Below are 144,043 nucleotides of genomic sequence, written 5' to 3'. Positions count from 1 at the left end.
CATTTGGGTTTCTTGATCTTTTAAAAGTATTGGAAAGTAGATCATTATTATTAGTTTTATTTAGGTTAAGTAAACTACTTAATAGCCGATGGGAATTTGACATTTTTAGCAAATTAAAGTTCCATTCAATTTAATTCAGTTCAGTTTGAATTAGAATGTTCCACATCAAGTACTTGCACACAGGTTTGTGTGCATAAGTCATGTAGTTGACAATCATATCTTCACAAAGTGCACTGCGAGTACGCTCAGAAACGTTCAGAAAACTGCCGTGCACCTCGTTCAGTTGTGGCTCAATCATCAAGTGAGGAGAGATTACAAATACAACACTGAAAAGTAGGTTGATATTGTTAGGAATTTACAATTAAAAAAGGGAAATCATGGTGATATTATGGTAGTGAAGGGCGTCCATCACATCCAGTTATGAGCGCAGGAACGCTTGTACATTGGGACAGAAGTACTGTAGTATTCAGGGTTTCAGTGTACTCACAAAATATTCCATTGGGAACGTAACCAAAGTCAGTCAGTCGGATAAAGTCACTATAAGATGGAGGAGCATAGCTGTGGGCAGGAATGGTCTCCTGTACGAATCTGTATTGTAGCAAACCCGATTACGTCTTGACTGAAAATAACCAGTTGTTTCACAACAATGTTGTAGGAAATAGCAGTAGGGCTTACTTTTCCATTTCTGAGGTACAGGGACTGTAGCATCATGTGAACAAATGGCTGGATAATTATACTCTGAGCTGGTCATGTGACTTCATAGTAACCCACAAACATGAGCAGCTCATTGAATAAACTTTCAGATCCAGGTGACCCCATACAAATACAAAAGATTTTGTTATATCAAAAGTTTTAAGGTAGCAATCGCTCTTATATATCTAAATATATGCAACAAAGCATCAATCAATAATATGTCCCCTTTATGTTGTGTATATAGATAGGTCTGTTTATCTTTTATTTTATAATTTAATAGTTTCTGACAGCTCATTTTTATTTGTTTATTTGTGTTCTTAAACAATCAAACTTTTTTAAGACCTTTTTGGTATTCACCAGAATATATTAAAAGTTACTGTGTAAATTGATGTGTTTACGAACAAAGAATAAAATACCAAATATTTGCTCAGGAACTGTGGGAGATTAAATAAAGGTGTTATGAAAACTACAACAGTTCAAAAGCATGAATCATATTTTACTCGTCCCCGCTGCCACATTTCTTTTGGGCAAAATCTTCAAAATGTGATTCAGGTGCACTTAATGAGTATTATGGATCAATTGAGATAACAGACGGGGTTTAACCACGCCAGTTGGAACGGCCAATGTTGCCCCAATATACTAAAGTGCCAAAACGGCACACAATGGGCTGACAAAGGGGAAGCTGACGTAGAGTGCCAACATTTCAGAAGTGCTCTCAAGGGTGTCCCACAGATCCACGTCATAAAATGGATAAAGACACAATTTTACAGCTAAATGTTATTAGGAATTATTCTCTCTTTCAATCATTTATTTTCTAGTTCATAAACTCATCATGTCTATATAAACTTTTAATAAAGTTAAATTGCTGGAAGCCATAAAAAAATAAAATAATAGTAAAATATTTCAGCCTCAGTAAATTTACCGTAGTTAGTAGTTCAAATCCATTACTCACTTCAGGTTTGGTGAACTACAGCTGTATAAATATTTTTTATTTTTTTCACCACAACATGAAACGGATCCAACACTGGAGAGTTAGATTTGGAAAGACTTTTAATGGATGTTTAACAAACCAAGTTTAACTGGTATTTTCTATTTGATCAAACTGAATATTAATACAGTTACTTTCCAGATCCAAAATTGGCTTTTCTTCAAAGCTAAGATAAGATCTATTCCAAGGAATGCGCTTTCATTTTCATTTCATAGTGTCTTTGAACAAAATTATTTTCAGTTTATGTGGGGAAAAAAAGTTGATACAATATGGATAAAAGTATGATTAAGTGAGTCAGCAGCAACACTAAATTGAGAGGGAAGTAATAACCAACAAGTCTGAAGTAATGGAGATGTCTACTTTGTATTTGCTGCCAATTAATCGTTCTTGCATTTATGAGATCCTGAGATTAATCTTCAGAGGTGAGATTGATTGCTTTTTTCCCGCATGGCTCTTTTAAGATTTTGCCCAAAAGTAATTGCAAGCATTTGTCTATCAGTTTTAACTCTGTGAACAATGTTTAAGATATCCAGCAGACAGGCTACATACAGCACAACTCTGCCTCATATTAATCCCCATCACTGCTCGGAGAATGGAAAAGACTCTTTATAACCTGCACAACCAGGGAGACTTTGTTATGCAGGGTTTCAATTATTACTGCAGCGAAGACAAAGACTTTTCTCATTTTTCAGAGTTTGTGATCTTTCCATTACATTAAGCAGAGCATTGATGCAGTTCTTTCTTTCTTTACTCACACTTCTATTCCAAAAAGCCCAACATGCATTCAATTATCTAAGGAGCCAACATAGTACTCCCTAATTTGCAGGCTCCAATGTGCTACAGCAGTCAGGTTAAAAAGATTTTTATTTAAGTTTTAAAGTAGATCCCTAGAGCAATGGGTGATAGATTTTTTGGGAGCCATAGCAGACCAATTTGTCAGCACTTCGGTGACTTGTTGCCACATTTCAGGCATATTTTCCAGGTATACTGTTTTCAGATTTTCAGATGAAAGCCTCTCCCACCACGTGTTTTCAGTGAGTGATGATCCTCCCTCTGCCCCAATATATTTTTATTGGCTGCAGGTTGTAGCGCCACTTGACCTTAAAAAGGAGGAAAGATATTTAATGCTAAGTATAACGAGAAAAATGATCCTGCTCTGAGACATAAGATAATCTGTAATGTATTTATGCGAGGGTTTTTTGCTTTAGAAAATACCTAGAGGGGGGAAAAGTAAGAAATGTTAAAAAACAATGACAGGGCGACAAAAACACTTCATAAATACATGTACAGTGAAGGCTGCCACATCTGCTACAGATGTTAGATGGGATAAAATCACATTGTGCATGTGTGTCCCAGTCAGAGAGGATGGCTGCTGTCTAGGGGAATTAACAAAATAGGAAAACCATAACCAATACAATGGAACAACGCCGAGCGACAAGCACGAAAACAAAACTCCTTCCCAAGTTTTCAACCCAGCATTAACGCTTTCCCCAAGGCACTAAACACTGGAAGAGCCTGAAAGACAGACTTCTGAGTGATTTGAGCCTAAAGAGCAAAACTGATCCATTCTAACAGGGTTTTTATCATAATGAAAAAAGAATCAATGCATCCAACATGAACTGCAGCCTCATCAGTCTGAAAGCAACACAGCTGAGAACTCCAGAGTTTCAGAGGGGTTTTAGTGACACAAAATGTTTGGAGTAACGTGATTTGATATAAATCAAGTTCACCACAACTAAATCAAAGTGCCAGAAAGACATCGTTTCATATCTGCCTTTGAATTTTCTTCCATCAGCTACATCAGCTGATCAAGCAACCACCAGATGTTGGTCCAACAGATATCTGATTCACTGACAAATGAATGTTCAGTTCACACTGCCATTATTCACTAAATGAATAAGTCTTGGCATGTCAGTGACCTTAACTTGAAGAAATGCATCAACTGTTGTGCCTTATGTGTCAACTGTGACTGCTGGAACCGACAGGGGTCGGTGATTCATACCTGGTATTTCAAAATCAGGAAGTTATGTAACCAATACAACAGTATTGGGTGAGTACATTGTTGAAGCTGATACCTAATTTAGGGGGCTCTATTAGCATAAATGCAATAAAGAAATTACAGTAGAAACTCACGGAAAAAAGAAACTAACAAACACAACCAGTCCAGGGATATCTGTTGCAACAGAAGAAAATGAGAAACACAAAGTTAACAACTGTAATCAGAGCAAATACATGCATGAAGAATAAAGACACCAAATGAGAAAAAGCGCCAAGAGCATCATGGGAGGTTCCCAAACAATCAATGCAGCATGGCTAATGTCAGTAAGTAGAGCAAAAACATTTAAATTCAATTCAGCTTTATTTATATGTGGTCAAATCATGAACAATTTCAGATCAAGGCATTTCAATGAATACAGTTCAACTTGTTCCAAAGTATTCCACTTAGTACAAAGCAATAAAATAAAATAATTATTCACTAAAGAAACCAACAGAGAGCATCAAAACCTCTCTTACATACAATACAATCCTGGGCAAGCACCGGGCGACTGTGAAAAGAAAAACTCCCCTGTGACATGACAACATTTAAACAGCATTTAAACTGGTTTCTGCATCCCAAACACGAACTGGGAGCTGGCTCCACAAGAATAACTGAGAAACTCTCAGTGTGCCATGTACAACAGTTCTTTTAACTCTGCTGTTTATTTTTTATGTCTCTACAATGACTCAGTATGAACCCATTGAGCACTGACTCTGCAGAGGGCTGTTTGCATTTTTCTCATGCGAAGAAGCCGCCATCATCTCTCCTACCTACTTTGAGTGGCCAATTCTGACAGCTAATCGGCACAGAGAAACATCAGTTTTACACATTCTTTCTCTTTTTATTGAGAGTTTATTTCCCCACTCTTTCGCAGCAGAATTTAGATTCAAACTGGATTGCAATGTGTCATATTTGCTTTAATCAAGGCATGTGCATGTATATATATACACACATATATATACTGTATATCCTCTCCCTTCTCCCAGCCAACGTACCACTACAACGGCGATTCCTGGTGACAGGGCACTGAACGATTATGTGTCAGCTTTTTTCCAGTGTTTGTCACATCATCTGTAATCGTTTTCAGTCAAGGTCTGTGCAAAGCTTACTGCTGATTCTTGCATATAAAAAAGAAAAAAAAAAAAGAAAGAAAAGCCAAAAGGCCATGCTTGCTTGATTGAGACCAGGCCCAGCTGACTTTCCACATAGTGCTCTAAGTTATAAATTCAGCTACTTCCTAAACTGACCTCCCAATGCCAGACAACTCTCTACTGGCAGCATTTTCATGATTAAGAGAAAAAAAAATTAACTACATTTGAATATACTAAAAGACTAAATTGCTTGATTACAGGAACACCAAAATCTTGAGGGGGAAACAAATAAGTTAGTGTGGTTTTGAAAGAATCCAGGTCTTCTCACTGCATGTTTTCCACATGCACCTTTTTTTTCTGTTCGATAGAAATGGGTCACACACTATTTGAGCTGGAAAAGCTTAGACTTCATTCTGAAGGGCTGAAATCATCACGATAATCAGTTAAAGGTTGAAGACAGAAAAGCACAGAGACCACGAAAAGGTTCAGAAATAGAGACTCAAAAACTTTACAAGCAATTGGGTATATTTTATGTGAGTGCTAAAACTGTTAGCTCAGAAAAGCTTCACAGTCAGTAAAACTGCATTTTATTTCTGATGTTGATCAGTCAGCTCAATCAATTACCCCCTATGATGCAATAAAAGATTTGTGTAAAAGACAAAACAGTGTTATTTACAACTTTATTAGTTTTGATTGCATTAGAAAGGTTCAAACTGCACTCACAACTGAGTCAGCAGCTGCTTTGTGTAAATGTTGTGCACCTCTTATATGGTCCTTTTCTAACTCTTTGATTGATGGCCATCAATGCCAAAAAGTGAATCAGAGGAAAACTGTTTGAATTCATGACACAAAAGACTAAAAACTGTTCTCCACTGACTCCAGAGAGAAACATCTTTACCTGATAAACGCTCCACTCTTCTCAGTAGCTGGTTTAATGTTGTGCTGAGCAAGTAGCATCTGGAGAGTTTATCAAACTTTTTTGTTGTTGTTGTTTAAAAAAACACACAAAAAAAACCCAGGCGTCTGCTCCTGTGAGGCTTAATAAGACACACTCCATTGCTCAACTATCAGGCACATGTGAATCATTAACTGGCTGTAAATGAATCGGGGTTAATAAGAACTATTATTCTGTTGCAGATTTTTCTTTGTTTTAAAAGTTCTGCACATCCATGTGAATGTTTGGGGAACAGTATATCTCGTTCTGTTTTGTAGTATAGGAAATGTTGAACATTTTCAGTTCCAGCTGTTCGAAGAAGTCTGAAGCACGCCGTGCAAAAGAAAAGCTCACAACTGGTTATGTCACTTATGAACAAATTGTATTGATTTTACTTTAACTTATGAAAGCAGCTTAAGGTTGTCAGTAAAGAAATGAAAACCTGAGGATAGATAGAGAGAAATGAATATACATACAGTACAGGATCATGGACACTACAACAAGCAATCAAACCTTCAACTAAAAACATGTACAGTATAAACGATGCGATATGGAGGCAGCAGTGGAAAATGTGAGACTAAAGGATTTGTTCTGTGATTTTATATCAATAATATACCAATATACCATCAGTTATTTTTTATTTGACATAAATGCAAGGTTTGTTAATGTTTATGATATAATATCAAACTGTATTTCAGGCTCTTAGATTGATCACAAGATCTGTACCTGTTGAATGTTTGCCATCATACAAAGTGACAGTTCCCCTGCAGCACAAGCCAGGTCCACTCAGAAAAGCACGTATGCTCACGATCACTGCTACCATCAACTTGGGATCCCCAGTCAACTTAACATACCGTACATGTTTTTGAGCTGTGGTAGAAAGGCGGAGCACCGAGAGTAAAGGCCTCCTCTCTGTCTGTTTTTAAATCCCTTCTCAAAACCCATCTTTTCTCCTTGGCTTTTAACACCTAGCAAGACAGTTGAGTTTATTTTATCCTTTTATTCTTTATTTTTTTCTTTTATCTTCTATTCTATCTTATTTTATTCACTTAACTTATCATGAATGTTTTATTTATGTGTCTTGTGTTTTACAGTGTTTTGTCTTTGTTTTCCATTTGCCTGTCCAGCACTTTGGACCACTGGTGTTTTCAAAGTGCTTTATAAATAAAGTTGACTTGACTTGACTTGACTAAACCAACACAGGTGTCATGCTGAGTGTCAGGCTGTGTTTAATCGTTTTATTGTTTTGGAATTTTAGTGTAACATTTTATTTGCATGCATGTTTTGTTGCTTTGTTTAGTTATTATTGTTTGAAATGTAACTTCTTCTGTTTTTGAGTTGGCATGCAATTACCTTTTGTTTGAGTTGATTAGACACAGCTGAACACAATCAACTGAATCCTGACAGACAGCTGCAGTGGCCAATAAACCACTGCAGGCTGGCCCCCCTAGACCAATGGTGAACGAGGGGAGGGTTTCCTTCCCCTTATATATTCAAGGCAGACATTCAAGCTGGGAGATTGAACGGACGGACAGAGGCCCAACAGGGACGAGAGTGGAGGAACAAGAGTGGATGGACTGTGGTGGCTGGACTGTGGTGGCTGGACGGAGAATGGGCAGAGCTGAGGAGATTGAACGGACGGACAGAGGCCCATGAGGGCCCAGGTGGTTGGGGAGCCCCCGGCGGACTCGGACCGGGGATCCCTGTTGGCGTGGGCCAACAGGGAGGGGACACTGAGAGGGCACTGGAGGACAGTGAGCCCAGAATGACTGAGACTGTTCATCTTTAACCTTTTTTAACCTTTTATGGATTGGCCATTTTAGAAACAGTTCTATTTTTAGTGACTCCCCCACCCCTGATTTTAGAACCGTCTTGGAGCAATAAATGTCTGTTCCTACACCCCTGCTTTTTGTTGTGGGTTACTAAGCGCTGCTCACCCTCGAAAGTATTTAATTGGGGACTTGAACCACCCCTGTGACATTTGGCGTTGTTGGCAGGATTCGAGTTCGTGAGCAGTGCTGGGTACCCACAAAGTTTTAAAATGATAATTTATCCTGGTGCCCGTTTTTTGTTGGGCCTTAAAGAAGGCCCTCTGCCCCAAGCCCTGAGGATGTTTTGCCCGTCGTAACAGTGATGCGACCTTTGCCCATATGCAGCAAGAGAGACCACCGGAGGCTACTGGTGGGGCTGATGGATGCTGCTGAGAGCTGGCTGCAGCACGAGACCATCGGAGGCTACTGGTGGGGCTGATGGATGCTGCTGAGAGCTGGCTGCAGCAAGAGACCACCGGAGGCTACTGGTGGGGCTTTTGGATGCTGCTGAGAGCTGGCTGTGGCACGAGACCACCAGAGGCTACTGGTGGGGCTGATGGATGCTACTGAGAGCTGGCTGCAGCACGAGACCACCGGCGGCTACTGGTGGGGCTGATGGATGCTGCTGAGAGCTAGCTGCAGCACGAGACCACCGGAGGCTACTGGTGGGGCTGCTGGACGCTGCGGAGAGCTGGCTGCAGCACGAGACCACCGGAGGCTACTGGTGGGGCTGCTGGACGCTGCGGAGAGCTGGCTGCAGCTGCTGGGCTAAAGAACCGCTGGAGGCTACTGTTGGTGGACATGGGGATTGTTGACAGGGACTGCCAACGGTAAACTGTGGGGGGATGTCATGCTGAGTGTCAGGCTGTGTTTAATCGTTTTATTGTTTTGGAATTTTAGTGTAACATTTTATTTGCATGCATGTTTTGTTGCTTTGTTTAGTTATTATTGTTTGAAATGTAACTTCTTCTGTTTTTGAGTTGGCATGCAATTACCTTTTGTTTGAGTTGATTAGACACAGCTGAACACAATCAACTGAATCCTGACAGACAGCTGCAGTGGCCAATAAACCACTGCAGGCTGGCCCCCCTAGACCAATGGTGAACGAGGGGAGGGTTTCCTTCCCCTTATATATTCAAGGCAGACATTCAAGCTTGGAGATTGAACGGACGGACAGAGGCCCAACAGGGACGAGAGTGGAGGAACAAGAGTGGATGGACTGTGGTGGCTGGACGGAGAATGGGCAGAGCTGAGGAGATTGAACGGACGGACAGAGGCCCATGAGGGCCCAGGTGGTTGGGGAGCCCCCGGCGGACTCGGACCGGGGATCCCTGTTGGCGTGGGCCAACAGGGAGGGGACACTGAGAGGGCACTGGAGGACAGTGAGCCCAGAATGACTGAGACTGTTCATCTTTAACCTTTTTTAACCTTTTATGGATTGGCCATTTTAGAAACAGTTCTATTTTTAGTGACTCCCCCACCCCTGATTTTAGAACCGTCTTGGAGCAATAAATGTCTGTTCCTACACCCCTGCTTTTTGTTGTGGGTTACTAAGCGCTGCTCACCCTCGAAAGTATTTAATTGGGGACTTGAACCACCCCTGTGACACAGGAACATAAGTAGAGCAAAAGTATTCAGACTTTTCTGAACCAAAATTATTATAAATAAGTAAGAAAATAAAATGACGCAGTCAAAACTGCCCCTGTGACTCCTGCACTAAGGAGGCCACCCCTTGGGAGCATTAAGCCAGCTGACTAATGTTTTATTTTCTTATTTACTGGTCTACGGTCTCGTCTCTCACAAGCCTTTTGATGTTGGAAGCTGGAGACATCCCACCTCTTCCCCAGCTTCTTCTTGTAGGATCTGATTCTTGGATTGGGGATTAAAGGAGACCTATTATGGCATTTAATGTATATTTTAAACAGGCCTTGAATGTCTTAAAAACAATCTAAAGCTTGTTTTTTCTACATAAATCAGAAATCCAGCCTGTGGGCCCTGCCACTAGTTTTACCGCTTCTAACCTCTTTTTCTGTGCTTCATTCTAAGGGAAGGGGGGGGTATGATAATGAGGCTCTGTGCTGATTGGCTCCCTGAATGACGTGTAGCAGGGGAGGAGCATAAACCTCGCTCCGCCAGAGCAGCCCGAGCCTGTAAATAAATCACAACACTGAATTTTCACAAATGGCAACTTTATTGTTAAAAAAATAAAATATGAGTTGTATATAAATAACATTTATGCACTATTTCAACCGGACGCTGGCCCCGGAGCCACGCCGGGCGCCCAGCATGGCTCCGGGGCGCATCGCGCATCACCGCGGCTTTAACCGGGAAATCTGACCGGTTCCGACCGGCCGGGACCGCAGGAACCCGTCTGGACTGGTAGCATGGACTCCCGAGGACCGACCAGCGGAATTTCAGCCGGATCTGCCCGGCGGATGCTGCGCGACGGGCGCCGCAACCCCACGGCGGGCGCATGGCACACGGATCGGCTCCGGAGCGCATCGCCCGTTACCGGTGATCAAACCGACAGATTTGGCTGAAAATCTCGGAGGGTGAAGCTAGTCCAGCCTGGGACAGACCCCCGAGGACCCAGCTCCCAAACCACCCGGGAACCTGGATGATTTAACCCGGATCCGCGGCGCCCGGATCCGTAGAGAGCTGGTTGTGGCCGTGGTTTCAGCAGGAAATGGAAATGAGCGCCTATGGTGACGTCACCATAGGCGCAGATTCAGAATGGCTCAAAAAAAGATCACGTGACACTGGAAGACTCAGTCAGGGGGGGGGAGCAGACCCTGCAGAATTCCATGGTATTTTGTCTCCCCTGTGCTGGCAGGGTGAGGGGAGACCACTTTATATATGTTAAAACAAGAAAAAACGTGTTTTTAATAATAGGTCCCCTTTAAGATATGTTCATCAATCCCAACATCTGAGTATTCCTAATAATTGGGGACTGATTAAAACAGAGCCTAGACGCCAAAACCCAAGTGTTTTATCTTTAAAAAGCATTGGAAGTCTGCATTGTGCGAACTGACTGACTGAATTCCATTTAATGTATATCATTAATTACCTTTCAATTCATTTTAGTTCAGTCCAATTCAGTTTAAGAGGAGAAGCTCTTAAGGGAAAGAAATTAGTTATGCCCAGGAGAGGACTCCGTTTGAGTTCTTCTCCTCCTGTGGACGGAACCTTATCTCAGTAAATTCTAGTTAGTGTTCAGTTTGATGCTTGGTGCTCCCTCCCTTCAGTCACCACTGCTCCACAGGAGATTTGGAGAGACAGTCCAGTTATAACACTTTGACATCCACGATATTTTTCCCATGAGTTAGTAACCTTCATGTCAAAGCAGCTTACCATAGCAGACTTCTGGAAGGTATTCAAATGGCAACTGACAGTCTGGAAAAATGTAGCAGCAATTTTTTAAAGAGTGACAATTTATACAGAACATTTACTGGACAATTTTAAAATTGCTGTTTTAATCATTATGAAACTTTTTTTCCTAGATTGTGCAAATTCTGATGGACAAGCGTACAGTCTGTATGTGAAAACGCAGCGCGTGAGGAACAGAAGCCATACTGCTGAAGACAAACTTCATGAATATGTATCATATTTCCTTGGTGGATCAGTGGAAACGACAGGACCAGACCGCACAAAAAGGAGTTATAAACAGAGAAACAGAGAATCTCTCCCACCTCTCCAAACAACTTCTTCATCCAAAAAAGAATACTGAAACTAAAGATGTGGGATATTCAGCTGCTCAGAGACATAATATTTACCAAACACTAAGATTACATAATATTCAGGCTGCAACGACAGAGTCCCGGTTGTTTTGCTCTCAGCTCACTGTTCTTCCAATTAGGCTTGGATAAAGGCTGAGGCCCTTTTTATTCACTCATATGAGCTCATTGTGAAAGTCAGTTATGAGCTCAGCCTCCAGTGCCCTGCAATTATTTCAAACTGTTGGCACAGCGAAGGGTCACACATGTTAACCCGAGAAAGCTCTCTGCAGGAGGGAAGTGCAAGGTCAGAATGAGCAAATCAAACTTTTTCTTTTTTTTTTTGTAGTCAGACTGTCGTTACCTCTGTTTAATGACTTGTGTTTCACAGAAATCGTTAAAATACTGCTTTATGAATTTGGGATGAAAAAGACTAACACATCATGGGGACAGGGAACTGCAGAGATGAAATAGCCCAGAAGCCTGCTAACAGTGATTTGACCTGCTTTTAAAAAGTCAACACAGGTATTTCAAACATAAATACCTGTTGTTTCATGCCTCACACACGTACCGCAACCTAGAGCAGTAAAATAAAGAAAGAGTTTTTGAGCAAACTAATATCCAGATAATCGGGTCAGGCCGACAGCAAGTCCACATCCCGTTTCTGTCAACATCTAAATTCATTTTATTACATGGATGTCCAAAATTACTTACCAGTATGGAAACAGAGCTGGAAAAACAGGAGTTATTTCAAACATCATTCCCTCTAGGAGAGCTGAATATTTTCTTGCCATTAAGGGACTGACGGGGATCGCTGCTGACTTTCTTCTCTGACTGTGTGTGAGGTCCCACGTACATTGATCAGTTTTCCCAGAAAGTGTAATATAAACAGGCTAAGAATTACACTGATGTGGTTCTCAAGTGTATGCGAGTGTGTACACAGCACCCTTCAGTTATAGCAAATCCTCTCGAATCCAGGAGCTTCCAGATAATTGTGTCATTAATTAGCTCATAAATGACAGAAGAAAATAAATTAATAAATAATAGGATCAGGATTATGAGCAATCATTCTCTTGGCTTTGGCTTTTCAGCTAACTTCTTCATTATGATTTCCCTATTTTACATGTTGTTATCAAATACGGTACAATAGATCTGACACAGAGGCATCAAAAGGGTGAGAAGGAAGCTCCTGAAAACCAGTATGGAGAGGTTACTCATCTGCTGTAATCTCCATAATGACTTCAGCATCTTTAAAACCCAGTTCTTCCTCAGTAGAATGAACCTATTTTTTTTTTTCTTCACAAAATTTACCCGACATCCCGGCAGTTAATGTGGGTGATTTTTCTTTGATCGGATGATGAGAGATTAAAGGTCTTAATAAAAAAAGAAAAGAAACCAGAAACAGGAAAAAGACTTTCAGCAAAGATAAAGTTTTTGTTCCCCTTAACTGGTTCAGACATAAACATTAATGTCAAAACCAATGACACCTAAAGCTTTTTATGAGACCATAATGAAAGTTGTATCCATTCTTCCCATCGTTGGAAGCAATACAAAGGTCTGACAAGACAGTAAGCGAGCATTTAGAAGATGGGTTTAAAGTAAATTACAGCCTAATCAAACTTTTGTGGTCTCTGCAGAGACCCCAATCAGCCATTGTTTTGAAGACCAATTTTCTGATGAAATCCATGAAATTATTTTGTGAAAGTTTTGCTCTGCATTCAATACGCCTTAACCATGAAATCCTGCTAAATCTGTCAGTAGATCTGCACATAAAGCACCTCCTTACTAAAGAAAAACACCTGTTCCAGATTCACAAATGCTGCGTAAAACTTATTGATATACACAGTGTGCACTTTGTTCTACACTCTACAGGATATTATGTACATCCTTCTGATGTATATTATGGGTTATATTGTGTGGCAGGGTGGAGGAGCAGCCACTCAGCCGATTGGGCACACCTGTGCCCAATCAACCTCTCCACCCTGCCTGGCTACATAAGAAGAGGCTGCACAGCAGCAAGAGGTCTGCTGGGAGAAGGTTCTGCTGGTGCACGTGTGGTGGTGTGATTGAATAATGGAGTTCCTGCACTAAACCCTGTGTCCTCTGTCCTGTCGGTCCGCCCCAGTGGCAACGAGCTTGCTACACTGGCACCCAACGTGGGGCCGGACAGGATGGAGGAGGGATGCAGGGAGCTGACCCTGGAGGCGCTTGCACAGGTGCTGGCAGCCCTGTTGCAGGGCCAGTGGGAGCAGCAGAATGCAGTGCTGGAGGCGCTGGTGGCGCAGCAGCCGAAAGGCTGGGAAGCAGAGGCTGCAGGGCGCCAGGCGACGGCTCCTGAGGCGGCCCCAGCGACGGCGTGACCCGCAGCGCAACCCACCCCGGCGCCACGCCAGAGGTTCGCCGCGGCAGCGCTGGTGGCGGTGGTGGCTAGGCCGGATGGTCCCCGGCCTGAGTTGGGCGTTGGGGGTGTGTGGCAGGGTGGAGGAGCAGCCACTCAGCCGATTGGGCACACCTGTGCCCAATCACCTCTCCACCCTGCCTGGCTACATAAGAAGTGGCTGCACACCAGCAAGAGGTCTGTTGGGAGAAGGTTCTGCTGGTGCACGTGTGGCGGTGTGATTGAATAAAGGAGTTCCTGCTCTAAACCCTGTGTCCTCTGTCCTGTCGGTCCGCCCCAGTGGCAACGAGCTTGCTACATGTTATTTATTGAGGCAGACAGGTCATTTATTGCTTTTAACTCACACTGTAAAAAAATATGAGTTGGAAATGTATGCTGAACAATCTGAAGCTTTAATATGCTAAATTATTCTAATATATGATATTTAAGATGTTTTCTCATGTTTAAAACACATGCTTTAAAGGACTTTGCACATACTTTTATTTGCAAGCACCTTTACATGTGTGAAAAAAACAGTACATTTAAAACATAAAGTTTGTATTTATGTGCGCTCCATATTTACACCAGCTCTGCGTGTGATTGCAGCCAGAAGTACATCTTGTTTGGGCCAACTGAAAGTTTGGAGCCTCATGAATGCTAAAACCCATGTAAGTTTAATTTAGCGAACAGTTTAATTTCTGCTCACGTTTCATGAATGAAGCCCGGTGACATGTATTTTGCCAGTTTATTCACTTCCTAATGAAGATACATAATGCTTTACCACTAATTAGATGCATGAGTGCGTCGGTGCTGATACAAATGAGAGAAAAACTAAGAATGCAAGCCCTCCAGGTTATTAGGACAACTCAAGTAGAAACACAGCCGATAACAAATTAGCAGTAGGAATATAAATGCACAAGGACATTTTAGTGGAAGCATCGATGCAAATCTGCTCCAACATCCTTGTAACGTGCCTGCTACTCCTTTAAGGTAATTCAGTTGTTTTTGTCAAGTAAGAGGTTGTTGTTGGCGTAATGTTGTACAACAGTTCACCTCTTTGAAGTTGTGATGTAATGTTATTGATTTTCTGTCTCTAAGACAGTGCAGTATCCAGTAATACAGAGCTGAAGTGATCTTGACATGTCCTGAACTCCGCTCAACATTGTAAAACAAGATTCACAAGGTTAAAAACTGTGTTTTGCCTTTTGGCATAAGGAGTTCGATATTTCTGTGTTTAACAAGTAATATAAAAACATTTTTTTCAATTTTTTTCTAGTCTTTATTAGAAACAAGAAAATAAAAACCACCTACAAGAGCCTTTTGCAGTTTGATAAATTAAATATTTATATTTGTTTACTCAAACTGTACAAAACCCCATACTATTAAAAAAAAACAACAAAAAACACATTACCATATACAGACACTAGTGTCAATCTTCTCATCTTGCTTTTTGCAACTGTTTGGTTTATTTCTCTCTATATACATAATGTCAGTTAACGAGAGACAAAATTAATATTTAGTAAGTTCTGGGCAACTCTGGTATTATTGCAACTTCCCCTGAAGAGTCTGAAATTAGTGAGTGCCATGCATTGAATGTATGTATCCAGCATCACTGCATATAACTATCTTATACTGAACTCATATGGCAATGTTTTCCAGATTTTGGGCATTGAAGGCTCATAAAATCATCTAAACCACCACCGCCCCATGCCAAGTTTCTCAAATTTTCTATTACTTCATTATTATGTTCGACTTCTGCAGCAGATACAAATACATCATCGGAAAATCCATGCCAGTGGAAGCCAGTGCCAGAAACTTCCTTGATAATCAAAACACAAACTTGGCAGGAGCATCTTACATGTGACAGCTTTATTGTTTCAGAATCATTTCTCTCCATGTTAACTTTCCGATATGGTGGCCATTATTGCTGAGTTCAAATATGTCATAATCGGTCATGTTAGTAAACGCGTCCAGTATGACTTATCTCTCCAAAACAGACTAAAAATGGGCCGTTACAGTCAGCTGCAAAAAAGAAACATCCATATGCAGGACAGAATACACTGTTGTTGATCCTTTATTTAATTTGTGGTTTCAGATTGTCAGCAGGGGTTCACATTTAGACACTTACCTTTGGCTTTTCTCTCTCAAAGTTAAACTAAAAACGTTTTTTCCTTTTCTTCCCCATCTAACAGAAGTTGTATTAGGGTACAAGTGGATATAGATTTGAAAAAAATCAAAAGCTTGTTTTTAAGACATTCAAGGCCTGTTTAAAATAGGTATTAGATGCCATAATAGGTCCCCTTTAACCTTGTTCGACAGCCGGATTTTTTACATCATCATCTACATCTGGATGATTTGTAGTATGAACTACGTCCTTTACTTTAACTGTAAAGAATAATGCTTCACCTCAGTGTGTACACAGCATTCCACATTCATCATAATTTGTGTTTATCTGTGAATATTTCTGGCTCAAAACTGCTACTTGAGGGTAAAGCTTTTGGTGGTTTTGTTGGGATGTTGCATCAAACATTGTGCACACAGGAAGACAGAATAAAGTTACCATAATTACTTAAATTGTGAACACACTACAAAATAGAATATATCTGGCGGGTACTTGATATAAAGCAGACGTGCTTCAGTACGAAGCTGTTGGGGTTCATTATTTCCTTCTCTCCGCTCATTTATGGACCTGAGAAGATGTGGCTTATACTGTGTTGCTCTTTGTGTTAGATTTGTTGAATATGTGCGTGACCCGCTTGGAATTCATCTCCACATGAGTCTGCGTTATTGAAGAGCGCCTCTCTGCAGCTGTGATCCTGCAGAGCCGGTCAAGCTTGGCCGACTCATTTCCGCAAATACTGAATAATTGCAAATAATTACCGGTATTACTGTTAGTTTAAAACTGTTGGAGCGCCACACAGGTAAGAGTGTAGGGCTACACCTGTAGGGCTACACCTGGGCAACACTCGCTCATGACTCATTTGATGTTGTTCAGGTCAAACAAAACTCACTACTTAATAAAAACCAAATGTGAAGAAATATTTGGAAGAGGTTGGACCTGTGGACCTCTATTTGTACATGAGATTTGTTCATATGTCTCTGATTCTCAGTTTGGTGTTTTAAACATGATGCCCTTGTGTCAGAGACAAAGAGGAAACACAGAAAGCAGAGTGTACAGTTACTGGTTTTGAGCAAAGGAACATAACCTGTCTGATGTTACTCATCAGTTACTTATGCGTTAACTACCTTCGGGAAGCACTTCATGCACAAAATGAGCAACATTTACAGCTGTGAAGTAAAGAGAAACACAACTGTGTACGCTCTCCACATACCTGCAAAAAGAGCATTTAAAAAAGAACGTAAACACAAAAATGCACAGAAAAGCAGTCATAAATCACTGCCGTCTGATGTCAAACAGAGCTACATCTTGGGACTGAGAATACACATCACTCTCCTCTTTTGGCATGTGCACAATACCATTAAATCCCAATACTTTTAAAAAGACATCATCTCATCTTGAAAACCAATTTCACAGCAAAGAGAAGTCTACATGGAAAGTGTTCAATGCTTGCTTCCTCTTGAGGCCTCCAAAGGCAGTACTCTACTTTGTGTCTTATTAATCACTGCATTAAAAAACATCCTGAACTGCAGAGCCAGGACATGTTGTGAAAGAGTAGGACAGGTCCTTCTCAGCGTGATTGGCCACAGTATTGGATGGAAAAGTCGGAAGCAGCCTGCCCTGGCTGGCTGAGGCGAGACAGGGGCCAACAAACAGGAGCACATGGGACACAACAAAGCATCTTTATGGTCTTTATGAATGGTTTGTGTATAGCTTCACATAGACCAGACACCACCAAAGTACGCAATAACTCAAGCAGAGGCAACAATGTGTGAGTCCCAGCTTATTTAAAGCTTTCAGTAGTCAGTAGAGCCCATAGCTGTTATGTAATAATATTACTTTCATCTTAACATTTACATTAACCTTATCAAACAGCACCAGAATAAATAGATAAATAAATAAATGGATAAATATCTGATAAAAAATCAAACCAAAACACAAAACAGCTGGGCGGTTGGAGATCTGAAACAACCGGTGAAAAGTCCCAGACTAAATCAAAATGATTTATTTCACCGTGTTACATCACTTTGTTAGGATGCATGGCATCAGACTGTTTACCACATTGTTTTTTCTTTCTCTCTTTTTTTGACATTTGGGGTTAACGTTGAGAAATTTTGTATTTTGAACAAAACCAGTGCTTTTTTTTCCTAAAACTTAACCAAAGTCTTTTGATACTTAACCATAATCAAACAGAGAATAAGGGCAAAACCTAAACTTCTAAAAGACATCTGGTTTCTAAGGACTCCTTTTATTCCCTGTATAGAAGGAAAAAAATATAGGACTACACTGTTTAGACTCCTGATCAAAAGTCACATGACTTGTTTCACCAAGAGCAGGCTTGGTGAAAATAGTGGAGCATTTAGAGTACATCAGAGCTAAGAAAAGATTTTACAATAGGCATGAATGAATGATGTTACATGAGAAATAATCTTAAGTGAATTAGCCTATTGGCCACGTCTACCTGCTCTGTAGTTTATAGTTTTATTTGGATCCCCATTAGCTACAGCAAAACTGCAGCTATTCTTCCTGGGGTCCGACACATAATAAACTATAAACCTATGGGAGCAGCGTTGTGGTCTGGTTGCTTCATTCAGTCAGGTCTCGGCCCAAAACCTGAAAACAGCTAACTATCTAAATGGATTGAAAGGTTTGTTCCATCGATAGATATTCTATTGCCTTATGCAACAGGCATATTTCAAAATAACAATGCTTGTATTCAAGGTGTTCAGACTGTGAAAGAGTGGGTGTCAGACATGGATAGGATACAAAACCACTGAGAGTCTTTTGGATGTGCTGGAGAAGACTTTAGTCAGTAGTCTAACTCTTCTATCATCAACGCGAGAAGAGGTTCTTGATCTTGTTTGGGAAATAGAATCCGATGGATCATTACAGTCGAACATGACATTGACAATTTGTCTGGGTGTCTATATGGGCCATATGCGTGACACGTTTGCCCGAGTGTGTGTGCATGAGTGGATCACAACCCCTGCATGGTACTGAGGCCTTTCAAGGTGGTCCTGCAGCAGATGTGGGAGGATGAGGTCACTTATGTGCTGCCTAAAAGACTCAAACTGATGCTGAATCACCTCGCATGCCTAGAGAATGGAGGTGGTAGTGAAAGAACCAGAAACTGAGGGAATTAGATGCTGGTGTAAAATACTTCACTGGATTTATAGGAAACAACATGCAAGAAATAGCTCTCTCAGTGGGCGAGTGTTTCGTACTTAGATGTCTCGGTGGAAGACGCTTCGGCGATTAATAAAGAAAGTTTGAAAGAATGAGAACGGAAACAGTGGTGGCCATGAGAAGGAGAAGCGGAGATGTGTGGATTAAATGAAGGCGCAACAGTGAGAAAATGGTTGAGTGTGAAATTAGTTGAGACGGTGAGAAGAATGCTTTTGAGGGCCTCCGTCTCTACGGGATTTCTACCAGACTGCGGCTCTGACTGCCAATAATGCATCTGTTTCTGAATACAGCAGAGACTATGGAAAATCCCCTGGCAGGAAGAGTCTCCATCACAAACACACACACACACACACACACACACACACACACACACACACACACACACACACACACACACACACACACACACACACACACACACACACACACACACACACACACGTACGTGAACAGAGGCATGCACATTCAGCCCGTGGCTCTAGATTCTCTGTATCTATCATTGGGCCTTTCATAGAAAAGTCTATACCTTTGACTTTTGCCTCTACGTTTCCCTCTTCGTGTCGCATGAAGTTGGCTAGGCTTCATCTTCTCTGGCTTCACATTTTCTTCCGTCTTTACCGGGGCTTACACTGACCCACGCACACAGGCTGGTTCTTGTTACGGAGCTGCAGTCCAAACTTCATAAGTCATTTTGTGCCATTTAGTCACCATCTCAAACAGAACTCTACATGACATATGAAGTAGCTTTCACCTAAAAGTTATTTTTCTTCTTCTCTTTTTAAAATACCTTCTGTTTTGACATCATCATACTTTCCATGCTGCTTTTCTCCGCCCACTTTTCCATATGGAGATGTATTTTAACAGACAATGAAATATAACAGAGCAGAATGACGAGTGGATTCTGATGTATTATTGCAAAAAATAGAATAAAATAAAACTAAATAAAAGACAGGCAATCCCCTCTTCTGTCTAATATGATTTCAATGCATATGACATGTAAAGTCAGGGAGGACCAGATTGCTTTGATCTTTGAATTCCACGTTACTTGAGGGTTTTAAATACTGAATTTATGTTCTTATATTTATTGAATATCAAAAGAAAATATATTTCAACTCTTGCTGCTGGTCCAGATTGTCAGATTCCAGTTCTTTTCAGAGGGGCATCCTTCAAATGAACCTCGCCGCTGTGAAATGAATGAGTTAAAAGGCAATTGCTTACAATTGACAACACTGGGAGGCAAGCCCTGAAGACTTGGACCCTATTTTTCCATCTTGCGTGGTATTTTGTCCATGATGACTTTTGACTGATACGTGGTGATTTACCAGAGTTGGTCCAGTATTGAATAAGATTTGGCAGCAACTATTAAAAGGCTGAAAGATAATTCAAAGGTTTTAGTGTTGAAGTGAAAGCGCTTGTTTTTTTTCTACCATAAGGTCCCGGTAGTCCTTGATGAAAACATTATAAATAGGAAGTAACATCTCAATGTTGCTTAAAAAGACCAGATTGTGAAGTACTGAGAGTACTCCCTCTGACCTATACCCTCCACAACAATGTAAAGGGATTTATCAAGATATGGCAGCCCGTTCTGGACAAAGTGGACCCCCTTGGAGTGAACTTTGGTTTACCTAGCTAACATGATGTGAAATAACTACAGCATGCCCTAGCAATTCAGACATCATTATGCCAGCCTGATGGTGTGTGTTTTGTTTTGTCTAGTTTTTATTATTTCCGTATTTGTCTTACTCTGCCCCACTACTACTTTTTGTTTTGTTTTGTGTGTTTTTTTGTCTTTTTTGTCTTTTTTTTTTTCCTTACTGGGGTATTATGTCTGGTCAGTGTGTCCTGCTGAGTTGTGTTCTCCCATTAAAATGTTCAATTTTGGGGAGGAAAAAAAAAAAAAGTGGTTCTATAGAAGTGCTGAACAGATATACTTGTAATGCTGTCAGAACCTCAATAAAGAGAAGTTTAAAAAAAAAAAAAGAAAAAAAGACCAGATTGTGACAACAAAATGATGCATAAACCTTTCAAAAGCACCCACACACTTATACACCATGGGGGATTTAAAATGTTATTTCCAATGCCTTAAAAATAGTCTGACAGATGACTGTTTGAAATAAGATAATTATTTTTGCTTTCACCTTCTTATTAGCATTAAATTGACACTTTTTTCGAACTTCAACCTAACTTTTCTGATTTATGATTGTAGGAAACCTGAAATTATAGTAGTTAATAAGCACATAGGCACCATAAGGTTCGTTCGGCCACACTCTTGGTCAGTGGTGGGCTCGCCTCTTATTTCACCTGTATGAATATGATTGGCCTGTCTCTCAGCCAGTAAGGAAACTCTCCTTCACTCTTCTTTCTACAGGCGGCTAACTTTCCACAGTACATTAGAAAAGGTTAAAGAGGAGGGGGAAAAAATGCACACACAGCTCAGTCTATGAGCATGAATGGAATAAATTTTACCACATGTCGATGAGAAAACCGAAAGCCTCCTGTCAGGTTCAAAGCTGTCCGTTTGATCACAAGTACTGAGTTCACTCGTGTGCCATGGTGAAATAAAAAACAGCTTCTTTTTGTTGTTCCAGGTTAATTAGAACAAGATCTCTCATTTCAGCAGATGGGCTCTAAACAGCGTGTGTGTTTTCACATAAAATGTTAAAAGTTTACAATAAACGTCAGAGATATGATCATATATTCATCAATCAACCATTTTTAAAACAGGTGACAGCAGCAGAACTATATAATCTTTCATTTGTTTCAAACGGAGTTTGACAAAATTTGACAAAACTAAGTGGAAACTTGAATCATCTTTGAAATCCAAGCCTCTTCTCACATAAGGGCCCTCTGCGATCCAGGACAAATAGTCTTTGACCAACCACTTGGGCCGCCTAGAGAGTTGAATTCAAGCACACAAAGTCGTTTTTCAATATTAAAAATTCACCTGCCAACCACTCTCCATGTAATTATACACACACACACACAAAGTCACTCTTTCAGTCGGCAACTTCTTTAATCTCGACCAAAAACTCCAAAAAGAGAACATTTCAGATTAAGAAGCTATTTGATACCAACATTGTGTCAAAGTTGTTTATAAATATCCCACAGATGGACACAAAGATGTGGCCCATCAGGTAAGGTGTCCCTCATCTTTCATAAAGTGTGTCCATTGTTTTACTCCAATCTTTAAGGTCACCTTTTTTTCCTAAATATCCCAAAAGTGCCCTTCACTCTTGATCTGAAGGCTTATTTACGGTTCTGACAATCTCCTAGTTTGGGTTTGGGAGACAGAAAACTTCTCCACTTTTAAAATGAAACTTAAACTTTCAGCTCTGATCAAACTTACATGGTTTTAAGGGGATGGCTTGCTGAGCTGTGGCTCCTTAAAGTGCTCTGAGATTACTTTATTGTGAATTGAACTGAACTGATGAAATCGACTGAAAATGTTGGCTCCACGTAGAGGTGAATGGCAGTTTCAAGATGTCGCTAGTCAGCATTGTCAGTTGTAGGAAATGATCATTTTCTGCGTCTATTGAATCTTTTCTAAAACATTTTTGTCGTAAGAGACCACCTGGAGGCATATATATCATTGTAAGTATGACCACTTGAGGCCAGGCACACCTCCATTCAAGGAGGTCTAGAGGTCAGGTCTACTCCTCATGAAGGCGCATTATTTTATCACGATACTCCAGCGTTTGGGCATCGTCCAGTTTCCCTTTGCTTCTTTATCATCTCTTTTCCTCTAACATCCTGAGCAGGCGGCCAGAAGGGATCTGCTGAGTGCTGACTCTCAGCAAAGCTGGGGAGAAGAGAGCCAGATTTTGACAGAAAAACTCTCCACTCTCATGATTAAACCCCTGGGAATTCTGATGTCAAATGGGCTTAATTGCCAATATGAATAGTACAGAAATAAAGGGAGCAGCTTCAGATGAGCATGGAGAGATAAAATACGTGCAAATCCACCCAAAGCAACATTTAACAGGATGTCAATGTTTTTATGAAGCTTTTTCTCTTTAAAACTTCAAAGAAGACTCTTTGAGAATCATTGATTCATAAGCCTCTAAAATCAACCATAAAGCGATTAAATTATTGTTCATGTTACAGATACAAGACTCCTGGGAGAACAGTTTGTCTCCCTGTATGAGCTACTTTTGGAAAGTTCTTCTTTTTTTTTTTAATGAAAAAAAAAGAAAGTTAGCGACTTCCATGTGGATTTGTTAAACCCAAATCTATCCAACATAAACCCAAATGACCCCAGGCCTGTAGTGATTTATCGTACTTTACTGCCTGAATGATGTCCACAAGCCTTTAGACTCACTGGAGCAAACTGTGACTGTTACATAAGTGCAAAAAATTCAGCAGACCCCGTCACACCCTCGGTGCTAAAGCACTCTTTTCCTCTCTTTTAACACCGACTTTCTCAAAGAGAGATTTTCAGAACGGAGCTTTGGAAATTAACTGTTTACACCTTCCACTTTACTGTAGCTGCTGGGGACGTGCTTCTGTCCATCTGATCTTTTCAGCAGCTGTGTGGCTCAGTTACCAACGGGCTGGGGTGTAAAGTCCTGCCGCACCAGCTCCACCAAAGTATCTGAATCCTGGCATTCACCACATGGTGGAGAACTCAGATTCAGGCTCAAACCCAAACGGGGGCCATGAATTTAGCTCCGTCATCTTCTTTGCCAGGAACAGCAGACGACAAACCCTGGAAAGTTTTACTTCTTTTATGCTGACACTTCCCTTTTCCAGTCCAAATGGGACAATGACAGTTTGTGTAGGGCAACAATATTGGGCAGTTTTGCTGAACTGTGCTAACAAAGCCGAAGATATTAGGAATAGAAAGATGTCACTAAAAAAATCCAACTCAGTATAAGACGTCACACAAGTATGCATATTCACACACCGAAAATTTCAAGCAGGGTTTTAAAAACAAGGGAGAAAAAGATTCAAGTGTCTTATCATTGAGGGGTTTATGAATGTATCTCTTAGGAACCAACATTTAAGCTGAAAACAAGATAAATGGGATAAAAATCAATACATACGCATATATTTTTGCACGTCCTAGAAATATTACCTTAATGATGAAAAATAAAGAGGCAAAATTGATTGCACACCCATGTTTGTGTGTGTTTGAGGAACAAAAATCCGGAGACATACAGGAATAGAGTGGGACAGATTCTGAAAGGACATAAATTTAGTCACTATTTTCCAGTTTTTCATTCCAGAAGTAAAAAAAAAAAAAATCCATCCTGTGCAAGACCATCTTTTTTTACGAGTTTCAGAAGGGGGAAATACTTTTTGGCGCACCCAAACTTTTACGGCCCAAAAGTAGGCCACATTTAGACAAGCCCCCATCTTATAAATTGTGAGGCTCCTGTTTTTAAAGGCTGGCAGTGTCTCAGATGTGAAACTGCTCAGGTTTGGGCTTCTGCATTTATTGCATTTGATGCAGTTCTGTCTCTCTCAGTCCAAAGTCATAAATACTGTGTTTGATCATGATAAATCTAAACAGGTCTTGAGGTCAGATTTAAGGAAATAGCAATCGAATTCACAAATATAGCTCCACCAAGCTCGAAAACAACTTCGGCTCGACTCCCATATTTATAATGTCAAAAAGGCTTGCTCACCTCCACAAAGACAAGACAAAGATAAATAATCTGCTTTTACTGTCAAAGCGATAAATCCTAATCATAGACGGAAATACAGGAGACACTTTGAGGACATGCAATTAACCAGGAGGAAGCGGTTTGTCTTATGTTGAAGGTGACCCTTAGTAAAATTCACAAGTAAATTACAGCTACTCACCTGCATTTCCAGGTTAATAACTGGTTGTTGAACTAATTTTTACAGTCCTAACATGAACTGGTGCCATATATTTATTTATTTTAAGTTAAACACATCTATGTTTCTCAGAACAAAACCATAACCTCAGAAAAAAAAAAAAGAAATCTTAGGGAACACTGCCCTCTTTTGGCACAATGGCATAAAAAGTAGAGCAGCAAGTCAAGTATTCATGTCTTCCACATATGAGCGCATAACTCATAAAGTTTTGTTGACTTTAAGAGCTAAGCTGTGGTTTCTCAATGAATGCTATTTTTCCGCTGATATGCTAATATTTTCATTGGGCTTAGGCCATCGTGGCCATGCTTTGGAAAAGAAAACCTACAAAGAAAGGATTAAAAAAAAAAGGTCTTCATGTCGTACAAAAGGAGATAAAGGGACACATTTAGGATCAATTTAGTTGCTTGTGTTTTAAACTGGTAAATGATAAAGAGGAATCTTCCATGTTTCTCTTGAACTTCACCCCCTAAACATCTCTGATCTCCTGGTCCATCATGAACCAACCAGAACCCTCAGGTCGTCAGGGTCACGCCTACTGTCTGTACCCAGAGTTAGAACCGAACACAGGTGAGGCAGCTTTCAGCTTTTATGCTCCTCACCTGTGGAACAAACTCCCAGAATGCACCAGAGCTACTGAAAGTCTCAGTTGCTTTAAAGGTTGAAAACCTTTTTAATTACTGCTGCATTTCACTAATCCCCCATGATGCGCCGCAACCTTTATTTACCTTTACCTTATTTTATCTTACATGTTAATTATTGTAAGTGATGTCTGTTTTACTTTAATTATTGCTCTTTAACTTTTCTACACTGAAAGTTTTAATTTGAGTTTCAAAATGTAATACATACTGTAAATTGTTTTTTTTTATTTATCTTATTGTTTAAAATTCAAATCATGCTTTTTATGTATGTTTTAATGTTTTTGTAAAGCACCGTGAAACACTGTTGTGAATTGTGCTATATAAATAAATGTACCTTGCCTAAAACCTCTGAGATCTGATGACTTATCACTTATTGTTGACAGTGGAAGTAAAATAATACTGTACACCTTATTATAATTTGATCTTCTGATGAGAACCCTCAGGTCCTGGCATTGAAATGATCACATCCCTGTTTCAGCTGTAAAATGCACCTTTGCCAAACCTTAAAACATGATAATGAATAGCTAGAGGAACCTGAAAGAGCAAATAACACTGTAGATGTGACGGTTTAAAATTATTATATACATAGACATATAAATATATATATAAATATATCTATGTATACCCGTAAAACTCAGAATCCAATTCTAAATGTTATTGCTTGTATATAAAGCCCAAAACAGCTTAGCTCCGCAATATTTGCAAGACATGATAGTACCGTATGTTCCTTTCTTTTTTTTTTTTTTAACCGTATGTTCCTAACAGAGCTCTGCGTTCTCAGAGTGCAGGTTTACTTGTAGTTCCAGAGTATCCAAATGTAGATTTGGAGGACGGGCGTTCTGCTATCAGGCACCATTACTATGGAACCAACTTCCAATCTGGGTTACGGAGGCTGACACCACCTCCACCTTTAAAACCAAACTTAAAACCTTTCTGTTTACTAAAGCCTATAGTTAGTGTTTACCTAACCCCCACTAACCTCTAGTTAATGTTAGTAAACCTCTAGTTAGTGTAAACACTAGTGTGTTAGAGTCAGTAGTCATAGCTGCAGCTATAGAACAAGACTATAATAGTTAGTCTCAAACATCTTCGTGGTAGATATGCTGCTATAGACCTACGCTGCAGAACGGCACCGATATGATCCACTGAGCGGTGCCCATCACCCCTCCTTCTCTTCTCCTGTTCCATTTGTTATTAATTATAAGTATCTCATAACCATCATTGTTGTCCATCGTTCTTGTAGTTTGTTGTGCTGGTCTACACAACAAACATGTTTGCAGGCCAGAGCTGCGGGAGCTGCGTGCTGACCTGCAGTCCCCCCCTCCGATCGTCCCACTGGTTGCTTCAACCTGTCTGTGTAGATGCCCCCCCCCCTTCTGGTTCTCTGGAAAGCACCTAGAGACAACTTCTGTTATAATAGACGCTATATAAATAAAATTAAATTGAAATATACACATATACAAACAATAAAATTCTCATCATCGCTCTATAATATAACTGTAAAACTTACTTGGACTATCTTACTAAGAAAAAATGAAGACTGAAGATTGTATAATTAAAATTATATAACTTTATTACATCCAAAACATCAACTGCAATACCAATGTCTGATTTTGGTATAATCCAACAACGGACAAAAACACAGCTCACTGAATGTGCACTCCTACTACGGCACCCGTTAGTTGGGTGTGATCAACAAAAGCCGGCTTTGATATTCAAGTGGCACGTTAATTTTTTTTGTGCGCTTTCAAAATGAGGGTAACAGTTGGAACGGGACCCAAGACAGGTTGCTTCAACCTGTGAACATCGTCCATGAAGACAACATCGTCAACGTCAGAAATGACTGTGTTCAAGACGGTTTATTTTGCTTTCAATCCACCAAATATATGAACATTTAAGCTTCAAGTCTGATTAAACATAAAATTATTTGCAACCACTATTTGATCCAGGTTACGGAGAAAAGTGCTGGAGGGGAGGTTGAGGTATAGAAGTCTACTTTTTGGCTGTCTGAAGACGCTCGCTCACGTTCTCCCAGTTGATTACATTCCACATAGCCTTCACATAGTCAGGCCGCACATTCTTGTACTGAAGATAGTAAGCATGCTCCCATACGTCAATGCCAAGAAGCGGGATCAGACCTGAGTGGGATAAACAGAAGAGTAAATTAAATAATAAATAGATAAAAATAGAGAGAGATGGAATGCCATTTAAAAAAATAAAAAGTAAGACAGTTCGGCCCCATCTTTTCCCTCAAGGCCTTTTGTCAACTAACCTGTCGTCCCCTGCAGTGGATCCTGATTAGCACAAGCAGCTATGCGAAGTCTTCCACTCTCCTTTTCGTAACCTAGCCAACCCCAGCCTGATCCCTGCACTGCCACCGTGGCAGCAGACATCTTCTCTTTCATCTTCTGGAAGGTGCCAAAGTCTCGCTTGATGGCCTCCATCAGCTCCCCTACGACATGTCAAACAGATTGCTGTGACTTAAGCGCAACAATCATCATTCACAGCAAGCAGTCTCTGTGAGAGTAACTTGCACAGTCTAAATGCATTTAACATGTCTAAAAGAAAGACTCCTTGACAGCCAAATGAACTAAATAAATAAATACACGTCTTATGCTATCCACATCATAATTGTTAGAGCCAATTTATATTGTTGTGCTTCCCATTGAATAACAGGGGTATGTGAATTGTAGTGCCATTTTTGCACTGTAGGTGGTGTATGGAGCCAGGGAATAGGTTTAATAAAAGGTGAGGCTGATCACGGGCAGGTGTGCTGGTTGCCAGTGAGCACAGTTTTTTGACCGTTTCACTTTGGCTTCACATGGTTACAGTTTTTTTTGGTATTGCAGTTTTACTGATCTCATGCAAGTTATGCAATATAAGTGCATGTAGTTCGTTAGTGAGAAAGGAGCTTGCGTGTACCAATCAATACCCCTTTTTGAGCATCACAAAGGATGTTTATGGACACTCATTCACACAACTGACATGCAGCCCAAGGAGACGCGTCATCTGTTTAAGGTCAATCAGCGCCTCAGTAACTTGTAGGTTTTTGTTTGGGTCAAATCAATTCAAGTCACAACAATAATGGTTTCACCATGTAGTGACGTATGGCAGCAGTAGACTGGTCTTCTACCGCTATGAAGCATGGACACATAACTTCTGAAATAACACCAGCTTTCCAAGTTGTTACAGCAAATATTCAAAAATTAAGTCCCTGTAACATTGGTTAACTTGGGAGTAGCATATGAATCGTATGGGTTGGAGAGCGAAGAACTACAAGATTGTGGGAGTGAGGATTCAAGTTGCACCTTGTGGTTCACCTCCACCGTTTGGCGAGAGGTTTGTCCAGAAAATGGTGTGGTTAATGTGGCCTCCCCCATTAAACTTCAGAGCACCCTGGAGAGAAACCTGTGCAGTCACATCTCCTAGAAGACAAGTAAAATCAACCCACACATTGATTACAGACAAACTTATAGGATTATACATTCAGAGCAATATCAACATGAACAACTCGTTAATGTTTATGAATTACAGTTAGCATGTACTGACTACTTGATGTTACTTTGCATTTGTACCTTTAGCAAGAGCCTCTTGGTATTTCTCTTCTGTAACATTGAGGTTGTTGACATATGTGGCATGATGCTTGCTGTGGTGCAGCTGCATTATCTCTGCACAGATGTGGGGCTCCAGGGCGCCATAGTCGTAGGTCAGGTCGGGAAGCGTGTGCTTCTGCCTGGATGCAGCAACCTGGCTGATGGTTTGACCGAGACTGGAGGCGCAGCTGAAAGTAGTCAGAAAAATAAACAGAAGCATACCTGTCAAGTCTCCCGTTTTGGCCGGTAAACTGCCGTATTTCACCCCTCTTTCCTGCCGTCCTCCCGTATTAGTATTTTCCCGTAAATTTCCCGTTTTATAATAAAATTAATTTTGAAACTGCAAACTGAATTGTCACTCATCTCGCGATAACTGCCCCTTGCTGCAGCCTGGGTGGCAGTTCTCGCGAGGGTAGCGGCAACTACGGGAACAAACTCGGAACAAAAAACAAATCAGAGAGATGGACGGGTGTAATGCATGGTGTAATGAGAAGGCATTTCTGCCCCAAAAAAGCAAAGACTTCGTGTAAATATCTCTAAAAATGGGAAACCAAATTTGTTTTCCTAAAGAGGAGCAGAACGGGGCTCATTTACCCGTTCTGAAAGACGTGTAACTGCGTTTTTAGTGTCTCTCACGGGGGAAGGACCGATGAATACCAGAGAGCCACATGAGTGAAAATGACAAATTAAAAGAAAATGTAAATGTCTCACTTGAAGACAATCAATGTGTATATAAACTGAAAATATTTAAAATAAATAAATGTGCTTTAATTCACTTTTTGTGTTTTTATTTAGGCTCTATTATAGGAATTACTTACATTGGAATGTCCTCAGCATTTCAGTGTCAACAAAAGGTAGAACTATCAGATTCTGAGCACATAATTGTAGTTTGTAAATGGTTGAAAGGTAGTTATTTTACATTTCTCTTAAATCTGTCTTATAATGTAAGATATTGGACCTCGGTTGGCGGAAAATGTCCCGTATTTTTAAATCAAAAACTTGACAGGTATGAACAGAAGTCAGTCAACAATGTCAACAACAGTTGCATGCAGTTATTTAATATCCATCCATTATCTCTATTCTGAACTCAAGCACCGAAGACAGAAGTGTTGAGCCCCCACAGCAGCTTGAAACGTGCATGTTTATCTGATTCAAACAAACAGCTTGAACTGACCTCAACGCCTGGTGTTGGTCCAAGATCTAACTAGCTGCTGAGACTATATGCACAGATATTAGCTCATTGAAACACTTGAGAACTCCCTTTTCCTTCCAAAATTATACCAATATTTTGTACACACATTCTAACAGCGGTCTGTAGTCAAACGAGCAAATACAATTCAACAAAACCATGTCTTTGGTGCGGCGTTAGCTCGCCCTAGCCCGCTGCTGGCCCACTGTTAGCTCTCAGTAATACACACATGTGTGTAAAGTTCAGGCTTTAAGTGCTGCCGGCAGGAGTTGCGTATTTTAGTAACTCCGACCAAAGAAAGTGCACGTAGTGGTAAGATGACAGCCGTCTTACCTGCGAATGTGTGCAACTCTGCAAAGCATGTTTGTGGTAAATGTTCAACCTGCAGTCGTGCACGCTGCTGCCCGACTAACCTTGAGAGGAAATGCTCAAGCTGATTTATGGTTCCGCGTTACACCAACGCAGAGCCTACGGCGTAGGGTACGCGGAGACGCGTACCCTACGCCGTAGGGCTCTGCGTCGATTTAACGCAGAACCATAAATCAGCCTTCAGTTTTAAGTTGACAGAAGGCGACTGTACCATAGACATATAAACGTAGACGCCCCATCGAGCTTGAGTCGTACGTCAACGTCGCCGCCATATTGGATGTGGCAAGACTGCGCTGTAAACTAATACAAGTAAATTGACTTATTTTCATAAAGCGCCTTTCTACAAAGAAATTTACGTTTTACGTCTCATTTATTCATTCACACACGCACTAATATACTTGGGAATCAGTTAGGCACCAAATATAATGTATCCCCCCCTCATAAAAATAAGAAAAATAGAGAAACATATTTTCTCATCAACAAAGCATATTTTACATAAACATATTTTACATTTTTCAAGTAAAAAAATAACATTTGAACCATTTTTCAGATTTTTTCGGTTATTTTATTGCCTGAAAAATGGTGCAAATATGTTATTTTGTTATTTGAAAATGTTTAAATATGTTTTGTTGATGAGAAAATATGTTTCTCTATTTTTCTTATGTTTGTGAGGGGATATATACATTGTTTTTCGGCACTACCTTGTTCTCTATAGCTGATATAACATTAATTACTCCTATGTGGGATCAATAAAGTTCTTATTTTTGCCATATGAGAAATTTAAATATATTATATTTGGTGCCTAACTTTTTCCCAAGTATATTAGTGCGTGTGTGAATGAATAAATGAGACGTAAAACGTACATTTCTTTGTAGAAAGGCGCTTTATGAAAATAAGTCTATTTACTTGTTTGCAGCGCAGTCTTGCCACATCCAACATGGCGGCGGCGTTGACGTATCGCAGCAGCGGGCAAAACCGCTCGATGCGGCGTCTACGTACATATATCTATGGACAGTACCGTTATCAACAAAGAGGGGCGATCGCGAGGGGGAGGCAGGGCTTACGTAATTATCAGTGGCAACATATGAAACGACTTCGTGAAACAATGAGACATTCAGGTTATAAAATAATCAATGTGACATGTTTGTATGCGACATGATCCCATTCCCTTCAGGTTTCTCCTGCTCAACTTTCTCGCCACTTTCCGAAATGCAGGCGATCACATGAGCGCAGATCAGTATTCTGTGTAAATCATTTCTTAACCTTTAAAAATGCCAATTCATTACGTTACAGTTTATCTTTGACAAACGCAATTTTGAACTAAAATACATAGGCCTACGTAAGGTAAGGATGTATCGGAGCTTTATTCAGGATTGTCAATAATCTTTTCAAGTAAGATATAATTTTCTCAAATTTAGAAGCTCTGTGTCACGTGGACGTTTTCTTTACCTCAAAACAGGCAAAGATCGTTTATGCGACATCACGAATCACTCTCAAATAACCAAAAGGGTAGTTGATGCGTTACTACACTAAGGGGAAGGTTTGACCTCGGCGTAGTCCCAAAAAATATTTATGAGTATATAGCATTGTTTATATAATGTAAAAAGCAATAACTTTTTTTTTTTAATTGAATAGTGGTTTGTCAGGGCCAGAGAATATGCCTTCAAACGTCCTACTTTAGTCGGCCAGTGGCTGCTCACTTGCTGCAGACAGGGAATATTATGTCTAAAATGAATTGTGCGTATAAAATATTAAGTTTATTTATTTGTTTGTTTCTAAACCACAGAATTTGTAAGGAGAACATGCATGTTTTTGATACTTTACATTTCTCCCATGCTGATGTTTTCTGATGCTTGTGTTTTATTTTATGATGTGTTATATCTAATCACTTTTATCACTGATGCTGATCTTTTTCTGATACTTATGTTTTTATACATTATTTTATGATGTGTTATATCTAATCACTTTTATCACTGATGCTGATCTTTTTCTGATACTTATGTTTTTATACATTATTTTATGATGTGTTATATCTAATCACTTTTATCTCTGTTTTTTGTGTTGTGAAGCGTTATGAGATGACCTTTGTTATGGTTTGATGCTATATAAATAAATAAATTGAATTGAATTGAATTAAAAATAAACGAGGTAGAGAAATAAAAAGTCCTACTTTAGTCGGCCAGTGGCCCTAAACGAATATGATTCACTTGCTGCTGACAGGGAATATATGCCTAAAATGAATTGTGCATATAAAATATTAAGTGTAATTATTCGTTTCGTTGTTGACCACAGTGAATTATTGTCAGCAAATTGTCTTGGATCTAAATCACAGAATTTGTAAGGAGAACATGCATGTTTTTGATATGTTACATTTCTCTGATGCTTGTGTTTTATTTTATGATGTGTGATATCTGAGCACTTTTATCCCCGATGCTCATTTTTTCTGATGCTTATGTTTTTATACATTATTTTATGATGTGTTATATCTAATCACTTTTATCTCTGTTTTTCGTGTTGTGAAGCGTTATGAGATGACCTTTATTATGATTTGACGCTGTACAAATAAATTGAATTGAATTAAATTAAAAATAAACGAGGTAGAGAAATTAAAAAGTCCTACTTCAGTCGGCCAGTGGCCCTAACAAATATGATTCACTTGCTGCTGACAGGGAATATATGCCTGCCTTTTTTCTGATGCTTATGTTTTTATACATTATGTCATGATGTTAGTTAGTTAGTTAGTTAATATTTATTTTGGTCAATCACAAGCATAAAAATCAACAAACAAGATAACAAACATCCACAGGTTTTTCACTGGTCAACATTGTGATTATTTTGACCGAAAAGGTCTGGGCTTGAAGCATAAAGCTTATCTTGCCCACATTTTAACACAATAGAATATACAAAAAGAACAAATGAAGTAATGTGTTAAGTGATGTGTTATATCTAATCACTTGTATCTCTGTTTTTTGTGTTGTGACGCGTCATGGGTTGACCTTTATTATGATTTGACGCTGTACAAATAATTTGAATTGAATTAAAAATAAATGAGGTAGAGAAATAAAAAGAAAAATGGATTTGTAATTCTAATCCGTACATTGATCGCTATTCGACAGAGGTGTCAAGTAACGAAGTACAAATACTTCGTTACCTTACTTAAGTAGAAATTTTGGTTATCTATACTTCACTGGAGTAATTATTTTTCAGACAACATTTTACTTTTACTCCTAACATTTTCACGCAATTATCTGTACTTTTTACTCCTTACATTTTAAAAACAGCCTCGTTACTCTATTTCATTTTGGCCTTTAAAAAAAAACTATCCAGTTAAATTGCTCCATCCGGATAGAGTGAATTTGGTTGTGGTTGTTTCAGATGTTCTTGTCCAGTTTTGTTCTTACATCCGTTCCCTCAGATTCCTGCAACTAAACTTGGATGTACATTCCAATAAAGGTTAGGATAAATGATAACATGCCTCTGAAGTTTGACTTTTTGCACCATTACAATACTTATAGGCAACTAGTCATCATATCTCCTGCTCTCTGAAACACATGTTAATGCTCAATAGTACACACATATATGGTTCTTTAATATATTTGCATTATACTAAGATGCATTCATTTTCAATGGCTTTTGTCCTTTTTTAGCTACTTTTATTATGGTGATTGTTTTTGTTTTTTTTCATTGACTTTTTTTTCTTCTCTACTGATGCCTTTCGTTTTAGCTACTTCTATTATTGACTCACTTGTCTTTTAATTACATTTATATTGACATACTTTTATATGTCAAGAAGAAGGGTATACAGTGTATATATGTATTATTGTTGTTATTATTATTATTATTATTATTGTTATTGCTATTATTATTCTTTTATATATCGGATACTCTTATATAAGGGGCCGGACTAGATAAGCATTTGCTTCTTCCTGTCCCTTCTTGAACAAAACTGGTTGTGCTTTATTATTGTTGTTAATGTATGGTGTGTTTTTTTTATTGTTTTGTTCAAGATGAATAAAGATCAAATCAAATCAAATCAAATCAAATGTCTTTTTTTTCCCCTTACATTACTTTTACTTTTATACTTTAAGTAGTTTTGAAACCAGTACTTTTATACTTTTACTTGAGTAAAAAACTTGAGTTGATACTTCGAGTATTTTTAAACTCTAGTATCTATACTTCTACCTGAGTAATAAATGTGAATACTCTTGACACCTCTGATATCTAATCACTTGTATCTCTGTTTTTCGTGTTGTGACGCGTCATGAGATGACCTTTATTATGATTTGACGCTGTACAAATAATTTGAATTTAATTAAAAATAAACAAGGTAGAGAAATAAAAAAGAAAAATGGATTTGTAATTCTGATCCATCCGTACATTGATCGCTATTCGATAATTCTCCATCCGCAGTTTAGTATCCCGAAAACAGTGTGAAGTGAGACCCCGTGTTCGGGTGTCGCATCTTGGGCGTTAGTCCGCAGCGCGGCGAGTGCAGCGCAGAAGCTCTTCTGTTCTGCTCTCGGCGGAGAAGATGATGGTGACTCTGCTGAAACGAGACCGCGACTCATAAATCCACAACAAATCGTGTCGTGCCTGTGATATTCCGCGCCACCGAGAATCCGTAAACCCGAAGAGACTCCCCAACAGATCGAGAGAAAGGGGCCCGGTGAGTGTTTTGAAAGTCACACCCAGAACCAGGAGCCCGCTTGGTTTCAGGAAAAGGAGCGTAAGGGAGGCATTTCCTTCACCGCCATTTTGTTAAAACAAGGAGCCGAAACAGAGCCAAGAAACACACGCTGCCTGGGCGAAAATAAGAAATAAACAGTACCTCCAAACTGCAGGCGGATGCACTTTAATAATATATTTGTATATCATTTTCTCTACTGAAATGCTGAATATTATTAGCAGTCAGGAGTTAACCTTGGCCAGCTTCTTTAATTGTCCTGCAGCCGCACAATCCAGCATCAGGTTCAGCTCCCGTTCATTATCAACTCCTGCAACTTAAACCAGCTCCTTTACCCCTGGACGTCATACTCTTTTCTAAATTTTCTCATGTGTAGTAATTAAGCATGTCTGTGATACATGGCATATATATATATATATATATATATATATATATATATATATATATACACACACACACACACAGGACTGTCTCAGAAAATTGTGATAAAGTTCTTTATTTTCTGTAATGCAATTAAAAAAAGAAAAATGTCATACATTCTGGATTCATTACAAGTCAACTGAAATATTGCAAGCCTTTTATTATTTTAATATTGCTTATTATGGCTTAAAGTTCAAGATTAAGATTCCCAGAATATTCTAATTTTTTTGGATATTTATATATTATATATATATATTTAGGATATTTGAGTTTTCTTAAGCTGTAAGCCATGATCAGCAATATTACAATAATAAAAGGCTTGCAATATTTCAGTTGATTTGTAATGAATCCAGAATGTATGACATTTTTGTTTTTGTAATTGCATAAATAAAACCACAATATTCAAATTTTCTGACAGTCCAGTGTATGTGTATGTATATATATATATATATATGTGTGTATATATATATATATATATATATATATATATATATATATATGCGGACAGCCATCACACTGCAAAGATGATGCTTCAACACACACTGATGGGTTTTCTTTCGTATATCTACTTCTAGAGTTCACAATGACCAACGAGGAACCTTTGCCCAAGAAGGTTGGTGTCTGCTCCTCTTTACAGATTTGAACGATCACGTTTCGTTAACCCCTTCGTGTCTAAACATGATAGCAGGATTCGTCATCTGACCAGTTGTTGTTGTTCTTCTTCTTCCTCCCCAACAGGTTCGCCTCAGTGAATCTGACATGAAGACCTTGACCAGAGAAGAGTTGTGTACAAGGTAGATACTTGCTCTGATGTTTGGTGTTGAGAGTGTGTGTCTACTTGGGCTGTTTTTTAAAAAGAAATGACTTCACTCTTCTCAGGTGGAAGCAGCACGATGCATACGTCCAGGTCCTGGAGGCTAAATATGCAGAGCTGTGTTGTAAGTACATATGTTACATTCACTTGTTATCAAGTACCACATGGTTTGGATAAATGTTATTTTAGCAGCATCTCAGATGAAAATGATTCCTGTATTTAGCACATGAAATCACTATATATGACTGTCATATGATTAAAAGATGTTCTTGTAACACAAGCCTTTCTTCCTGTTATCACCGTCTTAGCCAATGATGTGCCAGGACTGAAGGAGTCGGAGGAAAAGCTCAAGCAGCAGCAGCAGGAGTCTGCACGCCGGGAGAACATTTTGGTCATGCGACTTGCCACCAAGGAGCAGGAAATGCAAGAGTGCACGGTATGTATCTATTTGTTTTTTTTTTTTTTTTATGTGTGTGTTTGACGTATATATAGAGCTTTATTTGTCTTAATGCAAGTCTTTGAAGTGGTCCTCAAATTAATGTTGAGAGGGCTTTGGTTGCCAAGGAACCAGCTGGAACGTATTTGAGTTTTTATTATTTTTAACCCTTCATCAATAATCATGTTGATGTTGATGCAATCTTGAGACATTATTCCATTTCATTGGGTCTACATGTTGGTTTGATAAAATTGTATAATCTGATGCATTTTTCCAGCTAATAATAGTACTTGGTCACTATTTTTAGACTGGATAGATGGATTGTTGTAATTTTGGTAAAGCTAACCAATGTTCAACATTCATCAGGTCCAACTAAAACAAAATCTGCTCAGTTCCATTCGGGATATCATTAAGGAAGTAAACGACTTAAGTACAATGCTGCATAAAATATCCTGCCCTGCCGACTACTGTTGGTGGTGTAATTGTAGAGCACCACAAACACAACAACTCATAACTATTATTATTTATACCTACTCCATGTGGTTGTGACTTAGAAAAAGTTGATTAAAGTTTTCATTTTTATTTTTTTGTGTGTGTGTTTATTTTTTTGGGGTTGCAGACAAAGTGAATCTGCATTATACCTTGTGGTCATTCAGGATCCTGAGAAGTGGGTGAAAGGGGATTCGTGTCAGTGCGTGCATCCTTTGATCTTATCAGACTGACAGCTCAGTAGATCATCCACTGGATTAATGGCAGCACATGCCGTTGTTAAAGAGTAACGGAGCTCAGGATGCATATCAGAGTGGAGATCTAGTTGTTTTTAAGCCACATTAGTTGGGCCTTTTGGTGTCGCTTGTAAATGTGCTCAAATTAAGATTGATTTGAAACAAATCTTTGACTGATGGGATTTGTTTGTTTAGGATATTTCTAAGAAGTAGAACACCTAATAATTCAGTCTATTTATTGTCTGAATTTTAAAGCAACATCAAATAACTTGCTTTTTTAATCTCAGAGGGCATGTGGTTCAAGTTGCTTTCAAAACATTGTCAGATATTTTCTCACATTGAGTCTTTTGCTTTATTGCTTGTGTGTTTTATCATATTCACCTCTTCTGTTTTTTCTTTTCATTGAGTCCTTTGGTCACCTCTACCATGATGTATTCTGTGAGCTAAATTTATTTTACAGCCACTGTTGACTATTGTTGATGTATGACACCGTGCTGTAAAGCAATACACAGTTGACACAAGAAACCACATTTACTTTAGGTGGTTTTACATATAGAAGGAACAATAGTTGGCAAGAGCTTGGCAGCAACTCCTAAAGATAACAAGATTCCTTCAGAAATAAAATTGAAATTGATATTTAAAAAAAAAAAAAAAAAAAAGTCTTTGGCGTCATTGTTAAATATATGTACTGATGAAAACTGACCCATATAATCTGAAACTGCAAATTTGGTGGCCTGTTAAAGTTTCTCTTTTTTTTAAAGAGAAAATAATATTGTTTTTTTAAAGAGAAAATAATAATATTGTAATTTTTATGTGACTAAAGATGATTTGACTACAGTGGGAGTGATAACAATCCCAAAACACTTTTTTTTTTTAATTTAAATCTTTGCCCATGGCTAACACTTGTTTGTTTCTTCCTGCAGACTCAGATTCAGTACCTCAAGCAAGTCCAGCAGCCGAGTGCGGCCCAACTGCGGTCATCCATGGTGGACCCATCCATCAACTTGTTTTTCCTCAAAATGAAGGCTGAACTGGAACAGACTAAAGACAAACTGGAGCAGGCCCAAAATGAACTGAGTGCCTGGAAATTTACACCTGATAGGTAAAGACAACAAAAATAACTCCCCCCTCAAAAAAGTCAAGACTTCCTCACGTCCCCCAACCTCACTCTCACTGCAGGCATGCAGGAACAATGGTGGGGGGGAGGCTGACAAATGCTGTGCTCGCCACGAGGCTCAGACTTTACAGAAAGCCAGTCACTGCAAAACAAAACTGCTTTTGTACTCTTGTACTGTGCCAGCTACATATCACATAACCTAAAGAGAAAAGACAGTTGTCAGGTGACACTTGTGTTTCAGCTCTCTCCCCTCGTTACCCCCTCAACGTCCAAGGGCCTGAAGGAGTCCGGACTGTTCTGAAGAGGTGGTCACTCACTTCCCAACATGGATATGCTTTCTCCGCCCCCTCAGCTAAAACCAGACAGTTCACGTATTAAATAGGGGGCATCCCTAGCCTAAAGGGTTTTTAAAACATTTTAAAGAGAAGTCCAAACTTGTTTTATAAAGACATTTAACTGTGGATCACACCACACAATACCTGCTAAGACTTTTTGGACAATTAGGAACATTCTATTAACATGAGGAGATTTTCTAGGATTTAAAAGTAAGACATCTGGGGGAAGAAACATTAGAAATGACATTAAGACTGTGAGCGGCGCCAGATCCCCGGTCCACAGAGGGACTATGCTTCAGGCATGAGGGTCCATTTGCCTGTGTCTTTGAAACATGGGCCTGCACACGGTAGAGTGTATTTATGTCTTTATTTTGTAACTTGTTGCTGCTTTTACTGCCATCTAATCTGATATCTCTCTTGTTTCTCCAAAACACTGTGTGTGCGTGTGTGTGTGTACGTGCGTGTGTGTGTGTGAGAGAACCCTCGTCATTTACTTGTCTGCGAATGTTTGCATTCACACACAAGTTTGTGATTTTCCAAAAAACAATGTTTTTGATTTTTGTTATCAGATGCTGGAACACACTGCCGTATGTGAACTGAATCCACTTACAAAGTTGTGAATGCAGATGTCCTTAGCAAGTCATGTTATGAATTGAAGAGGATGTATTTACTGCAATCTTGTGTATTTTTGTCATTGACCTATCAACTTCTTCCACAGCTTAATATCTCCGCCAATTACACTTTTTAATCCCACCTATGTGGCAAAGATATTTAACTGTTGATGCAATGAACCACTTGAGGAACTGGTTTTGTTTTCCCAGTCTTTAAAAGCTAATTTATAATCACATATAGAGTTAGATGAAACAAGATTTAAGGAGGTATTTTGTCTATGAGGGCTTGACGATTTCCTTTACAGAATGAGGAGTCGAGTCCTCTAATGCTTCACTTAAAATGACTGATGTAATTGAGGAAGTCCTGTAAAACAATTGATATAAGCACAGAATAACTTTTTAATGACCATGATTAGTTAATGTCTTTTGAGCATCACATTGATCACTTCCATGGGTTTTACTGGCTGCATTTACTGGTATAATGTGTAAATCTTGTCATCTGCAAAGATGACTTTGTAGGTATCTATACACCAAATGGATGGCAGTTAAACATGGTTTTGAAAGAATGATTGTTTTAAGTTTTGGCTTCTGGATCAGGAATTTTTAAAAGCATGGCCACAGAAACTGCTAATGTGCCAAACGTTTGCATGACCTGTTGTAAAGTTGAACAAGCAGCAACTTGAGCTGTTTGTTCTGTTGAAACGTATGCACTTTATTTATTCAGAGAGGACTACACAAACCTTTGTTTAGGCCTCCAGTGTGCGTTTCCTGATTCCTACTTAGTAAGAGAAGGTTAAGGTTTCTTTTTTCTTCTTCTTTTTGGTGTTTTATCAGAATTTTACTCTCCTTCAAAATTTTAAACTCAGCTTTTTTTCACGCCCAGTCGTGGCAAGAGAAATTCAGTTTGAAACAAAATCTCAAATTTATTTCTTTTTTAAATGTTCATGTTTCCTACTTGTGTAACACGGTAAGTTAAATTAGAGTGAATCTAAGAGTTAATTAATTTCATAGAAATGTTTGTTGAAAATGTGGAAGTTAAGGCCAGAATGAGGACAGCAGGGCTTTTTTTTCACTTTTAATTTATGTAAAGGAAAAAAAAATTGTACTCAAAATAATTTACAAGGCATGATTTACTTGTATTTGTATGAAACAGGTTGTCAGCGGGTTATTATTTCACATTACCTGCAAGTCTGTCAGATGGAGTGAAACTGGATTTTGATTAATCAGTATTGAACAGGTCAAGTAATTTCTGTTGACCCCTTGAGAAGTTGGGAAGTTGGTCGGGCAACGGGAACAGGTCAACAGTATCTTTCTGCCTTTTGCGATTGCCTCCTGGTTCACTGTGTGATGTGAGACTTGTTTCCCTTACAGCCAAACAGGGAAGAAACTGATGGCCAAATGTCGAATGCTGATTCAGGAAAACCAGGAGTTGGGACGGCAGCTGTCCCAGGGACGCATCGCCCAACTGGAAGCTGAGCTGGCCCTGCAAAAAAAGTACAGTGAAGAGCTCAAGAGCAGCCAGGACGGTGAGAGCACGAAAAGCCTCTACACCTATATGTAATGTCTACATGTTCGATATTTTGGCATTTCAAATGAATTTATGCCTGTTCTGTTTGTTCCTGGATTTCCGTCCCCAGAACTGAATGACTTTATCATCCAGCTCGATGAGGAGGTGGAAGGAATGCAGAGCACCATCCTTGTCCTGCAGCAGCAGCTGAAAGAGTCGCGCCAGCAGCTCTCTCAGTCCCAGGGGGCCTCGGCCGGAGCAGGACCCAGTAGGACTTCCCCAACGAACTCATCTGGTGAACCATCCACTCAAGCAGAGCAGGCCGGCGCTCCCTCCGAACCAATGGGCAAAGACTACGGGAGGGTGTCCAACGGTCCAAGCAACGGCAATTCGTCCCAGAGGAGCGAGACCACCACGCCCAGCCTGTACCGGGAGGTAAGCAGCACCGAGGAAGACTTCCCAATGTCCCCCGTGGTCTCCAGCCCCGGTGAAACTGAGACCAAACTCTCCAACCACTCAGAGGAGGTGCCAGGGAGTCGGACTGCTTCCAGGAGAGCTGGAGGACCCGTGGGTTTCGGGAGCCAGCTGAGTGCAGGGTATGAGAGTGTGGACTCTCCGACAGGCAGCGAGACATCATTGACTCAGCACTCGAATGACACGGACTCCACCACCGATCCCCACGAGGACAAGGCTGCCCTGGTGACCAAGGGCGGTAGGACTGCAGGGTCACGGCACGCTCACAATGGCCTGGACTCCAGCACAAGCGATGGTGCAGTCTTGTAATGTACTTTACCATGTACTGTCATTTATTTTTTTTTTATTTTTATTTTTTTTTAATATACAATATACAAAACAAGGCAACAAATTAGTAGTCTGTAACAGCACTGCTGTCCAAGAAGTTTTTTCACATCGTCCCCTTGAGTATCGTGATGGCTTTGTCACATTTGTGTTGCTTAACAGGAATATAACAGGAAAGGATTAATGTTAGACAAGAAATGCGTTGATGTATGATTTAACACTAGTATGTTTCACTGATGTTCATTTGAGCAAGTCTATAATGTTTGTTTGAGCTCTTGACACTGAAATCAGGCATCTGGTGTTGTAACCCATTGTAAGGTTGTTTGGATTACAGTAGACTCACTTCAAGGTCATTTTTAGATGTTCACCTGTGGGTTTTTTTTCTTTTAAATACAATTTTTATTTTTAATTTGGCAAAGATTTCTGTTTGAAACATTCTGCTGAAATGTGAGTTTTTCTTTTGAAATGTTCATATTCTGATTTCAGCCCTTTTCATGTACTGACCAAATATCAATAAAAATTTCTAATACCACAGAGTGAAAGCCATTATTACTAGCCATCAACAACTTAGTTTTGATTTTATTCATTATGCAAGCATAATCTAGTGGTTTAGCGAAAGGAAACTGCCTGTAAATTTATCATAGTTCGATTCATGAGGGAAACAAATGCATCTAAAACTTAAGCGAACAAGTAATGTAACTTAAATATCAGGAGGGAAGGTAAGCAATATAAGCTCATGAACATGAAAAATATATGTACGCAGAGCAACATAAGTATAAATATTACAACTGAAACTGCATAAAAATGGTGTAGTAAAACTTGACAATGTGGAAACGATGCAAAATTTGGAAAACTTAATATGTACCAATCTTAAATTAAACAAATGTTCATTAAATAATAAATTGTAGTGCCAAAAGGAAAATGCTGTGCTCATACTAAAACATTTGTATAAAACAAGTTTAAACGGAATTAGCTGGAACAGTTTGGAGCAGGAAATGAAACAAAGTAATAACATAAATCTGTTTAAAAAGAAATACAAAAAATTATTTATAAACAGGTATATGGAAGAGGAAATGGGTTGACGGGGAGTGTGATAAAAAAGTAATAGGGTGGGGGAAAATGGTATATTATACTTGCTTAAGATATGTTTAGATATTTATGTAGTATATATTATCTGTTGAGAGGGATAGTTAAAATTATGTAATGTATGTTATATATTTATTGGGTATGTAGCACATATATATTTATAGTTTATATAGTGTATATTTATATAGATGTATATAATAGTTGTATTTTCTAGGTATTGATATTTATGTAATATTTATATTGTCTATATACTTATATGGATAATTATGTAATAATAGGCATGTTTACAGAGTATTTATATAGATTATATTTATATGGATATTGTGTAGATATAATACTGTAATCGCAATAATGTAAATCCATAGTGTTATAAAGGGGTAGGAACTAGGAAAAAGTGTACACTTCTTCCTACCCCTTTTTTTCGAACATATGTTTATATGAAGATGTAAATGTTTATCTTTTTATTATTTTTACTTTCATTTTATATACATGTTCGAAATAAAAATGCATTCATTCATTCAAGCTGTTTTTAAGAAGTTAAATTATACATACTCCCAACCACAGAGTGGCGCTGTGGGTGAAACCAGTGGTGCACATTTATCAACACATGACTGAAGTCTCCATTCAGTGTCAACAGTAGACTGGTTCAGCAGCAGCAGCTGGTGCAGAGCTCCACATAGACACATATACGAGCTCCAACCCTCCTGTGGAAATGAACGCCGATCCAGTGGTCATCGTTTCTGCCGCACGGACTCCTATTGGTAAATATCCCTAAAAATACCATTGATTAAAAAGGTTTTCTGGCATCACCAATGCACTTTTCATGCGTTGTTACTTGCTGCAGCGACCACTATGCAACTATAAAAAACACTGAAGCTGTTATGTTTTTCTTTTGTTCATATGTATATATAAAGGCAGGCACTTTAATTGATTACTTTGTCGTTTTTAATTTGGCAAAACGGTGTTGTCCTTCATTTAAACACGTGCATTAGTCTCAGAGCTGTGATTGGTCCGCTCGGGTGTCCGTGTCTTTCTGCGGCCGCTCATTGGCTGGCGGTCATAGTGCCAGGACCACGAGCGCGCCGCGATTGGCTGCCTTTAATTAGTCATATGTGACTAGATGTAATTGGGCGTGCTTATGAACCTTGGCATGTGAAAGTGTTAGTCAGATATGTTTCTCCTCTAAAAAGAGCAATAACAACCGTGATATACGTGCCTTATTTCAAAGAGAAGTAGTCTCTTACTGGAATAACTTCACTTCAGATCTGAACTGGAAGAAAATATGGTGTTTGGCCTCTAAATATCTGATTATAAATATGGTTAAAGAAGGGACTCTGAAAATGATTCATCGTTTTTATCCTTGCAAGGTATTTCTACAAAGATACAAAAAGGACATTGATGTGGACTGCTCATTTTCTAAACTGTCTGCAGAAGACTTATGTCATTTATTTTGGTCTTGTCCCATCTCATGTATTTTTTGGCAAGATATCTGTTCACTAATTTCACAACATATTGAGTCTGATTTCTCCCTTTCATATGAAACTTGCAAATTTTCATATTCACAAATCTAAATTCTCTAATCACATACCATCTTTCCCGGCCTTTAAAAATGAATTCAAACAATACATTGCAACAATCCAATATTCTTAAAATAGAAAAGCCATCCAAACCACTAAGTTATGTACTATGTATAACATTTTTTTGAACTGATCTATAATTTCTGTCTGTGACTAATCCACTGGCATCAACTGTTTCTATATATGTTTTGTTTGTTTTATAATGTATTGTTGACAATTTGAAATAAAGAATTGAGAAAAAAAAACAAAAAAAAACCTTGGCATGTGAATTAAATAATTAGCAAATACGCAATTTCCCACACATAAAGGTAGTTATATATTAACAAATTCGTATGTAACAGTTTCGTAAAGAAACTTGTATTTGACAGAAATATCAAGAGTCGTTATTAACATTAAAATCATCAGAATATTTACCTCTGAGACATCCCAGGTCCAAACACGGTCAGAAAAAGGCTCTCTTTAGTGTCTGGGTTTAATTGTAATTCTTTTTTTTTTTATATATATAAATATATGTTAAATAGAAAGATCTGTCTTGTTCCCATATTTTTTGGTACTATTTGATATCTTTCAACATTTCACAAATGATTTTGGTTTTGGTTGGAGTATAATTTAACTAAGGAGCAACAATTTCAGTAAACAAATTTAACCTTTAATTCCCTGTCTTGTTTGACCTGCCTTGGCCAAATAAACATGATTCTGATTCTGATTGATGCTGAGGGTGATGCATCATGGGTTATTTTATTGCAACAAAATAGAACAGGCAGTATGATGCACTTCACTATTTTGCTACAGTATCAAAACTGATGGATTTTTAAGTAGTCAAACTATGAATGAACAGTAACAAAATGATATTTTCCAGGAACATTTTAACTGATACAGCTTGATACTCTCAAGTGAAGTATGCTGGACTAAAAAAAAACAACTAAAATCTGTATACTGTATATAGAAGTTTCAGATGGCCGTGACTCCAGGAATTACTAGGTAATTGTCAGGTTCAAACAACCTAGAACATCCAAAGCATAATAAAAAAGAGAGAAAGACAAGAGGTTAAATGTTTTACTTGCAAGGAGAACGGACAGAGATGCGTTCCGTTATATCTCTTTTTTTCTCCTTAGGGTGGTCCCTAGTTACAATACGATTTGCAGCTCTAAGGGAGAGGGAAAACACACCTGCAACTCTTCACGTTTACACAACTCATTATTTTCAACTTGATATATGTTGCTCCTCTTTGACCTTGAAGCAGCATGGTATATCTTCAACCGGGGGAGCAGTCCTGGTTTTGCACAGATAGCTCTTTGATGACTTAATCCGCAGTCATCCTATCTGCATAACAAACTGCAAATTTGAGTTGTACATACACACCAAACAAGCTTAGTTTATATGTAAAGGCAATTGGAGTAAATATGAGATTACTCTATGTTCAATTATTCTAACCTGACCTTCAATTTTTACCCAGGGACCTTGAACGGTGCTCTGTCCACGGTAGCTCTGAGTGATCTGTGCTCGGCAGTGATCAAGGATGTTCTGAAGCGGGCTGGTGTAAAGCCAGAAGAGGTTTCTGAGGTGATCATGGGACATGTCCTAACAGCAGGTAAAAGCTAAGAAAGTGTGTTACATTAATGGCCTGATTTGACCGTTGAGGGTATTTCTTATCACAGATAAGACATAAATGAGATTTCCTCTTTCTCTCAGGGCAAGGACAAAACCCAGCCCGACAGGCCAGTGTCGGGGCAGGTATCCCCTTCCCCGTGCCTGCGTGGAGCTGCCAGATGGTGTGCGGCTCTGGCCTGAAAGCTGTGTCTCTAGGAGCTCAGTCCATCCAGACCGGAGAGTCCACTGTGGTTGTGGCAGGGGGCATGGAGAGTATGAGTAGGGTAAGTACTAAAAGGAGTGTTTGCAAGGATATGACTTCGAAAACAATATTAATGCCCTGTTCTTTGTGAACTCAGGCTCCTCACATTGTGCAAATGAGAGCAGGAGTGAAAATGGGCGACGCCTCCTTGCAGGACTCCATGGTGGCTGACGGCCTAACGGATGCCTTCCATAGCTACCACATGGGAATCACAGGTATGACGCTATGCAATAATTCAACAACACAGCCAGAGCTCTGTATTGCAGTGTATGAACTTGTGTCTCTTGTTGTGGTCATAACAGAGGATAACAGACTTAAATTTGATTTCAAACATACTTTTGCAAGGCTAAACATAAAACAAATGTGTATTTCTGTTACAGGTGTAAAATTATGGCATAGACAAAGCAAGGAACTGAAAAGTTGCACAAGTTTGTGTCAGCTTAAGAAAATATTTAAAAAAGAAAAGATAAGTGCCTACAAAAAAGAAGAAGGAGAAAGAGAAAAAAAATAGATAAAAGAGTGGTATTTTTGTTTGTTTTCTTGTTTATATATGTATAGATAGATTGGTGTTCAGCAAGTCAATGTAATTGTATTAACAGAGAGGGGCAGGTATCATAAGTTTTCTTCTTCCTGCTCCTTTTCTTTCATGGTGATAATGTGTACTTCTTGGAATTTTGTACAAGATTGTTAAGAAGATATACCATGAATGGAATAAATGAAATGAAATGAAATTAAATGAAATCTTTATCAGCTGAGAACGTGGCAAAGCAGTGGGGCATCAGTCGAGCGCAGCAGGACCAGTTCGCTGTCCAGTCTCAGAACAGAACAGAGGCCGCACAGAAAGCAGGACATTTCAATGAAGAGATTGTCCCCATCATGGTGCCATCCAGAAAAGGTAAGGGCCTCTTATGGGGTTCAGTAACTAGTTTGCAACTTCTTCAGCTTGTAAGTGGTTTCACAGGTTTCTCTCGCTCTCAGGGCCAGTAGAAGTGAAGGTGGATGAGTTTCCTCGACATGGGAGCAGCATGGAGACCATGTCCAAACTCAAACCGTGCTTCATCAAGGATGGCAGTGGGACAGTCACCGCTGGAAATGCTTCAGGTTGCAGTTTCTTATCAACCATGAAGGTGCTGGTTGTCCCCAGCTGACGGACCAGGTGTTTAAAGATGCTTTTTTTTCCTTGGTTACAGGCATAAATGATGGAGCAGCAGCTACGGTCTTAATGAGCCAATCAGAAGCTACGAAGCGAGGTTTAAAACCCATGGCCAAGCTCGTGTCATGGGCTCAAGCCGGCCTGGATCCTTCTATCATGGGAACTGGGCCAATACCAGCCATTAGGAAAGCGGTGAGATGTCGCAGCTGGTTTATATGTATCACATTAAAATTGCTTTTCATTTCTTTTTTTCTCTAATTTCTGTTACTGTCTTTTAGGTTGAAAAAGCAGGCTGGCAGCTGAACCAGGTGGATTTATTTGAGATCAATGAAGCATTTGCTGCACAATCAGTAGCTGTAGTGAAAGAGCTTGGCTTGTGTGAAGACAAGGTAATTCCTCAACTGTTTCAACTTCACATATATACAGTATATGATAAATGCAAACTGTATCAGGAGGTTAACTGGGAAGAAAGCAATCTTCAAACTAACAAATTCATGAATTATCTTGAGTGGATGCATATGGCTTAATTTTTCATCATTTGGTCCTCTTCATTTAGGTAAATGTGAGCGGTGGTGCCATTTCTTTAGGGCATCCCATCGGCATGTCTGGCTGCAGAGTGCTGGTGACCCTGCTGCACGCTCTGCAGAGGACCGGAGGGAAGAAGGGAGTGGCATCCCTCTGTATCGGAGGAGGGATGGGTGTCGCCATGTGTGTGGAGAGGGTTTGAGATGAATACCCAATGCTGTCCAATAATTTGCACTTAATCTCCTGGTTGGAAATGAAAAAGGGATATGAATGTTGTTTACATTGAATAGTCATATGTGAAGATGCAGTTTATCCAGCTTCTTCCAGTTTCTGTACTTTAAGCCTAAAGTGGTTGCGTTGTGATCTTTATCCAGCAGCTTAGCATCCTCGGTGTGAACTTTAATTCCTCAGGTTTAGCTGGAGAATGCATGAAAGCTCAGTCCAAATGTATCAACAGCTGACGCCTAAATTAAAATTCTAAAGCGGTACGATACTGCAAACTATTTTTTGTTTTAAACCAGCTGCTTTTCACTTAAACTTAAAGGCAAACACTAAAGCTGAAGAAACTAGTGGATGTGCTCACAGGTTTCCAAGGAAATGCTTTTAGACCCTTTTTCAGCCTACGTCACAATGTTGCACGCACCTTGTCAACATAAGTGTTGTTCTCCAGCAGTTGACTGAAAGACGAGGTAGCAGCTGGTTAGCAGGGATTTACAAACTATTCCCAGCATCAACATGTCTGGTTGTTGCATATATAGTTGTACGAATCGCTATGCCACCATTTTAAAGGATTTTGACAGGATCACAACCATTTCAAAGCAACCGGTGGCATCTGTGGCTGCAGGCAATTAAACGTACATCATTTTAACTTGTAACTTTACTAATATTGTAAGCATTCGATAAACTTGTACTGATTTAACATTCCAGTGACATCATGGAATAAATTCTTAAAGAAGATTGAGACAGACTTGAGTCACATCCAAGTGCCATAAGTGTGTGCCAACTAACCTTGTGCTTCCTGTAACCCAATGATTTGAAATGTTATTAAAAGACAAAAGCCAATGAGTGAATATTTTTGCAATTTCCAATTAACACAATCACAGTTAGTTTAAATGAATTAATCAATCATTTGAAGCCATTGGAGCTTTATTTGTCCAAAAACAGGGAAAAAAAAACAAATACAGTTCCTTTGGAAGCAAGAACCCCTATCAGGAGGGAGTGGGAGAGCAGTAAACAGGCAAAGTGCACGGCCTACACTAGCGCAACAGCCACAAAGACCTTGTTATAAATACAAATGTTGGACCTATTGGGACAAATGAGCATTTTAACCATGCAGAGATCCAGACTCCACAGCATCCTTGTAGGAATGCCCGCCCTCTTTCGGCTCTGGGAACAGTTTGATGAGGTCATCGATACGAAGGATGGTGATTGCAGCCTCTGTCGCAAACTTGAGGCTTTTTGTCTTGACCATGGTGGGTTCGTACACACCAGCCTGACGGTTGTCTCTGGGTTTGCCATTCACCAAGTCCAGACCAATCCTACAAGGACAAAAAGTGGTCAAAGTCAAATCTGAACTAAAGAAAATAAGTATAGTTCATTATAATGGTTCCTTGAACAATTGTAACAAATTGAATAAAAAGGTCACATTACAAAGATGTACTTTTAAAAGGGGACAGCTTCTTAATCTCCTTGTTCAATGCACTATTCTACAGTCTACAGAGAAATTTGAATTGTAGAAAAACGTTTTCATTACTAAAACAAATCTCACCACTTGAGATTCTTGCGTTCGGGGTTGACCTGAGCCTCGTTGTGGAACGCCCGAAGCTTGGCCACCAGGTCCGTGGAGTCCTGCGCTGCATTCACAGAGAGGGTCTTGGGGATGACGAGAAGTGACCGAGCAAACTCAGCAATGGCCAGCTGCTCCCTGGAACCCTAGAAACAGGAAAATGTTGAGTAATATTCAGCTTTGAGGGTTTCCCCTCCAAACGGAGAACCAGCAGGTGCAAGCCTGACTGTTTTCTACATGTAAAACTTACCATGCTGGTAGCATAGTTCTCCAGGTAAATAGACAGCGCCGCCTCCACGGCGCCTCCTCCAGGTACTACAGACTTGGACTCAAGCACCCTCTTGACCACACACAGCGCATCATGCAGCGAGCGTTCCATCTCGTCGCACATGAAGTCATTAGCGCCACGCAGCACGATGGAGGCCGATGTACGTGCTTTGGTACTGAAGGGATGCAAAGTTGGAGAATAAAGCAGCAGTTCACTTGACAGCCTACTAAAGCATTATATGTAAGACATAAACACTTTAAATGAAATTTAGAGCAGCTGAATGATTGTCCACCCCACAAAGATTGTTTGTAAAAAAGCCTGATACCATAGCAACAGTGATACTTGTCCAGTTTGAAAGTTACAGACTTAAAACAGAAGCTGTTTTCGCAAAGTGCTAACAACTAGTCAGCAGTTTTATTATAAATGTAAAAGATGCACACAAAACATTTGAAAACTAGCAGTACTTACTTCTTGATAAGGATGAGCTCGTCATCACAGACCTGCTCCTGCACAACCTCCTCGGCCTGGCCGAGCATGGTGGCCTCAAATGTTTCTTCTCCTTCCAGATTGGACAGTGAAGGGCAGAGGGTCGCTGAGAATGAATACCAGACAGCACGTCAAATTCAGATACACTTTAGCTAAACTCAATACTGAAGTTTAACCATGACATGTAAAACATATCCAATGATGTGAAATACAAAAGGTTTCCATCACAAACTACAGTGTTCAACATTTGAAGTGGATCAAAAATAAACTTGATTATGGCAGAATTTTTAACAATATCCATTTTTGTCTTTAGACAACTTAAATTAAATGTTCTGATCCACTAAAAATGTCCACTACTGTATAACATGCTTCCTCCTTACCTCCTGTTGCCTTGGCGATGCGTTTGAGGTCCTTCTTGAGAACCCTTCTGACTGCCATTGCTCCGCTATCAAGAAAGTACTTAAGACACATGTCATCGATGCCACCAGTGGTCAGTATGACATTTGCTCCTGCTGCCAAAATCTTCTGGATCCTCTCCTTGGTGATATCAGATTCCCTGAACCAACAAAACAAAATCTATGTCTCCATTTGTCTCTGATGTGCACGAAGAACATTTAATTAGTTGAGAACACTCAAAGGTAAACAGTGTCCAGCTCACAACAGTCGTCCAACAGCTCAAGAAGAAGCTGTTGGCTTGACTAGTGGCCGCTTGTTTTCCCCCACGCGTATCACTGTGAGCACTACTGATTCAGCACCACAGCAAATTAAAATGGGATGATACTTAAAAAAAGGTGTGCATGAGACTGAACTTAAATGAAAACAATAACTTCATAATTCACCTTTGTCTGATCTGGTCAAGCTTCTCTGGGTCATTGATGATGACTTGGACTCCCATCTTCATCTTGGTCTTCTGTAGGCTGAAGTCCAGGCAAGCAATCTTAGCATTTAGGAGACGCTTCACCATTGCTTTAGAAGAAGACAAAAAAAAAAATGCAATAAACAGCAAAGAAAACTAAGAGGCAATAAAACCAGTGTAACAAATAAACCACCATGTCTAAAAATAAATGCTTTACTGTCTGGCCTAAAGAAGTGCCACAATTTACAAAATACTGTGACAACACTCTTAAAGACCAGTTTACTGTCCCCCACGCGTATCACTGCTTACATCACCCATCAAGACATAGCAGCAAATTTAAATGGGAGTTAAATCGACAAAGATATTTAGGCGCACATTGCAAAATGTGATGCAATGTGTGGTGTAATTTCACAGATCTATGTTCTATATTTTAGAATGAAAGGCTGTCGATAACAAACTAACCCTGTGAGCCAACTGTGCAGTTCAGTGCATAGCCGTTGACCAAGAAACTCTCCTTCTGGCTGCGTCCGTGAGCTTTGAGCACATTCACAGAGTTGATGGGATATTTGGCTACTCCCTTGCTATCTACAAACTTCACAGCCATGGCAGCGTCCACGACCATGTTTGCAAAGAACTCTGCATCACTGGAGGTTGGGGTCAAGGCAGATAAACGTAAGAGGACAATGTTCGACACAAACAAAACATTTCAGAAAAAACTTGTCCTAGTATTGCTGCCTAGTCAGACACATTTTCAGGATACCAGCCAATGATTTTGGAAGACATGGAGGTCTTTGCTGCATTGATTAAGCACTCTCTCCCCAGGTCATCTGTTCCAATTGTTAGATTCTCATTAATGTAGCGCACTGCTTCTCTGTGCAAAGAAAGAAAACTCATCAGTCATAACATTTAAAAAAATACTGTCATCCACTTTCAATGAGGCATTTATCTTTGTTAGTCTCATCTTACTTGCAAGCCAGACGATATCCACTGATGACTGATGTGGGATGAATCTTCTGCTTCACCAGCTCATCAGCACTCTTCAGGAACTCTGCAGCAAGAATTACCTTGAGAGAGGAAACACCCAAAACATGAAATGGAGCTAAATACAGTGACCAACCTGATCCTACAAACACAAACTCCAGATTGAGTCTGGTGCTCTGTACCGCCGCTTCATTAGGAGTGGCATAAAAATAAGGATGCCGAACTCCTTCAGATCACGAAGGACAGTTTCTCTATCCTGTTAGCATAGCCACACATCCGTAATAAAGGCAAATGTGTGGTACTAGAACAGGACAAATGTCAAATAAAACAGTAAATTTTCTCTTGATGGCTGGTGAAAGGCAAGGCAAGTTTATTGGTATAGCACAATTCAACACAAGGTAATTCAAAGTGCTTTACAACAACATTAAAAGCAGCAAGACACAATTAAACAGTAAATAACAAATACAATGAAATACAATGATAAGAAAAGAGGTACAATAATAAAAAGCACAAGTTGTTAAAAAGTAAGGGCAGTAGAGTAGGCCTACAGCAGGTAAGTATTTATTTAGTGAAATGCTCCTCGCAGCTGCTACTTACCACAGACGTGGTCCCATCTCCGACCTCCTTGTCCTGCAGATCGGCTAGTTCACACAGGACCTTGGCAGCAGGATGCTCAACCTCCAGCAGCTTCAGGATGGTTGCTCCATCGTTGGTGATGGTCACGTCCTTTCAAATCAACCAGAAAAAAAAAAGAGCAATCATGGTATTGAAAGGGAAATGAACTTAGTAGTGTTGCCCCGATCGATCGGGCCCGATCACGACATTTTCAAAACATCGGTATTGGCCAAAAAAGTATCGGGACATACCTAGTTATTAATGTTTTTAATATATATTAAATCGTTTTATATATCGTTGCATTTAATTTCCACAAAGTTATTGTCGGCCGGAAGTGACAATAAAACAATAAAGTTCCATAAGTTCCACAATAAAGTTGCCATTTGTGGAATCGGAGTAAATAACTGTGGTGTACCTGTTTAGAATTCAATTCAATCTTCCTGTGTGAATTAGTGTGAAGACGAGGTGACCCGGTCAGGTAACTAAAGGCTGATTTATGGTTCCGCGTTACACCAAGAACTTATACATCATTTGCTTAACGTATAACATTATATTAGTAAGATACATGTTCTGTCAATTTATTGAGTGGGGCGCACGAACAATCTGCAACCACACCTTCAGACCATGACAGTGTTTCTCTGCCCCATTTGCATAGCCGCCCATTCATTGTGATGCGAATGGAAGGTACTAAAATGGGGTAACGCAACCGTAATTAAAAAAAAAAAAAAGAAGTTTTAGTCCTCTTTCTTTTTTTAATTAATTGCCAAAATGTATCTGATCAGAAAAAAGTATTGGAAATGTATCGGGAGCCAAAAAAAGTGATCGGATCGGGAAAAATCAGGATCGGCAGATACTCAAACTCAAGTGATCGGGAGCTAAAAAAAATCCTGATCGGGACAACCCTAGAACTTAGGCAAACTATGCATACATTTATTCCCACTGTATACACAGCAAAGGTGTCAAGTAACAAAGTACAAATACTTCATTACCTTACTTAAGTAGAAATGTTGGTTATCTATACTTCACTGGAGTCATTATTTTTCAGACAATTTTTTACCACTTACATTTTCACGTAATTATCTGTACTTTTTACTCCTTACATTTTAAAAACAGCCTTGTTACTCTATTTCATTTCGGCCTTTAAAAAAAAAAAACAATCCAGTTAAATTGCTCCATCCGGATAGAGTGAATTTAGCTGTGGTTGTGGCACAGATGTTCTTTTCCAGTTTTGTTCTTACATCCGTTCCCTCAGATTCCTGCAACTAAACTTGGATGTACATTCCAATAAAGGTTAGAATAAATGATAACATGCCTCGGAAGTTTGACTTTTTGCACCATTACAATAATTACAGGCAACTAGTCATCATATCTCCTGCTCTCTGAAACACATGTTAATGCTCAATAGTACACATATATGGTTCTTTAATATATTTGCATTATACTAAGATGCATTCATTTTCAATGGCTTTTGTCCTTAATGGCTTTTTTACCCCTTACATTACTTTTACACTTTAAGTAGTTTTGAAACCAGTACTTTCATACTTTTACTTGAGTTGATACTTCAACAGGAGTATTTTTAAACTCTAGTATTTATACTTCTACCCGAGTAATGAATGTGAATACTTCTGACAGCTCTGATACAGTGTGTAGATGGTACTGGGTGTGGTACTGACCCCGATGTCGTCCACCAGCATCTTGTCCAGACCGACCGGTCCCAGCGAGCTCTTGACGATGTTCGCGATGGAAGCTGCGGCCATGACTGCACAAACAATCAGGAAGTGATTGTCTATTTTTTTTCAAGAACTTATACATCATTTGCTTAACGTATAACATTATATTAGTAAGATACATGTTCTGTCAATTTATTGAGTGGGGCGCACGAACAATCTGCAACCACACCTTCAGACCATGACAGTGTTTCTCTGCCCCATTTGCATAGCCGCCCATTCATTGTGATGCGAATGGACGGTACTAAAATGGGATAACGCAACCGTAATTTCAAAATCCGTTATCAAACAGATATTGTGTTAATAATGCATAGTGTGATTTGCAAAAGACGCGGCACGTTTAACAGTGAAGTTAGCTCACATGAACGGGAGAACACGTGTGCTACAGAAGCTCCAGCGGAGTTAATGTCCGTATCGCTCGTTACACGTGAGCATGAGGTTTAAAAGTTGGGTTTTAAAAGATGCACGACGTTACACCGAAAAACAACTCACCATTTTGTGTGCGAACAGACTCGCCAGTGGTTCTCTGGCCGAGCACGTTTAGCGGACCATCTAGGAGCGACATTTTGGAATACAGCACCGAGAAGAAAGGAAGCGCCGCGGTGCACCCTGGGTAAACCGGTTAAGAAGGTTCCAGAAGAAAAATGATCAAAAATACCAGGTTTTAAAGTAGGGGATATTTAACTTATGCAACAGATATCAAATAAACAATTTGACAATTTGACGTCAAGAAGTAACGTTCTCAAATTAGAAAAGAACGTTTGGTCCGGTTAATATTTATAAACTTCATTTCCCAGCATGCATCAAACGTTAGGCAGTCATTCTTCTTCGTGGTTTTTTCACTTTTATGTAAGGCCAGTTTAGTTGCGCCCTCTGTCGCGGACTCCTGTTACGAAGTGTAACAAGGAGACACCTGCTGGCGATATCTGTCATTTATTTTTGTTTTTCCTCTAGATCGGGATGCGCATTTTTTGTCAGTTTTTCTCACTTGATATTGGCTTTTCATCTATCTTACAATGATAGTTGTGGTCTTTAGTCTTTTACATACTAGTATTTCTTATTTTTTTTTTTATTCTCCTTCTTCTTATTATTATTATTGTACTGTTTATAGTGTTTTATTATTACTGTGTGATATTGATGCCTCTTGTTTTTTGCACTATCCCCTTTGCTGCTGTAATCTACAAATGTCCCCTCTGTGGGACTATTAAAGGATTTCTTATCTTATCTTATCTTAGTATTTTATAGGAATATCAACAGCTATTTTTTTTTTTTTCCTTGTTTGTCTGATGAAGCTATTGCTAAATTTAGGGAGGTCATTGCAGATCATACCACAGTGGAACATAATGAAGCAGTTAAGGCCAGTGAAATAAGTTAGACCTTTGTAGATGTTGATAACCTTGTTAGTAACACTGCATATTTTCTGCACTCGGCTTTAGATGCAGTTGCTCCTTTGAGGAAGAGGGTCTCTAACCATAGGAGTTTAACTTCCTAATATAATTCACCTGCATGTTGAAACAAAAAGTGCGTAAAATGGAAAGGAAGTGGTACTCTTGTAAGTCTGTAGACTTTTATCTTGGAAAGATAGTCGAATAGTATATAAAAAAAGCCATTTGCAAAGCTAGAACAGTTTATTATTCAGCTAGACGATAATAAAAGTAAACCACATTTTCTGTTCAGCACTGTAGCCAGGCTGACAAAGAGTCACAACTCTGTTAAGCCGTGCACGCAGCTCTCAGTAGTGAAGACTTTACTAGTTTTTTTAACAGTAAAATTGGAGAAGAAATCAACCAGGCCCAACCGGTAGAGGCTGTGGGCATTTCTTCAGCTTTAGCGACTTCCTTAGGCTCTGTCAATAGAGCTAAATCATCCACGTTTCTGTTAGACCCCATCCCGACTCGACTACTCAAAAAGGTTTTTTCTCTTATTGGCATGACAATACTGGACCAGAACAACTTATCCCTAAATTTAGGATATGTAAATGGTAAATGGTAAATGGCTTACACTTATATAGCGCTTTCCAGCTGTACTCCTACAGCCCCAAAGCGCTTTACACACTAGACATTCCACCACACACGCACACATTCACACACGTATGTACCACAGGTTTTTAAAGTTGCAGTAATTAAACCTTTACTTAAAAAAACTTCTCTTGACCCAGACATTTTAGCTAATTATAGACCAACCTTCCATCTAAAATTCTGGAAAAGGCAGTTGAAAGCCAGTTATATGACCGTTTGTATAGAAATCATCCATTTGAAGTTTTTCAGTCAAGGTTCAAAATGCATCATAGCACAGAGACAGCACTGGTTCGAGTCATGAATGACCTTCTTATGGCCTCAGATAAGGAATTAGTGTCCATACTGGTTCTACTGGACCTCAGCACTGCTTTTGACACTGTCGGTCAGCATTTTACTGCACAGATTAGAGCATGTTATTGGAAGTAAAGGGACAGCTCTAGGTTGGTTTCAATCATATCTATCTGACGGATTCCAGTTTGTTCATGTACGTGAGGTTTCTTCAGAACAGACGAGGGTCTGCTATGGTGTCCTGCAGGGTTCACTGCTAGGACCAATCTTGTACATGCAGCCCTTTGAAAGTATAATCCAGAATCACGGCATACATTTTCATTGCTATGCTGATGATGCGCAGCTCTATTTGTCTATTAGGCCAGGTGAAACAGAACCGTTAGCTAAACTTCAGGCATGTCTTAGGGATATCAAGGACTGGATGTCCGGAAATGTTTTGCTTCCAAATTCCGATAAAATCAAGGTTATTATTTTTGGTCCCAAGCATTTTAGGAAGCGATTAGATGGTGTTGCGATGGCTTCCAGTACAACTGTGAGAAGCCTTGGTGTTATTTTCAATCAGGATTTGTCGTTTACACCGTACATTAATCAGATTTGTAAAACAGTGTTTTTCCATCTTTGTAATATTGCAAAGAGTTATGTGAGATGCGGAAAAACAAATTCACGCATTTGTATCTTCTAGGCTAGATTACTGTAGTGTATTATTAGCAGATGTCCAAGTAATTTGCTGAATAGGCTCCAGCTGATCCAAAATGTTTTGTTTTTTTTTTAATTTATGTTATTTTTGAATTTATTTCTTGGAAAAAGGGGCAGATTAGATAAGATTCTTCCTCTTTCTGCTCCCTTTTCATTCACAATTTATGAACATTTGTATTTGTATTTGTATTGAATTGTTTGTTTCATTTTTTGAATGAAATAAAGAATAAAATGAAAATGAAAATGAAATGCAGCAGCGTGAGTGCTGACAGGGATCAACAAGAGAGACCACATCTCTTCAGTGTTAGCTTCCCTCCATTTGCTCCCCATGAAACTTAGAATCCAATTCAAAATTTTATGACTGGCGTATAAAGCCCAAAACAGCCTAGGTCTGCGATATTTGCAAGATCTAATAGTGCCTTATGTTCCTGGCAGAGCTCTCCGTTCTCAGAGTGCAGGTTTACTCGTAGTTCCAGAGTATCCAAATGTAGATTTGGAGGGCGGGTGTTCTGCTATCAGGCACCATTACTAAGGAACCAACTTCCAATCTGGGTTACGGAGGCTGACACCACCTCCACCTTTAAAACCAAACTTAAAACGTTTCTGTTTAGTAAAGCCTATAGTCAGTGTTTAGTAAACCTCTAGTTAGTGTAAACTCTAGTGTGTTAGGGCCAGTAGTCATAGCTGCAGCTACAGGACTAGATCAGAGCAGCTGGTCTGAAACATGGCTTCATCATAGATATGGTGCTATGGAGCTACACTGTAGGGGGGCACCAACATGATCCACTGAGCGGTGCCCATCACCTTCTCTTTCCTTTCTCAGTTATTAATTATAAGTGTCTCATAAACATCATTGTTTCCATTGTTTTTATAGTTTGTTGTGCTGGTCTGCCCCCTCCTTTTCTCTTTTGTGTATGTTTTGTGTATGCGTGCTGACCTGCAGTCCCACCATCTGATTGTCCCACTGCTTGTTTCCACCTGTCTGTGTGGATGTCTGGATGCCTGCTGACATCCTGACGTGCTGCCCCCCCCCCCCCCCTTTTCCAACCACCTCAGTGGCTGCTGTCCACACAGTCATCCTTGTAGTGCACCAGTTACCCATTGTGTCCGTCTCTACTATCTCTGTTCTTCATTCTCTCTGTCTGTTTTCTCTTTTCCTGCTCTGCCAAGCTGGCCTCCGGCAGGTGAGTCCCCCCTTATGATCCAGGTCCTGCTCAAGGTTTTTTCCCTCCTTAAGGGGACTTTTTCCTCCTTCCACTTTGGCTTAAGGTTTTTCTCCCACTAGGGGAGTTCTTTTTACCTGCCACTGTTTACGTTATGTTTATGTATTAATTGCTTGTGGCTCATGTTCTGGGTCTCTGGAAAGCACCTGGAGACAGCTATATAAATAAAATTGAATTGCATTGAATTATTTTACACGTTGTCATTTTTGCATATTGCCATTTGACGTCATATTTCAAATAAAACTAGGTCACCACACCATACCTAACTTGAAGGTTAATTAGACTGAACGTGTTTTAAAAACATTGAGATAGCGGTTTTATAATGTGTGCATATCTTTTCATCTTAATGACCAAATTCCAATGCTTAAGAAATAAATCGAGAGGCTGAAATAGTGCAAGCCACATCATGTACATTTAAATAATCAAATGATGACTTTGGTCCGTCCCATAACGTAGTGGGCTACCAAGCACTGTGAATAGCAACAGGTGTATTTCTGCATCTCACCTGAGACAGCTGGTAGAGGACCCTGAACTGGAATAAGTACAGTGGGGCAAAAAAGTATTTAGTCAGCCACCAATTGTGCAAGTTTTCCCACTTAAAAAGATGAGATTTATTTATTTATATTTTTATCCCAGATTTTTTCCCATTTTTACAACCCCGTGCTCCTACCTAAGTCAGTCCTGGGCATTGCCATCCTTTACTAACCCCAGGAGGGGGTCAGGTCTCTGAGCTCAGGTCTCCTCCTTAACTTGAGGAGTGAGCAAGCCGCTTCTTTTCACCAGACAGGGTGGGGTTTCTCTGGCTGGACGTAGCGCGTGGAAGGATCACGTTATTCTGGCCCGATCCTCCCCACCCCATCTGGCGCCCCGGCTGGCCAGAAAGGGCAGTATAGCCCAGGAGTGTTGCATGTTTTTGTGAGGGTAGCAACATTAGCTACCCAAGGGAACACAGGGAAAACATGCAAACTTCACACAGAAAGGCCCTTTGAAGTCACGGGGGAACTTAACACACACTTCAGCGCCCACAGCGACCCCGGCGGGAAGTGAACCCAGGACCTTCTTGCTGTGAGACGGCTGCACTACCAGCCACGCCACCGTAAAAAAAAAAAAAACTTCTTAAAAAGATGAGATATACGGTACCTGTAATTTTCATCACAGGAATATCTCAACTATGAGAGACAAAATGAAAAAAAAAATCCAGAAAATGTACTTATATACCCTTTGTTGGCAATGACAGAGGTCAAACGTTTTCTGTAAGTCTTCACAAGGTTTCCACACACTGTTGCTGGTATTTTGGCCCATTCCTCCGTGCAGATCTCCTTTAGAGCAGTGATGTTTTGGGGCTGTCGCTGGGCAACACAGACTTTCAACTCCCTCCAAAGATTTTCTATGGGGTTGAGATCTGGAGACTGGCTAGGCCACTCCAGGACCTTGAAAGGTTTCTTACGAAGCCACTCCTTCGTTGCCCGGGCGATGTGTTTGGGATCAATACTGAAAGACCCAGCCACGTTTCATCTTCAATGCCCTTGCTGATGGAAGGAGGTTTTCCCTCAAAATCTCATGATGGCCCTATTCATTCTGTCCCTTACACGGATCAGTCGTCCTGGTCCTTTTACAGAAAAACATCCCCAAAGCATGATGTTTCCACCCCCGTGCTTCACAGTAGGTTTGGTGTTCTTTGGATGCAACTCAGCTTTCTTTCTCCTCCAAACATGACAAGTTGTGTTTCTACCAAAAAGTTCTATTTTGGTTTCATTTGACCATATAACGTTCTCCCAATCCTCTTCTGCATCATCCAAATACTCTAGCAAACTTCAGACCTGGACATGTACTGGTTTAAGCAGGGGGAAACGTCGGGCCCTGGCCCGGCGTAGTGTGTTACTGTTGGTACCTTTGTTACTTTGGTCCCAGATCTCTGCAGGTCAGTCACTAGGTCCCCCGTGTGGTTCTGGGATGTTTACTCATCGTTCTTGTGATCATTTTTACCCCACGGGGTGAGATCTTGCGTGGAGCCCCAGATGGAGGGAGATTATCAGTGGTCTTGTATGTCTTGCATTTTCTAATAATTGCTCCCACAGTGGATTTCTTCACATCAAGCTGCTTATCTACTGCAGATTCAGTCTTCCCAGCCTGGTGCAGGTCTACAATGTTGTTTCTCACGTCCTTTGACAGCTCTTTGGTCTTGGCCATAGTGGAGTTTGGAGTGTGACTGTTTGAGGTTGTGGACAGGTGTCTTTTATACTGATAACGAGTTAAAACAGGTGCCATTAAAGGTAATGAGTGGAGGACAGAGGATCCTCTTAAAGAAGAAGTTACCGGTCTGTGAAAGCCAGAAATCTTGCTTGTGTGTAGGTGACCAAATACTTATTTTACCCAGGAATTTACCAATTCATTCAGTAAAAATCCTACAATGTGATTTCCTGGATTCTTTCTCCCCATTCTGTCTCTCATAGTTGAAGTTACCTATGATGAAAATTACAGGACCCTCTCATCTTTTTAAGTGGGAGAACTTGCACAATTGGTGGCTGACTAAATACTTTTTTGCCCCATTGTAGGTATAGATAATGAATGGATGGATATCCCAGCAGCATAGAACAAGACCACTGTAGTGGCTCTTGATGGCGTTATTGTGACATCATTACCATTACCCTGGGATCCAGTATTTCTGTTTGAAATCCTGGATTTTTTTCATCCTGGTAGAAGCAGCTTATGTTCAAGAAGCAGATATTCTCCACCATAAAAGAAAGTTTAATTAGAATCTTTAGGAGTGGAAGTATATTTATTTGAGCCAGACTAAAGTGACTCTGCACTAACTCTTAACAGTTATATACTCCGTTTTTCTGTTGTATGCATGTGTCTTTCCTGTTATCAACCCCCAGCCAGGATCATGTCCTTGTTGGCATCGCTGTTTTGTCCTTTGTCGGCAGTTTTCTACAGCCCAACAACTGTTCATCAACTATTTCATAAATGTACCATTTCATTTAAATGAATTTTATTGTAATTTTTATGCAACTGAACTTGAATTTAGCACATTTACTTTCTTGGTAAATACTGGTTTGCAAAAATAACAGATGCTTAGAGGGAGGGTTCATCTTACGTCTCTATACCTTTTAGATCTTAAATATTATATATATATATATATATATATATATATATATATATATATATATATATATATATATATATATATATATATATATATATATATATGCTGCAATTTTAACTCACTGATACGCTCACAAACACAAATAAGAGATGAACTTGAATTTATTACTTTCAATACATCGTTTTCTTGAGCAATGATGGCTAGCCAGTTAAAAAAATACAGTACACTTAACTTAAATGTCAAAGCATTTTAAAGCATATCTATGGCATACAAGAATAACTCTCCTAAAATGTACATCTTTACAAAGTGTTTACAAATGAAATGCAAAAAAAAAGAAAGAAAAGTGCAAAAAAAGAGTCAATGAAGACTGACAAATCATCCCCACCTGTGAAACAAAAATGTACAAGATAAAAAAAAAAACCTGAAACATACTTCATATTTCTAACTTGGGTCGGTTGCAGTTTTCTTGATACAACCAGAACGTGGTGCTTTCCTCGTGGACGTTTGAGAGTAATCATTGAAGCGACGGACAGTGCGTGACAGAAAAAACAGCCTTTTCTGATCAGATTCACAGTATTTTACTCCGATTTTGTGTGAGACTTTAAATTATAATGGAGCCACCTTTGAACAAATATACTTTACTTTAATTTACAACCAGTTTGTGGCTCGCTGCAATAGTGACAGGGGAATGTGTTCAAATAAATATGACAGATCAAGTGATTTATAAAAAAAAAAAAATTATTCAAACAAGTGTGTGCTGAATCTTGGGTTTACTTCAACAGAAGAGAAAAACTAACGTGAACCCTGAAGTGTGAGCTATTTCAGTGACTTTTTGTGACAGTGAGGATGTAATATCAGTAGTGTGACAGTGTCCCCTGACATAAACAACCGATCATCAATGATGAATAAAGGAAAAGAAAGAAATGTACACCAAATACAGTACTGTAGTTGTAATGGTCTCCTTTGTGGTCCCCTTGAAAACAACAAATGAAATGAGCACAAAAAAAAGATCATCCCTTGAGATGAGTATTTTGCCCACAGACTACTGTATGTAAAACATTTCTGATTTGAAATAAATAAGAACTATCATTTCTTAAAGATTACCTAAAATGTCAGCGTCTCCTCTTGACTTTTAAAGCAACACCCTAGTGGTGACGCCGGGAACAGGATGTGACCCCCGATAGACTTGCAAGCCTAAGTCTAGTTATACTTAACCTACCGGATGTGGGAAAAGGCCATAATATTCTTTTAATAGCTGCGTCTTGTCTGTTAGAAGCTCCTAAAGTTGACCAGCTAGCCCGAGCAGCACAGGTGAAGTCTGCAGGATTGTACATTTAAAGCTGCTTTGTTCTCAACTGTTGGACAGTTTAAGCACATTTTTAAAAACACAAGCGAAGCCCGTGCTCCGCTTCTCCTATCAAGGTTAAGATTAACTAGTGATGGAAACAACCTTAAGAAGAAAACTAAAAGAAAAGAGGCGCTACTGACGTAAAGAGCCAATTCTGCTGAAGATCTAGCGTCAGGTGTTGGTGTGAGATGCCAAGCGCGGGGAGGGTTTAAGAGATTAATAAGTGACGGATATCCTGAACCACTTCCTCTGTACAACAGATTTACCTCACATGAATCCCATTATCTCTACAAGGCTGTAAAGCAACAGAAGAGTGGAAACATCCCGTGAATACTAAAGTCTGTTCAGTCACACTGAATACCAACTTTGACTAAATCTTGCACATTCTCTCACTGGATGTGTAGAAGTGCTACGGAAGCTCACATGCGGGTTTTCATGCGGCATTTTGACCATTTCGTTTTTTACTTTGAAGCCCTGTAACATAAACTTCAGTCAAATGTCACTACAAATATGGCTGCAATCGAACTGCTTAGAAGAATGCGTAATATTTATTTTTGTAGTTTCAACAGTCAAGGCTGCGGTGCAGTGTCCCGTTGTGAACATGTATTTGGTTTCTTCAGGCGAAGCTGCTGGAGCTCAGACACTGAAACTTCTCCCTCAGAGACTGGACGATGTTTGGCTGGTTCTGCTGCGGCTCGCTCCACAGGTACTTCTCCAGCTGTTCGCGGTCCAGAGACCTCAGCGGGGCGCAGGAGTGGATCGGGGTGCAGGGAAGACTTTGCGACTGGACGGGCCCTCGGTTCTGACTGGGAGGCGCTGCTGAGCTGGTGTTACCGTGGGAGAACCTGTCCCGCTCCGCCTCGCTCTCGTCCTCTGAGCGGATCTCCACATAGTCGTCGTCGTCCTCTCCGTTGTCCTTGAAGTTGGCCAGGTAGTTCTGGGTGGCGGTGAGTATGCTCAGAGCGGAGGCCCGGTTCAGGACCACCACCTGCTGTCCGTCGTGTAGAGTGAGGTCCGAGTGTCCCAGCGTGGAGCGCTCTGGCAGGCTGCTCTGACGGCCGGTACGGCTCAGGCTGGGGCCGCGGAGTCTGTCTGGGACTCCCTCCACAGTGCATTTCAACTCCGACTGGTGGTTCTCGTGCTGCTGGCCGCCCGCAGCGCTGGCGGGCTGACAGTGACTCGACGGGGAAGATGGCGCGTTAAAGGACGGGTTTCTGTTAATGGAACTGTACACGTGCTCTTCCTTCTCCGTCGGCGGCGGCGACACGCACGAGCTCCATCTCTGCGACGCCGGAGCGGTTGGAGAGGGAGGGATGGTTTGGAGAGAAGGGATGGAACGGGAGGAGGTAAACTTGCGCTGGGCATCCACCCCCTCGCTGGACAGGGTCATGAAGCTGGTTAGCTCCCCGTTGCTGTAGGTGGAGTGGAGCCAGTCCTCCTCCAGGGAGGTCTCGGGCATGGACGGAGAGGACGGCAGTCCCGGGTGGCTGTGATGTGGGGCGGCTGAGGATTGTCCGGGAGGGTCCTTAAACATCACCTGGTCGTAGAGCTGGGAGTACTCGGCTATCCTCGCACCTGAGGACGGAAGACAGACAAAGCTGAAATAGAAAAATGCTGCATTTACTGTGTTCTTGTGTGCACATCACTAGGAATGGGCGATATTTTACCGTTCACGATAAACCGTCAAAAAAATTCCTCACGGTAAGAATTTATCATATCGCGGTAAAAACGATAAATTCCCGTTGATGACGTTTTTGTGTAAAGCTGATTTATGGTTCTGCGTTAAATCCACGCACAACGTACGTGAAGGAAGGAAGAAAGAAAGAAAGAAAGAAAGAAAGAAAGAAAGAAAGAAAGAAAGAAAGAAACAAACAAACAAAGAAAAAAAGAAAGAAAGAAAGGAGATGAAGAAAGAAAGAAAGAAATGAGCCTGAAAGAAAGAAACAAAGAAAGAAACAGAAAGAAAGAAGAAGAAAAAGGAAAGAAAGAAAGAAAGAAAGAGAAAGAAAGAAAGAGAAAGAAAGGAAGAAAGAAAGAGATGAAGAAAGAAAGAAAGAGATGAAGAAAGAAAGAAAGAAATGAGCCTGAAAGAAAGAAACAAAGAAAGAAACAAAGAAAGAAACAGAAAGAAAGAAGAAGAAGAAAAAGGAAAGAAAGACAGAAGGAGAAAAAAGAAAGAAAGAAAGAGATGAAGAAAGAAAGAAAGAGATGAAGAAAGAAAGAAAGAAATGAGCCTGAAAGAAAGAAACAAAGAAAGAAACAAAGAAAGAAACAGAAAGAAAGAAGAAGAAGAAAAAGGAAAGAAAGAAAGAAGGAGAAAAAAGAAAGAAAGAAAGAAAGAAAGAGATGAAGAAAGAAAGAGATGAAGAAAGAAAGAAAGAAATGAGCCTGAAAGAAAGAAACAAAGAAAGAAACAAAGAAAGAAACAGAAAGAAAGAAGAAGAAGAAAAAGGAAAGAAAGAAAGGAGAAAAAAGAAAGAAAGAAAGAAAGAAAGAGATGAAGAAAGAAAGAAAGAAATGAGCCTGAAAGAAAGAAACAAAGAAAGAAACAGAAAGAAAGAAGAAGAAGAAAAAGGAAAGAAAGAAAGAAGGAGAAAAAAGAAAGAAAGAAAGAAAGAAAGAGATGAAGAAAGAAAGAGATGAAGAAAGAAAGAAAGAAATGAGCCTGAAAGAAAGAAACAAAGAAAGAAACAAAGAAAGAAACAGAAACAAAGAAGAAGAAGAAAAAGGAAAGAAAGAAAGGAGAAAAAAGAAAGAAAGAAAGAAAGAAAGAAAGAGAGAAAGAAAGAAAGAAAGAAAGAAAGAAAGAAAGAAAGAAAAACTCCCATTGGTGTAGTTTAGTAGTATTTAGTATCTTTTACAGCAGTGTTTGGGGGCTCCAAAGACTGAATGTGGTGATAGATTTATAGTTACAAAGGTGGAGTTGAATTGGTATTTTTTTTATCGTCATTTTAATCGTTATCGGGATAAATTCCAGAAATTATCGTGATTCATTTTTTAGTCCATACCGCTGATGAAGCGTTTCAACACCGCCCATCCCTACACATCACGCAGAAACTCATGCACAGGCCCAAGAATGATGAAGAATCGTCGATTTGCTGGATTAACTACGTGGATGGCTGCGTCTGGTGAAGTGCACGCCTACAAACCAAAACAACGGCCTGTAAGATCTCCAAACTACGAAATGATCTGCAGCAGAGGAGATTTCTGTCACGTTATCTTTAGATGGAAACATGCTGGAGTTAATGTGCAGAGTCCAATTAATTAGCAGGAGATAAATCTGCAGCTATTCCTATAACTGCGTACGTCTTTAATCACTCAGAAATGTGACAGTAATAAAATAGTCATTAGGTGAAACCATCCTCTTCTTCTCGGGGAGTACTGACACAGATTCTGACCTCATTAAGTGTGTTTGAGCATAAGACACATGAGGCCTAACCCGGTTCCTTTAATATACCGTATTTTCTGGACTATAAGCCGCTACTTTTTTCATAGGTTTTCAACCGTGCGGCTTATACAAAGGTGCGGCTATTCTGTGGATTTTTCTTCCACAGCTCGGGGCGCTCTAACCGGAATTAGAATCAAAACTAAGACAAAATAAATGCAAAGAAGAATACCCTACTTCTTCTTAAGCAGATAGAAGTAGGTAGAAGCAGATTTCAAACAGATAAATAGATAAATAAATACCGGTTATTTTCTCTTGGTTCTGTCCCGTTTTAATCAGCAAAGTTGCTGCCGTGTTAAAAGACACTGTTAGGAAAGGATCTATTTACGTACATACATGTACATCATTTACAGTTCAAAATCCTTCTGTACATGTAGTAAATATCTAATCTAACAACATAAATATCTGCGGCTTGCATATCTTTTTTTTTTAAATAGAGCAGATGCGGCTTATATGCAGGTGCGGCTTATAGTCCAGAAAATACGGTACTTGTAAAATCTTAAAAAGGACTGCTTTTCCCTCCTGTTTCAAGATGTGGCCATGAGTAAAATGTGCTTAAAATCTGTCAGCCTTGCGCAGTTACGGATGCACATACATCAGAGGTGATGTAAGGAGGAGATATTGTTGTGTCTGCTGTCAGTATGAGGAGGAGAGACATGTTTTATGTTACCTATAGCGGCGCCGCCTTGTTTCTTCTCCTCTAAGATGGCGGCGAGGTCTTTCTGCTTCTTCTCAGTTCTGGCTCGACTACACGAGTCTCCGGGGTCCATGCTCCTCATACGCAGCAGCTGGTTGGCTTTCTTGATCTTCTGGCTATACTGCCTCGCCATCAGGAAGACTCGGCTCTTGTTTTTGTCCGTTAGCTCCAAGGGGAAGTCCACAGACTCCCCCAGCAGGAGAGACGAGGACGCCAGGGGTGAGTCCAGACCTGCCAGCTCCCCTGGGAAAAAACTGTGGGGGTCTTTGAGGGGGCCCTCTCTTGGAGGGGCCATCCGCTGCGGCAGCTCCACCAGATCGTCGTCCTCCAGGCGAAAGCTGCCGCTGCTAAGGCGAGCGAGTCTGTTCCGGATGTTTTTGACGGTGCCGGCAGGCGGCTCTGGGGTGACGGGGAGAGGGCGCGCTGCAGGACCGGCCATGTGGTTTTCTTCTTCAGTGGGGCCTTCACTTTGGAGGTCAAGAAGGTTGATAGTTGGGATGGTTAATGGTGGGGTGCAGGTGAGGGATGGGGGTCTGGGCTGATGCGCTGGGGGACTCTTGGTTGCAGGGCTGGCAGTCTGAGGCATCGCCGCGGGGAGACTCTTTGCAGGGCTGTTTTTGACTGACGACACCTTCTTGGGCGACTCGCTGCCGCTCACGGGAAACGCAGCAGGAAGTCGGTCAGCTTTCTTTTCATTGTTCTTGATGTAGTTTTCCAAGTCGTTCCAGATCTCATCGACCCGCACCGTCATCCCGCCCCCTTTCTGTGATCGCTGGGACGAGCTCTCAGGAGCAGAGGAGGAGGAATAATCTGGCTCCGAGGAGCTGGGGACAGCTCCTCCATCCTCTCTGAGAAGGAGGCTCTCCTCTGAAACAAACCCCCCAACACTTCCAGTCAGGTCTGGTTCTGAAGCCAACACACTGTCCCTCTCTGGTTTGGGTTTCCCTTCATTAGTCCCCTTCAGATCCGTCGACGGTGGCGCCTTGAAACAGATGGTGTCATAAATATTCTCCTCCACTATCTTCAGCTCACACTGCTCGTACGGCTTCACCTCCTGTAACGAGGAGCGATTGCTCTCTGATGAACTGTCCGGGTCGATAAACGACTCGGTGAACCCCGGAGCACTTTGTGCTCTTGTGGGGTGTCCCTGTGCGTTTGTAGGGGTCTCTTTCCGAGACTGACTTTCATCAGGGTCTCTTCTGATGAGCCCCATACTCCTCAGGTCCTCGTAGCTGATGTTATCATAAACATTTTCAATATCGTCTATGGTCAGCTGCTCCGCTGAGGAGGATCCAGATATGTCGTTACTAGATGATTCAGTGTTGATCACTTCCAGATTGCTGTGTCCGACCTGCTCGTCTGCCTCTGTAGCCTTCTCTCCTGCGCTGCTGGCCCTCCGCAGGACTCTGCTGCCGTCAGGTGGAGGGTCCACCTGCACCGTGGGCACCTGTTCCACGTGCCAGCTGCAGGGCCGAGCCGTCCTGGGGGACGACGGAGCTTCTGAGCTCTCGGTGGACGCCTCAGGCTCCGCTGGACTTGGCTCAGTGGGGACAAACATCTGGTAAATGTCCTCGTCCTCGTCGTCAGGCTGCATTGTCCTCTGGCGGGTGGGGAACATGGCCCTGCGAGCCCGATGATCCGCCCAAATGTTCCGCACTGAATGGTCACTTTCTGTGACTATTACGGAGGGAACCGGGGAGTCCGGAGGTTCCTCCGTCACGTGAGGCGTCCTGAGGAGTGGCGGGTGGTGACTTCCTTCTCTCACCAGGGACTCTCTGGCTTTCTGAGATGAAGGAAAGCAGAGAAAGATGTTTTTTAGGTGTTTTTTTCCCCCATGTGGGTAAAAAAAAATCCAAAAGAACAGTAATATGACACAAACTCCCAGCATTTCTTAATCCCAACATCTACAGGACTATCTCAGAAAATGAGAATATTGTGATAAAGTTCTTTATTTTCTGTAATGCAAAAATGTCATACATTCTGGACTCATTACAAATCAACTGAAATATTGCAAGCCTTTTATTATTTTGATATTGCTGATCATGGCTTACAGCTTAAGAAAACTCAAATATCCTATCTCAAAAAATTAGAATATTCTGGGAATCTTAATCTTAAACTGTAAGCCAGGGATATTCAATTGGCGGCCCGCCAGGAGCTTTTATGTGGCCCCTGGTCATAATTCAAAAAAGGGGGTGTTTGTTGAAAATTATTATTTTTTTTTTTATAAAATTTTTATAACTGGCTACTATGGACTAAAATGGTTGTGCTCAATGCTTAATGTAATATTCAAATAAGGAAATCTTGGTGGAAAGTGGTGCTTTGTCATTATGGCGTGTTTTATTAAAAGTAGGTCAATATCAATTTCATTAAGTTTGCACAATGCATGGTTTCAAAATGAACTTGCATTCAAAATAATATTTCTTTATCTGAATATTATATTTAACATTCACAATTACTAAATCTGGAGACAATTAATACATAATTCATATGTAAACTAGATATATTCAAATGTATAATACAAATGTATTATATTTACATAAGTCTTCGTCTTTGAGTGCAAAATACATTTTGAAAACCCCCACATTTTCAAATTATGCGGCCCTCTCCATACAGTCCTTTTGCAGATGTGGCCGCCGGCCGAATCTAGTTGAATACCCCTGCTGTAAGCCATAATCAGCAATATTAAAATAATAAAAGGCTTGCAATATTTCAGTTGATTTGTAATTAACCCAGAATGTATGATATTTTAGTTTTTTTAATTGCATTACAGAAAATATTCTAATTTTCTGAGAGAGTCCTGTATGAGTAAAACCAGTACCTGCAGGTCTGAGGGACTCATGTTGAAAGATTTCCATTGTTCTATGCTGTCCACAGATGCTTGAGGGTTCAGCCTCTTTCTGCTGCCTTTGCCTGGAACTCGCAGCCTCTTTCCACCTCCCTGATATCAGAGTTTGAAGGATTAACACCTTATAATTTGCAAACATTTATTCCAGTGTGTATTTCAAGACACCAAAACGCACCAGCCCACTGTCATCTTCATCATCAGCATCCCGCTGGTGCGCCTCCTCGCCCTCCTCCCTGTCACTGTGGTCGTAGTGATCTCCGGGATCCAGGGACTCCTGCGACTGGTTGATGAGGCTACGGCTGCGACCGATCGTGCCCAGAGCCAGCTGGGACACGGGAGAGAGCAGGGTGGCACCCAGACTCGTTCGCTGGGGAGGAGAAAAGCAGCGGCGATTTTCGGGGTCAGTGAAATGCGTGTTTGTGATAAAACAGCTCATCGACCATCGTTGTGACTCACTTTTTCACCGTCAGTGTTAGCTGCATTCTGCTTTGCATTCTTCAGTAATTTGGAGAGGGGCTCTGGGAAGATGGAAAAAGGAAATTAAAGGATTTTATCACCAACATCTGGACTCAAATAGTTTTAAAATTCACCAGATTGTTCTGCTTAAATTCTGTGCCTCTCACCTTTCCTGCGTCCTCTACGAGGAGTGGGACCGTCCTTGGTTTGAGGTGAGTCTTTCTTATCACCGTCAGCGCTGAAGTGAAACCCGGGATGATCTGGAAAGTCCGCAGAATTAACACAATTTGCCAAGACAAGTTTATATCCAAAGCACAAAAACACGAGATCTAAATATATAAAATAGGATAATTGAATGAAGTACAGCCATTAAGTGGATGAAAATGTCATAGAAATCCGTACTTACGTATTGCATCCATCTCCAAAATGGCTTGTTTGGCCTGGAATTGAGTAAGAATTTTTTTTTAGATTTCAGATAAACCTACATTTTGACACTAGGTGGTGCTATGATACAGACTTTACAGCAGGTTTAAGGTACTTGGGCTGAACTCGGATGTGCAGTTGGTAGCACCAGTTAGCACTAACTTCTCCAGAAAAAGAAATCTGTGATTTACAACCACTTTTGCCCTCTGAGTTGTTCAGAGCCTCTGCAAGTCAAGATTCCTCTGTCTAAACTTTATAATTTCAATTTATTAGGCATTCAAGTAAGTTCCCAGATAGCAAAAGATGTTAAATCAATGTTAAATTATGGTCAAAAAAGGTTGACTTTTGGTTAAGGTTGACGATTGATGGTGGATCAACCATCAATCAATCAATCATCCAATTCTAATGCCAATGTGTAATCAATGTTGAATCAATATATTCTGTTTGTCGTGGACATGACTTCAACATGGATTCAATGTTTCTGCCTAACCATATTTCAATGTTGATTTATTCATATTTTTTCTATCAGGGTTAATATTTTTTGAAAACCCAAAGCTTGAAAAAACCAAAAAAAAACCCTGAAAACTGAATTTCAGAAATGTCTTCTGTCCTGTCCCGTAACTCATCTCATGACCCCTCAGAGTCATGATAGAGTAAATAAGACAGATCAGGTACATGTCCCCTATTGCTGCTTTAGCTGATGGATCTTAGTCCTCCCTTCATCAAACAGCAGCACAAAAATGTTTTTCGTTGACAAAGCCTCCACTTCCACTTGAACGTGGCCAAAGGTAAAAAAAAAAACAACAGAGAAGTGATTGTTGAAGATTAACAATGGATGAGAGCTTGAAATCAAAGACGGTAAAGAAGTAAAAAAGAAAAGTGGGACAGAGAAAGGAGGCATCAAAGGAGAACGACATTTCCAGCACTTCCCACTCAAACCCTACGATGAGCTCTTGTTACCTTGGCAGGGATTTTTGCAGGATGGTTTTCAAGTATGAGTCTTTTGAGGTGCAAGATCCACATGCGCTTGTCTTGCTGTGATTTGGCCTGGGGGGTGGGGGTGGGGGTGGGAGGGGTCAGAGCACAAAATATAGGAGGATTACATCATGTGTGCAATTTAAATGCAGCTCAAAAGGATTGGGATAAATCCTTTAAAATATGGCTTTTGTACATCCCAGATATTACTCTCTTTTCTTTAGTGCTTGCCCAAAACATGGCGGTTAGGTAACAACAATGACTGCCTTTGCCCTTTAAACACACAACAAGTCTGAGCAGCTCAGTGAGATGAGCCTGGACGCTCTCGGAAAACAATGAGACACCTGCGAATAATCATCACAGCTTCTGACTCTTGCGCAACGCTGCTGGTAGCTGCAGAACATTTTCAAACATGTAATCACATTCAAAAAGTGTTTGAAGTTTGTTGTGACGTGTTGCCACTATATGCAGCGTTGTTATACCTGGACTGTGTGCTGTAGTTTGGGATTCTTGTAGTGAAACACACTGAAACTCAGTGGTTCTTTTGGTATAACTTCCACCAGCATCAGATTGCAGCACTGCAGAGACGTTAAAGCACGATAAAAAAAATGTTGATTAAAAGCAGAATTGTTTTTATACTTTTTAGGGAATGTGGTGCCTTAAAGGTGCCTGACTGACCAGGATGTGAGCCTTGTATGTGTAGGTTTCTTCTCGTTTCTTGGTGATCAGCAGCAGCTTGTCAAACAAGAAGAGGGTTCTTTCATTTTTGGCTCGCTGCAGACGAAAGGTTCCTTCAAGGACCAACTCGCCGTAGCCGATCAGGTCAGGGCCCTTCCAGTTGGTCAGGAGGCTCTGGATTTCCTGCAGCGGGAATGCATTTACAAAATTGTGAGCAGAGTTCGATAACTTTGGTTATTTCAAGACAGGACAGGGAATGCAATTATGCAAACTAAATTAAAAGAGGAGATTTCTAGACTATCAGAAAAACACCATTTCAACTTGCAGCAAGGAATATGAGATCTATTTTGATCAGGAAAAAAAAAGGAAATAAATGTGTGCAAAACAGCTCGTGTCAGTCAAAATTCCTGCATTCATCCAAGCATCCTGTCTCCCAGCAGATAAAAGGAACAAGCTACCCTTTAATGCGACTTCTTTATGCAAGGCCATCATTAGCTTGGTGGAAAATCCACCAACTTGCATAAGATGTGGGAAAGATCAGAACCTCAGCTGAGCCAAACACTGGAGAGACTTCACATCAGTTTTACACAACAGTCAGAGAACTGGCTCCTTCAAACTAAAACATCGGTTTCAGCTAACAACATGGATGAAGGGTGTGAGAGTGCTTATACCTGCAGCCTGACAGAGTGCTCGTGCTTCCTCTTCATGTCGTTGATATGCCTGGCCACGCTCTGCATGGTGTCTATAGCTTCCTGCACAACCTCATGGCTCTCTGTGTCCTTCTCCATGTGGTTGGCGATCTCCTGGATCAATAACACACACGAGCATTAGAACAGTGTATGCACTCGCAGTCGTGTTTGTGGCCTCACATGCTTGTGATTGTACTCATGCCGGCATGTGGACATACACTGGAACATGCACACTGAGTAGCATATGTCTGAACATTTGGCTCCTCCAACAGCGCAGAGTTGGAAGCAGAGTCAGGCCAGGACACACGCGTGTACGCCAACTAGGGCTGGGCGATTTTGGACAAAAATAAAATCCCGATTTTTTTCTCTGAAAACCCGATTTTCGATATCGATTTTTTTGGTAAAACTACAAAAGACAATGGAATAAATTGTTTCAAATATTTTATCTTTATTTTTAAAGAAACATAGCAAACAAATTTCCCTATTGGGAATGAAGTGCAATTGAAAGATACTGTAAATCCTCCTTGAGTTTAGTAAAGTGACAACATTTACAATTTTCTTGACCAAACAAAGATGATTAGACGAGCTCTGTCTGTAATGCAGACAGCTCTCTTCTTCTTTTCCAGCTATAAGAAAAAGAGAGAGGAAAATCGATTTTCCTTTTTTTAAACATCGTCTTGATTAATAAATCCGATTTAGATTTAAAATCGATTAATCGCACAGCCCTAACGCCAACAGAGATAAAATCATTAGTGAGCACCGACACGCATGTGCCTGCACTTCCTCTCCTCTGAGTGAAGGGTAATTGTTCCTACATACAGTGTGACAGCCTGAGTTTGTGTTTGCGAGGCAGCCAGCAGACAGACGTACGTGCAACAGGAGGTGGTACTTGAGGATCCGCTGCACTGGCTTCAGCAAGTAGGAGCCCAGGGGCAAGGAGTGTCTGAGAGATTCCTGGCGCTCGCGGAAAAACTTGGCCAACGCCTTGTTCCTCATGCATTCTGTGAGCACAGCCACGGACCTGTGGGGGCAAAACGCAGCCAATGAAACATCACTGATGGGAAGTACACTGTTATTTAACAGCAATACTCCGATTTCAATTTCATAAAGAAGAAAGAAGAAAAGACAAGAAAAAAAAAAGGTTAAAATTGGTTGCACAAATAGAAAAAAAGTGGACAAAAAGAAATATCTATCCATGTGATTTCCACATTAAATTATTATTACATTGGCAATTAATGTTTAAATTAGTTAGTAAAATACACTAAAAGATTAAAAAATAATAATGTATATGATGTCCTTTCATATATAGATGTTATTCTCAAAGCTTTAGCACCTATTTACACATGCTAAATACATAATAATAATACATATATTTTATATAGCACTTTTCTAGGTACCCAAGGATGCTTCACAATGGTCATATTATTCATTTCGTCCATTCAGCTCAGACTTGTTCCTCTGTTGTGCATCATGAAATAACCCACAGATGTGCTGTTAACTCGACAAACAGAAGTTTGTCAAAACAGTTCCAGTGATGGTTGACAGTGACTGATCCTCAACTCTGACTTCAGCCTCCACTGCTCCTCTAACTGCATAGATGCTTAATGTTCTGGTTTTTACACGAGACAACAAGACTAAACAGATTCGACTAAAAAAGCAGTACTTTACAACCTTGTCAGAACCATATTTACTGAACTACGTGGTGCTTATTTGCTGTGCGACCCACTAAAGAATAAAGAGGTTCTTCAGTAACTATGGAGGCTGTGTGTGTGTGTGTGTGTGTGTGTGTGTGTGTGTGTGTGTGTGTGTGTGTGTGCGTGCATGCAGAGTGGAACAAGACAGAAAAAGACACTTGTGAACTTGTGTTTCATTCTTCTGTGTCTTGTGTGTGTGTGTGTGTGTGTGTGTGTGTGTGTGTGTGTGTGTGTGTGTGTGTGTGTGTGTGTGTGTGTGTGTGTGTGTGCATGTCTGCATGTCTAAATTCCACTGTGGCTCCACACAAGACTCACATTGTTCTGGAGGAAACCCGACCTTCGAGTTCAGTGTGTCCACGATACATCTAGAGCCTCTGTGAGTGTGCGTTTTATGTGCAAGTGTCTCCTTGTGTGTGTCGTGTGTGACCTTGGTAGGGGTCACCAGCTGTGGTGTGGATGTGGGAGAAGGCCTATTGTAAACAGCTAACAACCCTTCCAATCAGCTTTCAATTAGACATGATTAAATTTCAATTATATGCAAGTTGATGAAACAACAGCCCGAAGAAAAGCTGCGCATGTAAAACAGGTGTTTGTACAGAATAATCTCAGATTTCGGTCCGATTTAAGGCCAACAATGCAAACACACAAATACCCACCATTATCACACACAGGTGTCCCACAGCACCACAGCGCACACAAAGCAGATAAAACATTAACAGCATTAGGTATGATAAGGTGACAGCTTTAATACCCCGTCTGTCAGCGTGTTAGCTGGAGGGATGGAAGAATGGAGGGAGAAAAAAATGGGAGCACAAAGCAGGAAGGGAGGTAGAGAGACCCTGAGGCACAACCGACAGCAGACACTTAGACTCCTGCTGAGGAGGAACCGTCACAGCGCGACAGTTCGTCAAGGTGGGTAAAAAAGGCGATGCATTGAACAGCATACACAATAGAGCCATGTGAGACGCTGGGAAGACGTGATGTGGAGGTGAGATCATGAGGGAATGACAACTGTACAGTAGAAGGAGAGAGATGAGCCTCGGCTTAGACTTTAAAAGCTCACAGAGGGGAGTTTCTTACCGTGGGTAGTTGGTGCAGTACTGCGTATAAATGTGAAACTCTTCACTCTGAAAAAGCACAGCGAGAACAAATCAGTTAAAAAGTTAAGCAACAGAAAACAGGACTGCAAACGCTGAGAAGTGATGGAGAGCTAATGTTGTATGCTAATCATTAATGATGACAACAACAGTGTTGTTCAGCTGAGAGTAGGGGTGTGCAAACAAGGGTACCTCACGATTCGATTTCGATTATTGGAGCTTCGATTCTTCGATTATAACGATTGTCGATTCGATTCGATTATTGGTGCCACGATTCTTCGATTATTGTGATTTTTAATGCTTTTTTCCATAAAAGATTGATTTTGTCTTCATCTGTGGCTACATTTGTAAATAAATAGCCAATCAATTAACTCAGTTCCTGTAACAACACTCATTAAGTAAATAAGGTTTTTTGAACATTTGACATGTATTTTTCAAAAGACACAAAATAATTTATTTTATGACTATGTAAACATTCGCTCTTTGACTTACTTAACTTTGACCAGGGAAAGCTGCACTTGCATGAGAGCGCCCTCTATTGGCGGAAAACACTGAAAACGGTCAAGCCCTGGATTTAATGAGTTCATTAATTCAAGTAAACCAGAAAAGGACTTCCATCAAATTTATTTTGTATAAACATATCTGCCATATTTCAAGTGAATAATAAGAAATGTGCATTCTTGAAAATGAAATGATTCAGCAGCTTATTCAGTCTGGAATCTGGATAGAACTTAATTTTTTTTTTTTTATTACTGGACCATAATCGATTACAAATCGTCACGTGACGCATCGCGATGCATCGACACATCGATGAATTGCACCCACCTCTAGCTGAGAGTGTTCGTCCAAAACAATCTCTTTGTTTCAGCTAACCAAAAGTCGCTTAAAGTATTTACATACTAGTCATGTTCTTAAAGATTTCTGAGTCATAACTACCCATAAGTGCGTCACCAGTGAACAGGTTTCCTCCTGCATGATGTTGTTCAGGCCCACATTGCTGCTTTAATTCTGTTGCAACAGACGAAACGTGGTTCGGTCAAAGAGCAGGAGTCTGCCTCACTGCTACATTTGAAATATCATCTGAAATATTCCTCCAATTTGTTTGCAAATATCCTAAAGTGAAGATACAAGGCACCAACTTTATCATTTAGTCTTAAAGATTTCTTGATCCAACAGTATTTCTTGATGACCAAATGTAATGTGAAACACTTTCCCACATGGCAGCAAACACTCATTTGAATGTTTCGCCAGTGGCGGTAATGCTTTCTGATTATTTGATGGGGTTAAGGTCTCTGGAGTTTACTGCCAATGATGAAATGCCCATAAAAGTCTCATTGCATGTTTTAGGTGTCACAGCAATTTCGGTGAACATGAGGTCAGCGTTAATCTTCATCAGTGTCGTAAAGTTTAATTGAATACTGATTCAGAGGTCGACTGCATTTTCCGCGCATCAATTATGTTTTCTCGGATAAACTTTATGACCGATTTGATGCTGGAATACACAACAGAGAGTCTGATGATAACTTTTCATCCTAGAAAGAAAATGTGATAGATGTGGAGTTGTAAAAAGAAGATTTAGATTTGGTTAATGATTTGCTTTGTCAAAAACCCTAAAAGTGCTGGTTCTGTACCCTCTGAAGATCAAGATGTGTCTGCAGCATTTTTGCCCCGTATATTGCTGGTTTTACTGGATCTTCGGTGGCTCGTGTCAGCTTTGATGACTGCCTGGTTATTTCATGTTTACTGCCCTGCGCAGTCCGGACCCAGAGACAAGGCATCCACTCTCCTCCGTTCACTGATCCTAATTGAACCTCCTCCCCACAGCTTATGATTATCTGAGCCCCCGGCCTTTAATCCTCTGTTTATCCCAACAGCCCAGAGCGCTCAGATTAAATATCCCCTCATACCTCATCGCTGCCCCTTTAACCGAGATGTTCTCCCACCTTGCATACTTCTCTGAACATCAAACACATCAAAAGCCAGCGTGACTTATCAAAGCCCTCTGGTCTCATCCTCTCAGCATCCACCATCTCTTCTAAATCTGCATGACTTTTTCCTGTATCCTTTTTATCTTTATTGATAATTTATGGACATGTTCCTTTGGCCAACCCATGTCTCGCTCCCTTCAGGCCTCTAAGCTTTCTTCTGCATCCTCATGTGGAGGCCGAAAGATGAACCCTTTGCTGTTGCATAACGTGAGGGTCTAATTGAACTCTTGTGTCCATAAACAGTGGAAAAAGAGGGAGAGGGCTCTCGCAGGATGCAGATAGCTTTCAGGAAGCAGCATCATAAACACATAGTACAAATGAGAGAAGTTTGTACACATGTGAGCGTATATAGAAAGAAAGAAAGCTTCCAGGCACTTCTGATCCAGAGTGAAATATAAAAATGTAATGTCCAATGAGTCTAAAGCAATATGCTTACAAACATCATGTCCCATCAAAATGTATGAACATAAGAACACACAAGCACGCATGCAGAGACTCTCATGAACCGTTCGCCCGAGGTGCTCCATGGGAACCCTGCTAAATTGAAGACCAAAGTTCTTCTCCACCTCCTCACAGTCTCCACCAGTCTGCTGCCGCAGACCAGGCCTAAACACAACCAGATGTGCCACCATCGATTTCTAATGACACACACTTCTAATACACACTCTTGATATTCCGCTACACACACAGACACAAAAAGAATCAAGACCACAAAGCACATAAATGGTTTGATGGAATACAGATTTTGCAAAGCATGCATGAAACGCAAACAACAACGGCGGCACACACTCTCCGAGCCAGAACAGGAAGCCAGCAGAGCTCTAAATAACTATCATCTATAATGCACTTCCCTTTTAAATATACATGCAGGCAACATTCAATCATATAATCATATTCCAATTCTGAACGTGAGCCACTCCGATACATGTGGAAATGAAACGTCTTTGTTTTTATATTAGGGGTAAGAAGACACATAAAAGACGTCGACTTCTTGGCATGGACAACGTTTCATCAACATCGCTTAATCACTTTAATTGCAAGGGATAGTGTGTTTTTGTCCCACTTTGGTTTTTTTGTCTTTAGGTCAAGACCAGACTGGTCACAGTGAGTCAGCAGGCAATCGATGAAAGAAAGTTTTAGCTCTGAGTGTGATTGTGCACACCGCGCCTCGGTCAGCATGTAGCAACCCATAAAACACTTGAAAGATTTGCTCAATGTGCAGCACAGTGAGAATATAATCACACACAGAAGAACACTAGAATGAAAAGCCAATTATCGAGGAGAAATCGAGATTTACAGCTACATCCGTCTCTTCTGCAAATACTGGGCTAGGTTGGGATTCTTAGCTGCTGAAACTAGAAGAGATGTACGCATGTGTGTGTATGCGAGTGCTTTTCACAGAGATAATATGGGAGAAGTTTTGTGGTTTTCTGGATCTCAGCAACTGTGACCAATGGTAATACTAAGAACTCTGATTACTAAACAGCAGCTCTACTTGTGCTCCAACTGTGATGTATTCATGTGAAGTTATTGTGACGGTCAGTGGTGAAATAGAAAAAAACAACAAATATGTTTCTAGGTTCTTATGTGTCTCCAGACCAAACAACTTGCTGATAAAATCCGTGCAAGTCTTCAGATGAGGTCTTTTGATTCAGATGTTCCTAAAATAGAGTTGAGGGTTGATGTAAATTACATTACATATTCTAATCTAATATTTTGCTTTACCCACAGACTTCTGTAAAAGATAAAAAATAAAAAAATAGACGGCTTTCGGGTCTGAAAAATTAAGCCAATGAGAAAGGGGTTTAAACTTGCTCATCTTCTGACCACTAGGGGGTCAGTAGACTAGTGTCAACTAGTGTGGTTGTAAACTTTCAATACATAGAAGTCTAAATTTCTAAGTAAACATTTTATTTTTTACATTTTATAGACCACAAACAATACAAACAATCCTGACAATAAAAACCATTCTGCAACGGGCATAAATAACATCTGTAAATATCCATCTGTTTTTCTTTTTTGTATACTAGAATTTTTTTTTTTTTTATTTATTACTATTTTTATTCTCCTTCTTATTCTTATTATTATTATTATTGTATATACTGTTTATAGTGTTATAGTGTTTATTATTATTATTATTGTTGTGTGATATTGTGTGATATTGATGCCTCTTGTTTTGCACTATCCCCTTTGCTGCTGTAACCTGGAAATTTCCCCTCTGGGGGACTATTAAAGGATTTCTTATCTTATCTTATTTGTGGCTCACATCTCAATTTGAATATGGATTTTTTTTTTTAAGTAGCCTGAAGTAAAAACAGACAGTAATCTGTTATGCTTAAAGATGGGGCTACCTTGTATTTGCAAATTGCTACGCTATTAATGTGCAAAGTCTCTGTGGCCCCCGACCACTGCTCCCTCGTAACATTTTATGTAAACCAAATGTTGATCCCATGTTGCATCAATAATTTCATCTTTTTTTTTCTTTGAATATTTTGTAGCGCTAGTGTCTTTATTGACAAAGTAGGTGGACAGGAAACGGGTACAGAGAGAGGGGGAAGACGTGGAGCAAAAAGTGACAGGCTGGGACTCGAACCTGCGCTGCCTGCGTGAGGGCAATGGCACCCACTCAACCCACTGAGCTACTCAGGGCCCATAAGTGAATCATTTTAAAAGGATTTAAACAGCGTTATGTCCATGTTTGCACAAGGCTCTTGAACAGAACTGAAAAAACAAGGTGCTTTATTAATCTCCAAAAGAAATCTATACTATTACAATATAAATATGAGAAAAAACAAATGGGGGGGGGGGTGAAGTACGAATAGTCATTAAAGAGGGCCATTATGTTACAAATGATCTGCTTGTAAATCAGCCGACACCGAAGCATTTCACAGGAACTGATTTTATGTGAAATAAGTACCGGTAACTTGTTATTCTAGTTAAAAACAGGAATATTTCTTATTAAATGGACATCAACAGTATGAGTAAGGTCTCACAAAGGAGAGGCTATTGTGCTGAAACATAAAGACGGGAGCATCTTAAAATGTCCCGATGTGTGAAGTCCTTAACCCCCATCAGAAAAGCAACATGATCTGGATGAAAAAGGGCATCTGTTCTCCTGTCAGGAGTTAACCACTGCTGTGACCGGAACGGTCTGCAGCAAATCTATCTGATCTGAGGATTGAGACAGCCATCAAACAAGTTCACTCAAACGCAACAGAAGAAACACCCATTTGATTTTGCGCTCGTCCAGACTGAGGTTTTCAAATTGGTGGACACGATTTGCTGTCAGCTGGCTCCCACCCGATGGGATCCCCGAGCAGAAACACATGCGTTCCCACACGCACGCTTTGTTGTTTTTAAATCACCAATACTGCAATGGTCCACCAAACTACAAAGCATGCAGGCGAGCTCCAGTAGCTGGAACCTAAGTTCCTCTGAAACCTCTTTTTCATCCTATTTAACAGACATTCTTAATTTCAGAGATCCTGTGTCATCAATCCGCTGCACACAAAATGTCAGGTCACATATTACTGTTAATTATGCAGTAGTGAAGCGGGCTGTCATAAAACGAGACCGTCTAAACAACAACTGAGTCCCTGACACTGCTTGAGACTTTTTTATTTTAGCACATGGTCAGACAGTTGCTCTGCGGTATTGGGCGTAATTGCTATATGGCAGGGAGGGAATGTGAAGTGTTTTGGAGGAAGAGCTGGAATGCATGAGCGCAGTGATGATGTGTTGAGCAATCACATCATCGTAGGACATGAATATGCAATTATTTTCTGGAGAAGTATGGACAAATGAAGAGGTGAAACACAAACGCATATGGAGCAGTGATATTTATTAGAGATATTTATTGAGAATGACTTTACTGAGGATGTTCCCATCCTTGAATAAAGTTTCAGTGCCCTCATCTGATCTAGGGAAGAATATAACAACCCGTTTCTCATTTTCTGTCCAATTTATTTATCTGAGTAAGTGTCGAAAAGGGTTTCAACAATCAGAGGAGAGGACTTGATGTAAACACAGAACCAGGCCGTGCACAGTAGCTGAAGTATATTCCCTGTATGCATGTATTTGACAACTGAAATGGATGTGAATATGATGTTAAGAGTGTGACTATGGTTACCTTGGATACAAAGCACTCTGCAATGGCCACTGGGTCTGAATTGCACTTCTCAAGATCATGAAGAAGGTTCCTGAAATCAGAAAATGTAGTCATTTGATGTAACATGTGTGCACATATCCCCATATACAAGTATATGCAGCATTTTGACCCTGTCATGTTCCCAGGCTGCATGAACATGAATCATTTCTCCAAACAATTGCAATGAATTTCGGAGACAGGAGTCACCCTCAGCACAAAAATGAGGTCTTAGGGCACCTGACACTGAACAAATGGGAAACTTCCACGAATTCAAACGGGCAGCTCCCATGTGTGGCTGGGTATGCGTGTTAAGCACACACTGTCGAAAACGGCCGCTGCTGAAGATATTGTTCCATGACTGAAGCATGAGGTCATTGTTGCTGCTTTGAAATGGTTTCATGCTTCCTTTTACTGGCCAGTTTGCCGGCGTGCAGCAGCTGAAAAATGAATACAGGAGGTGGGAGAGAATGCGGCTCCCGACTGCCTTGAATTATGCTCGAGTAGCCACCTTGTCTGGATCAAGAACTTTGGCACCGGCCCATCCCAGGGATGAACAGGTGGCTCAGCGGAGAGACAGACGGTCAGAGACTCTCGTCTCAGTCTAAGTCAGTTTCCTAAGTCTTAGATCACAGAGGATTTTACACAAAATAAAAAGTTTTTAAAGCTAAGTGGGGAAAAAAATGAATAAAACATCATGCATCAGTCTCTGCCTTACTGGTTTGATTTTTACCAAAAATATGAACCTCTTTGCTTTGAGTGTCACAAGAAAAACACCTACATTGCGTCCAGTCATGACACGTCAAGACAAATCTTTCAACAATTTCTGTCACAGCTAAATTTAGGACTTTGTCCTTCGTGTTTATCTTGTACCTGTTAAATTGGTAGATGTCTTGGATGTTGCCAAACAGTGAACTTTTATCCTCAGGGCTTAAGGCCAGTCTTGACTGGTTACTGATACACTCCAAGTAGTCCTGCAGACACAAAGATAGAGAAAAGGTAATAATAGGTTAGAAGGAATATAAACAGAAGGGCCGATATTATCCCCAGCACACATTCAAAAGGCAATTCACTTGTACTTTTACATCCGCATCTCTTAAACTCTGCTTTACATTGATTTGTAATGAACCGCAGTGAAGTACTAAATCTATGCAAGTATTTACAGCAAACAACTTGTGTGACATTTCACCAAAAACGACACATTTGAAAATAATTGTTACTACTCCCCATTCCAAGACTGAACCCTCTGGACTTTTATTACCAAATAACACATTAATAGTACAGCTAATTCCTCATTTTTGATTTAAGCACAGATGTCTTATCAATAAACAATTTACTTATCAAGCTGCAATACTCCAGTAGCTTTCAGATGAGTCGCATTGCCACAAAAACCTTACCCTAGAGAAATACGAAGTGTTTAAAAATGCCTGTCTCATCACCCCTCACTATCTTCTTCCAGAAACACCAACTTATTGCTATACGATTTCAGTTAACGCTTGATTTAACTGCACATTATAAACTTAAAGCTTGAAAGAAACTTCTTTTATTTTTTTCCCCAACTCAAAAGCCTGATCTCAGCACCAGTGTTTTGAGTAAACAGCCTGGCGAGGAGACAACACAAGGCCGTTATGTTTCTTGTCCTTGTAAATCAGTCTTACTAGAGTCAGACGGTTGCTTGGTAATACAGGTTTAATGTTAGTCCGTGTTGAAAAACAGGTATACATCTGCTCAGGAGGATTTAACTGTGGGGGTCTTATCACTGCCTCCATCAGTTCCGTTAGTGATGAGTGCTGATAGAGTTGTGATTAAAAGCAGCTCCAGGTGAAGAGAGAAAAGCAGAACAGCAGCTGGAGGAAACAAACAATGTGGGTTATATTTCTTCTGGGTAAGCAGTTTTTGGACTTTTCCTGCTTATTATTCTGCAGTTTTGTTTTGTTTTTAACTAACCATTTTACTTCAATGCAAACATCTCTTAAGTGAAATTGTGTGGCCATCTATCCATTCTTGCAGTTACTTTGAATATTAGCATTGGCCGTGTTCATATTTTCGAGGCCAAGTGGAGCTGGAGCTGCTAAATGTGAAACTCATGGCTCCATAGCAACAGTACAAGTGGCATCAAAATGTGCACCAGATGCACACGCACAGTCATCCATTAAGTGTTCCTGCTTGTCTGTCTCTTTCAAAGATGAGTTAAGCTCCGACCGTATCTGTACCTGTAGGCGATTAAAAGCATGCCAACCAGAGTCAATCCTTAAAAAGTCAGAAAAACACTAAAGACTACATAAACACACGCAATCTAACATTTTGGAGCCATGCACACATATGGGATAGCTGTCTGGGAGTAGAAAGTGTTGTGGTGGCAGCTAAATACGTTTCAACCCAGACCGCATCATGAAATCGGGCAGTAAAGATGTTACAACACTGAGAAAAGCAGCAGGCTGCCGTTGGCATGTACAAACACACCCAGTGATCATTTATGACAAAAAACATTAAATTAAAAAAAATACTGCAAGACACACTGGTTGAGCCCAAGCAGCAGTCTTATTGTTTCTTGTTTTAAACACAAAGGGAATCTAAAGGAAAACTCGGATTGTCACTGCTTCACCAAAACCAGTGCACATGTGCTGCCTTTTCCCTTTTAGACAAGGTGATCGACTCTTTATCTCCTGCCAGACACTGTTACCCTTAGTAAGCCGGTCCCATAAGTCCATTTACTGCTCGACTGCACAACACAGTACACCACTACAACAGAAATAGATTACATTTAACGATCCTAAAGGCTGTGGTGGACCACAATTCCCAAGCAACGCAGTGGGAATGCAAGTGTGAGCTGCAAGCTGCTGTTCATACTGAGAAAATGGGTCTGTTGTGGTTCCTCCGCGTAAGACGCTGAAGTCAGTAAATATGTGGTTTTAAAACTAGTTTCAATGCTGCTTTCACTCATGCAGCCAACAAGACAGCTGACTGATCCCAGACTGAGTGCCGTTGAAGACAAAGGCTTTATTTTTTTCCTCCAGCAACACAGAGGATTAAGAGACAAAAAAATGACATGTATTGAGACTGGCTGGCATTTTTGGTTTGAGGGTTTGAGTTACAGAAAGAAACAATGGGCACCCTCCTTACGGGAGGCTGGTTGTTAAGTTGGGAGTCACATCCCGGGGTCATGTTTAGAATTTGTTGACTATTGGCAGTAATATGTAAGGTGATGCTTTATTAGCCACGGGGTCAGAGATCTGACCCGGCCTGACCTGCTCACTCATCACACTCGGCCTCGGAGAGCCCAACAATGAGCAGCATTCAGATCAGCACTCTCACACACCTGAACCTTCACTCCCTCCTCAGCATCAAACATAACATGTACAAACTTGAAACTTTCATATGTTAACCATTAACCTCCTCGAGCAGTCTTTTCCCACACACCAAACGTAACCCCAACTCTGCCCTGCAGTCGGAAGCTATGACTCCAGACAATGCTGAGTGTAAACAACCAGATCTCCGGGTTGGAGGATTTCCACAGGCCAAGTGATGTTCCTAGATTATTTCCAAATTCCTGGTCAACTTCAAACGGCCTGATCATGCGTCCCAGGTCTGCAAGTGGAAAAATAGGAGAGGGGAAAGCAAGATCAGAGCCTTCTTTTTAATTCTGTTTGTGGATGATGGATTGGGATGATTACACACACACTGGTTGAGGCAAGAAAGGGTGATCATGCAGAGGCAGCAAAAAACAAATACACAGAAATATAAGATGGCCACAAGAGCTTCAACTACTGAAGGTTGAGGAAAATGCATGCAAATTGACAAAAGCCAAATAAACTTGTTTAGTGCAGCAATTAGAAGAAAAAAAAAGTCCTGCAAAGCCAGAAGAGCCAACAACAGTGCTGCTGACAGATGAAACGCAGGTGAACCTAAGGAAGTCTGGGTAAATATTTGTGTTGAGGCCGTCACACCCTCTTCCCTTGCAAGGAAGCAGCCTAAGCAGAGGGATTAATGAGACGGGCTTGCAGGACAGGCCAAAGAAGACAGTGCTGATAACGAATGGCTGATGTGCTAAAGTTTTCTTTCCACAAGAGGTTAAATGTCAAGTTAAAAGCCCAATTAATGGAAACAAGCACAATCAATGCGATCTATCCTCAATGTACTAACTGAAACTGCCATTAAAGAGTGAGGAATGGCTAAATGCACGTGAATTTGGCTGTCCAGGGCCTGGGTGGTCTAATCCACTACTGGAAATAGGTGGTCTGCAGAGCAGAGGCAGCAACGGGTTATTAAGTGCAGATCCTGAGCGCTGTTCAGTGTTTCGCATTGCCTACTTTGGACATCGTTATCTCGGGACTAAATCCCTCTTCCTACTTCTCTCTCTTTACCCACTTTCCTGACCTCTGTGTCCTGACAGTGGGAGGCAAAGATGAAGGAAAGAGAGAGGGTAGGACATCAATCAAGGGTGGCTACCCAAAGTAACATAACAAGAACCTCACTTTTTCTACTCATCTTACCTCTAAATCTGAATTCCCTACATTTTTCAAATGCTAGTTTTTAAATCATATTTTCAAAGGATAAAAATATGCAAATAAACATGCAAATTGTCACATGAGTTGCATGTCCAGAGATGAGACAGATGTGTGGTTAAACATGGTAAAGTAGGGAAAGAAGGGCAAAGCTCCAAAGAGATGACAAATCCCACAGTTCTCACTCAGATGCTTTGTGGCCTGAGCTGCGTCGGTCAAACATGCAGCACAAGACCATCACATCTCAGGACAATTCACTTTAAATTTCCCACAGATGAAGCAAAAGAGCTGAACAAAGACACAAAGGAGAAAGAAAGCAGAGCAAGGTTTGATGTAAACCACTACATCCAGTTTTTGTCACAAAGCCACTCAAGCTCTAACTGGAGGCAATGTGTATCCCTGCGGTTCAAAGCCAACATCACAAAACAAGCACATTTGCTCGGCTGTGTATGTATACAGCTTGTGTTTGCCTGTGCAGTCAGCACAAAGGCGCTGGTGTCGTGTAACTCAACCAAACCCCGCCTGCAAAGCACAGGTGACCTTATTGTATGAAAGGTTCCCAGCGGGCAACAGGCAGTTTGTGTCACGTGAAGGGAGGAAAAACCACACAAATCCCAACGGTCGTATGTTATCTGATGAGTTAGAGCTCCGTTTTCCGCCTGAAAAACACTGAGGTCAGGCATTCGTCAGGCCGACACCCCTATAAAGATGATCTGGGGTCAGCTGAGAAACGTTTCACTCCAATTTTCCCCCCTTTCCCTTTGAAAAATGAGATCTTTGAAATGGGAAACTATACAATCCTATGCAAGTTTCCTCCTCTCTTTATTGCATAAAAAGCAGTGGTTCCCAGCCACTGTTTAGTCATTAGACTACTGACTGAATTGCACAATCTACATTTTAATCCCAGCTATGTTAAGCGTAGATATGTGCACCCCTGTGTGCACAAAACGGTATGCAAGGGCATCCTGGAGTCTTTCGTATCATTCCAACTCTGCATCTTCTCTGACATAGTACATGCTGGTACATATGAACAAACTGGGTGGTTGAGTCTGAAGAGGTTTCTCTATTCAGCATCTCTAATACAAATATGTTACTGAAAAACAAAAAGAAGGCTCACACACAGTTCTGGAGTTATAATTGGACAATTTGTCAAATTCTACAGAAAACTGGGGAAAAACAATGCACATAACATCTTCAGTTCCTATTCTGATACAGACGATTGCACCTTAATGACATGCCTGAATTTAAATGGAGGTGTAATTTTCAGACGTTCATATACTGAAATCCACTGCCAAATAATAAACACATCCTTCCCAGCCTTTTTTGGACAACAATGTGTGATCAATTTCTGTCATAATGTCTCCAACAAGAGGAAATGCATTTTGCAGATGATGCAGTCTTCAAAGTCTCACCCTGTATTTGATGTTCTGCCAAATGTGTCCACATATCCCTTCCTAATTTTTTACACGTGTTGTGCTTCATCATAAAGTACTAATGTTTGGGGTTAATGTTCTCATACCTCGACAATGCTGCGCATGTCCTGCACGTAGGTTCTCTCCGTGTCCAATATCTCCTGCACCACCCGGTCCACGTACGTCCTGGGCCCCTGGACCGGGCCCGTCCTCTCTCCTCCTTGTGGACTCAGCTCCGGCTCCGAGTGTTCAGTTGGAGTCTGTTTGCTGCCCTGTCTGCCCCCGCCGTCATTTTTGTCATCTTCTTCGCAGCATGCCAGCTGCCTGGCAGGGACCAGCTCCAGGCGGATGGCCCCGGAGTCGCGGTCCGAGGTGACGGGGTTACAGTGGGGGGCAGCGACGAGAGTGGAGCGACTGCCCAGGGAGCAGTGACTGTCCCGGGAGGAGGCAGAGGAGGAGGTGGAGCTGTAGCTGATCGGCCTTTCGGCGCTGTCTGGAGAGGAGTCCATGCTGATGGCGGAGCAGTAGCGCGAGGAGGCGTGGCGGAAGGCCGGGTTGCGGAGGCACCGCGCAGGGATGTCAACGGAGCTCAGGGCTGAGCCGGAGTCCGGGACTTCGGGAAGAGGAGGCAAGGCATCCTGCAGGTAGCTGTAGTCGTCTGGAAGCAATATAAGAGAGGAAGAGATGCACATTAAGGCATTTTATTTCAAAGTTAATAATCCTCAATTGTACATATATCTTCTTTCAACTAGTTGCTAACTTTTAAGGCCAACGTGACATGAACAACATTCAACCACAAGCTTTCTCATTCATCACAATAAAGCCAATGGGCTCCATGAAGTCTATCAAAAAACTATTCATGGCAAAGATTTCGCTACAGCACATATGGCCAAAACAGTGTGGGGAAATGGTAAATTGCCTCATAGAAATTATTTTGGAGCACTGAGCTGACTTACTGCTTTCTTTGGAAGCCCTGAGATGACAGGGATAATTATTCCTTTTTGTCAAGAGAAACTTCCGAAGTTGAACAGTCTGAGCAGACGTTACATAAAGTCCTACATCTTGGTCTCTTGTCCAGGTGGTTACAATGGCCCAGAACCAAAGGCAACACAACAATAATGGACAAAGCCACTGTGATGTCCTACACGACAGCTTTACGAGGGAGGGATGGATCTGACTAGGAACCAGAGGAATCAGGCAGCAGCCTTAAAGAGTATCATCATTCAACATCCATCTTACTCTAAATGGCCCAATAATGTAGAATGCTTTTCATTGCAATTAATTGATTGGTGTGTGCTATAAAATAAAAAGTTAAATCTGGAACTAAATCTAGAAATCATCATATCAGGTCATGTTGTCAACCTCAGTTAAAATTTGCTACTAAGAACTTCAAAATCTCTATTACATAAAACATCATCTTTACCTGAAAGCTAGATTAAAGAAAATACCACAAATGGGTTTATATCATTCTGTAATGTTAAAAGCTTCATGAGGTCTTAAACTATCAAAATACTATTTTAACGATGTAGTGACACAAAACAGTCAAAAGCAGCGACGTTAAAATTCAGATTAATGCCACATCTAAGAGTCACAGAGCACGAGCACGAGCACTAAAAAAAGCCCTGTATGTAACTGCAAACACGTACAGTAACACTTTCATACTCTTACAGTCTCCGTCTGTTTAGCATCGCAATTCCTGACATTCCTGCTGACCACAGTCCGACTGACCACCCGCTGTACAGCGGCCACTAGTTCTCCGAGACTTGTCCCCAGTTCCACCCACGGTGTTTTCCTCACAAAAAGCAGATGGCCATCACTACCTCCCGTGAGAAAACATACCTGAAAAAACAGAACCCTCGGAATCCTGCTTTATTTGTGCCAATGATGAACATGTGCATGTGTGTCCGTGTGGACAGTTGTGCATTGATACAGACAAAGAGACTGAGTTTAATGACAAGATTAACAGTGTAATGCTGAGAGCAATCCAGCAGGAGCAATGAATGAAAGCCTTATTTCCACGGAAGACAGACACGTTTGTGTGCACCTACTGGGGTCCCTCTGGCATTCAGCCCGTGCCAAACTGGCTCACAACCTTGTCTATGTGTGGAAATCCGTTAAGATATGATTACCAGCCTGCACGGCCCCACAGTCAGGCCGGCCCAAGTAAAAACCCACACATGCAGCGTAACAGAAAGAAGGCGTCCAAGTTCCCCTCAACATTTTCCAAGGTCTGCTTCACAGAAAGGCTTTGATGGGAACAACAGAGGGCAAATAGTCAGAGTGATGAAGCAAAGGAAGAACAACATGAGAGAGCCTCATACCAGCTCAGTGGGAGTTTGACACCAGTCTTTATCATCAAAGCTCGACGCACCGACAAACCAGCAGCTGCCATGTTGTGGCAACACTGATCTTCAGTGCTCTATAGAAAAGTGGGACTCGAGCCGCCAGCAGCACTGGCTCACCCAAAACCTGTCTCACTTCAAAGAAGCACTGATCACAGGTTCAGGTTTAAAAACCCGAAACCAGAAACTGAGAACAAGCTCAAATAAACCACGGTCGTACCACCTTGAATGAGTCTTTACTGTGGCAGTGCCTCTTTTTAAAGCTGCCACACTCGTTAGACTGGTCTGTGATAAAAGCATCACAGATCAGATACTGGCAATTACTACTACACGAGCACAAAAAGACAAAGCAGAGCCTGTGTGTCACTTTTCCAAGTCAAAGAGGTGTTTTTCTCATCCATCTGAAGTACACAATCTAAGCACAATATCTACTCATTCAAATCCAACTCTTTCCCTCCATCTGTTAGGCTTATATCAAACTCAATGTGGTTAAACTGATTTACCAATCATCATATTTTACTTTTATTTGCATTTTACACAGTATCCAAACCATTTTGGACACAGGCCTGTAGAGTTTTAGCCATCAGGTTTTCTTCACCAACTCCTCGATACCTTTTTCTTTCTACTGTGTGGTGTTTGCGACACACGCTCGAGAGCAAGAGAAAAACAGCTGTTTTTTGAGTTTGGAAACAGGATTGATGACAGAGAAGAATGCAGGTCAACATTTGGCTGAGAGACGTAGGAAAGAGACCTCAGAGGTCTGTCGAACTAAACGAAGCACAAAGTGGGGTGATGATGCCTTGTGCTATCTGAAACTACTTTTACATTACAGTTACCTCATCAACCGTTTATATGCTTTATGTCCTCAAACCCGCTAAAATATTTCTTGTTCATCCCTCCTCCTTTAATGTTTATTGAAAGAATAGAAATTGGAGAAAACTCCCTATTTGCACTGCACCCCTGAAGAAAAAGTCAAGTGAATTAAAATCCACAGAAAACAAAAAGAAAACAACGAAGGAAGAATGTGGAGCACTGCATCACATCTTTCTCTAGTTTCATTTTTTTCACAACCGATGCCAAGAAAAGCAGGAAGGAACTGATGCGTCCAAAAACTGAAGTGGCATGGAACTGGATTTTCCTCAGACAAATTTGGAACAGATTCCCCATGCGTGAGTGTGTCTTGTGTGTGTCTTCACCCAAGTGTTTGCACTCCCAGGCCTGACCCACTTTTAACAATTAAAGTTCAGAAAGGAGAAAGAATCTAATGAGCAAAACCCTCACACACATACAAAACAACTATCAGGGTAGCTAGACCATTTTACTCAGAAAACAGGCCCAGTATCAGACCTCCAACAAACTCACATGTTTTAACAACAGATAGGAATCCATTTTTTTAATTTGTAATGTAAAACAACAAAGTTGATATATACGGTCTGGGTCTGTGGATGATGCATCCTGTGCAGCTGTATGTACAGTATACATATTGCACAGGTAGAAACTCACATGTACCCCAATAAATCCATAATCAATGTTCTACTAGAAACATGCATCAGGACAGATTTGGGGATGGAGACCAGAGAGCGCCCTATAATTTGCTGCTGCTGCTCATCCTTTAAAAGGTGATGCAACTTTGAGATGCCTGCAATATCATCTGTCATTTAAAGTCAGGGTGGACATCCGGATTGACATCCATGTGGCCGTGATCGTACTAAAAATGACCAATCACCAAGTCTAACAGGTCCAAAGTCGGATTCATTTGAGAGAGCAAACTTTGAGAGCAGAAATACCAAAGAAGGTGCAGAAGCAACTCCAACTGATGAATTTGTCAGAGGAATTAGCATTTTTTTGATTGTCTTTCACTCGATATCAGACATAAATGTGATGTTATACACGATTGCAAAACCTCAGCTTTGAGAAGGAGTTCATGTTGACTGTGGTACTTTCAAAACTGCTGCAGACCCGTCAGGTAAGCTGAGCAATGCACTGTGTCAGAATAAGAAACACTGTGATAGCTTTTACAAAAATAGGTGTTTTTTACTGTATATTTATTTCACAATGAACAAAATTATTGAATTAAATCCTCACTCTTTGTAAAATGTCATGTACATAAGTGGACGTGTAAGTTTGTTAAACTCCCAAATTCAGGTGAGAGAGGAAGCTCAATGTGACTTGATCTGACTACATTTCTCTCAATAAGCTGATATTCCAATAAAATATTGGATAGATGGATCAATATTACCCCATGTTTACCTCTGTCTAAGCTTTTTATTGTTTGCCTCTTGGTCAACAAGGAAAGAGAGCGAAAAAGAACAAGGTGAAAAGGTGGACAAATACTCAGGCCTTTTAATCTTTTAGAAAAGCCTCAATTAGCAGCTGCAGCTGTGATTTAATGTGCTGAGATGAGTACAAATGCGATTGAGGTGCGTTATAGTGCAAGACGGGTGCCTTTTTGTTTATTATTGTAGAATGACGAAGAATGCATTTGAGCAATCATTTAATGATTTGGCTCTTCTTTTGTATGTTTTTTTTCCCCACACATCCAGAGTATCATTTTTACTCAAATAATTTTAACGATGTTCAAATGTGCAAATATATGTCTTTCCCCCAGATTAGGATCGAGATCCCAGCCGGCAGACCCGCTTCTCCATGTGCAACACACTGCTTTCATGTCCACAATGCACAATGGGCTCAATTACATTAAAGCCATGATATTAATAGGTAACTGATGGGTTTTCTTTGCCCTTTGATGAATCTTATCATCACATTAGTTAACAGTGTATGTGTGTGTGTGTGTTTCACACAAAGTGCATTATTCTTATCACTCCAAAGATAAGGCTAACCAAGCTAATTACTTAATAGTTCTCACACTAGTTTTGGCAGCTAGATGCGGGTGGGCAAAGCGCGCACACACATGCAGTCTACACACACGCACGCACAGACACACAAGTAGAGCAAACACAAAACCCAAACATCACAGAGAGATTGCCCCATCTTGTATTTACCCAGGCCCTCCTTCCCACCTCATGTTTGGGGCACACCCTGACCGTTTCCTGGGTGAACTGGCTCTTCACTTGAACACACACACACACACACACACACACACACACACACACACACACACACACACACACACACACACACACACACACACACACACACACACACACACACACACACACACACACACACACACACACACACACACACACACACACACACACACACACACACACACACACACACACACACACACACACACACACCAAAAATGACCAATATTTAGTTACCTCCTGTCCAGATTATGCTCAACATGATCCTTGTAAATGATCTCTAATTATGCTCCTAATGCAGACCGTGTCTCTCTTGTGTGTGTGTGTGTGCTGGTCTCTGCTTGTGCATGTGAGGATTAAGATAATGTGCAGAGCTGAGCTTCATGCCAAAGGGAGAGAGTGAATACAGCAAGTGTCTGAGCAACCTGGCCTCAATCTCTGGCTTTCATTGACCATCAGGAGACAAAAAGCAGGGATTTAATATGTTGAACATCAGGCTCGCCGGGGGCGCAAACAGCAACAACCAGTGGGAACCAGGCCGAGGACTGATCAGACGAATGAATGCAGAGTTCAAGGCGGGGAATTAAGTGTGTTCACTGTAATTACTAAACAAATGAGTGGAAATTAAATGACTATACAACAATACAGTAACAATAAAATGGGTAGAAACCAAGAGTTCAAGTCAGCCATCGTTAAGATTTAAAAAAAAAACAATTGGATTGTCTTGTTTACCTTCTCACTTAAATATAAATATCACTTACACTGCACTGATCATTATACATTACAAATAATGCTAATCAAGATGAAAACACAGCATCACAAATGCAGGTGATGCTCCAACAGAAGCTCTGATTTCTCACTTCCAGTGCAGCCAGGTTTAATGACTCCTGCTAAACTTAACTGGTCCACTTCACTCACACACTTTATGGTCACCTGAAGTGCTCTTTGTCGTGGAGTGGTCAGCAGACAACAGATGTGACCACCAGGGTCTCTTCACGGCCTCAATGGGCCTCCAAAGCAGCTCAAAGAGCTCTGCCAGAGCCTTGTAACGAACATGTAATCATCTCCTGTGGACATCTGAGCTGTAAACAAAACTTTCCTCAAAAACAACCGTGTTATGTGGGGATGATTGATGTAGAGTAACAGCAAAAGTATTCTTAATGCTTATTTTAGTTGAAGTGGTTTCTGTAATCACTGGATATGAACAGGAGTAATTGAGAGACAATCTGTAGTACGATGGTTCCAGCAACAAAGCCCGAAACACGACTTCCAGGGAATACATTCGGCAACAAAACACAGTTTATGAAAGAGAGCATTTCATTTCAAAGGAAGAAAATGGAGGAAAATCCCAACTTGGTTAGACTACATCTGGAGGCTCAGATTAGAGGGCAAAAGAGGAAGCATTTCAAGGATGAGATGAAAAGGAGGACTCAATTAGGTTGCAATGTAAGGACATGCACATAAAGCTTTATGCTGTCTGCACATTATTTATATGGCTATATGGAAAAGTATTTAACATAATCTTCAGTGTATATAAAAACATACATTTCTCAAAAGCCAAGCCACTTCCCCATGTCCTCTCAGACCTGTCTTAATGATTTCACAAATACAACTTTTCACAGAGTGTATTAAGCTGATCTACAAATGCAGATGCATGCGTAATGGAAAATCCTGTAGGAAAAATAAATATTACTGATTAGCACAAACTACCCACAGCATTCACAACCCACTTCCTAAAAAGAAAGTTAAAACAACAATCTGATAAAAAGAAAACATGCCACTACTGACTTTTCCCCCTAACCTTTTGATTTTACCATAACTTCATAGTCTTGCTTCAATGACATTCAAAAGACAAAGCAAAATGACATCCTACAGCTGACAACAGTCAACAATACTTCACATACAGGTGCGTTCCTGAACAATCTATTGCTGCCACTGACCAAAGAAACGTTCTGTCGTCCTGATATTGGAGGAAATTAAACTAACCAGAGCATAAGGCAGACTTTCCTTTCAAAACATTTTGCCACAAACAAAACTGACACCAAATTACTAAATGTCTAAACCACTTATTTTTTTAATCAAGAGACACTAAAGGAAACTTTCAGGTGTGAATGGCATCATGGATAGTAGGTAAAATGGAATATCAGCATCATGACTTAAAGAGACCAAAGATTTCTTCCTACTTTCTTTTCAAAATCCCCATTATTTTCTTGCTTCCTCTAATTTATTTACAGTTTTTACACCATTGTTAGTTACATAAAATTCCAGTCATCTTGTTTGGACCCATTTTCTCTCTGTTGCTGTCAATCTATTATTTTCTCCTCGCTTTTCAGTTCACGTTGGTGAATGCTTTTCTTCTTCAGCTCCCTTAAGGTATGGGATTCCTCAAGGCTCTATTTTGGACCCCATGTTGTTCTCATTGTATATGTTGGCTTTGGGTCTATATTAAGAAAGCATAATATTACTATTCATTGTTTTGCTGATGATATCCAGGTTTATATGGCTATTAGATCAGACAGCAACTCTTCACTACAGCCTGTGTTAGACTGTCTCAAACACCTAAAAATGTGGATGAAACGTAACTTCATGAACCTTAATGAAAAGATGACAAAGGTCGTCTGGTTTGGAAAATCAGATGTGGTCTGCAGTTTGGCCTCATGTAGTTGATCTGCTGTCAGGAATCTGGATGTGATTTTTGACAGCTCTCTTAAGTTGGACAAACAGATTAATGCTGTGCCAATAAAGCTTTTTCCACCTATGGCCATTGATAAGGCGAAGCCCTATTTCCCTGCAAAGAACCTGGAAAAAGTAATTCATGCTTTTGTTACCCCATTTCTAGATTACTGTATGTTGATTTAGATCAATCTTCTCTGCGACGTCTGCATTTGGTTCAGAAGGCAGCAGCTCGACTTTTAACTGGCACCAAGAAGCGTGGTCACATAACTCCAGTCTTGGCATCCCTCCACTGGCTCCCAATCCAATTCTGAATTAATTTTAATGGAGACCTATTATGAAAAACATGTTTTTTTCTTGCTTTAACATATATAAAGTGGTCTCCCCTCAGCCAGCCAACTCAGAGAAGGAGGAAAGCAACCACATTCTGCAGTGTCTGTACAGCCGCCCGGATGAGCCATCCAATGTGATGTGGCCAACCAACCGACTGCTTGTAGATGTTCCACAATCAAGATTAAAGCTTAGAGGTGACCAAGCTTTTGCAGGGACAGCTCCAAAGCGGTGGAACGGCTTGCCTCTTCATGTTTGCACTGCTCAGACTTCAGATATGTTCAAGTCAACGTTGAAAACATATTTCTTCTCTTCTACTTCCAATTCTGAGTAGAGTATAACACACAGACAGATTGATTTTATTGTTTTTTAAATGCTTATCATGTTTTCCTGCTTTTAAATTATGATTTCTGTTTGACTGTTATCTGATCGTAAAGCACTTTGGTCAACTTTGTTATTTTTAAAAGTGCCAAATACATTTGACCTTTGGCCGTGATATTTTACTTACTGACTGAAACTCAGGTCATTAGATTGTTTCTCTACATGAGCTCCAATCACACTTTTTTCATGATATACTATACCAAGTAAAAAGATACACTGAGCAGCCGGTACACATCATATGCCTACGGACCACCATGGCTCATATTTGCATTTGGGAACCCTCAAACTCAATGCAGTGAGTCTTCATTTGCCCAGTTAAGAAGATATCCAACAGCTGTTCTGCATCATTAGCTTTTGGTCAGAAACATAATCCCCGAGAGCTTTAAACCTTTCACTTTGCATCAACTGCTCGATAACCTTTTTCTGCAAATTGAAAACTGTGGTCTTTTGCTATATGGAAAGCAAACAAAGATGAAATATTCACTTCAAAAGTTTGGAAATTAAAAAAAAAAAAAAAATCAGACAGTGAGTAAGAGTAAGAACTATTGTGCCAAATGTGTGCAATGCAAATAATAGCAAAACACAGAAAGAAATGGACTTGTTGCTCAACAGGGTAAAAATAGAAGCCATGGGAGGGTAATTAATGCCATTTCGCATTCAGAAAGGAAAAGATGATCACGCAATGTAGCACTCTTTTTCTTTTATCGCAATATCTTCTCTTTGAAAAGGATCTTTTGAAGTTGTAAGAAGGAAAAAAATCCACAGCTGCTTGTTGTCATCAGTCTTCTACTCAAACCCACCGATCATCTCTTTCAAAAGGCAAATTGATTTCATCTTAATTAAAACAATGAACAGTTAAGAGTCAAGGGGCTGAAATCTTCGGCTGGAAAGAAGCAACGTTCGGAGTGAAAGATTGATGCTTTTATCTAAGAGACAAGGAAGAAGAGCAAGCAGGACTTGACCAAACACTTGAAAAAAGCTCTCAGATCCTTAAATCAAAGTGGTTTGACTGCGTGTGTTCTTGTTTATACTGCAGCAGGCCTACCAGATGGCAACTGGGTTTGGAGGCCATGCGGCCTGTGCAGCTTGCTGCCAAGTACACACCCAAAAGCTCTGAAAACACAACTAAATCCAAAGCTGTTTCGGTGTGAGTGAAGAGACTGGAAACGATATTCAATGATAGAGGGAAGTGCATTTCATGACTCGCAGCCGAGTCATCTTTGTCTTCACTTTGGCTGGTCTTTAAGCTGAGGGATATGAGTGACGGCAAGAGAGTGAGGAATGAGGAGGAGATGTCCCAGAGGAATGAAAGTAGGAAGAAAAGATGAGAAGGAAAGCCAAAGGTCAAACACCACCCACTGCCTTCTTTTTTTCTTTTCTAATTTGTGAACCCCTTCCATTTGTAGTCCTTTAACCCCTAAATTTCCATCTTTAGCTAATCCACCAAATTGTCTTGATGCTGTTTTTACCTGCAAATTGAGCCAAAAAAAAAAACCCAATTTGATACCATAAGTCCTCCCCGTTTCAGCCTCTCATCTTCTGCCAAGTCTATGAAAAGTCGCCCCTTATTTACGATAAAGACATATACTTGATGTCAACTGACACTAAGAGCTTTAAAGTGTCACTCCGAATTTAACACTGAAGCCACACAAATGTGGAGGGCAGACGCAGAAGAAGAGAGGGGACAGAGGTTACGGACACGGAGACAGGCGAAAGATAGGATTGGAGGCACGGGGTGGGGTTTCCACTGCACTTACCAACGGCTCAACAAAGAGCTGCACGGGCCGGGAATATCTTAAAATGCAGATGTTTCAGGGGATGAATAGAGTAAAACAAGGAGTTCGAAGAGAAAGCAAGCCTTCTGTCTTGAACATGTGAGCACAGAACAAGCTCCACTTGTTACAACAGTCTCCTAACAATATAATGTCTTTGCTATCTGCCTTGAGGAAGGCCTACATGGCCGAAACATGTTGGCATTTTAACTTTTTCTAGGCATTTTAACTTTTTCTTAGCCATGATTTAATAAAGGCCTTTTAATTTTTCTAACTTCTTGAGTGCCTCGGTTTTTCCAAATTGTTTTTGAATCTTTTGGATCCCCATGCCGAAGAGCACCTGAAGTATACTTTTCTTACACCCAGCAGCACTCCATGCGTTTGTAGTTGCCTTAATATTTAAAAATGTCTCGATGCACCTCATGCTGGCAAACACCGACTATTTTAACTTTATGTACAACTTTACAGACTCATGTGGCCTAACAAACTATGGCTAATGTAAACACTTGCACATGCAGTGGGTCGGCTAATTAGGAACAAATGGTTTCTTTCACATGAAAAGTAAACCCCTTAACTAAATCAGTCACCAGACATTCACACATTTCATATCATGAGCACTGGCCTCATCTATATCTACAGGCTATGTTTGTGTCGTTTGTTATTGACACTGTGGACGTTAGCGAGGAATGTATAATGTAGTCTGAGTTGACAGTACTGGTGTACATCTGTGCTCACAAGCCGTCCCTATTTTCAGACACACACACACACACACACACACACACACACACTCTCGCACCCACCCTTGGGACACCCATGCAACCTTTGCAGCACACCCTCGCCCCTTTTCTGAGTGAGATATGTTGGCCTCATTCTCTGACCTCACTGAATTTCAGCCCGGACCAGGCAAAAGACTGAGAGGAAAACTTTTTTTTTTGACTGATTGATCCAAAAGGAGCCAGCGTCACCCTCCACCCATGCAGTCACAGCAGAAGGGGCTGCAGTTCCTTCCACCTCTGTGGCGGCTGATGCCCTCCCCTTCCAGAGGACTGGACAAGCAGGGTGGAAGGAGGAGGACGCAGGGATCCATTGTCTCCTCCACCTCTAAACCAAAGAGTTTGCGCTAAAAAGTAATTATTCCCCCTCCTCTCTTCTGCGCCCGATCCCATTTGTAGCTTCCCCCAGCTGCTGCCCTCAAGGCTCTAATTTGGGTCACAGGCTCCAGAATGGCATCTCGACACTCAGTCAGACCAACACCCAGCCAGAGGAAACAAGCACGTGTGTTGACTTTAAGAGATATGAAGAGCTGGAAAACAAAGTATTCAGGAAGCATGTACTTAAGAAAAAGTTATGCATTTCTCTGCAGAAATGTATCGCTCATGATAAGAACCACAGCTGCCAACAAAGTAGTGTGTGAAAGAACAGGAAAGGGTGTGTGCTTCATCATCTGACCATCATCTGAAATGTAATTGCGAGAAAGCAAATATGTAGTACTCAACACCAGAGGTGACGAGCAAGATGTGAAAACAATGGCACTGCACAGAGATAAACAACGTAAAGACACTTCACAAGGAGCTGTCAGCTGAGGAGAAATATCACACCCTCCATACAAAAGAGCCACTAAGATCAACAATCCAACCACCAGACACTGGTGAGCAGACTGTGTGTTTACATGCTGCTGTCTGCTCTTTGACAAGGCACCACTTAAAAGGACAAGTCATCTCACACAACTTAAAGTTAGACATTTTCATGATTATCATTTTAATCCACATGAGTTCTGCAGACTTGCGGCACAATTCCAGACAAACCACAGCCCAGATCACAAGGGCACAACATCACCTGAGAGGAAACATGTCCTTATCATTTAGACTTTCTGGGAAACACTGCTGAATATTCTTTGAGAGGGCAAAAGTAAATAAATAAATAGCTCCTGCTTACCAGTAGGCATTGTGGCTTCAATGGAAACTTTAGAGTTTTCAAAAGTGACAACGAGCAGGTTTAAATGGAAACAGGATTCCCAGAGAGGGTTGCATATCCAGAGTATTCCAAAAAGTATTTCCAGCAAAGAGTAAAATGAAAAAAAAAAAAAAAAATTAAGAAAAATATTTAGGTCTCCCAAACTCTCCCAGTCATTGTGAATCCTTTCTCCAGATTAAAGTGCAGTCCGCTCCTCCACAGCACAGACAGGAGCGTGCGCGCACACACACACACAGGCTGCGTTTTCTCCTGAACACACTCCTCTGGGCTCTTTTCTTTCTCTCACTTCAGTCTGCTGAAGATCTCCTCCGTCTGCTTCTCTTTCTGAATGCTTCTCTCCCTCCCTCCCTGCTACATCCAATGTGTGCATGTGTGCGTCTAGAAATGTTCAAGCCTGTGTTTGCATGAGTGTGTGTGTATGTGTCAAAGTGAATGGCCTCTGCTCCTCTGCTGCTCCCTCCCTGCTGGGTATTCCCCTCCCCCTGACTCCTCCTCCACTCTCTTGCTGCAGATTACCAGGAGCTGGGAGTTCCACATTAAATGACTCTTCTCCTTTTCCAACTCTTTTCTTTTCCCATCTTTATTTTAACTCTTCAACCCATGAACCAACATTTTTAGCTTGTTCCTCAGTAGTTTGCAGGGCAGGTGACACCTTTTAAGAGTGCGTGTACGTTGCACGCTCAGCGGGCAGCTGAACTGCTGCTGTTGGCGCACAGCTCCACAGATCACACGCAGACCCTCTTTGCATGAAGGAGTGGGGGGGGTTATGGGTGATCAATAGGCCGTGAGCCGACGCAAACAAAAGCTCCTCGTCCCCTGTGAGACACCGCGCCGCTCATTGTGCCACAGATTAGAGAGAGGCTGGACAGAATGAGCACAAAACACGCCACAAGTGGAAGAATTTGGAAAAAAGATGAACGCATGAAATTCACTCTAAAACAGTGTTTCCCAAACTGTTGGGCTTCTGATTCCTTAATTATAAAAGCAACATGTGAGATTCAATATTAGCACTTATCTCATTTAGTCAACGTGGCACATTAATCAAAATAGGAATAAAACAGGAGTAAAAGGTTTAGTATCCTGCTGCTAATCAAATGCATGTCCTTGATTAATTACATATATTATGTGACAGGTTTGAGTCATTCAAGTTTGATTTCAATGATGCCTTAAAACAAGTTGCCATGGAAACACAACAGGTGAAAGATGAAAAAGGTTTGGATGTTATTAAACAAGCTGCAGTTTTGAAAGTTTTCATTAATGGAATCATTGAAAGGGAAAAAAGTGAAGACAAACATGTATTTGTTTTTTTGTTTTTTTTTCCTCTAAACCAGACAAAACTGAAATTGACATAAGACTCCACTTCACGAACAAACACCGGTTGTTACGTTTGCTGCAGGGCACCTAGAGTGTAATGGGCCTTTCCAAGTTTCCTCACTCCAAAACGCACGGAAACACTTTAATGATTAAAATTCTAAAAAATATCATGACAGAACAGCCTCCTATTTTAAATGACATGATCACATTTGGTGATTTAGCGGAAGTACAAAGGACATGAGCACAAAAGATGATCAGAAACCTACCACCGGTAATGGTTCTACGGGATGAAGCTCATTAGGATTTCATCAGTTCTGCTACTGATACAGGTAGGGCCGTGTACCAAAATTTCGTTCTTTTATGGCTCCGACCTAAATCCGTTGGTACCACCCTTATTGATGCCACTAGTGCACATTGCAATATTTGGAAAGAGAGTGTAATTGCTAAGGCTGGAAACGCAGCTGAATGTGCACGGGACCAATGTATGAGCAGAAAGTTGTTCCGTGTTTGAATGCAAGAAGGCCCAACTCCATCCATCTTCCCCTGAGCAGCAACTCCGCCCAGCGTTACCAAGCGAGAGCGGCGTCTCTCATAATCTCCTCCACCAGGCTCCGCTTCATCCAGTACAGAGGACGGTACAGTATCTGGGATTTCAGCTGATAGCTCTACGTTTAGCAACATTCTGCCAACTTGTTATGTCGTGTTCTGAGGTTAATGTTGCTGCAACTTAAGAGGTGACTTGAAGCGTGAACAATATAACGTTAACTGAAGATTAGTTTGTTGCGTAAATTCAGTGTATTGCCATCTAGCTAAATAAAAAGTGAATTACTTAAGACAAACAGATGTTAGTTTGTTAAATTGTGGTCAACTATTGGGATGGCTGGTTGGTCGAGGGAGGGCAGTACAGAGCTCTGCCATCTACACGAAACTCTGTCAGTCCAGTAATCTGGTGGTGGGATGTGAGGGCTAATGTTACCACACCTGGCAAGCAGGTATCTTTTTATCCAAGCATCATCCACATCGTCAGAGCATACATTTTCTACTGCTGGGGACACCGTTAGCCAGGAACGGGCTTGTCTGTCACCAGAGAAAGCAAACGTGTTGATTTTCCTAAAAAAGTGATTTAAAGCTGCTTATTATGCAGCACTGCCAGGTGCACTAAACAATACACTTGTTTGCTAATGTTCTTTTGCACTATAAATTTGTTGGTTTGCACTAAAATTATTTATTTGTTTGAAACTTCCTAGAGTCAAATTACCAAAGCTGAAGTCAACATTAGTCTGCTAATGTGTTATGTAATTCTTTACTCTTTACAATTAATTTCATAAAATTTGTATAGAGAAAAGTACATTCAGGAACCGGTATAAAAGTGAAGGCATCGGTACTGGTACCGATCATCGGTGTTAATACTACTCTCTGCTGTTTAAAGACATCATGTAAAGACATGACATGTAAATATATATATATAAAAAATATATAAAATGTCACAACCGTTGAGCAGCATTGCTGAAGCATAACAGGGCTAAAACATCCAAGTTAACAGCCGTTTATATCGACTAAGATGCAGAACAACTGAACTTATATCCATGTACTCTCTAAAACACTAACCCTAACCCTTTGAATGCTTCAGATTTTTTAAGAGTAAATGCTGAAGTACTTTAGGTAGGTTAAGTACTTGGCTAATGGTGTGAGTGAGCAACCTCAACTTGTACTGGGGTGACATTTAACCAGAAGCATCTGATTCAGGTAATTAAGCTGCGTACTCGGCCCACCTCTGTTCTGACATTATGAAGAGATGACATTTTGGGAGCCGACACCATTTGGAAACCTTGTTCTGCTCATCCCTGCTACAGCGTCTGAGACCTGCTTTCAGTGTGAAGTGCAGCAAGCTTGGTCTTAGGGCTGGGCGATATAGCGAGATTTGAATATATATCGATATATTTTCAAACACGATATGACAATATCGTTTATATCGATTTTTTTTTTTTTTAACATGTTTTTTTTAATGATTTTGATATAGCTTATTTTGTGACAAATTGACTTGAATGTTTTATTTGAGATTTGCACAAATGTTTTGTTATTTGCACAACTGTCAACCTCAGTGGAAAAGTCTGCCTGTTACTGTCTACATTGTTATTAATTGCACAGGGTATTTTAATTTAATTGTTATGCAGGAAAGGGATATTTGTTTTATTTTATTCAAGAAGCATTTTTATTCTATATATGCAGGCAGTTTATTTTTATTTCATTTGTTTTATACATTTTGATATTGTGCAGACCTCTGTTAATAAAGGAACCTGTGTGACATTTGGCATGAGGCTTTGTATTAAAACTGACTGTTTTTTTAAGGGTTTGCCTCAGAAAAAAATGAAGCTAACAGAGATGCTAACAGAGATGCTAACAGAGATGCTAACAGAGATGCTATGCTATAATGCTTTGGGGGAAACCCCAATTAAGGCACAGAAAAAATATCGAGATATATATTGAGTATCGCCATTTAGCTAGAAAATATCGAGATATGACTTTTGGTCCATATCGCCCAGCCCTACTTGGTCTCATTGCACGTTTACGTCAGCAAACTTCCAGCTCAACATGTGCTCTCCTCCACACCCCCCACCCACTGGTCCCAGCAGCATGGAGTCCTGTTAACTTATCTGTCTCTCAATCACTGCACTAACAGACACCCCCAGCACCATCACAGAAACACGAGAAACAGAAGATTTAGAAGGTACGTTGACCCACGACGGCCTCGATCCTCCGCTCTGGATCTCAACTGTTCACCTGTCACCTCTAGTGCACACGCACACACACACACACACACACACACACACACACACACACACACACACACACACACACACACACACACACACACACACACACACCTCAGCAAACTGGAGAGGAACTCTTAATGTCATCAGTTCAGCCAACCACAACCTGCTGATGACATGAACCTAAAGCAGTAAGCAGATGTATCTGATGCCCTCTGTATGCCCCCACAGCAGCAACTCCAATCTCTGCAGGAAAAAAAACAATCAGCTCTTCTACTCGGTCACAAAATGCGCGGCTACACATGTAGGTGATGGCGATATGACAAACTGATCTGAGGAAGATTGTATGATGATTTAAAGATCTGTTTGATGTTTTTGTTAAAGAAATAGCTGCAAAGAATCTGTCCAAGACTTAAATATATAAAATCTCTAATGATATAAAGAAGATTAAAGTCTCCAAATCTCAAGTTCCACCAAGATTTAAACGGTTAGTTTCTTAAGGTCTGTTTTGATCAGCAGCATTGATGACTTCAACGCTTTGTGATATTTTGTAGAGAAGTATAAAGATTATTTGAACTACGGGTCTTTTTTACATTTCCCCTGAGATCTGTGTTTCAGGGTAGACTAAGCAAACGAAATCCACCCCTCGGCGGATTGTCAAAGCTGCTGCTCTGGCCAGCTGCCTACAAAGAAGAGTCTCCCTAAGGATTGCACTCAGAAGTAAAATTTATTACTGTAACAACTCCCTGCTATTTTTTTTTAATTCATGCATGATAATGTAACTCCCCTGAAACAATCAGAAAAATCAGAGGTCTCTTCAAATGCATTCACTGAAGCAGGCAAGAATGTTTTCTTTACAAAAATGTAACATCTACTCCCTCAGTACTACTTAAAGAAAACCGACTTCATGAATTATGGTTGAGATTGAATGATGAGGTAACCGAGTTACTGCTCAGGCAGTCAGAAATATTCAGCACTTCAAGCCCCGCCCTGGGGGATCCAGGTAATGTCAGAAGTATTACTTCACTACCAGGGCTGCTTTGAGAGGTACAAGACCTTCCCCGGTACTTTTCCCCAAAAAACACCTGGGATCCTGAAAATGGTTCCCACGGGTAAAATGCAACTTTAGACTTCAAAGTCTTGTCTAACAACGTATGCAACTGTGAAGCAAATTTTAAAGTGACAATATATTCAAATGACGTAATCAAGATACGTGTTAGTAATCTGAAATATTTTGAAAGTAAACAGATTCTCTCTGTAAAGACAGATCAGAGCTTTTGGCACTCTGCAGGAGATGTTTACTGAAGCAGCTGGATGCAGTTGGCTCAAACAAATATATTCAATTGTGTCAATGACATTAATGTGAATGCCATCCTTTCATCTACAATGAAAGCCATACACCTCAGCCCTCCTTCTGCTTCCACTGCTCGACTCCAGTGTTGAGTGTCACGTCTCCCTCCTTCATCATACATATACACTCAACGATTTCCCAAACAGTTCTTTCTTCTGTTAGAAGCTGGTGACATGCTACGGCAAGGAAGTCAGGCCCCATGTGGTAACAGACCGTCTCTCAAACTCCCTCCGTGCATCCAGAGGAAGAACCGATGGTTTGAGGGCTGGCGAGGGTGCCAAGATGATTGGGGGCATGGTGCTGTCTGCGGTCTCTATAACAACAGAGAGGCATTCATCACCATGGCCGAGCAGCCCTCAGGGAGAGAGAAGTAGGCAGGAAAAGAAGGAAGAAAATGCTTATTGTCAATAAACCACTCCATTCTTCATAGCACTTAGGCAATGCAAACACTGAAGAAGGGCACAGAGTTCATGCACACTTTTTTCAACTTTTACTCGAGCGTACATGCACACACACAAAACCATTTGCTTTCTAACAACATTGTAAATGGCACACTGTTAACGGTTGTTATTGCAGCGGGCCGTATGTGTGAGCGTGTTGGTGTGTGTGTGAAATGAGCTCTCATCTCCAGCTCAGACACCCTGACAGCTTTTTCATTTCCTCAGCTCCAGGTTAAACTGAAGACTGTGTGTCTCAGCGCTAACACTCAAGAGTGAAAGAAGAATATTGAAAGAAATAAATCCTGTGTGTGATGGAGACTGTGACTAATGACAGAGGTTTGTGGGAGTTTGGTTCATCCATATACAGTTTCCTCCTCCCTCTGTGACACTGTCACTCTTTGTCACTGCTGATGGATCATCTGCAGACACACATACACTCCTCCAGTCTCCACACACAGATGCTTCAAATGTCTCTAACACTTAAGGCTTTTGTTCTTGTTGCCTTTGGTCTTTATCAATCAATTAACAAGCAGATTTGTCCCTTCTTTCTGTTAAAAACAGCCTTAAGTTTTGAAGAAAAAAAACCTAATCTGTCATTCAGTGACAATAATCTTTCATTCTGTTGCCAATAAGCATACGACAGCATTGTCAACGGTTCAAACACACAGGCTTTTGTTCCAGAAATAAAGACCATGCTTTTTATTACCTCAGATAAAACATTAACCATGAGGAAATAAACATCTCTATATGTATAAAGAAAAAAAAAGAAAAAATATTGACTTAAGGTTGAATATACAGGAAACGTACACTCTCTGTATAGTGTTGTCGTCTTTATACTAACTTGACTTTCTGCAGCACTCCTGCTACTGTAGGGCCACATTACTTCTATGCAAGAAGTTTATTTTGTGGCACTTTGGTAATAATCCTGACAGGAGGGTGTATCTGTACGGAGATGGGTACTGTTGCAGCAGTTTTTGAGTGATTGCAATTTTCTTTGCCAATTTTCCAATTTTCTTGGAAATCTGACCCGCTAATACCGACTTTTCTTTTTGAGAACTACTGTATAATCAGCTGCATACATTAACTTTATCAACGATGAAAAATCTAACTTTATCAATGATGAAAATAGCAGTGCATGCTGCATGGTCTGCTAATTTTATTGGTAGTCTCCTAGTCCGAACACCGAGTTCAGCAGGGTGATCCTGCTTAAGTGTTGATTTGTTTGATGTCCCTAACATTTTGGTTGGTTATTTGGTCATTTTTGCTTTGCACAAATTGCAATTTTTTGCTCACGGTAAAAAAGAACAAAAAAACACTTTCAAACATTAAAGATGATTCATTTGCACCATCTTGAATGCATCTTAAATGTCAAGTATCTCAACAAAGAACTTGAAGCGAACACTGCAGCTTTCCTGTGTTCTTGGACTCTTCAGTGTTGCAACAATGAATTCTTCCTCAGATGTAATCGTACATTTAAAAAAAGAAAAGTACAAGGTGTTATTGTGTCTGTCCAAAATAATCACTGTGTATCCAAGTCTTATGAAGTGTATGCTGGGAAACTTTATTTCAAGAACTCAACCAACTCTCATAAAACAGGGATTGATTTGATTGATCAGATTGTACCATGAACTGAAGGGGCAGCTTCTGGCTGTGCAGCGAAAAGGCGATATGGTTGGTCTGAGGTTTATATAAACCTTAGACGCCACGTATATTTTCAAAGTAAAACTTTTCAACGACACACCAAAGGAGGGGTGATAAGCTTCTGCTTTGTACAAAGTGTTTTGAACGAGCCTATCCAAATAAAAGCAACAAAAACCCTCAAACCATCATCAATAAAGCTCAACTGTTAACTGATTATATTTTTTGTTTTCACTATGAAATATATTTCCATACAAATACTTCTCATATGGCTTTACTGCCATCTATGTTTACTGGTCAACGTCAACTGCGTAACGCTTTACGGCACTAGGTCACACATGGACAACGATGAAACTCGCTCACAGAGCCAGTGGACATCCTGGCAGAGGACACAAAGAGACTCAAGGAAGTAATGACGAATGACTAAGAATAAGAAAGTGACCCAACAAGACACCAAACAAACCTCTATGTGTTGTGGAGGTTAAGTCGTTTCTGCTTCTATTGAGGGAACTGCTGAGCTTAAGAATACAGAAGTTCATCTGTGCTGCTTTAACTGCATATTTAAAAAGGCCAATCATCGGTGACCTCGGACAGACGTTTCAGGTCTGTGAATGCTCGGACTAATAGACTTAAAAACAGATTTAACAGATCCAAAGGCTATAACAGTGCTTAACATGCACTCAACACCGCTCTTTTTTAGAATCACCAAATGTGCTGCTGAATTTAAATGTCTGCGTATGTGCTATCTTAGCTCAGGGTCTCTGCAATCACTGTTTTTTGTTTTGTCTCCTTAAGCTGCTACGGTGTGTGTGTGTGTGTGTAATCTTGTCGTTTTAAATGTGTCTATGTGTCTCTCAATGTGCCTATTCTTTTTTACGCTTTTAATGTTAAATTATTTGGCAATTTAAGGGTTTGTACTGCCAATTTCGTTGTACTGGTACAATGACAATAAAGACTATTCTATTCTACATGAGCGCAGTTACTCATGGGAAAGGAAACATTTGAGCCAGCCTGATTCCTCTGAGATTTGTGGATCATGAGATCAAATATCAATCAGGCTCATGTTTAAGACCGACATTCGTCTTGAAACAGTGGATCTCTGACCAATCGCCATCCTTTAACAGATCTACCACAACATAATTTCAACCAAATTGTTCTTTTTTAAAGTATAACTAAGGACAAAATCTCAAATGGTTGTGTACAACAAACTAATGAAACTCCAAATAGTATATCTCTTAAATTCATCTTAGATCTTTAAAAACCAACAAGTAAATTAGATTTGCAATGCAATGACCAATTTCATGGAGTGGGAAAATAAATCTACATTCCTGGTTAACTTTATTGCTAAATGTATTTTCATTTTTGTTTTCCAGTTTTACAAGGCTTCTTGATTATTTCTTGGATGGTATTCCCTCCAGCTGCAGAAGCATAGTTGCAATGCCAGGCCAAGTCCTGGAAATTCCAACTTTTTAAAGGCAAAAACAGAAGGAAAAAAAAAATCTAACAGAGGCCACAGTTAGAGCAATTTAAGAGCAGGAATCTCCCAGAATTGGCCAAAGGAGCTGGAGAGAGCAGGAAACCAAGAAGAATCCTTACCATTCCAGCAGACTAAACAACAGCAACACAGAAATAACCATGGATGCTACGTCAATAACAGCGTTGAGAGCAACAGACGCAGCTAAAGATAGAGCAGGGTGGCACCACGGCTATAGCAGAACCCAGGAAAAGTATTTATGGTGAGATAGTGTCAGTATGCAGTGATTTGGTAACAGCACAAGCAGATAAATGAGAAGAAGCTAACCAGAGTGACGAAGCAGAAAAACGGTTGGCCTGCCAACATTTTATTTCCTTTACGTAAACATTTAGCTGTCTGGTATGCACAGAAACATTTCTTTATGTTTCATTAATGGGAAGTTAAAAGTTGGTAAATCCGTTTTATCTGGGAGAGAAAAAAAAAAAGGTTTAATTTCTTAAATTAGCTATGAAACTGAAAAAAAGTTTAGTTTGCAAGGCTATCATGTGTGTGTGCATGCATGACTATTGTGTATTGAGCATAGCGGATATAAGGAGGAAGCTGTGTTTGACCTAAGATTAAAATGCAGGACGGGAATCCAGCTCCAGGAAGAGAGACGAGACGGAGGGACTTTTACCCCCATCAGGGAAACATTTGACACGTACTAAAACAATATATACAGCATGGACAAAATATTTCATTTTAAGGTTAATTCTGAGCAGAACTTTGAGTCGAGGAGCACCTGGAGCTTTTCCCAGCTGTTAGTCTGGCAGGAGAAATTGTCAATTCAAGTCTAAATTTCTCGCCAACTTTAACACGAGGATGAACGAGAATTACCAAAATACAGCCTGAATTGTCTTGTCATTAAGTCAAGTGCTTTCTAGCAATAACATTTAAGATTATCCAAAAGATTTTCTATGAGCAATCATCCGATAGTTATCAGGAATATTAGAGGATCAAGATCTTATTTTTGAGGAAGATTCTGCACAGAAATGATATGGAGTCTAACACAAAAATGACACAAGCAGCAACCTTAAAAACACTGGAAATGAATACACTTTAATACGAATCACTGCGTCCCACATTGTCTGTAAATTTGTGTCCCAGAGAAATTGGGTGTTCCAGTTAGGGCTCCTCAAATGAGGACACACCACAAAGGAGAACACAAAACCTCCATCTCTCTCTCTCTCATGCACACAGACACACACACACACACACACACAGACACAGGTACACCTAAGGTAAGTCATTATAACTGAACTTAAACTAAAACATAACTATCCTTTAGATACAAAGTGACAGATATGACAAAAAGAAAGATATCCGTGTATTATCCAGACGTCAAAACCAAACATTCAAGAAAACGGGCACATATGTTAAAAGTTTAGAGCTCCTGTGACATTTCTGGTACCTAATTTGTTATTTACAAGAAGAAAAACCTGCTGCAAATGCTGTTAAACCAAATGGACCTGTGTGTACATGTTAAGCATCCTGTCAGATGGAAACTCATTCTCATGTCCACTGCTCACCCTACATGCACCCATTGATACAGGGCACATGAGAGAGAGGTCAGTGTCTCCCAAGCTTATTCAAACTACGGCAGGCTGTCATGCTGTCTAATTTGACAAGTAGGCAGAGGGTGCCATTAAAGTTAAGCCAAATTGAAATTTTGGTTTGTGGAAATTGTGGGTCAGACTGAGTATTCTGAGAGCAATATCAGCAATTATGATTAGATAAACACCTGGCCTTTTGAAGTAGCAAAATAAATGGTGATGTCTGGTCTGGTTGCCAGAACAGACCCACTCAGGACCAAATACATTAACAGGCAGTTTTTCATAGAATGTTCCGTCTTCTACATCACAGCTGCACACAAAGACAACCTGTCACTCACCTCAGAGAGAACATTCCCACTTTTAGCCTTTTCCTCGGCTGCTCGTAACGCAGTATCCTTTAACGGCTTACATCCATGTCCAAACAGTTAAAGAAGAAAAAAAAGTTATAGAAATACTGACGGAATCAGAGGTAGTTCTGGCCGATGTCAAAGCAGCCTGGTCCGTGATCCACACATTTACAGTATGAGGTCAGTTCAGAGGGAAAGAAAGACACTGAGAGAAGGCAAGTTGGGGGGGGGGGGCAGATGGAAGCAAAACGCAACGGAACTGACTGCCCACCAGGAGGGGAGGGGGAGAGATGGGGGAGAACAGAGCTCGCACATCCAAGCAGCCCACTTCCTGACCAATTACTGCTGCAAGACTAGTCTCTCTCTCCCTCTCCCTCTCTCTCTCTCTCTCTCTCTCTTTCTCTCTCTCTCCCCCTTTCCGAATGGACAGTTGCTCTCCCTTCCTCCCTCACTTGCAGTATGGAATCACCACAACAACTGGAGATATGCCAGCACTGCAGGCAACGCAAGTGACACTGGAAAAGCAAAATGAGCCATCACTGAAACTGTGACAACGTGCCTGGAGAGTGAGAGTGAAGAACAGATGAACAACAGTGATGAAGAGTTCATGCGAAATAACGGCAATTAGCAGGAAAGGATGGTGGGCCAGGAAGGAAATGAAGAAATAAAAACAGGGCAACACAAGGAAGATCTCCAAAAAATAGAGCACCAAGTGGGTCACACTACATGTAGTAATAGTTCAGAGTCTCTCTTCAAGCCTTCAGTTAAATATCAACGTTTCTGGGAAGCAGGAGGTGAGGGTTGATGTAAAGTTACCCAAAAACTGTTCAAAGTCAGAGACTTCATGTGTTTGTTTGGTGCTCAGAATCCATCCTGCTGTGAACCAGTCTCTATGAGCGCACACAGAAAATATCCAAGGCCTGATTGTGTATGTATAAGTCATTTGGTCATTGTTTTGCATCCGAGCAGAGCAGGATGGAGGAAAGTCCCCTCTACTGGAGCCAGTAGCTGTTGTTCCTGCCTCCTGGTAGTAAGGCTTCCTGGGATTGATAAAGCAGCTCCTGGCCCTGTCAACACACACACTTTCTCACTTCCACATTTTCAGAGGTTCTTTTCCAGGGAAAACAAAACTGCATGCAACGCTACAGTGATAACAGATGTTGTATATAATACCCATTGAAAAGCTCCACAATAAAAACATTCACCTTTAATGACGTATATCTTCTTAAAAACATGATTTGAGACAACAAAATTGAGCAAGTACTTACTTTTCAACCTGAAACTTGTTCAAGACTAGCCACCTGTGGCCTAGTATAGCGACCAATAAATCATATAAACAGCATTCTTACAGCTCAGCAGCCTTGTTGCTGTTATTCTAACCTGGTAAACCTGTGAAACCATGGTAAGCCTTTATGATAGAGCACATCCTGCACTTTAAAACAGACTACAGCACCATGTGAGTGAAAAGCACAAAACCTTTTAATAACTGATCCCCTTCATGCTTGGATGACAAGATGGGTGGAACCCATCGGAAGAATGAAGTACAATTGCTTATCAAAATCAGAAAAGTACAGTAAAACTCAGTATTAATGGCTGACAAAGCATTTTGAGTCTAGGCAAGGCAAGTTTTTTTGTATAGCACATTTCATGTACAACACCAAGTGCTATACATAAAAACATTTTTTTAAATGCATTAAAAAGTAAAAGGGTTTAAAAGTGGAAATTAAAGACAGACAGACATCAGTTAAAAATAATTAAACAAATCGGATGCAAGGAAGAAAGGTTAAAGTGTAGTGTGGTAAATTACTGAAATGCAGCAGTAAATAAAAAGGTTTTCAACCTTAACTTAAAGCAAATGAGAGTTTCAGCAGACCTGATGCATTCTGGGAGTTTGTTCCACAAGTGAGAAGCATAAAAGCTTAATGCTGCCTCATTGTATTTGGTTCCAACTCTGGGTACAGAAAGTAAGTGTGACCCTGACAACATGAGGATTCTGGTTGGTTCATAATGGACCAGGAGATCAGAGATGTATTTTGGCTTTAGACCCTTCAGAGATTTATAAACCAACAGCAGGATTTTAAAATCTATTCTGTGACAGGCAGGAGGCCAGTGTAAAGATTTAAGAACTGGAATTACATGGTCCACTATCCTGATCTTAGGGAGGACTCGGGCAGCAGCGTTCTGGACTAACTGCAGCTGTTTAATGGACTTTTTAGGGAGACCCATGAGAACAACATAGAAGCATGGACAGGATTTTGTTAGTCCTGCTAAGACATCAGTCATTTAATCCTATGTTCTCTAGGTAATAATAGGCTGAGTTCACTACTGTCTTAATTTGGTTGTTAATATTCAGGTCCGAGTCCAACACCACTCCCAGATTTCTGGCTTGGCTATTTGTTTTTAACTTTACTGCTTGAAGTTGAGTGCTGTCTTGTAATTTTTTCTTCCTTGGTTGGTTCCAAACATTATTATTCATATTTTGTCTTCATTTAACTGAAGAAAATTCTGAAGCATATCATTAAACAACAGAGGCCCCAACATTGAGCCTTGGGGAACTCCACATTATTTTTATTAGCTCCTATTCGTAGTTACCTGAAGACACAAAATAGTCCCTGTCTTTTAGATAGTACTCCAACCAGGCAAATGCTGTGCCAGAAAGTCCCACACAGTTCTTCAACCAGTCTATCTAGATATTGTGGTCAACCTTTACCCCCACAGGCGAAAGAGGACAACAACATGCGAAAAAATGGACGCTAATGATGCAGCAGTTCTGTAAATTTCGTACATACTAAGACTGATCATGTTGCAGGTAAGATGCACAGAAAGTCTCCCTCTTATTCTTCTGGTACCATGTTGCTGTGATGGCGTGACTGTTATTATTCCCGCTCCGCCGGCTTGTCACTTCCGGAAGGGGGAGTCCTGGGGTAGTCACTAGCTCGGTTAAGCGTGGGCTGGGGTATAAATGCCGAAATAACTCTAAGGTGTATACATGGCTTTTAAAAATTCTAAATCAGTCGGATTAAGGCAACAATTCGAGTTTCTGCTAGTGCATGTAAATGTACTGACTGAGATCCAGTAAGACCACGACTGAAATGTTGCCACTATCAGTATTGGAGCGGATGTCATTAAGGACCTTTACTAGAGCTGTCTCAGTGCTGTGATGTGGCCATAAAACCTGATTGGAAGAAATCAAAACAGTCATTTAGTGTCCGGAGGTTATACAGCTGTTAAAAAACAGCTTTTTCTATGATTTTAAAGGGGAGGTTCGATACGGGCCTATAGCTGTTCATATGTGACCTGTGATGACAGCTGTTTTTATGCACTGAGGAAAAATACCTGAAAGCAGAGACGTATTTACAATGTCTAGAAGCTCTGAGGCAATACAATGTGCAATACTTTTAAAAAACCCTGTTGGCAGACTATCAAGGCAAGTCATGGATTTCAGGTGATGTATGATGTCATCCAGTTTCTTATGAGTGATTGGACAAAACTGCGTCATGGTTTCTCTCAATGGACACAGAGGCGCCCTATATCCTGTCATATTTTCTGAAATTTGTAAGTGAAGAAAGAGGCAAACTCATTGGATAGAAGTTCAGGGTCCACTGACTCAGGAAGATTTGTTAGGCTGTCAACCGTGGTGAACAAAGTGCATTATTGTTTTTGGCAATGATATCTGAAAAATATGATTACCTCAGCTCTGTATTATATATGTTCAGTCTCTCTGTAGATGATCCTTAATATCTAGCATCCTTAATATCTATTTTTAATAATAATAATAATGACTTGGATTTATATAGCGCCCTTCTAGGCACCCAGAGCGCTTTACAGAAATCATTATTCATTCATACACATTCTCTCCAGTGGTGGTAGCTACATTGTAGCCACAGCTGCCCTGGGGCAGACTGACAGAAGCGTGGCTGCCATATCGCGCCTAACGGCCCCTCCGACCACCACCAACATTCATACACATTCAAACACATTCACACGAATCTTTTTATTTTGAGTGCTATTTGCTGAAATGTTTTTTGCTTTCTTTGGGTTAACAGCCAACGTTTTCTCTTTTTATGTAAATCAAAGCTGTATTTTATAAATTATATTTTTTTATTTTTCTGTTTATAGTATAATATACCACTGTGTGAAATATAAATATATATATATATGCACGCACACACACACACACACACACACACACACACACACACACACACACACACACACACACACACACACACACACACACACACACACACACACACACACACACACACACACACACACACACACACAGAGGAATAATTATCAAGGAAATCCAAAGAATCTCAGCCACAAAGAGAAGAAAAAGTCAGATGTCATGGGCTAAAGCCACTCAGTTGATGGATTAAAGGGAAATTAGTCACATCCCACTCAAAATAAACAGGAAGATCTTTCCATAAAAAAACTTTAAAACACAACAAAATGCTTGTTTATAAGTTACAGGAATACAAGTACGGAGAATAATACTGTAAAAACAGGAAGGACTCTCCAACCCTGCTCCACCCATTTCCCCCATTACATCAGTGCTTTGCTTACAAATGAATATGCAACAGGAAGTGACATCATTATGCAGGTGACTCACACTCATGTGAGTGGCTCTGTCACTGTCGTGTCACCAAAGAGTTAGCTTTTATCTACACATCAGAGGAAATAGTCATGTGTAAACATTTGCCAAATTTGTCCATAAATTCTGCCTTTGTGAGTTCTCACTGAGTGTCCTTCAAAGTTGGACTACAACAACCTGAAGGTCTTCACCAACATATCACGACTTCTACATTTCATATGTTTAGAAGCAGAGGAAGCCAGCATGGCTGTCATTTTACATTTGTAGTAATGTGGGAGGAGGAAAAAAATGACATGAGTATGAAAGCCGTTTGAAAGTAAAAAATAAAAGTATTTGCAGGGCTGTTTTAATTCAACCAGGCTGAGAATAAAGTCAAGGAACTAATGAATTCATAAAAATGTGAATGCAAATCAGACCCATAGCATTAACTGCATTACTGATCCACAGCATCACTCCAAAAAGTGTTAACTGTGAAGTACACAACTGCCATTGAGCTATACAAAAAAGTACATGTAGTGCATATGTTTCACATTAACAAAAAAAAAAAAAAAAGAAAAACATTTACATGTGATACCTGATCTTATATTAATGGAGTATTTGAATTAGATTGGGCCTCTGATTTGAATTATTATAATTAACAGTTTTAAAAGCAGCCAGCTACAGTATAATGTGTCCCAAAGCCCAACCCTGGTGACTGAAGACGTCTTGTTCTCAAAGATAGTTTCTAAGCAGGGGTTAAATCAGAGCAGGGCTCTTCAAGGCTCAACCCAGCACATGATTTGTCATTGTGGAAAAGTTAACTTTGCATACCTTCAAGAACATGTATATTTTGAAACTTTATCAAAGCCACAATGTTCTGTGTCTACTTACAAAATAAGATTCAAATCTGCACCCCTTGCTCAGCTGTGTCTGTATTCAGGCCCTGTGTTTACAGTGATAAAAATAAATAAATAAATAAATAAATAAAAAGGATTTCACTTTCACAGCAGTTGCATACAAAAGAAGAGATTCACAGCTCTGCACGCCTCCACACTATCCCTTTACTCTGTTAATGGCTCCCCTCAACACATCAGTGACCTCTTTCATTTGTCATTTAGTCAGGAGAGATGCATAATGAAATGGAATTCAATAATCTTCATGACTGGTCCAAAAGGAATCAGCATGAAGCCACAACTTGCTCAAATGCCATTGAGGAAAAGGCAGTGAGATTTGGACACTGTTGCTTGGCAAACGTGTCAATTCTGAATTCCCATCGGCAAGTCCAACCACAGAAAAATGCCATCGATGAAATACAATTCTCAGCCAAGTTCAATTATCCTAAGCTATGCTTGGGAAGTAAGTATACAGTAACCGTTTGGTCCCAGTGTTTAACCCATTAAGATCTGATGGATATTCATACTGTAAAATAGTTCCCTAGCATCAAGGTTGCCTTTGGTGTGAATGGGTTACAAGTTTGTAGAAGTTACTGACAGGAAACATAAACCCTCCCTGCCTCACAGGAGATATCACTATTAGAAGCGCCGCACAAAAAAAAAAAAAAAAACTTTTCAAGCACAGTCATTTTTAATAAGTGGCTGTAGGAGCAGCCACTTCCCATAACTATTTCTAAGTCATTCAACTTGGGAATGTTTACTCACGGCACTCTCTTGACAAAACCCAGAATTTAATGGGTGTTTATTTACCAAACTGTTCTTGATTTATTTCAAGAAAAGTAGAAGGCAATTTAGGTTTTAGGAATTAGAATCATGAAAATGTTTTCTTACATTGGCTGAGGTATTTTTGCCTAAAATAAGACAAATATGACTAAATGTATATGTACTATTAAGCTTATTTCGCGAAGGGCAATCATTGCAATGATTGTAAAAAAAAAAAAAAAACTTAAGTGGTATCGTTAGTGGGAAACAAAAAAACAAAAACAAAAAATCATCCTACTATGCCAAGCACCGGAGGACGTGTGCAACCCATACTTGCATAAAAATTCCAGGTACAGTTTTGAAGCATGCAACCGATACTAGCATCCCTAATACTAGTGTAAATCTAAATGAGACATCTTAGAGCATGCATGTGTTTGGAATTAAGATTAAAGGAAAGAAGAGGCTGAAACGCAGGTGCTTTGTCTGAAGTAGGAGCCAAAACCCATTATTTCTCAGACTAAGATACAGCAAGAGAGTGAATGTCTGCATTTGATGAGGATCTGCTAATGTGTATGCAGGCGCCACACTGTGTATAGATGTGTGTGTGTGTATGTGTGCCTGCATGTGTGCTTACGTGGGTTTAAGCAGGATAAAGACTGCACGTTGGCAGGTTCCTTTTGACCTGTGGAGGCTTTTATTTTCTCTCATATTCATATTGGGCTAATACTCTGCCTTTCCCATGCCAGTGAAAACCCTGCAAGCTGAGCCCTCTCCGGCCCTCTCCTCTCTCAGGGAACCTAAGATGTCAGTAAGCACAAAAGGAGCCATGAAAGCCGTCCAACTCAAGCAGGGGCCATTATTTACAGTACCAAAAGAAACCCTGCTCCTCTCCCAAACACCAAACCCCCCTCTAAGCACCAGCCGTCTGTCTCCTGGTAATGCTTCCCCATTTTGCTCTTTTCCAGTCCCTTCCTTTAAGTTGGCTTTGAACGCTTTTCTCTGCCTTTGCTTTCTCTACTGTGCCTCTCCCCATTCCAACCCCGACACCTCCTTACTATAATAAAGTAAATTGTAGGTTTTGTTACCAGTAAACCCAAGATTAGGTGTAAGCCCCAAACAGAAGCTTTGCCAATCTTAAGTTGAGGCATTTGAAACGAGCAGAAATATCCACACTGATCATATAAATACCTCTGAGAGGAGAAACTCTGAACTCAGTGAAAAACAAAACAAAACTAAGACAGACTTGAAACGGAGGAAGAGGAATTTGGGATAATTATGAACTTGAAAAAATTACAGTTTGGATAAACCGGATTAGCTTCGTACTCTCGAAATTCAAGAGGGTATTACATTCTTAAAAACCACAATTTGTCATTTTGATTCCTTAACAAAAATCACAAAATCTATTTGTCACAAAAGGAAAAACACCACTGGGGTAACTCCACACTGTGACAAGATGTGTTCTGCTCACGAATAATTAAAACAAGATAAGAGTGATATTCAGTGTGTGTATTTGCAGCGTTGCATGGACACTTGTTTTTCTGCTCCAGCTTGTTGACTGGACTCTAACTGAACCGTACGCTGCAGTCATGTCGGTGGCCCAATGTTCCTGTTGGTTGTGCTGCCAGAAAAATGTTCATGTTTTATTACTGCACTAATATAAAAAGACACAGACGCTTCAAATGTGTTCAAATGGAAGCGGAGCCACAAAAAGAGTTTCCACACTTACTGAAAGTACAGATGTTGGCGACAGATCTAAACCGGAGCCAGATGTGACGGAGGAAGATGGGCCCCATAAACACTCGAAAACCCACAGACATTCTGACACAGCACTCTATACACCCTGAGGAAAAGAAAAGGAAGATAATGTGCAGAAGTACTAACAGTCTGCAAAGTTCAATTCAAAATATGTTGAGGTAAACAAAACTGAGGCTTTGGAGCTTTTCCAGCCGTGCAGATGCAGGGGCAGGATTGGACAGCTTTATTGTCTACATTCTCTGCATTCAAAGCATGAGTTTACAATTTACCCTTTATTGAATGCTGACAGCACAAATTGGAGCATGTTAGTGGTTTTTAAAATAATATACCCAGGAAGGGAAAACCTCTGCACACTGAACAATTCAATTACCATGTCTGCCCATGTTTCAGCACTTATACTTTCAATTGTTCACCTGAGGTCAGTAAAAGATTAGATTAGATAGTCCTTTATTCATCCCTCAGTGGTGACATTATGCATGATTTTTTTTTGACTTGATAAGATTTTCTTGGGTGTAAGACATTTAAAATAGCTAAGTCCACTTCATGGATAGGACAGTGAATATTGAGAGTCTTTAATAAAGCTGCAATATTGATCCTACAGACCCCCCATGAACGCCGACTCTTCTGTGCTCACAGGAATAGAGAGCATCATCTCAGATAGGTTTGTACTGTGCAACTCTTGCAGGTGAACCTTTATCAAACAGAGTTTCAGGTAATAAACCCAGGAAAATAAATATCTTGAACTGTGATCAAGACAAAAAAAAAAGTTTGACTGAAAAACAGTCACTTCCATCCACAGAGATTTATGGCTACCTAACACAATATGCATGATAAGGAGGACGGGATCAGGATCTCAGAATAAGCAGCTAAAAAGGCAAAAATCTGTATTCTCTAGATATTTATGTGTGCATTAAAGGTATTGTCACATCATTTTTAACATGCTTTTAACATTATTGAAAGTCTTGGCCAACGTCCCTCAAATGTGTCTAAAAGAGTGTAACAAGAAAAACTTCACTCTAGTACTCGCTACACACTTCTGCCGTCTTCACACACACGCGCGCACACCAAACCACAAACACCGACACACAGCCCAGACAGGGCGACTACAGCCTGGGGATGAAGTCCAACCGGGACCAGAGGACCGGGACCGCAGCTCCCCGCGAGCAATACGCTCACAGCGGCGTCGGAGAGTTAAGCCGGGAGCGACAGGCGAAGCATGCACGGAAAAGCAGCACGGCGAAGCAGACAGTCCACAGCAAACAATCATAAAAATAAAGGCATGCAAGCAGCAGTGTCTCCTTATCTTAAGTCCAGTCAGTGGCCGCGGGTCTTCTTAGCAGTTTTCCTCCGGTGATTAGAACAGAAGAGGCTCTAAACAGCTCCTTGTTAAGCCTGATTTATGGTTCCGCGTTAAATCGACGCAGAGCCTACGCCGTAGGGTTCAGCGTACGTAGCGCGTCGCCGCGTAACCCTACGCCGTAGGGTCTGCGTCGGTGTAACGCGGAACCATAAATCAGCCTTTATGGTGCGCTGGAGAGGAGAGGAGGCAGGGAGCTGGGTGGAGGGGGCGGTGATTTAGCGGGCCCTGACGTCACGGCCCGCCACCAAACCAGGTGCGCCGTTTTTGCACAGTTATGCGGAAAATCCCAGAAAGCACACAATACACTGAATGTTAAAAGTTCGTTGTTTTTTGGGTGTAATTGATGTCAAGACACCCAACAAAACACAAAAAAATCAAGAAAAATGTGTTTTTCATGTCACAATACCTTTAAAAAATGTCAAGCGCACAAGCAAAATGATAAAAAAAAGGTTCAGGCTGCAATGTTCACCATTTGTACCAGTCTCAATGAAGTGTACAACTAATATAGGCCGTCAGTGACAACAAACTAGCTGCCTGAGCTCAGAGCTCGCACGCACGCACGCACGCACGCACACACACACACACACACACACACACACACACACACACACACACACACACACACACACACACACACACACACACACACACACACACACACACACACACACACACACACACACACACACACACACACACACACACACACACACACACACACACCCCCCCTTGGAATTGTAACAGAAGTCAAGATCTAGGACGACAGAGATAAATGTAGAGACCGAAACATGAATAAAACCATCAGAAGATTTTAAAAATAAAATAACTTTTCACTGCCTGACACACACAATTATTGCTTAATGCTTGCCAATTAACTGGTTGGGAACATTTCAAAGATTAGCTCAAAGAAGTTTGGGCTCCGTAAGAGAGTTTTTTACGCTCTGGTCATTCAACTATGAAAAAACCAGACAGTTGGCAGGGACAGTGTGAATAACAGCAAAATTGCTGACTAAGGTATGGTAGAACAACCCTAACAAAAAAAACTGTGAGCTAAAGCGGCTGTCCAAGGTAATAAAGGTGGAATCAAAATGTGTGTGATGCGGATTGCGGATGGTGGTCTATACAGTATGTGGCTTGGATATGAGAGAGTCAAGGACAGAACTGGAGGGAGGAGAGACGAGGCCTCTTTATTTTTAGCATTCAGCCACACACACACTTATCACTAGGATGCGATTTAGAGACGGGCATCTAACTGAGCTTCACAGCTCGTTAAGAGCCCTATATAGGTACTTCTGGGGGACTTTACCTTGCATTGATTACAGAGGTGGAAGGTTTAAGAGCCTTGGAGCTCCAACAATGTCAAAAACTGACAATATCACAGTCATACAAAGTATTGGAGGGCTGGAAGGTCACGTTTGATAATTCAGCAAACAGCACCTATGGAACGCTCAATACAGTAACTTCCTGGAGTACAATTTATTCATCAAACAGGATTACTCACTCTCACGTGGACACGCACACACACCCTCATGAACTCCTCTCATGCAGACGTAAGAGGCTATTTATACACCACTTCCTTTTATTTACCCAGCTCATTGTTCAGACCACATCTGTTGAGGGCCAAGGGCACAATGGCTGGCCCACATATGTAGCTGACCCCACACACACACACACACACACACACACACACACACACACGCGCGCGCACACACACACACAAGCCTGCAACATAAGGGTATGAGACAGCAGCCAGACGCAAGGCAGCATTCACAAATATCCACAGCTTTTGTTCTGATACTGAGTGACAGAATCCCAAAGCTGATGCCACCTGTTGCACAGACCCGACATTCTTGCACCCTAATTCTTGTGCGCACACACACAAGTACTCCGTAATTCACACGCCCATGCGCGTTAAGTCGCAGAGGCATGCCCCCAACCAACTCAGATCTGAGATCCCCCTGGCACAGTTGCACATTTAGATAAGTGGCGGAGATGACAGCTCATTACAGTCTCAGTGATTTCCATGTCCGCTCCAATACAACAGGAAGTCAGAGGCTTTGAGAACCCGACAGCTTCAACCGACATTCACGGCTCAGAGTCTGTGTGCTCATAACAGCTGCTGGGGTTTCAAGCAGCGAGCAGCGTGCACGCAGTTACACATAAACAGAAAGTTTTGTAAATCCTGCAGGATTTGGATGAAAATGGAAAGTGAAACAAATCTTCGTCTACTTTCTACTTTTGTTTCAGACTGAATTCACAAATCACTTTTTTCCTTAGCCACAGAATTTTCCAAAAATGCTGTGGTTTGAATATTAAAAAAATGAAATATTCACATTAAGGCCTTTCATTTACAATTTGCTTAAAATACCAATAAAAAAGGCACAGTAACCTTAAATATTTTATTTATGGGAACAATCCTACAAGCCAGCACACCTTCCCTCCTGACGTTTATACTGTTCTTGGTAAGAATTCAACGAGGTTGGATGCGGAGCATCATTTTCAGCTTTCTCAAGGAAAGCTTCGCTGGCTTCAGGTCAAGATTCTGCTTTGGTCAGAACCAGAACTTTCAGGGCATTTTTTCCAAAGCCACTCCTACGTTTTGATGGTGCATTTCAAGTTATTGCCACAAACTAAGCCGTCACACTCCAGCCTCAGATTCTGAAACTTCTAAGAAAGGGTTTTGGACATTTACCTGCTTCTATCCTTCCCTTAATTGTGACTGTGTTCCTAGCCCAACAACAAACAAAGAAAAATAAAATCATCCCTGCAAAATGATGCCGCTATTGCTACATTTGGCTCTGCCCCTGATTTTCTCAACACACGCAGGTGGCCCTATAGTTCAACCATAGGCCATTTTCCTAACCATATACACCATGTTACACCAACTGTGTGTCTGGTTTTGGAAATGGTAAGTAAACAGGAGCATTGTGTGCTGCTGCAAGACTTCATTTCCGATAAGTCACCTGGTTTGGGGGTGAGATCTGGAAAATGTACTACTTCAGAATGAACTATTTTACTTTTCCCCACAGTGTCCTCAGTCCTGCAAAAGCATACTTTCACGTATCCTTCTCAAGAACAGTTCCTTCACACGATCTTGTGGTGCAGTTTTACTGACAATTCTTTAACTTCAATTTTCACTCTAAAGACCTGGTTAATGTCTGTTTAATGACATCAATGTGAATTCCATTAAGAAACAGACAGGTCAAGGTGTAAATGAACTACTCACAGAAGTGACATACAACAAAGACTGGACACAAACGTCATTAAAAGGGCTTTGAATACTGGATATTTGAGTCTTGTGTTTTAACAAATGTCATCGTGAAGAATAAGTTTAGAGTTAAGCTGAATCTGAAAACGTTTCACTACACAGCATGTGTGTGCAAATAAGCAATAAACTCAGATTCCTCTGAATCCGAACCTTTGCAGACCCTTTCGGAGAGTAATTTCCTTTCAGGACAGAAGAAATCCAAAATGGCCTCGAACGTGTAAACAACTCCGATGATTATCTTCCCAACTCAGCAAGCTACAGGAGTAAAGTTGTGGGACAGAGTGGGGGTACAGGAAACCAGTGTGGTTTCATTTCCAAACCACTGCCCGACCATCCCACCACAGACATCTGTAAATCAGCTCAAGATACATGGAATTATATGGTAGAAGCTTCCAATCTACTTTACACACTTTGTAAGGGTCATTATTTAAAATAAATTATAAAATTTGTTCAAGAAAAAAAAAGTCAGTTAAATTTGAAGGAAAAAAGCAGCAAAGCTCAATGACTTAATGAGAAACCTAACAACATTTGAGACCATTTCAATAAGTGTGACATTTAGTGAACATTTTTGAGATGGGTGATATATACAGTAAATTCTCTCTGGTGATACATCAGCTCTAACAAACAGGACCACATATATGTAACCTGAAAGTACAGCATAAACAGCATTTACACACTCGTGCTAAAGGATGGCTATAGAGAAACACACACTATTGGACTGGCCCTGCAGAAACAGAAGCTGCTCGTGATTTTACCCTCCCACAACATATTTTTTCCTCCGTACAGGAAGCAGTTGTTTGTCAACACAGCAAATTCAGGTTGTTTTTTCCTGTCCTTAACTGGAGGGGGTTTGGGTCCATTTCAATGCTTTCTAAAATGCCAGACTCTAGTAACATGTAGTTTTCTTTTTCTTTTCAAATAGCCAAGCAAACCAAAATGTGCTGGAAAGGGGAACCATTTACAGAAAGCGTGGAATGCATTTATGCAGCTCCAAAGATTTGGGTTTAAGCTCATTAGATGACGTTTCCTTCAATGTGAAAAACACACTTTATATACTTAATAATAATGAACCTTTTGGGCACATTAACAACTATACTGCACTAAAACAGGCCCAGATTGTTTAAAAATCCATCTGTGAATTATTTGAGGAAAAATATGCCATAAAATTATTTCACATCTAAAACAGGTGTTAAAAGTGGTGGGTGAAGACGGCTAAAACTTGCAGCTTAATCACACAATAAAGTTCATTTAGAAACCAAATGTCCAAGAGTGGCAACTAATCCTCTGATTATGTGGACACCCTCACTGCTACACAACAGCCAGCCGGACCCCTGTCCCTCTCCAGAAGGGGGTTTCCCTGCCAAATGCTGCACAGCAAGGAAAAAAAACAAAGCCATCAAATTGAGCCTGCAGGGGGATGTGGGCGAGCATGCAGGAGGACAGGGTGGGGCGGCGGGAGGGAGGAAAGTGAGAAGAGCAGCTGCTGAGTGGGAGAGTTGGATGGAGGGGGAGCACAGGAGAAAAAGAAAGGGGGGGTCTCTCTTTTCTCTCTCAGTGAAATAAATTACTTTTATGTTTGCAGCCTGTTCAGACGATGCAATCGTTAGGGTGCGATCCCTCCCAAACTCCCCTTGCGTCCCCCCGACTCCCCCTGTGGTCTCTTTGCACATACACAAATTGACAAGTACACAAAAGACACATAAGACACAGCATTGTTTGCTACAGAATATAAAAGATCAGCCTGGAAAGTCCAGGATTGCCATTTTAATGTCAGAAGCCTACACACTGATCAACAACACTGTAAACAGAAATAGTCCACATTTAGACATTATGGATACAAACACAAATCTTAAAGGACTGCTCACTATGCTTTGCATGTCACTCTGTAGCTGAACGTGCTTAATGTTGAGAAATGTGCTAAACACAGAGATGGAAATGACAAATGGGAGCTGCAGCAGGAGCTGGAAACAGACCACATCCATCTGTGAGGGGCACATTTATGCTACCATTCTATTAAAGAAAGAAAAATGCACAATAGCCACTAAAATAACTCGAAACTGAAATGAAAAGTATTTCATTGCCTTTGGAATATGGTTCGATAGCTTTGACAAATGAGTTAGTACTTCTAGAAAAGACTGAAATAAAAGGTGTACTTGGATCCCAACATCATCTTTTCTAAAAGTAACCCGCTACTTTAGGGGCCCAAACCAAACCTGACTAAATATGAATTGAAAATAAAATAAGAATAAATGTCTGAAACATAAATAAAAAGGACAACCACACAGTAGCAGAAAATGAAGTGATAAAAAAAACAAAAGTCCACATAAAAGTAAAGACGGATATAAACAAAGCAAAAATGTTGCAGTCGCTTGTAAGCGCAACTTGATGTCAAAGTTTTTCACTGAGAGTAGAAGTAAAGCCAAATATTGCGTTTCATACACTCTTAGGTATAAATAACCCTTGGAGAAGCAACGTGGAAAGCTGTCCGGACAAGAAACTTCACCCGACACTTGAAACAGTATCCTCCTGTTAAGCATGCCCAATGCTACCGAGTCCACAAAGGCTAAGAGGCAAAAAATAAAGTTAATTGACCCCAGAGCCGGCAGCCCCTGCTATCTTCCACGGGTTGATTATGTTACTGTGTATAGGCAATTAAAAAAAAAAGGGACTCGCTCTTAGAAAAGGGAGGAGGGTAACAGAAACAGAAAAAAAAACCATGTCATCTTCAAAATAGACAAGTATCTTCTCTGCACAAAAGGATATTTGCTAGTCACAAGAAGACTGATGCTAAAAAACAAATTACAAAAATATGTACGACTTATAACTTTTACAACATTTGTGAAAATGATGTGTTGCAGACTTGTAAAGTCGTTGACACCCAGGTAGCTCCTTTATCTATACTATTTGAAGATTAATATACTTTATCTGCTCTCGGCATATTATGGGAAAACATTCAAAACCTTTAGGAATTGTCATAACTTACTCAATCCACTCATTAAAATAGTTGAATCACATTTATTTAGCAGTAAATTTATTTCCTTACCCTTTATAAGCGCAGACGCACATCACTGCACAAGTGCAATTTTACAGCATTAGATTACCTCATCCATTTAACAGCAGTGTGAATTTAGGTTTATTGCTCTGTATATTAACAGATAAAAAATATGCTCATTTTTACAGCCATAATAAATTTTACAACATATCTGAGAAGCTGTTATTGGTTACCAGACTGTTTCTAAGAAACAAACCAGTGATGCAGCCGACAAAGGAAGGAGAAAAGGTGTCTCAACCTTTTCTTATAAGAACAGTTGGTTTTAACCCACTGGTTGTTGCACATAATGCTTCAACTAATAAAGCTCCTGACGTTCAAATAGCTCTCACTTTATCCTGGACACTGGGGACGCACAAACGAGTAAATAAAGATTCAGATTGCAAGTTCCGAATTCCATATCTTTGGAACACTGACGTCAAAGAAACCTTGAGTACATCTCGGTTACTGCAGGTCTTCCTTTAATGATCTGGTCTAACCACATCTTTTATTTTTGTTCAGGTTTTGCAAGCTGTTGGACCATCATATGCTCTTACCCAACTTAACCATTCCTCTCTTGCCCTCCGCCTCTTCCACTGGGCAGCACTTTCACATGTACATTAAAATAAATAGATGCCAAAAATAGTGCAGGGTATTTGAGGAGACTGCAGACATAACAAAATCAGAAACAAAAAAAAAAAAGAGAAAAAAAAGGCAGAGAAGGGGCTTTAGTGGGAGCACACTGATGAGGAGGCACTGAGGACAACAACGGCACACATTTACATTCTGCTTCAAACTACAGGTTTTCAGTGGCCTCGATACTTTGAGATGCGAGTATAAGTGGCACGGTGTAATACATATATGGTATTTAAATTGTAGGGAAAAAAAGAAAAGAAAGAAAGAAAGAAAAAGCAAAGGGCAGAACCCTGCGACTGTAGATGTGGTCTCAGGAGGGACTCCACAAAACAACACAAGGCTTAAGAAGTGACTGGATTCAATTAAATGTAATTTTCAGTATTATCCCCTCCACTTACTGTTAATGTTTTGTGCATATTTAATTCTCACGTGTAGTACAGTTGCTCTGAAATCATCGCAACCTTCACTTTCAACACTAGTGCATGAGTAGAGAGGGATAACACTATATTTACTTGTGAAATTTTACAACAATTTTCACCGGACATCTCTTATCTTTTGTAAACATCATTGCCTGGGTGGTAGTGCTGCAATCACCGTGATTTTATGAGAGAATAAAGCGAACCTTGAACCACCAGCAGCAACAAGTTGGCGCACGAACACACACACAAATAGGCAAAGTCCCGACGACAAGTTTATATGTCTTATCAAACAGAATCAGCTCCCTACACCTTCAGTGTGAACCAATGAGTGGAAGTGAACTCTCCATAACACCAGGCAACCGTGTAGCTCCCTGTACTATCAGTCAATAACTGAGTCCGTCAATGGGCCCCATTTCCATATATAGTCATTAGTATCAGGATCCCCCTTGTATCTGGAAATAACCTGCTGTATGTAGAGTCAAGTATTTTAGTCTCACCCTGGCCCTGACCTCCAACCTTTCGACCTGTGGTTTACCCGGCCACAAACCTGCAGCAAGAAGTTTGGTAGGAGACCCATGTGTATGTACAAAACAGAGCCTTTGGAAACTCGGTGCAGTGAGATTTAAAAAAAAAAAAGAAGGGAAAAAAGTATTTTAGGCGTGCCTTCAAATGACTGTGCAGGATTCAATTAAAATTATTATAGGGCAGAAACCTCTCACTCTACAGTTACCTTTACTGTCTCACTCCAAAATATAGGTTTATATATGAATACTGCAATGTAAATGAGTACAAAATAAGCCTTAATCATCACTGCTCCACTAATGTGCTCCATGACTGGTTTGAAGCATCGACTGACTAAAGGACATTGTTGCAAAGGTCTTGTGGTTTGATCAACTGCAACCGGGAAGGTCGGCAAACAACTTCAATGGTTTCCACTTGCAAATAATTTATGAAGTGATGACAGCAAAGTGCCTGATTTATAGACAGCAACAACTGACCTATCAGCAAAACCTTTCCCTCAAACTCAGATGAACCAGTGGCTGTTTTGTATTGGCTGCACAGTGTCTGGAGCTCAGACATCTGTACCTTTAAGCTCCATAGAAAAAAAACATGGGAAAAAATCCTAAAGTGTTATGGTGCCAAAAAAAAAACAATTTTAAGGATATGCGTAGGGTACTTTAGATATTGATTCCAGGTATTCAGAGAGGATGAGGAATGAAGTTTATGTTATTCTAAAAAAAGAGCTAAATGACGATTTGGGATTAAGCTGACAACTTAAAGGAAACATTTTCATTCATTCATTCATTCATTATCTTACCCGCTTTATCCCTTGCGGGGTCACGGGGGTCTGCTATCCCAGCTCATTTTAGGTGAGAGGCAGGGGTTACACCCTGGACAGGTCACCAGTCCATCACAGGGCCACATATAGACACACAAACCATGCTCACAATCACACTCACGCTCACACCTACGGGCAATTTAGAATCATCAATTAACCTAATATGCATGTTTTTGGACTGTGGGAGGAAGCCGGAGTACCCGGAGAAAACCCATGCAAGCACGGGGAGAACATGCAAACTCCACACAGAAAGACTTCTTGCTGTGAGGCAACAGTGCTAACCACTAAGCCACCGTGCTGCCGAAAGGAAACATAAAGGAAACATATTATGGTTAATTCCCTTATTTGCAAGCCCTGAAGATGAATGTTTAGTATCTATCTACGGGATCTAACAGACCATAAAAATGTCTTTTTAAACCACTTAGTCTGTGTTGAATATGCTGCCCGTGTCAGGACAAATGGGAGAAATTGAGCCATTTCTACATCCCAGCAGGACTTTGCATTAATAACCAATTAGCATTCCACGGCAAAATTTCATTATTTGGACAGCATGGTCTGGCTGCACAGAACCGAATGAGTCTAAACATTCACCGTATTGTTGTCCTCATAAGCTAACAGATTTATTATTTCTATAACTGGAAGGCATTTGAAGTGTTCAGTTGTAAACTGTGCAACAAAAACAACAAAATACGCTGCTTTTCCTTCCATCAATGGACGTCAAAGAGCCTTGTGGATTAACTTCATTTTCAAATGAAAAGTGGTAGGCTCACCTCACTTTGATTCAGACTGCTTCATAAACCAGGCCAACACAAAGATGGGCTCGTATCAAAAGACAAATTGGTACCAACTGTTCATGACTAATCAACACTGATGGAAATGTAAGTAGTTTTTGAAATATTCAACTCGATGTGAAGTTTTTCTTTGGTCACATAGCACAGATAACAGGAGGTACCTGTACTTGGTAATGATGTTTGTCTCACATTGGCCGTAAAAGACGTCAAATATCTTACCAGCACAACAAACAAGGAGATGACCAAACCAAGCCATTAGCAGTGAATGTGAGGCGATTATGTTTTTTTTGTGCATAGTTACATGTGATAGGGGTTCCTAGATGATAGTTTCGGTTATAGTTCTTGCTTTACACTGAGTGGAGCTCAAACTCATGGTAAGCACCCATTTATGCTTGATGCAGAACACGGGTACAGAGATCCTCTGTCTCCTGCATCGTTTACGTGCGTAATTTGGTCCGTTTTCAGGTTCCGTTGCTTGATGCAGCAAACGCCATTGGATACCGCAGGGGCAGGCTTGAGCACAATAGCTAATATGGGACCAGCAAAAGGAACAAACCAGAGAAGAAGAAGAGGAATTGGCTGTCAATATGCCTCTAGGGTGAGCGATATTGGTATTGTTTTTTTTTTATTATCCAATACTAATAATCTGACAATATCCTTTAAAATTCAAGTCATTTATTTTAACTCTACTTGTTTACCAGGACATGTATGGATAGACATTGTTTCATAACAATAGCTTTTGTTTATTTTTAAAGTGCTTCCTATGTCTTCTGAAAAACATGCACACGAATATATATTATGTCCTTACGCAAAACATTGCCAAACAATATTGGCCGTATTTGACAATGAACAACTTCAAGTTTTGTCCAGGCTGCACATAACTCACAGGAAAATATGCCAATTAAGGTTTGGTCAATAGTATCTTAGTTAAGCTTTTGCACAAAAAAAAAAAATTGTAAAATGAAAATTACATCAAAATGTAAACCTAAATTACATATTTGAAATAAAAGAGACAATACCAAGTTTGGACAGAACTCTGAAGAAACAAATGTCAGCCAACTGTTCACAAGTACAGGTTATGTACTTCAAGTTATGAGCCAAAAACACCAGTCTGTCCACAGCATCAGGCTTGAGTGAAGCCCTGTGGCAGGTTACAACATTTCCACCTGCGCTGAATGCTCTCTCTAACAGGCTACTTGAGGCAGGTATGTGTCAATATTTTCTGGCCAGTTTCGCCAGCTTGGAGAAATCCACTTCTTGTGATTCCCACCACTCATTAGGAATGACATCACTTTCCACTTCAGGGACCATCAGGTAGCTCTTGAGCTCATTCTCAATGGCAGTGGATTTGATTCCCCCTCCTTCGTGTCTTGTTTTTCGAAGTAACATCCAATAAATCTTTGGCCTATTTTGGTGGATCCCTGGTGTCATCACCCCCTGCTGTGGTGCTCTGAGCTGCTGGCATTGAGAGGCCTGAGGAAACATGGTCTTCCTTTGTTTCCATGGTTTGCAGATCAGTGGTGACTGTTGATGAAATGGCTTCAACCTGGTCATCATCATTTTTAAAGCGGGGGTCGAGTGTAGATGCCAATCTTAAGAGGCCAATGTTATCTTTGATTCTTTTGGTTAGGTCTTTATCCTCCGACTTAACTGCCAGGACTTCAGTGTTGCACAATGACAGGCCAGGTTTGAGGTAGGACAATGTGACAACGAATCTCACCTGAAAGTGCATCTATAAACTCTAAGTGAGGACTAAGTACTTTGCTCACTGATTCTAGCACCTCAAGATCTCGCCAGATTGGGTTGAGATGACAGCACTTCCTGTCTGCACCAAGCACATAACACATGGCCTTCTCTTGTTCAACAAATTGCCCAATCATGTGCTGTATGGAGCCCCATCTTTGTGATTCTGTCATTAGTTTGTGGGCAGGAAGCTTCAGTAGTTCTACAGCATCACTCAGGGCATACTTCGTTTTCTAACTGTTGGAGAAAGATGCCACCACCTTTTCCACACACACACACACACACACACACACACACACACACACACACACACACACACACACACACACACACACACACACACACACACACACACACACACACACACACACACACACACACACATGAAAGATCTTAAGTGAGACTGTGTCTGTTGAGCTGAATCTCAGAAATGGGTCTCCCAACTACAATTCCCAGAGTGCACCAGTAGCAGCAAGCAGGCTGCTGGTCACCTGATCAGTCATTGTCTGATTTGGAGCACCTGAGAAAGACTGGGGCAAGCTGAGAGACAAACAAACCTTAGAGAAAGCAAGAAAGAAGCTCCAAGTCCACTCATGGATTAAGTACAAAGACGCCAATGTTTTACAACCTATTAAGCTGACGTGACCAACCAACCTAAAGAGAAAATAAAAGTTGAGTTGGAAACTGAAACTGAGTTGTCCTAGAGTCATTTGGAGGGAAGACGAGGTGGACTTGACGGTTGTGTTGAGCTGAATCTCAGAAATGGGTCTCCCAACTACACTTCCCAGAGTGCACCAGTAGCAGCAAGCAGGCTGCTGGTCACCTGATCAGTCATTTAGACCCTCCAGGAATCCGCGATTCCGCGATCGCGGAAATTTCCGCGGATTTCACGGCTGTCCGTGGATTTACAGACCTTCCGTGGATTTCAATGTCTGGTGCAGAAAAATCACTTTTTTTACATGTAATTTTCATCCCGGCCGCTAGATGTCGCACATACGTAGTAACACTAGCCGGATAAGGAAACAAACAGTCACCAGCATCGGTCCTTGGCTTCCACGGAGACATAAAGTAAAGTTTAAACGATTAACTACATACTGTAGATATGGGGAGACATTACTACATACAGCATAAAGAAAACCTTCAGTTATGGAGCGATTTCTCCGTCCGGTGCCCAGTAAGTCAAATGCCGCGTTCCATTTACCTCGGAAGTCGGAACTGGGAACTGGGAATGGCAGCCATCTTGGAATGGTAACTCGGGGGTGGTGAAGCTTCTCCCACTTTCCCAGTAGGAAATCCCACTTCAAGGGGCGTTCCAGTTGAAAATTCCGACTGGGAACTGGGAAATCCCCACTTCCGAGGACAAATAGTACTGTTCCCTGAACACTGGTTTTCCCAGTGTTCAGGGAACAGTACTATACTGCATTTCACAGACCAAGTGTCAGCATTTTATATTTTTATTTTTACTGCAAATGGCCTTCTCTTTTCGTTGCAAATAAATATGCCAAAGTGGGACAAAGAAAATGTTGATGTTCATTATTTTATAACCAGTAATAGTATGTTACACACTGTTTTACAGTTTTAGAGTGTTTTGGTAAAAATTTACCTAATTTTTACATTAAAAATATATATTTTTTAATGCCCGCGGAACTTTCAAGCCGCGGAATCAAGAATTCCTATCCGCGGAATTTATACTTTTTCTTTGCAGATTCCTGGAGGGTCTAGTCATTGTCTGATTTGGAGCACCTGAGAAAGACTGGGGGAAGCTGAGAGACAAACAAACCTTAAGACCCTTTTCGACTAGTACCTACTCTGCGCACTTCTACTCGCCACGCCCCCGTCTTGCGCTTTTCCACTACGGGCCGAGACAGGTAGAGGCTGGCCAAGTAGATACTTTTTCTGTAACTATTCTGCCGAGGTTCTAAGCCTGCTGAGTCGGCCCTGTATCTGACGTCATCACTGTATCTGACGTCATCACAATACACGCCACCGATTGGTCGGGGGGCAGGGCCGTCAGACGTTTGAATCAGGAAGCGGGGAGTCAGCGCAAGAGCAGCCCGCGGCTTCCTCATTTTATCCGACAGGCAATGGCAGCGCAAAAGTCTGTTTGGTGATCCAACTCTGAGGTGCAGATGTTCATAAACCTGGTGGTTGAGGAGAGAATTAAAAAAGGGATCTAGACGGGCGATAAGGAACGACCAGATCCACCAGGCTCTCGGTCACTTCCCAGCCGCTCGCGGCTCCCAACTGAAGGCTGATTTATGGTTCTACGTTACACCAATGCAGAGCCTACAGCCTAGGGTACTCGGCGACGCGCACCGTACGCCGTAGGCTATGCCGTCGATTTAAAGCGGAACCATAATTCAGGCTTTATTTCTCATCAGCGCCGACGAACAAAATAAAAAAAAAAAAAACTTTGCCGCTTGAAGCTTCTTTCACTCTCATTTTTAACTTTATCGAACACAAGCCACAGAACCAGCAGCACATATATCATCTCCTCCAGGTTCTACATCTTTAGTGTTGTTGTCTTCTCTGCTTAGATCACACAATCAAATACGTCACAGCAGCTTCGCTCCAATCCGCCCCCTTCTCACCTGGGTGTCGAAAAACAAACGAGGACAAAGCGGGTCTAAGCGGTACGAGCCGTCCCGAGTCGGGGCGCGCTGAATAGGTACTAGTCGAAAAGGGCCATTAGAGAAAGGAAGAAAGCAACTGTCAAGTCCACCTCTTCTTCCCTCCAAAGGACGCTAGGACAACTCAGTTTCAGTTTCCAACACAACTTTTATTTTCTCTTTAGGTTGGTTGGTCACGTCAGCTTAATAGGTTGTAAACCATTGGCGTCTTTGCACTTAATCCATGAGTGAACTTGGAGCTTCTTTCTTCCTTTCTCTAAGGTTTGTTTGTCTCTCAGCTTGCCCCAGTCTTTCTCAGGTGCTCCAAATCAGACAATGACTGATCAGGTGACCAGCAGCCTGCTTGCTGCTACTGGTGCACTCTGGGAATAGTAGTTGGGAGACCCATTTCTGAGATTCAGCTCAACAGTGTTGTGCAAAAAACTATTAGGGTAACTCACCAATTGCAGTATGAAGCCAGTGCCCACAACTTGATCTTGAGTGCACTAACGTTTACTGCTGACGGTTGTCATGCACAGTGTTTCCGCTAGAAAAAATTGGCACCGGACAATCGTGACCGGCAGGGTTTCAATTTACCGGACAAATGTTTGAAATTCCGGTCACATAGGCTATATGAATTTATTGAGGTTAAAAATAAATCATAGCCTATGCAGTAGTACGATATCAATGCAAGTCATTTAATAGTATTTTTATTGAAAAACAGGGTATTTAAAATAAAATAAGTCCCGTCAATTGACTCGCGAGCGTAACTTCAAAAAATAAATAAATATTGCAGAAGCTTGCGCGTAACCTACGGCGTAAGGTACGCAGCGACGCGTACTCTACACCGTAGGCTCTGCGTCGGTGCGACACAGAACCATAAATCAACGCACACACATGGCCGCGTCAGCGCCTCAGTATCGTGGATGTCGGTGCCGCAGCTCTGCTTCCTCCCGGCACCGAGGCTCGGCGTGTCCCTCCGCCGGGGCTCGGCGTGTCCCTCCGCGGTACTCCCGGGGACTCTAGTCCCGCAGCACCAGTGAGTATTTTCACCGGACATTTTGACCGGAGAGATTATAAAATACCGGACTTCGGCATATTATACCGGACAAAGTCCGGCAATTACCAGACAACGGAAACCCTGGTCATGCATGCCATGCGTTCTTCCTTTGTGACCATGCAGCGAGGAAGTTTTACATATTCCTCATACTGTTTCGCATGTTTTTTTTTTAACAGTGTTGGAACAGATCTGTCACTGAACTGCTCTTAACCGTCTAGGCACGGTCCATTTGATTTCTTTTTGAGACGGTATCAATACTTGATAACGTAAAATTGCACAGATGGCATCTTTGCTAAAACTGCTTCTTCTTCATCTTTTTCCTTCTTCTTCTCGTGTTCTTGGGCAGTTGCAAACAATTTTGTAGTGGTGCATTTCCGTAAAAAACGCATGGAAGCATGAGGATGGCGATGTAAGACAATGCTTGAAATGGACGATCCCATTTACGTACTTAAATGAGCATAGATAGGTCTTAAGTGTGTCTGGGGTGGTTGCTTTAGCCTGTTAGCTGCTGAGTGGCCAAAAGTCCAAACTATTTGTTCTAGTTATTTAAAAGCCTTCGTGAGTCGCTCATACATTGAACGCCACACATACACAATGGCATCTTAATCATTTGTGTTTGACTCCAGTTTAAACATGCACGACTGAACCGGTCGTTAACTTGTAACCTCTGCAAAAGTTTTCATGGGGACTGGGGAGGGGTGTGTTCTCTCTTTGGCTCTGTCTGTGAAGGACAGAGGTGAGCAGGGAACATAAAGTTAATCACCAATTGCTACGAGTTTACTGAGCACCAATCACAATTATGACTTTAAATCTGATGATCGGTAGCTAGCAGTATCGTATCATACCATCATAACTTCAGATCTAGTGCTGGATTGCTAATAGTAGATTTAAAGTTATGTAGTGCTGTCACTTCAGATAATTCTGCAAGCTTTAAAGTTTGAGAAGAGATCTATAACCCCTCATCTCTAATTTAACCACATTACCCAGCATAGTTACCAATTGGTCAACCGCTTTATTTCCTTCTTTGCTGATCTGAAGTTTTCATGGACTTTAACACACCTGCAAACTACCAACACTTCTGCTTTTATAGAGTTGGTCCCAGCTGCTGATGATCAGTTAATCAGGCACTTTAAATAGCAGCACCCGGCTGCTGCTGACCCTCTTAAAGCACAAAGTCTGAACTTCACTTTTCACAGACCAGAGTCCCAGTCATCCAGGTCATGGGATTTCTCGAAGGCTTGAATCAAGGCAGCTAGACTTATTTTTGTTTGTTCCTGAAGACATTTCACCCTCTATACAGAGAGCACCGATGTTGCTTTCTGGTTTGGATGGAAGTAAAATGCCTTCTCTGTTCTGGAAAACCAATTCAACAGAAAAGCAATTATGCAACCATTATTCCACTGTATGCATTCTAGTTTATGTCAATGAAAAACCACCATGCAAGATTAGTAAGCTACATCTACCCTTAACCACATATTAAGACCATTCTGAAACATCACATTAAAGTATTTTCTAGAGTCAGTACTTGCACAAATTGTTAGTGAGCCAGACTTACTCTCTCCCAGTAGCAAACCTTGTAATTAGGTGCAACATGTTTTTACAGCTGATCTCAGAAGTAAAGGTTAAAGCAGATGCAAGCACTTAAATTGCAGCCTATAGGTATGTCTGGTGGAATGTCTTTCCCTGCTGAGCAAACGGAGACAACCATCTGTGTTATTAGACACACATAAATATGTTGTGGCATACTGAGCATTAGTACAAATAAAACCACATGGGCTTCATTTAACATCTGATGTAAAAGCATTACACGCATAGGTGTGCCTGTTATACTGCATATTTTGCTTTTAAAGTTTAGATCTACAGTATTGTGGTTTTAGTGATCAAAGTCTGTCAGATCCTTTTGAAAGGTGAAACGCAATATACAGACTCAAACAAAGCGCAACCACATGAATATGAATTCAAGGATTACTTAAACATTTTTCTTCCCAACTACTGGCACAGAAGGCAATGAAACCAACAAAAATGTAGATGTAAATGTAGCCGGAAAGTGCTTTAATAACTAGGAATGCAGCAGTAGCTCAATTGGTAACTGGAATCGGCCCCATTACCTGCTCAAAAGGCTCTCACCACTGACTACTAGCCGATCAAGCACGGAGAGCCAACCCCCACCACTCTCCCCACCCCAAACAACAAACGGTAGAAAGAACACTTGTGAAATAGGCTGGCTACCTTGCTGTCCTAATTGTCACTTCAGAATACTCGACAAGTCTTATTTCAGTGTTTGATTGTGTTCTTGTTCGTGTGATCATGTAAGTCTCTACCTGGAACAGACCAGGTCAAGGTTTTCTTCTGGGTTATCTGCCTGTATTTAGATCTTCAGTAAAGAAGTTGGGTCACCCAAATATCTAGATAAAGTCTTGGGAGAGAAGGAAGAAAAAAAAACAGTCTCCTTTATAACTTATGAAAAGCCGTTATCCACTAATTTCAAGTCTGAAAGGAACAATTTTCATATGTGCCTCCATGAAAATATTCCTATGTGCCTCCATGAAAACACCCAATAATTTTCTTTCAGACTGCTCTTCCAAAGCTACACGTGATTCCATACTGAAATGTAAGGTAGCAACCTGGTGTAAGCAAACACCGTTGATGGGTAATTGAAGGTAAAAAAAGAGAGAAAAATCTAAATGTGTTTTTAAAAGGCAAGTTCACTTAGCAGTCAGTGTCAGTGTTACACAACCACCCAAAAATACCCCATTTCAGCACAAAGACACGAAAATACACAAGCTTTCACAAACGTGCATGCACACACATACACCTGACTCCAACAGGAAACACATGGTCATATCTATCAGCCTTTTGTCCTTTTACATGCACATGCACACACACAGACACGAACACACAATGACGGGCTATTTGGAAATGATAACAGGAAGCAGCAGTCGGAGCAGCACAAGCTCGTCCATCAAGACAAAAAGTCCACACTTTTAAAAGTCACAAGTACACATAGAAAAAAAGAAAAAAAATCAGAACATACCCGAATAAACCAAAATGCTTGTTGACCACAACATTAGTGCCCACCTGTCTCTCGAAATACTGATCAAACTTTGGTCTTTTCTTCATACTGTGCTAGACTGCTCCCTCCCAGCTTTGCATGTGAAAGTTCATGCTTTGCATGTCAGTCCAGGCCAACACGGTTGTTTGCATCTCCACTCACGGCAAGTCGAGACAAAATTACAGGTGTTATATTCTGTGAGGGCAGCAGTGCTACCAGTCATTAAAACACGGCTACGTACGGCAACACACATTCCTCCAAAGGTCAACAATATTTGCCAAAAAGTGTCATCACAAAACGATAATTTTACAATAGTTGTGCGTGTGCTCTGTTTGTATCTATGGAGAAGCTAAATTTAAAGTGGCTTGTTAGCACGGCTGACTTCCTTTTCCTTCCTGTATGAATTGAAAGGAAGGTCACTCAGCTGTGTAGCTTAAGCCCCTGTTGTCTGATTGAGACAAATGTAGGTGTTGATGGAAGCTGAAAGCTTTGCATTGCAATCCAGCTTGCCCCATTATCACTTATATATATTTGGATTTCCACTATTTGAGCTAGCCCTAAATAGAACCAGAGATCATTATTTCGAGTTGGCTTAATCTCTGCATGAAAACATGAAAACTCCAGCCATGAAAGTGTTGAGTGAAGTCTGTCTTTTCCCATCAGCTTTCCTATCTGCCATCTTTTTATGCCCCTTCTCTTTCCATCCTCCTGTCTTGTCGACTCCTTCACGCCTGAGCTCCTGCATGTGACCTCCCAGCAGGGGAAGGTTACCAGAAGCAGGTGAAAGATCGTGACCCCAAACACAAAGACTCTGCCCTCCTCCTCAACTCGGGCCTAAAGCAGAGATTTAAGAAAAAAAACGCTTCGCTTAACACTGACAATTTAGCAGGGAAGATTTCAAGATACTGACAAAGAAGGCCCCACATATTAAAACATTCTGCATTTCTTTACGAGTCTCCCAACACAATAACTGCACTCTTTTATTCACACATGTGCTGAGGCACCTATGGAAGCACAGTGTAGTGCGTTTGAACTCCACATCCCTATCTGGAACTCCTTCAGGCAGAACGAGATAAAAGCATTAAAGGACATCAGGAAGGCAGATATATCGCCATTACACACAGGCACACCCATTCATGTAACAATCTTTTCCAATAAACCACCAATCAGCGGATAGAACACTACCAACGTATGCATGCACATGCAAATACTAACTGGAACAGAATATGAATATAATAAATATAAATAGCAGATTGCGGAAAGACTGAGATAATGTTCAGGAAGGAGGAATATGATATCATGCGGGACCAAATACATTCGGTGGGGCCTGCCCATCTGAAAGTTGTCCAATAAAAACATCCATCGGCAGAAACAGAGAGACCCCTGAGTGACAGGTGGAGGTCATCATAAATTTCACAAGCATGTTAGTTTTGCTTTTTTACAAAAGGTTATATGGGCTGACTCTTTACTTTTTCTTGGTTTGCCAGTTAGAAATAAAAAACAGACAAGAAGAGCTTTAAGCCCTTTTAAAGATTCATACTGAGGGTTCAGAGTAAACTAAGACACAAACACAGCCTTTTACCTTATTTATAAAAGAGCAGGTGAAACATTCACAATGTTCCACGTCCTGGTTTAGTTAACCGGTCTTCATCAAATATTCATTGGGACCCATCAACTGGGCACATCTACAATATTTCATAATAACCTACTCTATGATATGATCTGAAAAGTTTCCCGTAAGTAGAGCTGTGCTTTAAAAGAAAGCTTGCACAGCTATAAAACCCCTCGGCCGGAAAGTAATCAGAAGCCAAGCGGAAGACAGTAAATCACCAGGACCAAACTACTGACAGGACATGAGAGCCGAAAGGGTTGCACCCAGTGGGGGAAGACGAAGAGGGGGGAGTAATGTCATCAGATTTCACGTCACATTCTCATGAGATTTAGAAAGGAATAACACCTGCCATCGGTCTCTGTCAGAAAGCGCCAACACAAACACAACCAGCTTATTTTAATCCCCAAGCACTTTTCAATTTATTTATTTGTCAGTATTAATTGTATTACACAGATGTCATCAGTTTCTAGTTAAGGTATAGGTACTATACAATACTGCTGATTAAATTTCTAGGGTGTCATACAAACCAGGACACAGATTGTGCTCTCCAATAGTTTAACCATGTCCTGCGATGGACAACAGGCTCAGTAACCTCAAGTTCCAGTGTGCAAAAATTAGGACACTCTGCAAAAATGCAGCATGATATTTATCTCTCGGTTTTCTGATTCCTGTATTTCCATTACTTCATTTGCAACTTCCCATGTCTAAAGCCATGGTTTTCGGTTGGAAAAGGCTGATGGTCGGTGGTGGAGTTCAACTATTTTGGGATGTTGGTCATGATGAGAGTGGGAGCGAGAGAATAACAGTTTTGGGGCAGCTAAACAAAATTACATAGTAGGTGCATTTCCACTGCTCTTGAAACTGGGCAAATTGGAATTGTTAATAGAAAGAGATTAAAGCTGCAAGCAGCGATGAACGGGCCCTCGTGCGTCCTATTTTCACCAATTAAGGTGAAGGAGTCAAAACCGAGTCCGATGACACCACCCACGACTCTGTATGTCATACCATTCAAAAGTTATGGCAGAACATAGGATCTTTCAAATATCGACCAATCAGAAGAAGGGGCGGGGATAATTCATCTCAATGAAGGTCAAGGACTCAAAGCCGAGTCAGATGACACCACCCACGACTCTCTATCAAACCATTCAAAAATTATGGCAGAAAATATGGACTATCAAATAGACCAATCAGAAGAAGGGGTGGGGCTAATTTGCACCAATTATGTTCAACGATTCAAAACCGAGTCCGATGACACCCCCCACGAGTCTTTATGTTAAACCATTCAAAAGTTATGGCAGAAAGTAGGAACTATCAAATATGGACCAATCAGATTAAGGGGGGGTGTGCTTTTTGGCCTCTAGCATCTCCACGGTAACGCTTTTGACTGAGAAAAGTAATGCGCATCGTCGCAGGATCGAGACGCACATTCTGATGTATAACACACCTGGGTGCATGTTACAGTTCGGGCGAAGAAACGGCCAAAGTAATGGCATAAATTGTGTCAAAATTACATGATTAATTCAAAATGGCCAGCTTCCTGTTCGGTTTCGGCCATGGCTCCAAGACACTTTTCTTTAATTTGCGACATGATACAGGTGTGTAGTGATTTTCGTTCATGTACGTCAAACCGTATTGTGGGGCTTGAGGCACGAAGTTTTCTAGGGGGCGCTGTTGAGCCATTAGGCCACGCCCATTAATGCAAACCATTAAATATCAAATTTTTCGCCAGGCTTGGCTTGCGTGCAAAATTTGGTGATTTTGGGGCACGTTTAGGGGGGCAAAAAGGCCCTCATTTCGTCGGGAAAAAAAAAAAAAACAAGAACAATTCCTACAGATATAATAGGGCCTTCGCACTGTCAGTGCCCGGGCCCTAAATATGCCTTATTAAAACATTTCAGTTTCACAAAAAGTCCCTTACATCACACATACATTTTTATAGTTGAGATAGATGAAAGAAAGAAAGAAAGAAAGAAAGAAAGAAAGAAAGAAAGAAAGAAAGAAAGAAAGAAAGAAAGAAAGAAAGAAAGAAAGAAAGAAAGAAAGAAAGAAAGAAAGAAAGAAAGAAAGAAAGAAAGAAAGAAAGAAAGAAAGAAAGAGTCCAATGAGGGAGATTTTTAACCTTGGATGACTCATCAAAAGTTGCCAACAAATTAGGACACAATAAACCTTGATCACTCTGACAGTTCATTACATTTTTAAGGGGATGATTCATGCTAGCAATGTTTTTTTCCCTCCATTTAAGAGATAGACTTTTCCCTCGCCATGCGTCATCACTTCTAGCTGCTTAATTTGTCTGTGACGGGAAAAGGAAAGGACCCACTCAAAATAACTTGCCAGGCTGACAACTGCAGCCACCTTGACAATTAACTGAACTTAGCAGAGAGAGAGATAGAGATAGAGAGCGAGAGAAACAGGACTTTTGTTCCAATCATTTCCATTATTTATGCCCAATAATTTGGGTTGCCTGGCTGCAAATCTGTGAAATGTATGTAAGCAAAAGGGGTATCTGTCTCCACTAACCCTCCATTACCTAGGAAAGAAGAAGCAGCAGGAAAAAGAAAACACATTATATAACCAACCCGCCCTTTAACTGGAACAGGAGCAGATACATAGCAAGAGGAGCCTGTCAATCACAGAAGCAGCTTTTTGTTTCCTTCATCCATCTGTAGCACTTTCATAACCAGCCAGTTCAATAAGTTGAAAAAGAAACTGTACTCCTGTTTGCTAAGTTTTGAGTGTTGCATCAGTTTCAAAAGAGCAAGGGTCACATTTAATCATGTCTCATCACTGTTCCACGATTCTGCAGAGCTTCATGTTCTCTCTGTCTATCACCTTCTGCTAAATATAGGTTATGTCTCATAATGAAAAGGTGAATGTCAGAGAAGTCCTTATGCAACCTGTTCAGTCATCAATCTGTCTATCATGTTCTATCAGCGGGATCACCCCAGTCTTACCTGTGCTGCTGCCCGACACACCTGTTTCTGGAGTCAGATAACACGCGGGCCCCGCGGTCCTGCACAAGCCT

The 144,043-nt window shown here is 40.7% G+C and overlaps 5 protein-coding genes and 2 non-coding genes across 8 annotated transcripts; 2 read left to right on the top strand and 5 right to left on the bottom strand.

Moving 5' to 3' along the window:
- Nucleotides 1-26,984: 26,984 nt before the first annotated feature.
- sod2 (superoxide dismutase 2, mitochondrial) lies at nucleotides 26,985-30,654 on the bottom strand. The gene is made up of 5 exons (XM_061747066.1): nucleotides 30,545-30,654; nucleotides 29,005-29,210; nucleotides 28,738-28,854; nucleotides 27,702-27,881; nucleotides 26,985-27,567 (listed from the first exon to the last, which is right to left on the bottom strand). Exons 1-5 carry the CDS (start codon nucleotides 30,571-30,573, stop codon nucleotides 27,422-27,424), a joined length of 678 nt encoding a protein of 225 aa, XP_061603050.1. The 5' UTR covers nucleotides 30,574-30,654; the 3' UTR covers nucleotides 26,985-27,421.
- Nucleotides 30,655-35,068: 4,414 nt separating this feature from the next.
- wtap (WT1 associated protein) lies at nucleotides 35,069-42,561 on the top strand. The gene is made up of 8 exons (XM_061746456.1): nucleotides 35,069-35,246; nucleotides 36,260-36,297; nucleotides 36,423-36,478; nucleotides 36,564-36,622; nucleotides 36,807-36,934; nucleotides 38,583-38,761; nucleotides 41,094-41,248; nucleotides 41,360-42,561. The coding sequence occupies exons 2-8, from the start codon at nucleotides 36,268-36,270 to the stop codon at nucleotides 42,010-42,012; spliced, it is 1,260 nt and encodes a 419-aa protein (XP_061602440.1). The 5' UTR covers nucleotides 35,069-35,246; nucleotides 36,260-36,267; the 3' UTR covers nucleotides 42,013-42,561.
- Nucleotides 42,562-43,736: 1,175 nt separating this feature from the next.
- On the top strand, nucleotides 43,737-49,277 carry acat2 (acetyl-CoA acetyltransferase 2). Its single transcript, XM_061746496.1, has 9 exons — nucleotides 43,737-43,874; nucleotides 46,147-46,281; nucleotides 46,383-46,564; nucleotides 46,640-46,757; nucleotides 47,294-47,437; nucleotides 47,521-47,643; nucleotides 47,733-47,887; nucleotides 47,974-48,084; nucleotides 48,252-49,277. Exons 1-9 carry the CDS (start codon nucleotides 43,826-43,828, stop codon nucleotides 48,420-48,422), a joined length of 1,188 nt encoding a protein of 395 aa, XP_061602480.1. The 5' UTR covers nucleotides 43,737-43,825; the 3' UTR covers nucleotides 48,423-49,277.
- Nucleotides 49,278-49,348: 71 nt separating this feature from the next.
- tcp1 (t-complex 1) lies at nucleotides 49,349-55,553 on the bottom strand. Its single transcript, XM_061707027.1, has 12 exons — nucleotides 55,432-55,553; nucleotides 54,886-54,971; nucleotides 53,195-53,323; nucleotides 52,583-52,680; nucleotides 52,377-52,487; nucleotides 52,079-52,260; nucleotides 51,600-51,726; nucleotides 51,141-51,316; nucleotides 50,743-50,866; nucleotides 50,257-50,449; nucleotides 49,989-50,152; nucleotides 49,349-49,758 (listed from the first exon to the last, which is right to left on the bottom strand). The coding sequence occupies exons 1-12, from the start codon at nucleotides 55,502-55,504 to the stop codon at nucleotides 49,545-49,547; spliced, it is 1,677 nt and encodes a 558-aa protein (XP_061563011.1). The 5' UTR covers nucleotides 55,505-55,553; the 3' UTR covers nucleotides 49,349-49,544.
- LOC133418727 (small nucleolar RNA SNORA29) lies at nucleotides 53,772-53,912 on the bottom strand. The gene has a single exon (XR_009770481.1). It is a non-coding gene; the product is annotated as a small nucleolar RNA SNORA29 (small nucleolar RNA).
- LOC133418726 (small nucleolar RNA SNORA29) lies at nucleotides 55,056-55,196 on the bottom strand. The gene has a single exon (XR_009770480.1). It is a non-coding gene; the product is annotated as a small nucleolar RNA SNORA29 (small nucleolar RNA).
- A 6,949-nt stretch (nucleotides 55,554-62,502) lies between the features above and the next one.
- Nucleotides 62,503-112,296, bottom strand: LOC133464434 (pleckstrin homology domain-containing family G member 1). Of its 2 annotated transcripts, none has more exons than XM_061746416.1 (17): nucleotides 112,107-112,296; nucleotides 88,774-89,324; nucleotides 83,623-83,723; nucleotides 82,735-82,804; nucleotides 76,601-76,647; nucleotides 74,697-74,847; nucleotides 73,809-73,940; nucleotides 73,138-73,320; nucleotides 72,942-73,037; nucleotides 72,445-72,531; nucleotides 71,468-71,501; nucleotides 71,229-71,321; nucleotides 71,062-71,123; nucleotides 70,781-70,972; nucleotides 70,579-70,698; nucleotides 67,734-69,543; nucleotides 62,503-65,193 (listed from the first exon to the last, which is right to left on the bottom strand). In XM_061746416.1, exons 2-17 carry the CDS (start codon nucleotides 89,173-89,175, stop codon nucleotides 64,235-64,237), a joined length of 4,539 nt encoding a protein of 1,512 aa, XP_061602400.1. In that variant the 5' UTR covers nucleotides 89,176-89,324; nucleotides 112,107-112,296; the 3' UTR covers nucleotides 62,503-64,234. The 2 variants fall into 2 exon arrangements, with proteins under 2 accessions (XP_061602400.1, XP_061602399.1); XM_061746415.1 differs by lacking the exon at nucleotides 112,107-112,296 and adding an exon at nucleotides 101,150-101,556.
- Between the last annotated feature and the right edge of the window lie 31,747 nt (nucleotides 112,297-144,043).

The sequence above is a fragment of the Cololabis saira genome, chromosome 18 (assembly GCF_033807715.1).
Source record: "Cololabis saira isolate AMF1-May2022 chromosome 18, fColSai1.1, whole genome shotgun sequence".
Classification (NCBI taxonomy): Eukaryota; Metazoa; Chordata; class Actinopteri; order Beloniformes; family Belonidae; genus Cololabis; species Cololabis saira.
The sequence above is the reverse complement of the archived record's forward strand: the minus strand, read 5'-3'. Positions and strand labels throughout refer to the sequence as shown.

Bases quoted from the DNA above. Each gene is read 5' to 3' on its own strand.
- sod2 (XM_061747066.1), bottom strand. From the start codon at position 30,573: ATGCTTTGCAGAGTTGCACACATTCGCAG. The intron at 29,211-30,544 runs GTAAGACGGCTG...GACTACTTTCAG, and splicing joins AGAGTTGCACACATTCGCAG to CTGCGCCTCCAGTCTCGGTC. The intron at 27,568-27,701 runs GTTAGTTGACAA...TATCCCACTCAG, and splicing joins TCCACTGCAGGGGACGACAG to GTCTGATCCCGCTTCTTGGC.
- wtap (XM_061746456.1), top strand. From the start codon at position 36,268: ATGACCAACGAGGAACCTTTGCCCAAGAAG. The intron at 36,479-36,563 runs GTAGATACTTGC...CACTCTTCTCAG, and splicing joins AGAGAAGAGTTGTGTACAAG to GTGGAAGCAGCACGATGCAT. The intron at 36,623-36,806 runs GTAAGTACATAT...TCACCGTCTTAG, and splicing joins TAAATATGCAGAGCTGTGTT to CCAATGATGTGCCAGGACTG.
- acat2 (XM_061746496.1), top strand. From the start codon at position 43,826: ATGAACGCCGATCCAGTGGTCATCGTTTCTGCCGCACGGACTCCTATT. The intron at 46,282-46,382 runs GTAAAAGCTAAG...TCTTTCTCTCAG, and splicing joins GGGACATGTCCTAACAGCAG to GGCAAGGACAAAACCCAGCC. The intron at 46,565-46,639 runs GTAAGTACTAAA...TTGTGAACTCAG, and splicing joins GCATGGAGAGTATGAGTAGG to GCTCCTCACATTGTGCAAAT.
- tcp1 (XM_061707027.1), bottom strand. From the start codon at position 55,504: ATGTCGCTCCTAGATGGTCCGCTAAACGTGCTCGGCCAGAGAACCACT. The intron at 54,972-55,431 runs GTGAGTTGTTTT...TTGTTTGTGCAG, and splicing joins GTCTGTTCGCACACAAAATG to TCATGGCCGCAGCTTCCATC. The intron at 50,867-51,140 runs GTAAGGAGGAAG...ATTCATTCTCAG, and splicing joins CATCGCCAAGGCAACAGGAG to CGACCCTCTGCCCTTCACTG.
- LOC133464434 (XM_061746415.1), bottom strand. The intron at 76,648-82,734 runs GTAACCATAGTC...GTGCTTTTTCAG, and splicing joins CAGAGTGCTTTGTATCCAAG to AGTGAAGAGTTTCACATTTA. The intron at 65,194-67,733 runs GTAACATAAAAC...TTCCGTCCTCAG, and splicing joins ACAAGGCGGCGCCGCTATAG to GTGCGAGGATAGCCGAGTAC.